At 46.6% G+C, this 121,896-nt stretch overlaps 5 protein-coding genes across 17 annotated transcripts; 1 reads left to right on the plus strand and 4 right to left on the minus strand.

Annotated features, from left to right (window-relative positions):
* Positions 1 to 4,470: 4,470 nt before the first annotated feature.
* On the minus strand, positions 4,471 to 38,239 carry CDK16 (cyclin dependent kinase 16). Of its 6 annotated transcripts, none has more exons than XM_079123482.1 (36): positions 37,940 to 38,239; positions 32,948 to 33,155; positions 32,211 to 32,344; positions 31,985 to 32,110; positions 31,832 to 31,888; positions 31,621 to 31,735; positions 30,911 to 31,005; positions 30,758 to 30,820; positions 30,379 to 30,502; positions 30,043 to 30,163; positions 29,838 to 29,935; positions 29,648 to 29,753; positions 29,523 to 29,565; positions 29,293 to 29,383; positions 27,661 to 27,738; positions 22,937 to 23,129; positions 13,892 to 14,001; positions 13,596 to 13,726; positions 13,321 to 13,438; positions 12,777 to 12,922; positions 12,576 to 12,637; positions 12,349 to 12,448; positions 11,627 to 11,800; positions 11,389 to 11,547; positions 10,843 to 11,067; positions 10,631 to 10,714; positions 10,436 to 10,530; positions 8,670 to 8,876; positions 7,976 to 8,028; positions 7,542 to 7,796; positions 7,380 to 7,450; positions 7,013 to 7,125; positions 5,556 to 5,705; positions 5,356 to 5,471; positions 5,080 to 5,168; positions 4,471 to 4,988 (listed from the first exon to the last, which is right to left on the minus strand). In XM_079123482.1, exons 2-36 carry the CDS (start codon positions 33,147 to 33,149, stop codon positions 4,854 to 4,856), a joined length of 4,239 nt encoding a protein of 1,412 aa, XP_078979608.1. In that variant the 5' UTR covers positions 33,150 to 33,155; positions 37,940 to 38,239; the 3' UTR covers positions 4,471 to 4,853. The 6 variants fall into 6 exon arrangements, with proteins under 6 accessions (XP_078979608.1, XP_078979609.1, XP_078979611.1 ...); XM_079123483.1 differs by lacking the exon at positions 37,940 to 38,239 and adding an exon at positions 37,499 to 37,903; XM_079123485.1 differs by lacking the exons at positions 4,471 to 4,988; positions 5,080 to 5,168; positions 5,356 to 5,471; ... (16 more) ...; positions 13,892 to 14,001; positions 37,940 to 38,239 and adding exons at positions 21,805 to 21,943; positions 37,499 to 37,632.
* A 3,543-nt stretch (positions 38,240 to 41,782) lies between these two features.
* Positions 41,783 to 64,644, minus strand: UBA1 (ubiquitin like modifier activating enzyme 1). 3 transcript variants are annotated; one of them, XM_079125065.1, is made up of 27 exons: positions 61,192 to 61,396; positions 56,900 to 57,024; positions 56,634 to 56,750; positions 56,449 to 56,507; positions 56,195 to 56,363; positions 55,967 to 56,101; positions 54,888 to 54,994; positions 54,523 to 54,613; positions 54,280 to 54,412; positions 53,652 to 53,749; positions 53,403 to 53,549; positions 53,114 to 53,290; positions 52,885 to 52,989; positions 52,719 to 52,799; positions 52,029 to 52,184; positions 50,274 to 50,439; positions 49,951 to 50,147; positions 47,238 to 47,302; positions 46,803 to 46,998; positions 46,059 to 46,133; positions 45,761 to 45,950; positions 44,348 to 44,436; positions 44,021 to 44,113; positions 43,704 to 43,895; positions 42,478 to 42,579; positions 42,276 to 42,376; positions 41,783 to 42,109 (listed from the first exon to the last, which is right to left on the minus strand). In XM_079125065.1, the coding sequence occupies exons 3-27, from the start codon at positions 56,748 to 56,750 to the stop codon at positions 41,974 to 41,976; spliced, it is 3,177 nt and encodes a 1,058-aa protein (XP_078981191.1). In that variant the 5' UTR covers positions 56,900 to 57,024; positions 61,192 to 61,396; the 3' UTR covers positions 41,783 to 41,973. The 3 variants fall into 3 exon arrangements, with proteins under 3 accessions (XP_078981191.1, XP_078981192.1, XP_078981190.1); XM_079125066.1 differs by lacking the exons at positions 56,900 to 57,024; positions 61,192 to 61,396 and adding an exon at positions 64,504 to 64,644; XM_079125064.1 differs by lacking the exon at positions 56,900 to 57,024 and having other exon boundaries at positions 61,192 to 61,395.
* A 7,631-nt stretch (positions 64,645 to 72,275) lies between these two features.
* RBM10 (RNA binding motif protein 10) lies at positions 72,276 to 100,610 on the minus strand. 6 transcript variants are annotated; one of them, XM_079123493.1, is made up of 24 exons: positions 100,392 to 100,610; positions 98,505 to 98,646; positions 87,811 to 87,994; positions 86,105 to 86,335; positions 83,950 to 84,019; positions 82,070 to 82,143; positions 80,573 to 80,659; positions 78,518 to 78,578; positions 78,193 to 78,369; positions 77,665 to 77,825; positions 77,400 to 77,497; positions 77,227 to 77,314; positions 76,340 to 76,526; positions 76,094 to 76,236; positions 75,872 to 75,989; positions 75,693 to 75,784; positions 75,419 to 75,583; positions 73,890 to 74,039; positions 73,728 to 73,793; positions 73,461 to 73,652; positions 73,303 to 73,377; positions 72,923 to 73,029; positions 72,713 to 72,842; positions 72,276 to 72,613 (listed from the first exon to the last, which is right to left on the minus strand). In XM_079123493.1, exons 2-24 carry the CDS (start codon positions 98,519 to 98,521, stop codon positions 72,488 to 72,490), a joined length of 2,799 nt encoding a protein of 932 aa, XP_078979619.1. In that variant the 5' UTR covers positions 98,522 to 98,646; positions 100,392 to 100,610; the 3' UTR covers positions 72,276 to 72,487. The 6 variants fall into 6 exon arrangements, with proteins under 6 accessions (XP_078979619.1, XP_078979616.1, XP_078979614.1 ...); XM_079123490.1 differs by having other exon boundaries at positions 100,361 to 100,610; XM_079123488.1 differs by having other exon boundaries at positions 77,668 to 77,825; positions 100,361 to 100,445.
* Positions 100,611 to 100,888: 278 nt separating this feature from the next.
* NDUFB11 (NADH:ubiquinone oxidoreductase subunit B11) lies at positions 100,889 to 103,190 on the plus strand. Its single transcript, XM_079123556.1, has 3 exons — positions 100,889 to 101,376; positions 102,655 to 102,785; positions 102,963 to 103,190. The coding sequence occupies exons 1-3, from the start codon at positions 101,170 to 101,172 to the stop codon at positions 103,087 to 103,089; spliced, it is 465 nt and encodes a 154-aa protein (XP_078979682.1). The 5' UTR covers positions 100,889 to 101,169; the 3' UTR covers positions 103,090 to 103,190.
* Positions 103,191 to 114,535: 11,345 nt separating this feature from the next.
* LOC306651446 (small ubiquitin-related modifier 2-like) lies at positions 114,536 to 115,396 on the minus strand. The gene has a single exon (XM_079124039.1). The coding sequence runs from the start codon at positions 115,269 to 115,271 to the stop codon at positions 114,984 to 114,986; it is 288 nt and encodes a 95-aa protein (XP_078980165.1). The 5' UTR covers positions 115,272 to 115,396; the 3' UTR covers positions 114,536 to 114,983.
* Between the last annotated feature and the right edge of the window lie 6,500 nt (positions 115,397 to 121,896).

The raw sequence follows: 121,896 nt of genomic DNA on the forward strand, positions 1-121,896 counted from the left end.
ATGAACCACTGAATTATGTTGTACAGAAAATAGTTGAAATGGGACTCTGAAATGGAGCAAAGTTGAAAGGAAGTAAGTACTCAAATAAAAACCATTTTCTCTTTGGAGGTAGTTCCAACCCAATTCCTTTAAATTTGGATAAGAAGATGACACTAAATTAAACCAATTTTTGTGTGTGTGGTACTGGGGATTAAACCCAGGGGCATTTTATCACTGAGATACATCCTCAGACCATTTTTAATTTCAGACAGTCTTGCTAAATCGCTGAAGCTGACCTTGAAGTTGGAATTCTCCTACCTCAGCCTCCTGAATTGCTGAGATTACAAGTGTGCACCACTGAGCCTGGCTAAATTAAACTTTATCATAGATATGTATGTATATAAAAACACGCACACACATGTGTGTATATATATATATAAGAGAAATATATAAATATATATATATATATATATATATATATATATATATATATATAAAAAACAGTCTGGGTCAATCTGGTTTCAGGCATCCACTGGGGGTCTTAGCATGTATCCCTGTGGTTAAACTGGGATTATCATACACAACAAATCCTAGAGCAATAAGAAAATAAAACCAAGAGTTACAGCTAATAAGCCAACAAAAGGAATAAAGTGGAATCATAAAAATACTTGATTAATCCAAAGAAAGCAGAAAAAGAAAAAGAGAAGAGGACAAATAGAAAACAGCTAGGCAAATGACTCAAATTTATCAATAATTGCCCTAAATATAAATGATCTAAGCACATCAATTAAAACAGGTATTGTGAGATTATATAAAAAGACGCCACAACATGGTAACTTAAAACATAATACACAAGGGAAATAACAGCAAAATGGCTAACACGGAAAAAAAAAAAGTAGAATCATCAGAACCAACTGCGTTGGAACTCTGGAAAATAGTAAAAAGGTGTAGCTCAGGGGTACAGTGCTTGCTTAACATGTGCAAGGCCCTGAGTTAGATCCCCAGTATCAAATAAATAAATACATATATACATAAATAGACAAAAAAAAGTTCACCTTAAAAAAGGTCAAAGTGGCTGGGTGTGGTGGTGCAGACCTGTTATCCCAGTGACTTGGGAGACTGAGGCAGGAGGATTGGCAAATTCAAGGCCACCCTGGGCAACTTAGCAAAAACCTGTTTCAAAATAAAAAAATAAAAAGTGCTGGAGAATCAAAATGCAATCTGTAAAAATATTTTTTAAAAAAGTGCTGGAGATGTAGCTCAATGGCAGAGCACCCCTGGGTTCAATCCCCAGTACATAAAGTTTTTAAAAAAATAAATAAAATGGTGGGAGTGTTGTGGCATGTTTAGTTGCTCTCACTCCTCATTCTCCCCTGCACCAAGGCAGTCTTGGTGAGTCTTGAAGAGTCAGGGCAGGTCCCAGTTCCCTCTTTTGAAGTGGAGGGAGCATACTTGTATTCACAAATGATTGTATATGTGTTATTTGTCTACCTGTTCTGTTTCCTTTTTGCTTTTTTTTTTTTTTGGTACCAGAAATTAAACCCAGGGGTGCTTAACAACTGCACATCCCCAGCCCTCTTAAGTTTTAATTTTTGCGACAGGGTCTCTTTGAGTTGATTGGGGCCTCCCTAAATTGCTGAGGCTGGTCTCAAATTTGCAATCCTCTTGCCTCAGCCTCCTGAGTAGCTTGGATTATAGGTGTGTGCCACCGTACCCAGCCTGTTTCTTTTATCTTGCCTTCTTTTGGATTTTCATCATTTTATTCTCCCTACCATTTGTTTAAAATTCATACTTTCTCTACTCTTTAAATATCCTAGTTTATCAAAATTAGTCTAATGGAAAATCTTTTAGAACGTGCATACCTTAATCCACTTTTGTTTCTGTGGGACTGGTGATTGAACCCAGGGCCTGGAACATGGTAGGTAAGAACTCTACCACTGAGCTACATCCCCAGTCCTTTTTAAATTTTGAGACATGATCTTGCTAAATTGCCCAGGCTGGCCTCAAACTTGCAATCCACCTTCCTCATACTCCAGAGTAGATGGGACTATAGGCATGCACTACTGTGCCTGGCTTAATACACTTTAACCTGTATTCCAGTTCATACAAATTCACTCTTCAGTATATCTAGTGTGTTAACTCATCCATTGACTTCTTAAATTTAATCTTAGCTCTATCACTTCTACTTGGTTCCTTCTCAACTAATTATTTATTTACTTATTTATTTTGGGGGGGTACTAGGGATTGAACCCAGGAGTGCTTTATCACTGAGCTATACCCCTGGTCCTTATTTTTGAGACAGGGCCTTACTAAATTGCTGAGGTTAGCCTCAAATTTGCAATCCTCCTGCCTCAGCTTCTCAAGTTGCTGGGTCATTTTTATATTTTATTTTTTATTGTTTTAAAATATTGTTTTAGTTGTCAATGGGCCTTTATTTTACTTATTTATATGTGGTGCTGAGAATCGAACCCAGTGCCTCACACATGCCAGTCAAGTGCTCTACCGCTGAGCTACAACCCCAGCCCTCATTTTTATTTTTAAAAGTTCTAAATTCCTGCCAGGAGTGATGGTTCATACCTGTAATCCCAGTGAATTGGAGGCTGAGGGAGGGGGATCTAAAATTTCAGGCTAGCCCCAGCAATTTAGTGAGACCCTGTCTCAAAAAATAAAAAGAACTAGGGATGTAACTCAGTGATTAAAAAAAAAAAATACCCCTGGGCTTAAGCCCCCCACACCCCAAAGATAAATTCCTTGTTTACTTTTAATCATTTTTATTCTATGATCATGGCAACTGTCCTACACTAATATTTGATTATTCTAAAATGAGGAATCTCACCTGGGGACAGTGGTGCACACGTGTAACCCCAGCAATGGGGGAAGCTGATTGTAGGAGGATTCCAAGTTCAAGGCCCTAAGGATTTAGTGAGACCCTGCCTCAAACAAAAACATTAAAAAACAAGGGCTGGGGATGTGGTTCAGTCATTAAGTGCCCCTGGGTTCAATTCCCAGCACACACAAAAAATAATTTTAAAAATGAGGAGTCTGAGTAACTAGCCGTGTCTTATTTCTCCTGAGTCTTAACGCATATTGTCGTTTCAAGATGTGTTTGGTTGGATCAGGTACTTTAAATAGATTCAGCTTTAGGTAGGCTTTTTTTGTCAGGGATTGATAATGAGGCATTCGTGTATACCCATTCTGGGCCAATACCTATTTCTTTTTTTCAGAACTGGGGATCAAACCCAGTGCCTTATGCATTCTAGACAAGTACTCTGCCACTGAGCCACATCTGCAGCCTCTGTGCCAGCTTGTTATGCTTGCTTCCTCATCTACAAAATGGGGGTTTAATAGTGATTAAATTATGTGGTCCTTGTGAGGAGTCAGTAACAGCCTTTGAGTTCCTGGATCCAGTTGTACCTGAAACCAGTTTATCTCTTCTTTTTGCTTAAGACGGTTTGAGCTGAGTTTCTCACAGCAACCACTTTGATTCCTGCCTGTGTCAATGGAATGACTGGGAGGCTTGTGGGTGGCAATGCTGGGGCTGAGTGGCCTTCCCAGTGGGTCCTACCAGACCCAGTGAAAAGGCAGCAGGCTGGAGGGAATGTTGTGGGAAATGTCTCCTCAGCTGCCACTGAGCAGTAATCCTCCAAGTGAAGGGCTGGTGACTTATTTATGTCCACAGGCCACACACTTGCCCTCTCTACTCCACCCCACAGCTGTCCCCACAGGAGCCTAGTTTCTCACAAGTGACAGTTGGCTCCTCTAGGAGGGGCTTGGCAGGAAATGCTTACACTCTGTGCTGTCCTGTGGCAGGCACACCCATCTCATTCTTCTCTAGGGAGGCAGGAGGGGGCCTTTCTGGTGGGAGAAGGGGTCACTATAGAGGCAACACAAACATGTTTGTCCTATCAGGCTAGCCAGTCTGGCCAGGTCTATCCTATCTCTGTAGCACGTCTCCTTACAGGGACTAATAATACCTCTCAGAGGTCTGAGAGGTCTGATGAGCAACCTTTATGTCCCAAAACATGTGTGCCCACAGGGATGCCTGTCTCTTCCAGGTGCACCCTTTGCACAAGAGCTGTTAGTGTAGCTCTGGGTCTAGCCAGGCCAAACACTCCCTCCAGGGATCATTTCCAGTGTGACCAATGAGATACACTGACCTCTGGATGAAACCAGAGGCATTCCTTGACTTCTGTACCTGGTTCCCCATCTGAAACTAGAGATGACAACTCCCCCGAGATATGAGGACTGAGTTGGCATTTGTAAAAGGCTTTGGAAAAGCTGGGCATACAGTTGGTGCTTGAAATAGTGCCTGGCACTCTGACAGTGCTATGAAAGCAATTCAAAGGCAACACGTGGCACACAGCTGGTGCTCGATGAGCACTCCGAGTAGCATCCACCACACGCCACACATGGCATTCAATAAGTACACAGAACAGAGGCCTAACACGAGTGCCAACTACACATGTGGGGGGAATAAACCATGCTGTCGAGTAAGGAACAGACTGGAGCTTTATGTATTTGACACACACAGAAGAAGGTACAGGGTCTCAATAAGAAAATACACTCTGTTCAGGTGAACCCCCATCATCGGCCACTAAGAACACTGAAGGGTGGGGAAAGAGGGGAGGGGACACCATAAATAAGACTAGGAGGGAAGGTCACTGCTCTATGGGCACACACAGGCAGGGCACACTGCCGGGGGCACAGGGCCTCTTCTTCCCGGGCAAGAAAAATACAGCAGCACAGGAAAACAGTAGCCACATCTAAGCCTGCAATGCCTGGCGGGGGCACCGAACACGGGTAAGAGTGGGGGTGGACACAAGAAGTAGGGTGGCAGACAGGGCTTCCTTCCCTGTGGTGGGCTCCAGGGCTGCTCAGTTAACATCCATGAACTCAGGGTTGGGTGGGGAACTGCAAGTGGTGGAGGTTGAAGGGCCAGGTGAGCCAGGCTGGGACTGGCGGCGTGCCACATCCTGTCGCTGGTAGAATAGGACATAGGCTGCCTTAGACTGTAGGGAGAAGACACAAGTCAGTGTGGATGTCGGGCAAGGTGGGGAGGGTGGAGTCAGGAGAGGGGAACAAGGAGGATGAATGTCACACCTCAATCTGATTTTCATTCACAGGTGACACACTGTTGTCATCAAAGTAGTGCCATTGTCCACTGTCCTTGTTGCAGGCAAATGTTGTATCTGAAAGGGACAGGGAGGCATTCTCACCTACCCTCCTGGCCCAACAAGGCACCCAAAAGTTACTCTCTCCTCCCACCTTGATAACTCTGCCCCTGGCCCACATACCTAGTCACCTACTGGGGACTTCCTAACCTCTGTAGTCCAGAACCCTCCCAGGTCATATCCCTGCCCATAGCCCAGCACGTACAGTGTCCATCACGCATGCCCCCATAATGGTTGGAAACTGCAATGAGATCATATTTGTACAGCTCTGGAGCCGACTCATTCTGAGGTTTGATGACAAACTCGGAGAAGTCCAGATCCCTGTGGGTGGGGAGATGGTTAACACTAGGCTCCCCCACCCCACTGCCCTGCCTTCCCCTAGCCATCCTCCCTCTGGTCTCTGACCGGATAGGAAACTGCACGAGGGTGTCCAGCTTCTCGCGGGAAAACTTGGAAAAGGAAAAGCGCTTCAGGTGGATGATGAGAATCTCAGGCAGCATCCACAGGTCCAGTTTCTTGGTGGCCAGCTGGTGCTGCTTGCAGGAGGAGCAGTACCTGTAAACAGAGCTAAGTCAGGTTAAGGAACACCTTCTGAGCACCTATTGTATGGTCTGTGTACTGTCTTTCAAGTGCCCTGTCTGGCCCACAGTGACATTCTTTTATTTTTATTTTTTTAAATGATGTACTCTGGTTTGCTCTCTTCTCATTAAGAGCCTTTTGTTTACTTGTCAAATACTTATCAGCTGCCTTTCCAATATGCTTTTGTATTTTTCTGTGATTCCTGGCCCATGAGATGCTAGTCTTATTTTGGAGCCAGCCTCTTATTTGTCGGCTTTTCTCTTTTCATATTTTAGTCACTCCTTCCTTCAGCAAATATTTAGCGTTTGCCTAATGTTTAATCCTTTGGTCCTGTTTTTTACATCTCTCACATTTCTGCTACATGGCCATGCTTTTTTTTTTTTTTTTTTTTTTTTTGGTATTGTGTGTGTGTGTGTGTGTGTGTGTGTGTGTGTGTGTGTGTGCGTGTGCTGGGGATTGAACCCAGGGCCTCACACATGCTAGGCATGTGCTCTACCACTGAGTTAACCCCAGCCCTTGCTCTTATTTTTGGGAATGGCTTTAGAATTTTGGTTCTCTTGCACTCTGTTCATTCTGCAATTGTCTACTGAGCATCTACCAAATGTCCAACTTGCTTATAAGCAGCAGAAGAGATGACATGAACTTAGAAGAAGTCTTCACCCTCAAAGAGTTTACTCTTTTTTTTTTTTTCTTTTGGTACTGAGGATTGAACCCAAGGGCACTTTACCACTAAGCTATATCCACAGTCCTTTTCTGTTTTTAGACAGAGTCACACTAAGTTGCTGAGGCTGACCTCAAACCTGTGATCCTCCTGACTCAGTCTCCCAAGTCACTGGGATTACAGGTGTGCACTACCACACACAGCTCAAGGAGTTTACTCTCTAATGGAGAAGAAAAGCACACAAACGGAGCTATGGGGCATGACTTCAAGTGGCATTATTGACCTAGAAAGAAATCCTTGGCTAAGAGGAAAAGAGCAGAGAGGGGAAATGGAACAAGGGTGGGAGGTGACTTTTAACAGGGTAGTAAGAGGAGGTATCTCTGAGGAGATCACATTTGATTAGAGATCTGAGCATGTAGATAATTGGGGAAGAACATTCTGGGGAGCAGGAACAGCCCAGGCAAAAGCTCTGAGGCAAGATATGGGGTGACAGTGGCCAGTGTGGCAGGAAGGGTTTGAGTGCAGGACAGACTGGAAGGAGGTATACTTAGAAAGGTAACAGGCACCTGGCTAGGTAATGTCACCCCACAATGCCCTTCCAGGCTCCTTCCTGGGCCCTCACCAGGGGTTTTCTTTCTCCAGGGTCTCCACAGTAGTGAAGAGCTCAATGCACTCCTGCAGCTGCACTGGAGCCTTCTTCAGCATGTACCCCACGCAGTCATGCTTCACGTAGCCCTAGGGTGGGTGAATACATGGTCAAAGGACCAAGTATAAGGAAGGGTGGAGAGACAAGGAGCCAGGTGGAAGCAATGTGCCAAATGGGTCAAACTTTAAAGCTGGGAATCTGAGGCCCTGGAGCTCTCAGACAATGTCCATGTGCCATGGCCAGGCCAGCTCTGGGCCTGTATTTTTGGTTCTGGAGACCCTGGGAGGGGAAGGGTTGAGGGGTGCAAGCTGCAAGTGCCCTCCATCCCCGAGGTCCCATTTACCTCAGCCTCCACCTCATCATAATAGCGCCTCTTCATTTCTGGCTCCCAGTCCATGGCAATATATGGCTGGGCTGGGGGCAAAGAGGAGGTGGTCACAGCTCCTGCTACTACAAAATCCCACCTCCCACTGCCCCATCCCTGGCTCACAGGAAAATGACATACTTTGCACTTCTTCAGGGGAGGTTGTGCGGTCACTGGTTCCATTGGAGTTCACCGTCTGCAGAGTGAACAGTTGCTTACGCCGCCGCCTTGGGGGCCACTGAGATGTACGAAGGCAATTGTCCAAGAGGAATGGGCACCTCCTGGTGACCCCAGAGCTGGGCCCAGCCTGTTCTCGCTCAGAGTCTCGAAGGCTGCCCCTAGTGGAGGGCCCAGGCATTTCCTCTTTCTCTTCTTCATCACTGTCCTCATCCTCACCTAGAATGAGGGGATATCAGAGAGTCCCAGAGAATGAGTTGCAATGCACATTCTGATGAACACTGAGTGGGTCATACCTGTCCCCAACCCCCCACCCACTGACCCTCAACCCCTCTCCCCAACTTAAGCCATGGGACACATGTGCAGACCCTCATCCTTGTTGACCCTCTCTCCCTCACCTTTGTCATCTCCATCGTCCTCTTCATCTGAGCTGGGTTTGGTTACATAGCGTCTGCAACAGAGCAGAAGATACTCCCAAGGTAGGGGCACAAGGACAGTGGGGGCAGAGCCCAGGATTTTACTTTGGTAATGATGGAGGGGAAGCTGTTGCTAAGCCCTCACATGAACACTTCTTAATTATAATCCTAGAAGGTGTGAGGTGGTGACAAAAATGCATGGAGAGATGACATAAATGCTAAGGATCCCAGCAGTGGCCTGAGAATGTAGGCGCTCATGTGCCAGTCAGGAATATGAATGTTGAGTCTAATAAGACACAGGTAAACAGATATAACCAGTTGTGAACTCCCCTCTGGGAAGCCTCTGAGGAGCAAACTTCTGTAAAATGAAGGGAAGATTAACTCAAACAATGCTTTGCTTTGTTTGCCATGGCAAGGTTCCTTCAAGGATGAGACAAATTTTAAGATGACATTGTCTCTACTTTGTGTATTTGCCTCTGTATTCCCAACACCTAAAAGAGGCAGTAGCAAAACCAGAGGTCTAATGAAACTAAAAACCTTACAAGTTCTGTTCTACAGAAATGTTAAGTTTAAACTATCTTTTGGATGTTGAAAGGGAGGTATCAAATAAGCAGCAGAACACCCAGGTCTGAATTCAGATCTCACCTCCCCCTTGTCCCTGGAAGGTTACACTTACGAAAGCCGGTACATCAGGATGTTATACAGGCCCTCCCAGGAGAACCGGTCTCGTGGCACTGATACCAGAAGAGGGTGCCCGAAAAGTATCAGACCATAGTAGGAATTGTTGTAGTCTCGGGCTGGAGTGCGCTCCCGCAGGTAGACAGGAACCACAATGTCATCTCTTGAGCCCTCAATGGCCTCAATCCGACCTGATACCTCATATCTGTTGGGAATGGACGTGAGGTTATACCTGATCAGGGAATCCCCAAAAAAGGACTCCCTGACTCTGCCCCAGTTGGTCTACACTCTCATCCCTCACAATGTAAAAATATTTTTAAAGGGTCTGAAAAAGGTATCAAACATTTTGCGCTTCACAAATTGTTAGATGACTTACACTGAACTTTATGTGCTGTTTTAGAAAGTACTTTGGTAGTATCAGAGTTCTGAGGGGGTTATTAAAAATTCTTAGTGGCAAAGGATTTAAAAACAAAGTTTTGTAACCCCAGTGATTTGGGAGGCTGAGACATAAGGATTGCAAGCAAGTTCAAGGCCAGCCTCGGTAACTTAGCAAGACCCTAAGCAACTCAGTGGAACCCTGTCTCAAAATAAAAAATAAAAAGGGGTGGGGATGTGGCTCAGTGGTAAAGTGCCTCTGGATTCAATCCCCAGTACTGAAATGATAATAAATAAAGACCATTTTCGTTTTTAAAGAAACTGCCTGCTCTTCAGGTTTAACATTAGGATGACTCATACTGTGTCCCTTTACATTTGAAGTGGGCCTTCTGCCTTCTTTGGGGAAGCACTGACCATTTTGGACACCAAGAATTGATTGGCGTTCAAAAGAATTTTGTATTAAGAATCCTGAAAACAAAAAGTCTTGGAAAGAACTGCCAGTCTCAGCATAAATGTCTGCTCCATCACCAGTGTGAATCTGCAGAGAGGGCTCAGTATATCATCTTATTGTCTATTATTAATTTGCTCAGAGTTATTTTGGCTTTTGTCATATAGCCAAATAAAGGTACTCTTGTTTTAAAAAACACCTGCTTGCTACACAAGAACTTTTCTATTCAGAAAACACTTCCCATTTTAGTTTTTAGTTGCCTAAATGTTTAAAAATTATTCTGGGAACTGGGTATATAGCTCAGCACTAAAGTGCCTGCCTAATATGCATAAGGTCCTGGGTTCCATCCCTAGCACTGCAAAAAAATAAAATTAATGAAACTAAAAAATAAAATTAATTAAATAAAAAGTACACATACTGAGCTAGGGATGTGTCTCAGTGGTAGAGCAGTTGCCTAGCACTTCCAAGGCCCAGCATTCAACCCCCAGCAGCACAAAAAAAGGTTAAAAATTGTTCTGAATGCTCCTATTTTCAGAAAGTATCTTAGCATTTCATATTTCAAAAATGCATTCCTGAGGACTATAATAGTCTAGTACACAGGAGGAGCCTAGGAAGTGCTGAATGAAATAAGAAAAATAGCCTCCCTCCCATAATGAGGAAGAAAATTCTCAAGGGCATCCTATATGGGGTTTGCCACCCTATCCACATCAGCCTGCCCTGCCAAGGAATATCACCATAGTTCTGCACATGGCAAGAGGGAAGGGTTAGGCTGGACTATAAAAAAGGAAGTAGCATTGGGGGTATAGTTCAGTCAAAGAACAATTGCCTAGCATGCTTATGAGACCCTTGGAATCAATTCCCAGCAGGGCAAAAAGAGAAAAAAAAAGGAAGAGAACCAGACTCTTGAGGAACTACTGTCTCCTTGTCACCTCCTTACTCACACGAAGATATCATCACGGTCCAAGATGCCACTCAAAGGATCCTCCAACTGGTAGAGCTTATAGAAGCGGTGACTGAAGACATCAGCCACTATCATCTGGGAATGGGATTAGGGGTTTGGTCAGTCTGAAAGGCTCCCAAGGCTTTTTGCCTCCTTGCCCCTGAATCCCACCCAGCCTCTCCCTGTAGAATCTTACCTTGTCTGGTGCTATACCTGTGTGTTTGGACAGAGCCACACACAGATCCGAGATATTGCCTTTTTTGGGGACCACAACCCGATGCTGAGAGAGAAACAGAATCCACAAAAAGATCAAAAGGACTTGTGGTGAGTACAGGAAATCTTAAAGTGTGGAAAAGTGATCACACTCTGACTACATGTCCCTCATTATGTCCCCACCCCCCAACATACCTGCTCTGGCTTGCGGCGGGGATCCATGGGAACAAAGAAGACCTCCAGGACCCTCTTATGGCAGACAGGCAGTGGGACGCTGAGGTAGCAGAAGGGGTCAAAGGTCACAGACACATTGCCACAATCAGGGCACACCAGTGTGGACTTGAAGAGGCCATGGAAAGTGTCCACGATCACAGAATCATTCCGCCGTTTGTGGTTCTGCCAGGCCTCCTGAGCGACCTCCTGTGGAGAGTGTTATGGTGGGTGTGAGGCTTAACAAGGGCAGGGGGAAACCAGAATTTGGAGATGAATTTGTGCAGGGTTAAGGGTAAGCACACAGTCCAGTGGTAGAGTTTCAGCTAGGAATATCTGGAACCCATGTTCACTGGTAGGGTTTATGTGGAGAAGGAACCTGGCAGGGGTCAATTCTAAGTTGGGGGTGGGGACAGAGGTAAACCTGGGAGTGAGGCTAGAGGTGAGGTCAGGGAAAAGGAACTTAAAAGGCAGTGGCCTTAGTGGCTTTAATAGGACTTTCAGAATGGTGTACTTTCAGAAACAGCTTACCTGATCTGGCCGCCCAGCTGCATCACACAACTCCACGTATTCCTTCTTCTTAACCCGATTGAGGTCTTCATGAAGCCCATCCAGGAGAAACGACAGCAGCTCTTGTGAGTCATGTTGCTGATAGCCCAGAAACTGAGATGCAAAATGGCCAACCTTGTTCTGAGAAGATGGGCAGCGCAGAGTTAAGAGGGAGTTAGGAGAGGAAAGAGAAAGTGGGGCACCAGAGGTGGAGTTATACCTTGAACACATTGGGCACGATGGAACGATGGTAGCCAGACCAAGCCTGCTTTACCAGGTCTGCATAGGCCTCTGCGAGCTCACCCTTCATGCCCAGTGGGTTGCGGAAGTTGAGCTCCTCCAGGTAGCGGTTGTTGAGGAAGTACTCCGTGAGCTGTGGCACATTGCTGAGACACTGTGGGGGAGGGGTAAGGTGGATAGGCAGAGAAAAGGAAAAAGAAGGTTGCCCAAGTGAGGACAGAGAAAAGGAAGCCAGGAGGGAAGAAAAAGGAAAAATGAGGGAGACCAGGGGAAAGGAAGGGGACAAGAAGGGAGCAGGCGAGTCATGGAAGATATTAGTGTTTCCAGAGAAGGAAGAAGGTGACAGCAAAGTTAAGAAGAAAGGAAGAGCAGGGCTGTGGTTTGTAGGTCAGTGGCAGAGCGCTTGCCTAGCACATGTGAGGCACTGGGTTTGACCCTCAGCACCTCATAAAAATAAATAAAGGTATTATGTCCATCTACAACTAAAAGATATATAAAGAAAAGGAAGAGCAGAGAGCATGTGGAGGGAGAAGGTATTGATACTTTAGAGCAAATGTGAGCATGTCAATTCAGACTCCAGGGGCCTTAGTTTCCAACTTGACCCCTTGCCCTGCAGTCCCCCCTGCCCTAGCTCTGTCCCCAATCCCCAGCTCTTGAAGCCCACCCCTGGGGCTATGCCAGACACAGCTCTAGTGGCCCAACCTGCAGGGCCGAGTTCATGAAGCATGTGTTGCCCAGATTGGTGAGGCCACAGATGCCAGGCTGGCCCTGGAAGTCCTCATCTTCTTCCGACACGTTGTTCCTGGGATTGAATGAGAAATTCTATCAGCTAAGGGCCTACTACACGTGGGTGCACTGTACTCATAGGTTCAGTCAGTCTGCCTATTGTGTGATGCCCCTACTCTGGACCAGACACCCCACAAGCTTACATAACACGTAGCTGTGCGCTGGGCCAGGTGCCATCTTTGTTTCGGGTCTCCATGATGACCAACTGGATAAGAGGATAAAAACAAGGAGACATGAATAGAGGCCCTTATGGGCACCCGGCCCCTACCCAACCTGGACATGAGCACTGCCAGGTGAGTCTACATGCCAGACTACCTGAGCTAAAAAGCCCTCCCTACTCTTACCTGCCCAGTCTCGATGGCAGCATCAAGCAGTGTTATGTGTGTGTTGCACAAGCGATCCAAAGAGCCTTCTGCGTTCTTGATCCAAAGGCGCGTGTCTTCCTGGGGTTCCACCAGAAACTGCTCCCGAGCTGTACGCAATACTAGGTCTTGTGGAGGATGATGAAGCATATTCAAGATCTTCAAAGTCCCATGATGATCAACCCATCTTGGTAATCTTGACCCATCCCCACTAACCTCACATACTTGGTCAATACCTTGTGCCCCCAATCAATCTCTAAATGACTGGCCCACATTCAGGACTTGAAACCCCTAGCAAATATCCTTATCCACACCATCCAAACCAATGGAATGCAGTTCACATACCCTCAGGACTCTAGCAGACAGCCCCCAGTGCCTCCACCCACCTTGGCCAATGCCTTCTTGGTCCTCAGTGATCTGATTGGTGCCTTCTCAGTTGGCAACAGCCTAATTCCACCATCCTCAGTTTAATGAACTGTGACCTATAGCTAGGAACTCCAGCTTATCCCATGACCCTCAGACTCACCCACAGAATCAGAGTGGCTGAACTGAGCAGTGAGAGCTGTGTCCATATCATTGTGCTGGACAAGCAGCAGCTCTATTAGGTACACTTCCACCTTCTGGATGTTGGGCAGCTCTATGACCTGTAAGGGCAAAGAGGCAGACACAGATGTATCTACCTAGCAGATATGGAGCCACATGGACACACGGGTCTGGACCCATCCTGGGCCTACAAGGCTTTCCTCCCACCAAACCTCCCAGGGAATCTACCCCACCCAACACCCTCCCCACCCATTATACCTTGCGTTCAATAGGTGGCTGGCCATGCTCTATGCCATACCAGCTGACCAGGCAACGCCAGGCAGCTGCTGGGAGCAGCACATAATCCTCACCCTCCACCAGTCCCTCTTTGAGGCGCCAGTTTATCTGATCTGTAGAGTGGGGTGAGGGTATGAGGCAAAGGGTGAATCAGGCAAGAACTAGTTACTCGGACCATCCCAGCATTGACCTAGCAGAGAATGGGCTAACAATCATCCACAGTGACAGAGGGAATAGGAACTCCAGGGCAAGGTTAAGGGGGGGCAGGGGCCTGATACCTTCAAAGAGCTCAGCATTGTTGATGCAGCCAGGAAAGGTGCTGGCATCCTGGTCCCCTCCCTGCACGTACACCTCCCACTGTTTATACCAGCGTTGCTCCACAAGGAACCTGGTGCCCAGAGAAGCAACAAGGGTATCACGTGATTATCGTGGGGTTAGCTGTACAACTTTCCATGGCTAGCTAAGTTAAACTATCAACCCATTAAAATTCAAGATGAAAAGTTTCAGCAGCATATAAAAAGTAAAAAGCAAAATTTATTCAGTGGAAACTCAGATTTGGATATTAGATTAGCCAACTTCTTAGGATACTAATCCAGTAAAAGACTGAAACTGTGCTGAATAATGTCAAACAAACAAAAAACTCACAACCACAGTGTTGGGAAACATGAGGTTTTATTATCAAATAAAAGATAATTAATTTGTATTAGTCCAAGGAATAACACTGTTACATCAGGCTCAAAATAAATAATTTGAAGCTAGTGTAAGAAGGTTTTAGCCATTTGTTGGGTATACAGTATTTTTAAAAGGCTAATCAATGGAGGCAAAATTCTTCAGCTAAGAAATGGATTTGACTAATTTTTAATCTGCTCAGAAACTGAAAAGAATTTAAAATGCTAAAAATAACCACAAGGTAGTTTTGGCATATTGCCATTTTTCATGTATTTAGGATTTATTTTGGCTTTTTTCCCCCCAGAGGCAAAATGATACATTTTATTAACTAATATACATTTACAGGCAGAAAATCTTAGCCGTTGTTCAGTTTTGATCTTTTAACTTTTAAAAATTGAGACAATATTTATACATCTTTTAAAGTATTTTTTATTTGTAGATGGACACATACCTTTATTTATTTATTTTTATCTGGTGCTGAGGATCAAACCCAGTGCCTCACACATGCTAGGCAAGCACACTACCACTGAACCACAACCCCAGCCCCAATATTTATACGTGTTTATGGGCTACATCTTTATGATAAATTTTTGAATTTAGGACTAGTTTTCTCTCTTCTTAAAATTGTGGTTAAAAAGCCTGATGCAGTGGCTCACGCCTGTAATCCCAGTGACTCGGGAGGCTGAGGCAGGAGAATGGCGAGTTCAAAGCCAGACTCAGCAACTTAAGCAAGGCTCTACTAAGCACCTTAGTGTGACCTTGTCTCAAAATAAAATATAAAAAGGACTGGGGATATGACTTAGTGGTAAAGCGTCCCTAGGTTCAATCCCCAGTAACCCCCCAAAAATTGTGGTTAAAAAGAGCCCACGTAACAAAAAATTCAACATATTCAATCCCCAGTACCCACCCCCACATACAAATTTACCATCTTAACAATTTCCTCAAGTGCAGTTCAACTACCTCTTTTAAATGAGAAACTTATATGCACTCCAAGGATAAACATTTAAGGCTGTGCTGAAATCTTCCTGTAAAATGCTGAGAAATTCTAAAATCTGGAAAATACTTGATGTATGTTAAATGTTAATGGATGATAACTTTTGTTCTGATTCCAGGATTTGGACATAAAAGCTTACAGACACACATACAACACATACATCCCATTTTGCTATGAAATTTCTTTTTTCTTTTTTTGTTACTAGAGTTTGAAACCAGGGTTGCTTTATCACTGAGCCACTTACCCAGCCCCTCTATTCTTTTGAGACAGGGTCTCACTATGTTGCTTGAGCTTGCAATCTTCCTCCCTCAGCTTGAGGCCTTGCTATTAATTTTCAATACATAAAACGCTGTCTCAAATATTTAACAGCCTCACTTTAAAAAAAAATAGCCAAAATGATGAAATATATATAACATTGTGTTAGTTGCCTTTCCAGCACTGTAACCTCATAAATGTAATTCTTTTTTGCTCATTTGTTTTTGGTGCTGAGCATTGAAGCCAGGGTCTCAAGCATACTAAGCAGGTGCTCTGTCACTGAGCCACACCCTCAGCTCAAATATGATTCTTTAACATGTTAGTTTTTCCTTGACAAGAGAAGTGTGGGGATGAAGGGACAAAAAAACTTGGAATAGTAACCGGGCCCAAGGGTGCTCTACCTCTGAGCTACATTCCCAACCCTTTTTTGAGATAGGGTCTCACTAAGTTGCCAAGGCTGGCTTCAAATTTGTGATCCTCCTGCCTCAGCCTCCCAAGTAGCTGGGATTACAGGTGTGTGCCTCCATGCTGGGCTATTAATGTACATTGTAAAGTCACAATGAGTTGGGCACAGGGGCACACACCTGTAATACCAGTAACTCAGGAGGCTGAGGCAGGAGGATTACAAGTTCAAAGCCAGCCTCAGCAACTCAGTGAGGCCCTAAGCAACCTAACAAGACCCTGTTATCAAAATTTTAAAAAATTTTTTAAAGAGCTGGGGATGTGGTTCAGTGGTTAAGTGCCTCTGTGTTCAACCCCTGGTACCAAAATAAATAAATAAACAAAAAGAAAAAAAAAAAGGGAATAGTGACAATTCACCTGAATAGGCAAACATTTCTGCTGTTGTTTTTTTTTTTTTTTCTGATTTTGTTTTTTAGTGCACTGACCACCCCCAGATCCTGCTAGGTCACTCATTCCAGGAAATATAGCCTCCTACCACAGAGCCCATCTCCCACCCTGTCCTGCACCACACACAGCTTCATTCACCCTTGGGGAATTTACTTGCCTCCATAGTTAGTCTATGAGATTCACTTATTTAGGAAAGCTAATTTATGTTTAGTGGTACCTTCACTGCAAAGGGAGGTGATGCTCAACTTCCTTTTAAAAGCAGAATTTTAAGGAAAATCAACACTGAAATAATTCTTTGAAGCAAAATTTCCAACCCAAATTTTTAAAATTTTATGTATTTTTTGTTTTATTTTGTTTGCTACCAGGTATTGAACCCAGGGGTACTTAACCATTAAGCCACATCTCCAATCTTCAGCCCTTTTTATTTAAGGAATTAATTTATATTATACATATATTTGTATTATATATAAATTTTTATATTAGTAGTAGGTGGACACAATACCTTTATATTTTTTTATGTGGTGCTGAAGCTCAAACCCCAGGGACTCACACGTGTTAGGTGAGTGTACTACCACTGAGCTACAACCCCAGGCCCCTTTTTATTTTTTAAGACAGGGTCTCATTAGGTTTCTTAGGGTCTCACTAAATTGCTGAAGCTGGCTTCGAACTTAAGCTCCTCCTGCCTCAGCCTCCCAAACTGCTGGGATTACAGGTGTGTACCACCACACCTGACTCCAACCTGAATTTTTAAAGGCTTCAAGGACTAAGTTTTGTACAAATTTTCACAAAATATCATGACCATACCATTTCAACTTAAAGACACATAAAAAATAAACCCAAAATACTGCAGTATCTTAGATTAGGATGCCTCCCAATCTCTCAGGCCAGGTAGCAGTCAAGCGCTCAATTGAATTAATTATATTTACTTCTAGGCATTTCATTTTTTGGATGCTATTGTAAATGTTATCTTTTTAAAAAAATATTTTTTAGTTGTTAGGACCTTTATTTTATTTATTTATCTATATGTGGTGCTGAGAATCGAACCCAGTGCTTCACGCATGCCAGGCAAGTGCTCTACCACTGAGCCACAACCCCTAAACATTATCTTTTTAAAACCTAATTTGGGGGCCAGGGTTGTGGTTCAATGGTAGAGTGCTTCCCTAGCACGTATGAGGCACTGGGTTCGATTCCCAGCACCACACATAAAAACTAAATAAACAAAATAAAGGTATTGTGTCCATCTACAACGAAAAGTAACTAAAAGTATTTTTTTAAAAACCTAATTTTATAATGTCTTATTGCTAATATATGAAATACAACAAATCTTGCTAAAGTTACTTGTGTTTGTGCTCCCTCAACTTTGTTAAAATGGCATGAAATATGTGCTAATGGAAAAACTTTACTAAACAATTCTTTATTTTCTGTCCTGTAGTTTTCTCTTGGGTCTGGAGAAAATTGGTTATTCTGGTTAAGCTAATGATTCATATAAATGGTTAATTATATGAGGTTTGAAAATTACAGAAAACAGAAATATGGATATGTTAAGAAATGTGATTTCCTGTCGGTGTGGTGGTGTATGCCTGTAATTCCAGCAACTTGGGAGGCTGAGGCAGGAGGATCACAAGTTCCAGGCCAGGCTCAGCAATTCAGCAAGGCCCTAAGCCACTTAGCAAGACCTTATCTCAAAATAAAAAATAAAAAGAGCTGGAGATGTAGCTAGTGGTTAAGCACCCCTGGGTTCAGTCCCCAGAACCCACCCCCCCAAAATGTGATTTCCTACTTGTTTATTAAAAGTTTTTTTAGTTTATTCCAAAGGTAATAGTACATCATTGTTCTACTAATGTTTTTGTATATCCACATAAGCCTAAATATATACACATAAAGGGATATTTTTAAATCCTTTACTGTATATCTTCCCATGAATAATGTGCCACAGAAGGAAAATTAGAATTTGGGTCTTTTTGCCCTGATTAGAAATTTATTTTTTATTACCAAACTATTCTGTTAACTTCTAGTGCTTTTTGACATATTCTTAATTTGTTTTCTGAGTCTTTTTTTTTTTTTTTTGCAGTGCTAGGGATCAAACCCAGGGCCTTGTGCTTGCCTTGCAAGCACTCTACTGACTGAGCTATCTCCCCAGCCCGTTTTCTGAGTCTTAACTCATTTTTTAATATTCTTTGCTTTAAAAAATTAAGTTCCTAATGTTTGTCATTTATCATTGCTTTTGTGAAAAATGACATTTAATACACTTTTTAAGATGTAAGTTGTGAGTGACAAGAATTTTTTTTTTTTGGTACCAGGGATTGAACCTAGGGGCACTTAACCACTGAGCCCCAGTCCCAGCCCTTTTTACTTTTTGAGAGAGGGTCTCCCTAAGTTTCTGAGGCTGCTCTCCAGCTTGCAATCCTCCTACCTCAGCCTCCCAAGTTGCTGGGATTACAGCCACCATGCCCAACTGTATATCATATCTTTTCTAACTATTTTTGTCTTTCCCAAATTCAGAACAATGACATTATTAAAAATGTTCATTAATGACTAAGCTGTCTTTGGAAGATAACAAAAAATATTTGTTACATCACCCATAAAAGGACAATAGGAATCATATTTATCTAAAATTCTCCAAATTTTAACTAACTTGAAATTGTTATAAAAGTCCTCATTTTTCAACTTAGTATTTTACAAAGACAACAAAAAGAAAGCTCATCTTCCTAGGGTAGTTAATCACATAGAATGGGATACATGTAAGCATAATCTAAGAAATTGTTGTGTCCCTTCATACATCACTATCCGTTGCTCCAATGCTCTAAACCCAGCCACCCTCCCCTTCCTTTGCCTGAACAAGAACCCTGTGATTGCTTACCTTTGTTAGGAAGCTATGAACCCCTGCACAGACCTGCAAGAGACCCCCTCAGTTAACCCTGATTTTATTGTTTGTACATGGTTCATTATCAAAAATAAAAACTAAAAATTCCCAAGGAAGTTATACTATTAGATTGAATTTAGTCTTAAATTCACCAGCCAGGCATGGTGGTGCATGCTTGAAATCCCAGCGGGGAGGCTGAGGCAGCCTCAGCAAAAGTGAGGTGCTAAGCAACTCAGTGAGATCCTGTCTCTAAATAAAATATAAAATAGGGGGGCTGGGGATATAGCTCAGTTTGTAGAGTGCTTGCCTAGCATGCACAAGGCCCTGGGTTCAATCCCCAGCACCGCAAAAAAAAAAAAAAAAAAAAAAAAAAAAAAAATATATATATATATATATATATATATATATAAAAAATAAGGCTAGGGATGTAGTTCGGGGGTCAAGTACCCTCGAGTTCAATCCCTGGTGTGTGTCTATATATGTCTATATATAATCTCCCAGAAATTATATCAATTCAGATGCCCAATTAATTACCCTTGTTCAGATCTGCCAGCTGACAGAAGATGCAGATATAAATACTGATTCAAGGTGTTATGATTTGGGGTTAGTCCATAAACACTTATTTCCTGACCACTGCAGCAAAACCCTATAAATGGAAGGCAAATTAAAGAATCTCTAGATGCTTTGCTCTTACCTAAATAGGCATTAAAAAGTAGTTTAGCAAAAATGTTTCTTGATAATACAATATCAGAGATAATCTGACTTCAATACTGAAACAATATCAGTGTGGTCATTTTTTTTAATGAGGTGAAATTCACATAACATAAAATTAACCCATTTTAAATTGAACAATTCAGGGGCATTTAGTATATTCACAATGTTGTGCAACTACCACCTCCAAGAGTATTAGCAAGGATAACAGAATTTGTTGTTCTATCTACCAATGACATAATCATGACAAGACTATAAAGGTCAAAAGGAGCAAAGACAAAGCCTTGAGGCCCTTTTGAACATCTCCAAATAGGGTATAAAATGTTCTGGTTGTTTATTTTCACAATGGATTGAGGCTTTCTCTTCCTTTTTGAAGAGCTATGATGTAATGGTACAAAAACACTGCTTGGTTCTGTATTGCCAATTTGGTGAATCTCAACTTATTTCCCTACTAACAGGGATACACATTTCACTAGTACTTTTATTAAAGAACTCTGTACAGTAGGCAAACCTCACTAGAAAAGGTCCTAAGAATTGTGTTTAAAGAACATCAAGAGTTCAGTACTGGCTCTGGATGGAGAGGAGGAGGGGATGTGTCATCAGAGATTCCAGAAGAAATCAGAATGGAAATGGGCAACCAGCCTCACAAAGCCCTGCAGGTCATTGTCAGCATTTTAGCACTTACATTGCGTAACATGGAAAGCTGCTGGAACACTTTGGAGAATGGACGGACATGATGCATATTTTTAAAAGAATTACTGTTTATGTAAAGAGGAGAATGGTGCCTTCAGAGTTGAAAAACCTGGCAGACACTTCCATAATCAAGTGATCAAGGTTAACACCATTAATGTTATGTAAATATCATGTATTACCTGATATAAGGGCTCACAGCATGCATCCTGTATAAGTTCACATATAAAGTATGATTTCATACATATACAAAGAGAAAGCATAGCCAACAAATACTATTTAGAGATGCATACACCCATGGGAGAACATTCAAGAAAAGGAAGAAACTCACTCAAAAATTCAAATATGCACTTAAAAAATTCAATATAACAGCTTCTCATGGAGCAGGAAGAATTTCCATCTGGAAGGGGCACAGAAGTATTTCTTAAGGTTATGTTTGTGAATCTTAACCTGGGTGGCATACTCACACATTTTTACTTTATTCTTAAGTTTTTTACTTTGAAAAAAACTAAGAAAAATGGCAAAAATAAGACTTTCCATAGATCCTTCATTTTGACTCCCCAAATCTAACATTTTCCTATTTGCTCAATTGTTGTTTCTATATATGTATTTCTGGTATTTTTATTTTAAAATTAACAAAAATTGTGTGCACTTCTAGTGTACAGCATGGTATTTTGATATATGTATACACTGTGGAATGACTAAATCAAGCCAATTAACATATCCACTACATCACATACTAATCACTTTTGTGCTGAGAACATTTAATATCTGAGCCATTTTCATGTATACAGTAGACTGTTATTAACTATAATCCCCATATTTGTACAACAGATCTCCCAAATGTGTTCCCCTTGTCTAACTGAAATTCCCCGTGACCAACATCTCCCCAATTTCCCCCCTCCCCTGTACATGCATTTTTACAAATGTTATTTTTTCAACCATTTGAGAATAATTTGCTCACACGGTGGTTCCTTATCCCTGAAATTTCAGTATGCATTTCCTAAAAACACGGAGATTCTTTCATAATCACAATTATCCCAATAATGGAATTAGCAGCACTAGTATCTCATCTGTCCACTTTAATCAAATGTTACCGATTTCTCCATTGAATGTTACAGCAAAATAAGAAAAAAATGAGAAAACCCCTGATTTTTAAAATAATTTATTTATTTTTCCTGTTCTAGGATCCAATCGAGGATCACATGTTGCATTTAGTTATCATGACTTGTTAAAATGCATTAATTCCTTCAATCTGGGACAGTTCTTCAGCCTTTGTCTCTCACGACCTGGACATTTCTGAAGAGTACAGAGTTTATTTTAAAAGGACGTCCATCAATCTGAGTTGCGTAAACATTTTATATATAATCTTTGTAGGGTCTTACGCCTTTAATAATTAAAAAGAGAGAGATGCAACCCGGCGAGAAATAAAATGAACCCAGAAGCAGTAACTTCAAGCAGCACTGATCAGAAAAAAAAAAAAAAAATCAGTAGAAAAAGTCGATTTATCAGGGTATGGTCTGTCTTTTTAAGTAACGATTTTCTCATGATTATAAAAACAAAACAATACTAAAATAAAACAAACTTAACATCGAAGGCCCCTCCAGTGCTAGTCACCTGCACTCTCTCCAGTTCTAGGAAGGCCTCCGCCAGAGTAAAAAACCCCATCGCGTCACAAACTTTGCTCATTCGCAGGCGCCATTTTCTGCCTTAGTAACCGCCTCTCCACTGTCTTTCCTTGACCTCAGACCACGCCCCTCAGCCCGCCTCACAAGACTAGCCTCCTTCCCAGGCGCCGGGCTCCTTCCCCACGTAAGCCCTTGCTCCCTCCCTGGGCCCACGACTATTTGCTCTGATTCTGCTCTTCAGCTAACGTCACAAGGCTCCCCGCGGTCGCAGGCGCCCCGGAGCAATAGGAGGCTGCTCCTCGCGGCAGACACTGCATTGCGTAATGCAGGCCACGCCCCCGCTTTACGTTACAAAGCCCGCCTCCTTCCCAGGCTCCAGGTTCCACGACGCAGGCCCCAACCCCCATGGCTGTTTCCTCTCAGACCCCGCCTCCACCACAACAAACCCCATTTTGTTCTCAGGCGTCTGACTGCACCACACAGGCCCCGCCTCTTTCCCAGACGTTGCGTTTCATTCACAAGCACTTCCCCGCCCCTCTCGCCCGCTGTCCTACCGGCCCCTCCCCGCAGCAGTTCTTCCATAGACATGGGCTTCCAAGTCCCCCGCGGTTGCCAAGGCCCCCGCCATCCCCTCAGCCAAGGCTTCGCTATAACCCAGCCTCACCAGCTTTCGCCGGCCCGCAGTGGACGTTCTCGCCCACTCTCGCCATTCTCGATTTGGCGCCACTGGTCGTCCAGACCAGGGATCGCCTCATTCTGTATTTCTCTGTCTTCAGCGGCCTCCGCGACGGCAGCTGCGGCCGGGTCCGCTGCGACCGCCGCCATCGCCGTCCGTCCTCTTCTAACTGCCAACGCAACTGAAGATAGGAAGAGGACCCTCAACTGCCACTTCCGGATTCTGATCCCGGAAACGGAAGCAGAGCCCCCCAAACAGTCAAGGGGCTACTGCCATCTTGGAAATGGGCCCCTCGCTCGGACGCGTCAAAGGGCTAGGCGGGCATCGGGCGGTGGGCTGTGATCTCTGCAACATATAGACGGTGTAAAACCCCCAGATGGGAACTAAGAAAGACAATAATGCCTTCTGCGATTCTAACGCCATGTTGAGTTAGGGTAAAAGGTTGCCTGGAAGGCGGAGGCTGAGTTTCCCATGGTGGGCAAGGACATGTTAAGGAGTGCTCAGGAAATCACAAAGGCCCCGGAAATCACAAAGGCCCCGGAACTTTTCCTGCCTGATTCTCTGCTGAGGACTGCGGACCCCTATCCTTGGAGTGGAACTTTCATTAACCTGACCAGAATGTCCTCCTTTCATTCTACTACCCTTCTCATCCATCAAGACCCAATGCAAAAGAGGTCTCCAGAGAGTCACCTAGGCCTGCAGGCCACTTTTTTCCCTTTCTGAACTAGATTCATTCGATAGAAAAGAGTGATGAAGGCAAGTCAGCCCCAGGCTCCTCTTGTGTGTTGGAGTCACAGTAATAATAACTAGTAGTCTGCCCTGTTTAAATGTTTTGTTGGATTTTAGTAGTAGCCTCAGGCAGCAGGTACTATCCTTTGTCCTCCATGGGCAACAATGGGGGTAACTGAGGACCAAAAATGTTAACACACTTGTCCCCAGCTAGTAAGTGCTGGGAGTTGTAGTTCCAACTCAGGAAATCTGGTTCCAGAACTGTGACCTTAAACACTAGGCCAGAAATTCTCAAACTATGCTCCAGGGCTTTCTACCCAGGAAAACCACTGAGTGGGTTCACAAAGTCAAAACTATTTTCAAAATACTTTTTCAGTCTCTTCTCATGTGTGTTTTGTGGAATTATCCAGAGACTATCTGATCTAAACAAAGGTCTTAAGGTGTCCTCAATATTTTTAAGAATATAAAAGGATCCTGAGGGGAAAGTTTGAGAAGCATTGTGCTAGGCCAGGTTTCTCAACCTCAGTCCTTCTGTCATTTCTTTGCTGTGGGGAACTTTGCAGGCTGTTCAGCTACATCCCTGGCACTACTACTAGGTAACAGTGGCACCCCTCAGGCCAACCAGGTTTCTCCCTCCAGATATTATGAAATGTCCCCTGGAGCAGGGGTTGTCCCTGGTTGAGAAACACTATGCTAGTTTATGCTACCTTTTTTTCTGCTAGGGCTACCAGCTCTACTGGTTGGTGATTGACATTTTTCTCCCTCTGACTCTCTGCATGTTACCTGCCTACTTGCTGTCCCCTCCTGGCTGTCCCAAACTCCCCCAAGATAGGTTCATCACGATTCCAGGACTGTTTCAGTGACTTCCTTCATTTATTACTACCCATTCACCACAGGCAAAACCCCTGCCTTTCCACACTCGTAGGCCCTTTTGCATACAGGTCTGTCTCCTTGCACAATTGCAGCCCTCAATCTCATAATTTACCCCATTTTCAGTTAGCTTGTGGGGCAGAGATTGATCTTTGCAACTCAAACACTATTCCAGCCCCTAACCCAGACCTGTCACAGATAAGTGGTCACAAAACCTTGAATTGTGTGAGCCCTCAGGGAGAAAAGGGAGCTTGGGGACCCCCAAAGAAAGTAGCATTTGAGTTGGATCTGGCACATAACAAAAGCTACTCTTCAAGCCCAATTGAATCTTATCAAATTCACTGAATCTGCCCCTCTGCAAACTGCCCCTCCCTTTACCTGGGCAACCAGGTAAATCTGAGAGGCCTTCCTCCCCAGCCCTATACTTTGTTGTTGTTTTGTGGTACTGGGAATTGAACCCAGAGCCTGGTAAGTGCTCTACCACTGAGCTACACCCCCAGCCCTAGACTTGGTTTCTTTACGCTTCAGAAACCAAACTCTGCTCATACCAATAACCCTACCATTCCTAGAGCAGTTGGGTGAATTCTAGTCCTCTTAAGTCTGGTCTGGCAATCTTGTTCCCCTTTGCAAGGTCCTCATTTTTTTCAGCCTTCTTTGCTGCCATAGGTGGCCATGTCATCTGATCCTAGCCAAGAGATGGATGGCACAGGAAATCTGCTGAGGAGCTTGTGAAAGTTGCAGCCCTGTTACAAGAAAACAGGGTGTCCTGTTTGCCAGGCTTGCATTCCTATCTCTGGGGACGTGGCAGCCATTGTGGCACCATGAAACTGCAAACTGAAATACCATCAAAGTGCATACAAGGACACAATGGGGTGATTAGAGGTCTGAGGTCACAACCACTGGATTTCAGGAAAGTCACTTAATTAGGCTTACCATTACTTGTAGCATTTGCCTCTCCTGCCCACCCCACCTCTTCAGCCTGTTGTCTATTCTTGACTTCAAGATTTGGGGGATGTGGGCTAGAATTCACAGGACAGAAGAAACTAAGGAAATTAAATTTGAATTATCCCCATATGAGAGCGAGTCCCAAGCTGTGAACCCTTCCCAAGGTCACCTCACCCATGCCCATGGTTTCCACTACTTGGACACCAATAGTCCAAACTTCCAGCTCTGTGACCCCAACTCCTGAACTTGATCCATGTATTAAAGGATTCCTCTACCTACTCAGCAACCCAACATCTAGCCTTCTCATTCCTTCTCCAAGCAGTCCTGTTCAAGTATATGGTGGTCATATTGGGCCTCTCTACCTCATCCATACACACTGGTTCAATTGGGCCTTTCAATGTGCTTCAAACAGCTTCTCTACACCCTCCTGCCTCCACCTGTCAGCCTTGCTCCTATTGCTGGATATATCTAACTCCTCTCTCTGCTCAATTCTCAGCCCATCAACACTCTTCAGCCTGCCCTACCTGCTTCAATCATTGTGTACAATCCCTCAGAGGTCTTTTTCATATTCATGCCATGTCCCTGGCCCACTCCCAAGGTTCTCTTAGATGATGGGGACCAGGTATGAATTCTCCAAAATTCCAATAATCACCCCAGCTTGAGCCCCTGCCCCTTTACAGGGATTTGCAATCAGGCTTTTCACTTTAGACTTTTTAATATTTCATACAGCGATTATGGTGCATTCAGGAACCCAACCCCCCAAATCCCACTAGGAGGGCTCCCACCCTTGCCCTCCCACCCCATTTGAGGGCCCCAAGGGCTTAGGGTAGAGGAAGGGGAGGTAACCACCCATCCAGGGATGGACCCTGGAGACTGTCCCTGCCCTGTCTCACCCTCCCAGGGGTTAGGGAGCAACACCTGGGCACAAACCCCCGATGTGTCCCTTTGACCCTGCTTGTGCATGTATACACACTATGGCTCCTGGCTGAGTTGGTCAGTTCCTTCCTGGCAGGGCCCCTACTCAACAGCACCGAGTGGGACAGGGCAGGAGGGTTGGGCTGGGGAGACCCTGAGAAGGAAGGAGGCCCGGCTACAGGACTGCAGGAGGGAAAGAGTGGGACCCCCCCACACACCTTGTCCATCTCCCAGAGTCTCCAGCAATTTATAGATCCCCCTGCAGCTGGGGATGGCAGGCAGGGGAGGAAGGCGAGTGGCCAAGGCATGCTTTCCCATAGCCGATCCCAGGGTCTGGTGATGGTCAGGGTTCCAAATAGGGGCTGTGTCCCTGCCTCTCTGAAAGGCTAGGACTGGGGCTTCATTGCACAAAATACTGTGGGAGGGCCTCACACAGGGGGCAGGGCCCAGCCAGTCTGTATACAGAGATATTGCATTTAAAAAAATGAAAACCTCATTTAAAATAATTAAAAAAAAACAATGAATGAAACAAACAAACAAACAAAAAAAGGCCCACACAACATGAGGCAGGTGGGGTAGGCAGGAAAGCAGGTAGAGAGTGCCTCAGACCCAAGGCATCACCACCTTCTTGTCTGAATCAAGAGCCCCAGCCTGGGCTAGCTTCGGACCCCTGGCTGGCCATGGGGTAGTGGTCCTGGGGGAGGGTGTGACGAGGAGGGGTAGGCCTGGCCTCAGTGTGGGAGGCTGGCACGGCCATGCTGTCCGCCGGCAACTACCGAGACACAGAGAGAGAGAAAGAGAGACAGAGAGAAAGAGAAAGAGAAAGAAAGAAAGAGAAAGAGAGAGAGAGAGAGAGAGAGAGAGAGAGAGAGAGAGAGAGAGAGAGAGAGAGAGAGAAAGAGACAGACAGACCAAGCAAAGGAGTGATGAGAGCTTTGTTAGCACCCAGCAGACAGGCCAATGGTCGGGTGTTTGGGCAGGTGGCAGGAGACAAGTGGGCAGGTGAGCATGGCTCAGGCAGGTAGGCAGGCAGCAAGCAGGGAGGATGCAGTTGGGGTCTGCCCTGTGAGGGGTGTGGCATCCCTCCAGCCGCTGCCTGCTGGGACCTCGGTCTGTGGCTTAGAACTTGGCTTAGAACTCGGTGTCCACCACACGGAAAGCTGGCCTGCCTGCAGGGGAAAGCAGAGCGGATGGCTGTTGGTGGGCAAGCAGGTAGGTGGGTGGGGCAGGGGCAGGGGAGGCCCCACACCTACCTGAGTCAGGCATTGATGAGGACCGAAGGTTGGCCTCCTTTTGTAGCTGGATCTCCTTTAGTGCAAATATGGAAGTAGCTGTGGGTTTAAGAGATACCCCTATGTAAGGTATAATCCATAGCGCCATTCAAGACCAGCCCCCATATGGTCCCACTGAAGGAATTAGACCAAGTTGCCCCTTCTTTGAGAGGCCTGACTCACTGAATAATTCCACACAGAAACCAGCTACAACTAGGGAAGATGAGATATGGATTATTGCATGTCACAAAGAAATTATTTTCAAGTGTGATAATGGAATTACAATGACTACCTGGTTAAGTCCGGGTGATGGATAGTGTTTTAGAATCTGATTTAAATTATTATTATTTTGGTACTGGGGATTGAGCTCAGGGACCCTTTACCACCAAGCTATATTCACAGCACTTTTTGTTTTTAATTTTGAGATAGGGTCTCACTAGGTTTCTTAGGGCCTAAGTTGCTGAGGCTGGCCTTGAACTCGCAATCCTCCTGCCTCAGCCTCCGTAGTCACCGGGATTACAGGTGTGTGCCACAATGTCCTGTGTGAAATATTAATCTGGTCAAGAAACAGGAAAAGTGGGCCAATTGTTTTAGGTGAGATACAATTTTTTTTAAAAATCTTCCATAGATACATGCCCAAATTATTTAAGGATAAATATAATGTCTGGGATTGGATTTGATTCAAAATAATCAGAGGGAAATAGAGAAAACCACATTAGCTGAGTTGATGAGTTGTTACAGTATTTGTGTGAACTGATCACACAAATTTTTTGTTTTTGGTTTGTTTTTGTTTTTCAGCAGTATCGGAGATTGAACACAAGAGTACCACTGTGCTACATCTTTGCCCTTTTTGTTTACTCTTTATTTTAAGACAGGGTTTTACTAATCTTGACATCCTCTTGCCTCAGCCTCCCTAGTAGTTAAGTGCACCACCATACTCGGCAAAGGTTAACAAACATTTGTTGGGTTAAAATGAAATTTGAAAAAAAAGGGGGGGGGGGCATTAAAACAATGGTCCTGCTGATTACCCCAACTACTCTACTTGGGAGGCTGAGGCAGGAAAATGGCAAGTTCAAGGCCAGCCTGGACAACTTGATGAGACCCTATCGCAAAATTTAAAAGGGAGTTAAGGATATAACTTAGTGGTAAAGTGCCCATGGGTTCAATCCCCAGTACCACAACGAACAAACAAACAATGGTCCCTTTTAGGGAGGGGGCCTGGAATATCCAAGATGATTTGTGAGGGAACTCAAGGGAAGCTTCTATCTTCGTTTCTTGACCTGTGTGTTGGCTATGCTTATGGGTATGCTTAGTATGTGACATTTAACTACATTATACACGTAAGCTTTGTGCATTTTTAGCACATATATAAGGAAATATCTAGAGTGTTATTGCATATTTTTATGTACTGTATGTTTGAAAATTTTTGTGAAAGGTAAAGGAACTGAAAACCAAAAACAATTTTTAAATAAATACAACCCATTGCACGTATGAACAAGGATGTCCCCTTAGAGATGGCACAGCTAGAACCCTACACAACCAGCTCAGCTGCCCCAAGCAGTCCTCTTCCCCATAATCCCTGCCCCAGCTCATCCATTCTCCAGCTCCACTCACTGTCAGGAAGTTTGTGGATCCGCTCCCCCAGGCTGAGAAAGAATGGATGTTTCATGGCATCCTCTGCGGAGATCCGATTGCGACCCTCAAACTGAGTTGGGGGGAAGAGAGTACATTAGTATTTTCAACGAGAAGGTCTCTTCCTGCCAACCTCAGAGCCTCTGGGGGTCACTGTCTCCTCACACCTGGAACCCCCCACCCCCAAGACTGGTCCAGGAAAATGGTCTCACCTGCAGCAGCTTGGTGAGGAGGTCAGCCCCATCGCTATCAAGTCTACCACAAGGACAAGGGAATCTGTTTTACATTGAGTTTGGACACTCTGGTCCCTAATGCCCACCCCACCCACTAGCCTCACCGGGGTGCGTGGCTCAGAAGGGCCTCAGCCCGGTACTTGGGGTAGTTGTATGTCTTGAACTCCTCATTAGACAGGATGCCTGGCCATGTCTCCTCAGTTGGGGTTCCTAACAAGGAAAAGGAGTTTGATTCCAAACATCTCACATCCTCCCTGCATGTGCCCACAGCTCCTAAGGCGCATGCCTCCTCACCCAAGATGCGGAAGATGAAATGCAGCTGTTCCTCCACCGTGGAGCCCGGGAAGAGGGGCCGGCCTGTGGCCATCTCATAGAAGATACAGCCCACACCCCTGGGCAGGGAGGGCACAGTGAACAGGGAGGCAGTTGGCTGGGTGGTTTGGTCACAACAGCCAACCCCTTCACCACCTGGCCCTGCCATACTTCCATCTCTCCTCACCACATGTCAATCTGGGTGGAGTAGTCCGTGGACCCGAGAAGAATGTCAGGGGGCCGGTACCACAATGTCACCACCTCATTGGAGTATGTCTTCGTTGGGATTGACTTGGCACGGGCCAGGCCTGGGAGGCAAAGAGAAGGCGCAGCTGGAATGAGGAGATCATGGGCGGGGGGGGGGGGGGGGGGGGGGGGGGGCAGAGTATAATTGGGACTGAGGGTGCCCTAGGCAAAGTGTAGAAAGGCTGATGGGAAATGAGACTAAGTGGCCATGGGGAAAGGGAGTGCCGGGAGAATAAGGCTGCGGGATTGAAAGGAAGAAGGGGGAGGCTGGCGGTACCAAAGTCAGCCAGCTTGAGTTCTCCCCTCTCGTTGATGAGCAGGTTCTGGGGCTTGAGGTCTCGGTGTAGCACCTTCTGCCGGTGGCAGTAGGCCAGGCCACGGAGCAGCTGGAACAGGAACAGCTGGGGACCCAGGAATGGCAGGCAGAGGTCAAAGGGTATCCACCAGTCCAACCCCCAGCAAGCACATACTGTTCCCTCCCAAATACACTGAGTCCAGAGCCTTGTTAAACAAAAGAGGACAGGCACCCAATGTCAAGCATTCCCAGGGAAAAAAAAGTCAAATGGGAAATGGCCATTTCTAGAAGACTCATGGGACAGGGTGGAGTGGGTTGAGTGGGGTCCCCCTCCTGCCCCTGCTTCTTGCCCCACACCCACTTTCACGTTGTGCATGTTGATGACATTCCCACAGTCATCCAGATACTGCTTCAGGTCCTTGTCCTGAAGAGAAAAGAGGCAGTATAGGAACAGGGTCACATCCAGAGGCTCTTGGTCACTTCCCCACCTCGCTCCAGGACCACTCGACCTTACCAGGTACTCAAAGACAAGGGTGAGGGACTTCTCCGTGTGGATAATGTCATGTAGTGTAACGATGTTGGCATGCTTGAGGTCCTTGAGCAGGGACACTGCAGGAAGCATGGGAATGAAATGGAGCAATTGTCAAAGTCCCACTCAGGACAAAGGTGAGGACATGGGCTAAGCCCAGGGTTTCCTTCTTTCCCCACACAGTTTGAGGTAATATCTTACAGCAACTAGCTCTAACCTACCCTATGCCAAGAAGGTAAGTCATCTCTGTGTTCCAGATGTAGAAAATAATGCTCAGAGACAAGCACAAAACAAGAACCTTTGATGGCTGCTCAAGGTTCATGTGACAACAGTTTTTTACAGTCTGATTTTGGTTTCTGGGAAGGAATTTGCTTTAACCCTCAGTATACAGGCTGGTTTGTACACTCACTTTTTATACAATGCAAATCCATTCCATGTGCTATTCTGAACATTTTAAGGGGTACTCTCAGAACCAAAGCAAGCACCATGGTTTGCAATTCACTCACCTTCCCTGGTTCATTTACAGATTCCTAGTTACTCCATTACCTGGATATGTGGGTGATGGGCATTCTCATGAAGCCCAGAGCATTGGCAAGGGGTTTTCCAGAACCTCTAGTTTCTGTCCTCACCATGGAGTGTTTGTGTGCCATGGGGAGTAAGGAAAGTCTGAGAGCCAGACGAGATGGGGTCTGTACCTTCCCGGATGGCGGTGCAGGGTGCCCCCTCTTCATGTTCCAGTCTGATTTCCTTTAGTGCCACAAGGTTGTCTGTGAGCTTGCTTTTGCCTTTGTAGACAGTGGCATAGGTACCCTGGGGTGTGAAGAAGTGACAAGAGAGGTGGTATGAAGCTACAGAGAGTTTCCACTGACCTCCATCCCCACTATGGACCTCTTGGCTGTCTCTCACCTCACCCAGCTTGTCCAACTTGATGTAAGTCTCCAGTTTCCCAAAGCCGATCTCAGACTGTGGGGTGAAGGAGGCAGGTTGAAGTAGGCCCAGGGGAAGGCACTAGGAGAGGAGGAGCAAGAGGAGGAGAGAGCAGGAACAGAAGGTGCTCACCAGGCTGACACGGCGGAGGCGGCGACTGAGGGGCTTGTCAAAGATGGGGCTATTGAGGGTCAGCTTCTCAAGGTAGCCCTCAGGCAGCCGGATGTCGGCTGGGAGCGACAGGCGCTTGTTGATGTCCTAGCAGGCAAGACAAGGGAAAAATAGGACCATGAACTCCACTTCCCCAGACCCAACCCCTTTTCCAGTTCCTCCATTACCGAGACAGGGGGTTAAGCACCTCAGTGGAGATCTTGCGTGGGGGATGGTTGCGCATGCGCACTCTCACTGGAGACTGCACCTCATCCGAGGATGTGGCTGAAGCCTGGTCACTCTCCCCATCTGACCCCATCTTCAAGTCCTCGTGCACAATCTCTGGTGGTAGGGATGGGGGAGGGCAGGCCAGGTGGGGGTCAAGAACACCCTCCCACACACAAACACATTCCCTCATCATACCCATGTAGGCACATGGCCCCAGGACCAGTCTTGAGTCCCTCAGGGAGAGGGTAGTGGAACCCAGGGAAGCCCAGGTGGGCCCAGAAGAGGTTGAACAGGATGGGGGGGGAGGGGTAGGCAACAATAGTCACCTAGTGGAGCACCTCATTCCAAGGGTGAGCTGAGACTGCAGCTGGCACAGGGCCAGAAGGCAGGTGGCAGCAGAGGTAACCAAGGGCCCTAGGAAGGCCGGCCCAGGGAAGGCAGAGTGCCAGGAGGCCTGAGGGCTATCATATCACAGAGTGCAGAAGGGCAGAAGGAGTCTTGGGACAACTCTAATAGGGAAGATACCCTTTGCCCTGGAGCATAGACACAAAGCCAAGGAAAGGAGCAACAAGGACAGACAGAGAGTGGTGAAAAAGAATGGTAAGGAACGGGAGAAAATGAAGAAAGGAAAATGACAATGACAGAAGTCTAAGAGGAACTTGGCTGGGAGACAGCACCTGGGGACTGAGGGCAAGTAGTAGTAGTCACTGGACCGACCTGGTGCAGAGCTAAGTGGGCCCCGTCCAGAGCGAGGTTCCCCAGGGGCAGCACGGGTTGGAGCCTCTCCAAGGTCACTGCCACCACCGCCACCACTCTCATCCAGGCCTATCTGCTCAGGGGCACCATTGGTCTTATCTATGCCTCGGCCCCCTCGGAGTGTCATTGACAGCTGCCGTTTGATCTTCTTCATCCGATCCATGGCGACCTGAGCAGGAGACATGGATAGAAACAGGTCCCACATTAGCATTTATTTGACTACCATGAGTACACTAAAACCTATGACAACCTATTGGGGAGCAGTGACACAAACACTCTTAAGTAGCCCACCTGGGTATTCAGAATTGGGTGGCTGGCTGAGGGCAAGGGCCCAACCAGTAGATTGTTGGTCTCCACAGTGGCAACCTCACTGTGGGAGCAGAGGGCTCCACAGCAGGCAATCTCGGGTGCAGCGGTAGTGATGGATCCAGCCACAGGTGGGACAAGGGGCTCGCTCAGAACTGAAGGACCAGTGACACAGCCCCGGGCGCGCCTATAGAATGGCATGTTCCGCTGGCACCAGCCCCACATTGCCCCCAACTGCCAAGGCAGAATGCTCCCTGTGGCCACAAGGACCCTCAGGCCTCCCTTAGCAACCACTGTCATGGTGACTAGTGGACTACCCCACTGCTCTACCCAGACAGGGGGTGGGGAGTTCCTGTCCAGACCCAACCACTGCATAAAGTTGAGAGGGGGCATCTGAGTGCACTCCAGTTGTCCTCAGAGCTGCTGGAAACATTCAATCCAGTTGGGACAGTGTCCAACCCAGATTTTCACAAGCCAGGTCACCTTTCTCTTCTACTAATGTACATTTCCTTTATCATCCCAAATAAACACCCTAGTCCTCAATGTGGCCCCACAGGCCTTATCTCATTTGCCCATTAGCTCTCTAGCCTTAGCCCCCCCTTGTTCATTCTTAGCTGCTATTGTACAACCACACTGAGCAGAGTCCTACCTCAGGGCCTTTGCACTGGTTGTTCCTGGTACCTAAAACATCCTTCATCTAGACTGTGAAATAGTATACTCCCCACCCTCTTCATTTCATTGCTCAAATGTTGCCTTTTTCATGAGGCCTCCATGAAAAACCCTATTTAAAAATCTCAACCATCTTGAAATCCCTCACCTTGCCAGTGATTCCCCCCAGCATTCATTACCTCCTTAGAAATTATACCATCTATTTATTGGTATCTTTGCTCTTTACCATTTACCTCCTCACCACAACTAGATAGTAGCACTAACATGGTAAACTTCTAACTGTTTAGGTCACACATATATCCTGAGGATCTGAAACAGTGATTGACACAGAGAGATGCTCAAAAAGTACATATGACAGAAACAAATGATCAGGTAGGATCAATCTCCACTGACGTGGTGAGTCCCTGCTACTCATGAACAACCCCAAATAAGGTGGCCCAGAGATGATGGTCCAGGAATATGACCTAGATGGGCTGCTGGAGAGAATGGGCCACCAAAAGGTTTAAGCTGGCCTTCTTCTGCTTCCTCCCGGGCTCTGGGCCAGTGATGAGGGGGAAAGACCTGGCCCAGGAACCATCTGGACTCACAGCAGGGACTACAATGGCCCTGGGCCCAAGGGAAGTAGAGCTAGATAGGAGGTCGAGGATGAGGCTGGGGCTAGATTTGAGAGAAATGGGTCATCTGTTACCTTGAAATCAGGTGCTTAACCCAGCAGCTCCCACCCCTGTATCGGCCTGTATAAACTCACTGCCCTCAGGAAGGAAAGAGGGTCCAGCATAGCAGAAAGACCTCAGATAAAAGATGAGGTCCATCCAGAGAACATAGGATACTGACAACAAAATCCTGAATTGGGAAGCTGAACACTGGACCCATGACCAAGAAAGGTAAATCATGGCCAGCTCCCAAAAACTATCTTGTGTCCCCATATGGCATGGATACCCATTGCTTTGCATGTGGTGACAAGGAATGGGGGAGGGGGTTGGAGAAACTGTAAGGAGGGCTGAATGAAAAACAGGGAGGGAGTCAGGAGCAGTCATGACTTCTGGAACCCTGAAGGGCTGATATGTTATAGAGTTCCATTTTTTGAGACTTTAGGAAGATGTGGTAGGAAATCTGTGTATCATGCAATACTCCCAGTGGTGAGGCTGGAGAAGCTGAGCAGGCCCCTGTGAACAGATACTTCAAAATTTATATGCAGCAAAACTATTAATATTATCATTTCAGTTTTGTGAACCTATAGATTTTGAAGTAAGTGAAGAAGGGGGCAAGAAACTGGATATACAACTCTACCCCAAAAAGGGCATATGTCCAGGGGGCTGGGGTTGTAGCTCAGTGGTAGAGTGCTTGCCTAGCACTTGTGAGGCACTGGGTTCGATCCTCAGCACCACATAAAAATAAATAAAATAAAGGTAGTGTGTCTACCTACAACTAAATTTTCTTTTTAAAAAAAGGGCACATGTCCTTCCTGACCCTCCAAGGACACACACCCATCCTCAGACTATTCTCATACCCAAGGATACTTCCACTTCATAACATACGATCCACTGAGGACACAGCTATTACACTATTACTCCCATAGTCACATAACTCCTCATCCTGACCCTCATGGGCACACACCCTCAAGGTCTCACTACATCTTAACTCCTATTAGCACCCATGATTTCCCCTTTTATCTCTAACTCCCCCTGCAGTGCTCAAAGCCCTAACTTATTGCACTGAACACTGTTGGCATATGCTCAGTCCCTCTAAATAACTTTTGCCAACACATTCTTGGGCCCCTCCCTGACCCAGTTGCCTGTTAGCTCCTTCACAGTACTGATCCCCTATTAATGTATGGTTCCCCCCAGGATTCTGGCCCTCACTATCATGCACTTGGGACACTCCACAACTGACCTGAATTAACATTCACTGGCTCTTCACACTGCTCTAGATCTCATTAGCACAAAATGAACATTGAAGATCCCCGACCAGTTTTTGCCCACACTCAGGCCCCTTCACACCTATGACCATCGTTAACATACATTCTGTCCGGGTTCTTCCACTACCCTAGCCCCTCCATCAGCACAAACTGGACCTTCACTCTACCCTGACCCCTATTAGCACACACATGGCCTTACAAGTCCTGCCTCCCCATTAGCACACCCTGAACTCTTACTCAGCCCTATTCCCCAGGGACACACAAACACACTGTTCTGTAATGGTCTGACCCTCATTAATATACACAGCTCTCCATTCAGTCCTGACCCCCATTAGCACACACTTCAGTTCTCCATGGCTCTAATCCACTTTGGCACACCTACACCATCACATATTCCTGTCCTGTCTCTCTCTGCTTCAATCCCTCCACAGTTTTAACCCTTGTTGGTTCACATTTGGGCCTCTTCATAGCACTGCTCCCCCTATTACACACTAGATGCCCTCCACAGTTCTACTATTGAGGTTCCCCCTGAACCTCAATATATTCCAGTGCTGCACCAACATGAACACATTGTCTTCACAATGTTCTGACACTCCTTAGCATATTCCAGATCTCATACTGCTGACTCTCCCCCGATGGTACACATTTACATGTCTTTGACTCTAAAACCACATTAGCAGTCACTAGAACTTCATATACAGTATTACTTTCTGGAGTCTCATATTCCCTGTCTTTGTGGACTCACACCTCACCTTGACCCTTAGTGTGCTGAGCGCTTACAGTACTAAGACACTTCCCTCACCATCACCCTCTTCACACATATATACACAATTTTGATACCCAATAACACAGGCTCATTTCCACCATCGTGCCCCCATTAAACACCCTTGGCATATACTGGGCCTCACACTACCCAGATCTTTATTACCACATGCATACACCACTAAGGCCACTGTTTAGCACACACTGGACACTCGAGTCCTCCATCTGTCCCTCCATGAGCACACCCTGGACCCTCACACTCTGCAGTCTCACCATCGACAGACACAAAATTAATACCATCTTGACCGTCACCACCATACACGGGGCCTCTTAGCCCTGATCCGACTGCCACACTTTCTGGTACTTCTACCACCCTGTCACCTACATATACACTGGGCCTTTGAGCCCAAAACTCCACTAGCATATCCTAGAATTTTCCTGAGACCCTATCCCCTAAATACACTATCAGATCCCTCAGGGACCTGCAAACCCCTTCCATTAACACACACTGAGTCTCAAACCTTACATGCTCCGACCCCTGCACATCTCAGGCCTCCATTACCAAACCTCGAGTCTTTCGCTACTCGTTACCCATTCCCACATCCTCCGGTCCTTTGATCACCCTGCTCCCCCTTAGTACCCACAGCACTTTCCATCCCCAGCTCCCAGGACGGGCCCAGGGCGGGGCCAAGGTCAGGGAGGCCTCAAATGACCCCCGACCCTGATGCATTCTGGGAAATTCGTTGGGAAAAGGGGGCACCTGCCAGCCTGGCAGCCCAGACCCGGGGGCACCGCCCGGTGTCTGGGTTTGTTCTATAGGAGAAGCCCCCCACCCTGGGTCTCGCAGACGCGCTCACCGGCGGGGGCGCGCGAGCAACCTCAGAGCCTCGGGGCCGGCGCGGTGGCGCCTGGGGCGGCGGCCCAGGATGAGGCCGCGCGACCTCCTTCTCCTCCAGTTCGCCGCAGGCGCCCGTCCCAGTAGTCTTCGGCCATGGCTGCTGGGCCCGGGCCGCCGCCGGCTGAGGAGGAGGAGGCGGCGGCGGCGGCGGTGGCTGAGGCGGAGGCGGCGTCCCGCTCAGCCGGCCATGAGCTTGGCCGCTGCGGGCGATGCCCCCGGGCTCGTTGGCGCCCGCTGGAATCCGAGTGCTCACTGCGGCTCGCGGCTCAGAGCCGACTGCTCGCGGAGACGCGGCGGATCCCAGGGCCGAACAGCCAACGGCCCAACCGCCGCGCGCGCTGCGCTCCACGCATGCGCACGCACGCGCTGGAAAGGGTGAAGTGGGAAGGAGGGGACTCACCTCTGATTGCCTGTACCAAAAGACGCGTCCGCAGCGGGAGGGGGCACGGCCATTGCGCGCCCACAGGGGAATGTGGCGCCGGCCCTGGAATGGCGCCAGGGGTAAATGTGGCGGTTTAGTACTCGGTTTCGATCTTTCCAGAGGTTTGTTAACGCCGAGGTGAGCAGCAGCCAGTAGCCAGGCTGCTGGTCACCACTCTCTCCCCCTATTCGTTCTCACTTGGTACATCCCCATGGTGGCAAACGGGACTTTTACAAGGAGGAAAAAAGATGAGACAATTAGTTCTGGTCCCTTGAGATGCCCCGGGAGGCAGGAATTTTAAAGGTTCAAAAGAAGATGACTTTTCTAAAAGAGGTGGCCTGGATAATCATTGGCTTTTACCACCTTAGATAGGACAGCCTAGCCCCGCCCTGCCGCCCCCCCTCCACCGTTCATTCCCACTGTGAACGTGTGCAGCCCCGCCCTTTGAGGTTGTCGCTGAGCCAATCGGATTTGTTCCCTGTGGTGAGGCAGAGCAAGAATGAAGGGCGTGGCTGAGCTGAAGAGGCGTGATTTCACCTTTCCTCCTTATCGCCCCTTCTCCCCTGCCCGATTTTCATTGGTTTTCGCCGTGGGGGCGGGGAGTTCCTTTTTGTTCAATACTCCTAACTATAGGCTGAATATTCCGCAAGGTGACTGACTGGTTCAAAGAACGTTCAATCGGGCACCGTCCCGCCCTTAACCCTTCCTCTCTCTCCTTCGACCTCTTGGGGTGGAGCCTAGACTGAGAAGAAAGATAGACCTTTAGAGGGGCGGGCTCCAGTACTGCGCAAGCTTGGAACTTTGGGTGGGGCGGGGCTTCTTCCTGTCTCACGCAAACGCATGCACCCTGAATCGCTTTTTCTAGCACCTCAACTACCTCTTCTTGTCCGCCACAGCACTGTCCGCAGTTCCCCTCCACGGTTGTATTTGTTATTTACTGTGTTCTTTTGCGTGCCAGGTACTATTAGGCATACCAAACCCCTCACTCCTCTCTGCCTGGAAAACTCCAGCTCAAGGGACTGGGCAGCCTTGGTGGGCCTTCTGGGACTTCCTACACTGCACCCCAGTTCAAAAGCAGGCTCTCTGCCTCTTCTGAACTTCCCTTTACAGCAGCCTTGATCACACCAGTTAGGATTTTCAGTAAGGTTCATGTTAGCAAGGACTTCCTGGGCCATGATGTGAATGGAAATAATTACAAAGATAAGTCACCACCACTGGATAGACCTCATCTCCTACCCTTTTTCCTCACTCCAGCCATACTTCCTTCTGTTCCTGAATAAGGCAGGCACAATCCAGGACTTTGCACTGGCTAGAAGTTCCCTTTGCCCCATATATCAGAATGCCTCATTCACTAGCTTCTTCCAAATCCCTGAATCAGTCACCTTCCACAGGATGACTTCCTTGATTACCTATTTAAAAATCCCTGCCTGCATCCCCAATAACTCCATATCCCCAGACCCGGCTCTATTCTTCACCTTTCTAAAAGTACAAGTTTTTTCCCCACCTGCAATACTGGGGAGGAACCCAGGACCTTGCATATGCGAGGAAAGTCCTTCTACCACTGAGCCACATTCCCAGCCCCAATCCACTTCTAACAATTTACTTATGCTGTCTTTTCTGGGTTTTGACCTAGCAGAACATAAGTCCCAGGAGGTCAGGGTTTTCTTTTTTCTTTTTTTTTTTTTTTTTTTTTCTTTTTTTTAATTCACTGCTGTGTCCCATATGTGTGCAACAGTGCCTGGCACACAGTTGGTACTAAATGTTGAATGGCATGTAGTTTTCAGGAAGAGATAAGAGGAGACACCCTTGTTCCCCACTGTCCATTGTCTGCAGGGTGCAGAGGGCTCAGTGCAGTGACCCAGCTGGGGCCTTCCGAGCCCTGGTCTCCTATCTGGCAGGTTTAACAGTAGACAAACACAAGAAGCAAAATGGTACCTGGGAAAGGAACTAATATGCAACCAGGATTAATGAGTAATACAGAAGTGGGCTTTGATAAAGGGTAGAGTGTCAGGTATAAGGTATCAAGGGGATCAAGAAGCTGTAAAAAGCGCTGGGGAGATGGTCGTGGCGCTAATCCCAGTGATGTGAGGCTGAAGTAGGATTGCCAGTTTGAGGCCAGCCTCAGGAACTTAGCAAGGCCCTAAGCAAATTGGCAAGGCTGTATCAAAACAAAATCTTTTTAAAGGGCTAGGGATACAGTTCAGTAGTAAATTGCCAGAGTTCAATCCCCGGTACCAAAAGTAAATAGTAAGGCTGGGGATGGATGTGGCTCTGTGGTTAGGCATCCTAGGTTCAATCCCTGGTACAATCCCTGGTTCACTCCCCAAAAAGGGGGTGGGGTAACAGTGATAGGTGCTTACCTAGCAAGAGCAAGGCTCTGGATTCAATCCCCTGCACCACAAAACTACTAAAACAGAAGCTGTAAAGACAACTGTCTGGAGAGTCAGGAGTTGTAATGGGGTGGGGGGCGTCTAATGAACTAGGTGCACAGGGTATTGAAGAAGGTGGGACAGTAGAGAAATGGGGGAGAGGAATAAGCATGCATGCAAGCCTCATCTGTAACAGGAGAGACAGTGGCCAGATGTGTGGAGTGCCTGCAGTACTATGGAGCAGTACTATTGGAAAGGTGCTTGTGGTGGTGAAGTCTCTCCACTTAACCTAGACAGCTACCAGCACCACTAAGCAGACACCAGAGGTAAAGTGCTTCTCTTAGCCCCAGTGTCCTGGTGAGGACTAAATGGGAACTATGAAGGATGAGATCACCCAAGCAGAGCAGGCCAAGAGGAAAAAAATGGTCATGAGATGAAGGGGTCCACAGTATACACTGTGCCTGGGGCTAGGAGCTGGCCCAGGAGGCAGATGTGGGGACAGGCTGTGATGGGAACCTAGCCAGGTTCAGGAATATGTTAAGCTATTTCCAACACTCAGTTAATTGGAGAAGTGAGGGGTCTTGTTTCTAAGTAGGACAGAGAAACTGGTTCCTGAAGGAAAGGCACAGACATATGAGTGGTATCCTTAGGAACCAGGAGCTAGTTCCAATGAAGGACCTCTGTGGAAGTGGCCAGCTAAATTGGTGTCTGGAGCACTCAACCAAAACACACAGACACACGTACGAGAACACGATAGCTCTGCAGTCTGCAGTCCCAGTGGGGGTGGGGGTAAGTCTCCTCCTGCCTGCATTAACCAGTGTTTACCTCTCTGACCCCACAGACAGGTCTCCCCTCGAAGACAGGAAGCCTGAGCACTCTCAAGAGGCAACAGGCAGATCTAGGCCCAATGAGGACAGGGTGAGGCAGAGGCTTTGCTCTCTAAATGTTCTCAAATACTTCCATAAAAACTGCAGAGTATGTCCTAAGGCACTGACATTCCTCAGGTCAGCAGAGCCATTCAGGCTCCCTGGAGCAGGGAGCTGAAGTAAGGTCACCAGAGCCATTGCTGGTGCCACCAGGAAGGCCTGTCCAGAGTCTGAGTGCTTTGAGCCAGATGGGAAGGGATCTACCCCAAGAACATAAAGAACACTGACCAGTCCTGGCAGCTTGCTTGTTCAAACTTTCCTCTTCATAGGGGTTCAAGTTAAGACGTGGAGAAGGTGGGATTTGAACCCTGTTTCAATCTTACATGGACTCAGGTTATCTACTCTCTGTGGCCTCACTGGTGCCTCCATATTTTCTTAAGCAGAGAGAGCAAGAAGAGGCAGCAACTCTTAAATTTTCTCTGCCGGGAAACTGGCAGCTGGGGATGAGGCTGAGCCTTTTGGACTACCATCAGAACCAAATAGCTCCAGGAAGCCCCTCCTTCCCTGGAACCAGCAGGGCAGTCCACTTCTGGGTTAATATCTTTTTATTAGGAGTCAGGTTCCAAACAAGGTAGAAAGCAGTGGCAACTGGGATTCAGGTAGGGGGTGAAGAGGAGACACCAGGCTTGGCCAGTTGGGCCACTGCCAAATGGGAACCCAGGGCTGGAAGGGGCCTGGGGAGGGGGGACTGGGGTCAGCCTAGGTGAGTACACGTGGGTCAGCGGATGGTGTATCGTACATAGGGGACCTCGACGTCCTCGCCGCTCTCGTCGTTGCAGCACAGCTCAAGCACCAGCGCCCGCACGTGGCGGCCCAGCTTTCGCTTCGACACACGGCTTACGATCTCTGTCATCCTGGGGTGAGCGTGAAGGTAAAGGGTCAGGGAGGCAGAAAGCAAGAGAAGAGGGAAGTAGGTGGGGGCAGAGCAGGTGAAGGGCAGTGAAGTATCCCAGCAAAGCTGGGAGTTGAGTATCCCCAACAGACACAGGACCTCCCCCACCAGCCCAGCAGCCAACTCACGGCTGATCCAACCGTTCCTTGAGCTTGGCAGCTGGCATGAAGAAGGAATAGAGCATGGACACACCCTGGGACAGCATGGTGATTTCTAATTTGTGCTCTGTCTGGAGAGGGGGGTGGGGGACAGCAATGTCAGGGGACACACAGGCCAGCAAGTCACCTGCACACCCCATCCCCAGGAAGGATGAAAGAGTAAGGGCCTTACTTTAAAATAGTCGAGGAACTGTTTGAGGGTCATCTCCTCACCGTTAGGCTGCAGCCCCTGTACCTCAAATCGATCCCACAGTGTCCACTCTTGATTATAGTACTGTGGCATGAGGAGGAGAGATTAAGATGAGAGTTACCCAGGAGGCCCAGCCCCTGTCACCTTCATTTTACACTCATGCAGTTCTGTTAAGTCAGATCACAACCCTCTTTTGTTCAAAACTCTCTCATGGACTGCATGTCACTCTGAGTAAGCCATAAAACTCTTACGATGACTGATAAGACCCTATGCCACTGGAACCCTATATTCTTCTCATTTCTTACCCACTTCATCCTCTGACCTTATTCCCCTCAACATACCAGGCATACTTCTACTTCAGTACCCTTGCAAGGACTGGTCCCCAGCCTCCCCAAGGCCTGCATGGTTTATCCCCTCACCTTCTCAATGAGCTAACATCAGTCTTCCCAGCAAGATCTTTCCTGGTCATCCCACATTTCAAATTTCTGGCTGGAGCTGGAGCTCAGTGGTAGAGCACAGGCTTAGCATGCAAGGCTCTGGGTTTGATTCCCAGCACCAAATAAGATAAAATATCAAACCCATCCCCCTCACCCCACTGGTACTCTCAAGCCTCTCCTATCTTGTTTTTCCTTTGAGAGTTCCAAAATCATTCAAATGATATTTATATAACCTATTTTATAAATATAACCATAGCACCTTAAAGATAACCTGCACAAAGCAGGTGTTCAGTAAGTATCTGAATGAATGAATGAACCAATCAAGCAAGCACTTAGTACAGTATACATCCAGAAAATGTCAGCTGCTACTATTGGGTAGTTATTAATAATCTCTCAGGGGGCTGGGGTTGTGGCTCAGTAGTAGAGTACCTGCCTAGCATGTGTGAGGCACTGGGTTTAATCCTCAGCACCACATAAAAATAAATTAAATAGAGGTCCATCAACAACTAAAAAACAAATTTAAAAAAATAATCTCTCAGGGCACAATTCATATATCCCATCTTTTCTGAGGGTGTCCACAAGGAGGGAAGCAGACCAGTGCTCAGCACGTAGCTGGTACTTGAACAATGTGATTAATGAAAAAATGAACAAGGAGTGCACAAAAGGAGTAGGTACACTGCAACAGAAACCTTGACCCAGTAACAGGGTATGATGAAAACTAGAGCCAGCTCTATAGAGACACACGCCACACTTCCTGATGCAGGCCCTTACCTGGTGACGTGGTGCAGCAAGAGGTTCAGAAAAGCCAAAGAAGGGCAGAGCCAAGTTGAGGAAACCATTCTTATAGGAGTCAAGCTGTCGGTGCCCCTGCACTACCTTGTACAGCTCCAAGCACACAAGGCCAACCACAGCTGCTGTGGTTGTGGCAATGGCTGGGATGATCTTCCCTGCAATCAGTTTGCTCTGTGAGATAAGAAGAGACCAAAGGTAGTGTTTAAGTGGCAAGAGGTTCAGGGTCTACAGGAAGAGATGAATGCAGCAACTCAAGCCCAGGAAGGGGTGGAACATCAGGCCTACATTCCCCTCACCTTGTGCCGGTCTGCAGGAGGAATGTCATAGTTTTCTGCCCGGAGGTTGGATGCAGCCACAATGAAATCCATATGGAAGTTGCTGTCATCATCCTGTTACCAATGGGAAGAATGGATCAGATGGGGAAGAGGCTTCTTAGCCTCTAGTGACACAAGTATCCTCCACTGCAATTATCTTGCTAGACTTCCTGAGTTCATAGATGGATGGCTGAGAACCACCTATTGATTCAGAGCCACATGGCAAACCCATGATCCCCACTGGCTCCAGATCCCTAGAAATCCATTCTCAGCCCGTCCCCTGCCCTACCCAGGGCCCTCTCCAAGCACCTTCTCAAAATCGATAGGGTACATCTTGAATCCAGGCAGCTTGTCTGGGCTGGGCAGCGTGGCCTTGAGTTCCTCTAGACGACTGTCATCTGCACAAAGAGAAGGATGCTGTCAGTTCTTTGATCCAAGCAACGGGCTGAAATGGTGGGACAAAAGGCAGATACAGGATTTGGAAAGGAGCAATATTCTGGGAAAGCAAAGGGGCAAAGCAGAGAGGTAGAGCAGGAGAATAGAGTACAAACCTGAAAAGGACAGAGAGAGAGGGATAGTGGCTATTCAAGAGAGATTTCTCTTTCTAAGGAACAGAAATGAAGATGTTAGGAGAACGTGGAGATAGATCGAACAGGAGAGGCATAGATCTTAGGGAAAATTATATAGAGAGAAATAGGAAGACATGGAGGAGCTGTACACAGTAGCACATGCCTGTAATCCCAGCTACTGGTGAGTCAGACAGGAGGATGGCTAGTTTGAGGCCAGTCTGGGCTATTTAGTGAGACCCTGTCTCAAAATAAAATGAAAGGGCTGGGATGTAGCTCAGTGGTAAAGTACTTGTTTAGCATGCTAGCATGTACAAGCTCCTGGATTAAGTCTCCAGTACCATCAAAAAAAAAAAAAAAAAAAAAAAAGATATGGAGAAGATGATAGGGGAGAAAAAAGGGTATATACCAAGGATGAGACCGGTGGAAAGAAAGATTTAAAAAAAAAAAAAAAAAGATTAAAAAAAGAGAGAAAGATAGAGGGAATATATGCAGATGACAGGAGATGTTAAAAGACTAGAAGAATATACAAAGAAGAACATGAAAGGCAGATATTTTGGAAGGTATACAGGGACTGGAAAAGGGAGATGAGAGGAGATACATGGAAGGCCAATGTAGAGAATTACAGATGCATTACAGATATATATATATATAAGGGAAGGCAGAGATAAATATGTAGACAAGGTGTCAGTAAACTTCGGCCCAAGTATAGAGGACTATACTGGGGTGATGATGCATATGGAGAAATGGGTGGGGAGGGGGCAGAGATGTGTGGATGGGGAAATAGGGGACATGTGGAAAGAAGACAAAGCAGGTAGATATCAAGGGAGAGAGATCACTGGTAAAGACCATAACCCCTGAATGAACAGATAAAGAAAAAAGAGAGAAAAGTATAAAATCAAGGCAAATGCACATATAGCAAGAACAAACAAAGGGCTTTCTCCTGAGGGCCAGAGGGTGGGAAGGAGGAGGGAGAGAAATAATCTGCCCCAAATGACCCTCTTCATGTCATAGAGAAAGGGATGTACAAAAGAAGGTGGGGATCAGCCTCAGGTCTAGGGTCACAGAGCCAGGGGAAGAGGCTGGTGGGGAAGCTAGACTAGGCTGGAGACAAGTAGGGGTCATAACTCTGGGCCAACTGGCTGAACACCCTCACCAACAGAAGCATTGGCGCTCTGCAGCTCCTGGTCAGAAACATGGATCTTGACACCAGACTTGGGGGTGAACTCGGGGACCTGCACAGACTGCAGGAGTGTGGCCACAGCAGCTCGGTCCTGAGAGCCCATCAGCCCGTAGGTCTGGGCAAACAGGTTGGCAGCAGCCATCACATAGTCCAGATGCAGGGGCTGGGGGAAGGCAGGGGCAGGGTAAGCATATGAGCCCTCAGGTGGGGCGCCACCACCTCATTTCCCATCCTCCATCTGACCCCAAGAGACCCCAGGAAGGAGACTCACATTGTTGACATCAAAGGTGAGCGGGTGTGGACAACGTTTGGGCCCAGACCAGAAGGGGGCTCCCGAGCTTGTGAGCTAAACGATAGAGAGAGAAATTTTTGAGAAGCAGGATCTGCCAAGTAGAGACTTCTCTGACAATCTTGACTCATCATCTTAGTTTCAATGTGCCTCACTATCCCTGACTGGGCACTCGAAGTTGACTGTAGTCAACCACAAAACACCCACACAGTAGGGTCCTGTAGATGGAAGTTCCAAAGCCAGGGTGAACCAGGGGCTTGGTTTAGCACTTACATTATGTAAGACAGGGAACCATTTAACAAACTCTTATCAATTACCAGGCACTGAACTCAGTATCAATAAATACCAATTATTCCTCACAAAATGCCCTGTGAGGTAGATTATCATTCTTCCTACTTCACAGCTGAGGAAACTGGGGAAGAAAAGTGACTTGTCCAAATTCAAAGAGAGTTGGGATTTGAACCCATGATTCCTACAGTCCCAATGGGGCATAGGGTTTGACTCAGCCCACACCATAGGTAAGGAAAACAGAAGCCTCATCTCTTGCTCCATGGAATGAGAACTGGAACAAACAGGTCCAGCATAATCATTTTTCTGAGATCCCCATACCTCAAGGTACCAGCCATGGCTGGACCAGTAACTGGGAGGTGCCACCTGGAGAGCCCCGACAGGCTCCTGTTGCAGGGAAATGCACGCGGCCAAATGGACCCAGCAAGTGGGCATTACCTGGTCGGGAGGGAAGTTGTGCAGCAGCTGCCGGATGTTGTTAGAGTACTGGGTGTGCCAGTGGTGGCAGGCCCAAGTCACGCAGTCAGCCCAGTTCTGTGGTCGCTGTAGCACCAGGCTGCGCTGCACGGCCTCCAGCACCTCCAACGGCTGGGTGCCCGCCAGCCGCAATGTCCGCTCCACAAACTTGGGGTCTCTATCGGGGAGCGGAGGGGCCGAGGGGCATGATTACACAGCGGCCCCAGGAGTAGGCTCCAGGGCAATCCCATCTTCTCCATGGAAAGCTATTCCTGACCCCCAGCAGTATGAGGCCCGAACATTCACTGGTTCCTCTGAAAAGTGTGCCTGGTATTGAGGGTGACAGTGGTGGAAAAAAGACAGGACGCCTTGGCTGGCAGGCAGGGAAGTGGACAAGGGAGTGTGTGAGCTACTCACGTGAGGTACTGGTTGACGTTTTCTGCTGGCTGCTTGAAGAGGCCTTCAAACTCATCCCGAGCCCACTGCAGACAGAGATGAGAAAGTCCATTAGTGAATAAAGCAAGTAGGAAGTGAAATACACAGCTACTCTGGAAATGAAGTTCCCATAACCTACCCCATTCCCTCAACCCCAGAAGTGCAATTTAAAAAAACAATGGATTTGATCTGAATAGTAATTATACCAACATACGTATGAAAAGAACTATGGATAGAGCTCAGCAGTAAAACAGCTCTGGGATCAATCCCTAGTATTAGAAAAAAAAAAAATCTGTGTATCTTACTCTACACATGCTACATCTCAATAAAGAAGAAAAATATCTGCTGTATATGGTGGTGCACATCTGTAATCCCAGTGACTCGGGAGGCTGAGGCAGGAGGATCACAATTTCAAGGCCAGCCTCAGCAACTTACCGAGGCCCTAAGCGACATAGCAAGAACCTATCTCAAAATTAAAAAATAAGCTGGGGGTGGGGGAATTGTGGCTCAGTGGTAGCACGCTTGCCTCGCAGGCATAGGGTCCTGGGTTCAATCCTCAGCACCATATAAATAAATAAAAATAAAGGCATTGTGTCCATCTACAACAAAATAAATTTTTTTTTTTTTTAAAGCTGGGTGCAGTGGCACACATTTGTAATTCCAGCAGCTTGGGAAGCTGAGGCAGGAGGATCTCAAGTTCAAAGCCAGCAAGGCAGTAAGCAACCTAGACCCTGTCTCCAAAATATAATAAAAGGCTGAGGATGTGGCTCAGTGGTTAAGTGCCCCTGGGTTCAATCCCCAGTACAAAAAAAAAAAAAAAATTACAGGCTCTGGGGACTCAGCAAAAAACAAGACAAAGGCTCTGTCCTCTGAGAATTCCTAGGACAGTAAATAGTCATTAGTGAGGTAGTTTGGAGAATATAAACTTTAGAGATTTTTTTTTTTTTTTGTGGTGCTGGGGATTGAACCCAGAGCCTTGTGCTTGCAAGGCAAGCACTCTACCAACTGAGCTATCTCCCCAGCCCCTAAACTTTAAGAGACTGAGGCTCAAATCCCAGCTCTTCTAAACATCATGTAGTTTTGTAACTTCAGGCATACATCAATCCCCTTATTTCCATGTCCTTATCTCTAAATAGATATTCTAAAAGCAATGCCTACCTCATGGGGTTGTTAGTATGTGTATTTTTTGCAGTGCTGGGCATTTAACCCACTGAAGTCTTACAAAGTGAATGTGCCAGGCCACAAAACAGAATCTAAGGATAACCAGTGTGCTATCAGAATAATTCTCAGCACAGTGTTGGAAGCCAAACCAATTCAGTGATTAGGAGTATGGGGGTGGGAAAAAGACCAGTTCCACCTGTCACTTTCCCTTGTGACTCTGCGGTTCCAAAGTGGATGTGTCTATATTTGTGCATCCACCACATTCTCACTAGGCCATGTGTGACCTTGAACTCATAAATGCTCTACCACGAGCAACAGCCCCAGCTCCCTGTGAACATATTTAAAGGTCACTTAAAATAGTGCCAGTTATACAGTAAGTACTAAGGCCTTTGTAGCAGCACTGTGAAGTAGTTGCTACTGTTATCCTGTATTTTAAGAGGAAGATGAGGCACAAAGAGATTCAGTTCAAGGTCACACATGGCCTATTGAGAATGTGGTGGATGCACAAATATAGACACATCCACTTTGGAACCGCAGAGTCACAAGGGAAAGTGACAGGTGGAACTGGTCTTTTTCCCACCCCCATACTCCTAACCACACTGAATGTTTGGCCTCCAACACTGCACCGAGATTTATTCTGTTAGCACACTGGTTAAATCCTTTGGTTCTGTTTTGTGGCCTGGCACGTTCACTTTGTAAGACTTTAGCGAGATGATATGTGTGCTGTTCCACACATGCATGTCATACAGACAGAATCATCCTGACAAACAAGCTGTTAAACTCATTTCGAACAACAGTCGGGGAAACCTCAATATGGATTAAGTATTAGAACCAAACAAACAACCTGAGATGGTAAAAAATTACTATTAATTTTGTTCATAATGAAAATGGTGCTTTGCTTAGACAGCAGTCCTTGACTGGGAGTGATCTTGTACACCCCCATCCCCCAGGACATCTGGCAATGTCTGGAGACATATTTAGCTATTACAGTGGTGAGGGGGTGTTACTGACATCTAGTGGGTAGAAGCCAGGGATACTGGATAACACCCTACATACAATGCACAGGACAGCATCCCCAGAACAAAGAAATACCCAGCCCCAAATGTCAATCGTACTGAGATTGAAAGACCCTATTACACAGAAATATATCCTTACTTTGCAGAGGCAGAGTAAAATAGTAAGGAATATCCAAGACACCCTAGCACAAAGAAGAAAAACGATATCAACTAAGAAATAAATGTGGCAAAACATTAACAATTGTTAAATCTAGAGGAGGAGTGGTATTTGAGTACCCAGCATAGTATTGTTTATACTTGTCTACATGCTGGAAAAACTTAAAAATAGAAGTGAAAAAAAGAATGAGTCATCCTAGGAACCTAGGCTGCCAGGCAGGAAGTGGGGGAAGGGGAGAGATTGGACAAAAAGCACATCTTACACTTGGGCTTACAACATCTGAAAGCTAAAGGCCTTGTGGCTGAGAGGCTAGAGGCAGCCAGGGGACTACCTTCTTTCCTTTCCCCTGACAGCCACTCACCTGCAGGGTGTGCTCGATGGCATTGGGAAAGTTTTTCAGGGTACAGATGGGGATGGACTTCTCTGGTGGATCCTGGCTGGAGCTGTACGACTCTGTCAGGAAGGGGATCACCACCTGCACATTGCCCTTAGTGCCTAGTGTGCCTGACTCCAGCAGCGGTTTCCGGTAGTACACACAGCGCCGGTCCATATACATGCCTGAGAGGAGGTGGAGGGGGAAGACATGAGAGCAGGGAACTAAACATCAGTAAAGGTCAGGAAGATCCACAACCTTCGGACATGCACAACTTTGCCCTTGACCTCCTCGCCTTCCTCCAAACTTACGGGCATCCACATTGTCCAGGGCATTGGCCACGCCATCCAGGTTTTGGAAGAAATCATCATCATAGATGCGCTCTGTGTCAGGACCCACACGGTTCTGGTGGCTTGTCACCCGGATGTGCGGATTCATCTGGCGCACAGCTGCAGTGGCTGTATCAGACTTTAACTTCTAGTGGGGTGAGAGGTATAGTTTCAGGGTGAGTGTAGGGGAAAATGGCTCAGTTATTTGTGTGCTCACTTGATAAACATCTATAGAGAACCATCCACCTGAGGATTTACTTTAATACTGGAGAAGAACCAGACCCTGAGTTCAAGAGCTCCCTAATTTAGCAGAAGAGACAGCCTGTGACAATGCCACATCACTGGGGAAGCGGAGGACAAGTACATACTGGAGACAGTGGGCAACATCTGTTTTTTGGTGTTTTTTTTTTTTAACCCAACATATATTGTTCATATATATATTTCAGGTAACAGTACCCAGGATTGATTTCCCCAAACACAGCCAAGTTGCTGGCACACAGGAAAGGCACAGGCCTTTCAAAGCCCAAATCAGGTCACACCTCCTCTGCTCAGAACCCTTCTCCTCACTCAGGGTAAACTGTGGCATCTTATCTGTGCCTGGAGCACGCCTCCCCAGAAGAGGGCACTCTAGTCCCTCCTGCCCAGTAAGTCCTTGCAGAAATGAGACCTTCCTTAACAGTCTTCTTTTAAAAATATTTTTAGTTATAGATGGACACATACCTTTATTTTATTATTTATTTTTATGTGGTCCGAGGATCAAACCCAGTGCCTCACACGTGCTAGGCAAGTGCTCTACCACTGAGCTATAGACCCAGCCTCCTCCTCAACTATCTTAATCAAAGCTGCAAACTAACCTTGGCATACTCAACTTACAGTGATTTTGCTATATCATCTGCAAACTGCTCATCAACAACATGAACAGTATACCTCACTGTTGCATTATATCAATATTTTATATATTATTTACTATTTGTCCTCCCCCACTGGAAGCTTTGTTTTTTTCTTTAATATATCTCAAGTGTCTAAAACGGTACCTATCACCTTAATAACTATTTGGCATATAACTGAATGAACAAACCTGTAGTGGAGGAAAGCAGATACTGGGCAGGCTAAAATGTAAGTTGTCCCTATAGGTCTCTCAGCTAGAACCCTGTATAACTAACTCAGTTATAAATGTGTGCAGAGGAATGATCCTAACTGACTAACCCACAATCTGTAGAAAGGCATGCTTCCAGTTTGGTCCTTGGCTGGAGTCAAGGATTTGGGGAAGGTTCCCATCATCCTACCTGACAATAGTGACTCACTGAACCTAAACACCATGGTTTACGTTGAATACCTTTGTTCCTTCTTGGAGTCCAGAAGTTTAATACATGAGTTTGACACATGATCAACTGCTAATAAAAGCCCTGGATAGCGAATCTCTAACAAGTTTCCCTGGTTGGCAACACATCATATGTCTTATTACAATTTGTAGCTGGGGAAATAAAGCATGTCCTATAAACTCAAGGGAGAGAGGACTCCTAGGAACTTGCAACTGACTTCACCCCATGCTCCTTTTCTCTTTGCTGATGTTGCTATGTGTCCTTTCTCTATAATAAATCATAGCCATGAGTACAACTAGATATTCAGTCCTAGGAACCCTCCTAGTGAATCACACTGAGCTTGGGGGTGTTTTGGGGGAACCCAAAATACTATCAAGGAAAAAGTCTCATCTCCTACCCGCCCGACCTGACTCACCGTGACATCCCAGGGCCGGAATAGAAATTGTCGGTTCAGATTTGATTTCTCAATGGTGTCCATGTCTGTGACAATGATTTCTCCGCCGTCCCCACAGCCCAGTCCAATCATGGCAAAGTTCTTGAGCAGCTCACAGCCAATGGCACCTGCACCCACCTAAGAAATAGCCAAGAAAATAGACACGAGCAGATCAGGGTGACACAGGTTGACAGGAAATCCCCATTGTCCCTCACACCTCCTAGAGCCAGCAGAGAAGAGGGTCTAGCACATCTACAGGTTCTGGGGTTTTAAGAAATGACCCCTAACCAGGCACAGTGGCACACACCTGTAGTCCCAGGGACTTGGGAGACCGAGGCCAGAGGATGCCAAGTTTAAAACCAACCTCGACAACTTAGCAAGGCCCTAAGCAACTTAGTAAGAACTTGTCTCAAAATTTAAAAAAATTAAAAGAGCTAGGGATGTGACTCAGTAGTTAAGTGCCCCCGGGTTCAATAGCTGGTACCAAAAAAAAAAAAAAAAAATCCAGAATCATCTGAATGAAGAGGCACCAGAGAGGGAAACGGATAACAAAAATGGGGTGTGAGATGGGCACAAAAACAAAAAGAACCTCCCCTCCAGACGTACAATGCACCAGAAGTGGCTAGAGGCCAGGGGAAATGAAGGTAGCAGGTTTCCAATGGGATTACTCACCAGGAAGTACTTCTGCTTGCCCAGCTTCTCTTGCAAGTCTGAGCCAAATACAGCCACCTGCCCATCATAACGGTTCTGACGCTGAGGAATGTGAAAAGAGGGTCAGAGAGGGGTCTTCCCAGAAATGCCACCAAGGATGCCTTCCCCATGGGCTCCACTCACATACCGGGAGGCACTTGTCCTCTGTGAGGGCCTCTTTGTCTTCTGGGAGACATTCAAGGGCATCAAAGTACAGCCACTGCATGACGGGCATAAACTTCCCAGAGCAGGCCTGATAAGTGGGAAAGAGGTGGTCAGTGGTTCATTGGGGACTGACACAGATGGACAGCAAATGATGGAGTCAGAAAGGCATGTGGAGTCAGAAAGACATGTGGCCCACTCCCACCCATGCTGACCTTCATGACCTCCTGGGCAGCTAGACCTCCAATGAAAGCATTTATGGGTGCCAGGTCCCCAGCAGCCACATAGGCCAGCTTCCTTATGAGGTCCTCATCCAGGCTGTCCTGATGAACTGCTGGTAGGGCTCGAGCGTTGATAGCCTGTGCTAGGGCCACCAGTTCTGTTGCATCCTCCTAGGGGGCGAGGGGGCAGAAGGAACCAAATGAGGCCCTGTCAGGCCACTGGCAGGGAAGAAAGAGTGGACTGACATATGCCCTGACTATCAAACCGCCCCCTGCCAACAACCTCATTGCGGGGTCGAGGTGACCGGCTATGCTGAGCACAGAATTGATGCAGAGCCTGGAAGCCAATGTGTAGCTGAGCAGGGCGAGAAAACTTGGCGAAGTCTGTCATCACAAAGTCAGGCTCCGCCAGTGAGGCTGGCAAGGATTTCTGGGGGGATGGACAGGGGAAGGGACATTAGAACCAGAAGAAAGAATTGAAGAATTTGGAAATGTCTAGAATCATGCCCCACTGCTCCCCACACACACTCACAAAGCTAATCTTCTTAGGTACTTTGACCTGACTGACGATGCCTCCACGAATGTAGTCAGAGAAGTTAGAGGTGTCACAGATGCTAAAGGTGTAGGGACCTATGGTAGATGGGGATGTCATCAGTCTACTCATCCTCCTTCAAATCCACAATGTCCACAAGATAATTAAAAAACCATCTCTGACCCAGCCCAGACACCAAGAGCCATCTCTTCGCCCTCCCATCAGGGCTCCATATGGACATCAGAAACCATCTCCCCTCTGCCCCAGAGCCAGCTCAGACGCCATGAGACCCTGAGTTGTAACTGGCCCCCAGTCTCCACTGGAGACCTCCTCTATACTCCTATCCACATCAGCTCAGACATGAGTGGATTCCCTGATAGGTCCTATGCAAGCACCAGAGGCCTTTCTCCTACTCAACTCTGATTCTAGGTTGCTCCTTCCTCCCAGGAATGGCAGTTCAAACATAAAACAGCTCTTCTCTCCCATGCCCACCAACACTTATGGAGTCTGTCTCAGGTTCACCTCAGACACTCAGGATGTGTCTCCCCTCATTCTGAACCCCAGGGACATATTTCCTCCATGACATCCTACCCAGTTCCCCTCTGATGCCCCCATGGCCCTAGCTCACCCAGGACTTTGATCTCTATGGGCTGATTTCCGTTGAGCTCAATCATTCCCTGTACTTCTGAAAAGGAGACAAAGTCGCCACTCTCAAACCCATGTCGGGCCTCATCCAGGCAGGTAACCACACCGGGATTGTCCTGGTTAAAGAGGAGTGAGCCTCAGAAGAAGGCTCAGGGTACCAGGAGCAGACAGGGAGGACTGCCACTGCCCATATGCCTGCCAGGCCCCCTGAGGCTGGTCTCCTCACCTTAGTGACCATAGAAACCATAGCACTGAGAGGTTGCTCTCCATTGGAATCTGTGAGGACCATCTCCTCTCCAAAGTCACAGAAGAGCTGCCTATATAGGGAGACCACAAGACTGATGCCCAAGCCCATGTGTATATATAGGCCCCATACATCCTCAAAGTGCAGTCAATAAGTGCTGAGCAAACTCAGTCCATCACTGCAGGGATCACTGTGGGGATCAGAGTGCTAATACCATATGGGGAAAGGTGAACACCAGAATATAAAATTCAGGTGGCTGAGGAGGGATGAAGGCAGCGACAATCCGAGGGTCTTGGCCTGGGGCCTGACATGGGTTAGTGGGAAAGAGGGCCAGGGGCAGCACTCACCCAAACAGGCCCCGTGTGTCTGCCACTACCAGCTTGATGCCACGACTGTGACAGAACGCACCCACTCGCAGCTGGTCCTCCAGGGGGGTGTTGGTCAGGACCACTACCTGTGGAGAAGTGGAGGCTCAGGCCAAGGGCTCAGCCTTGGAGAGAAGGGGAGAAAACAATGGCAGAAAGTGGGGAGGACTCAGGTAGTCCTTAAGGTATAGATGTCTGGGGTCTTTCTGATTCAGCCTTCCTGCACAGAGACCTGCTGTGGGTACAACTCCGCTTGGCAAGGGTAAAATTCAGTGAAGAGAAAAATATAGCCCCACATAATATCAGGAAAGCTAAAGAGGTAGCTGGGCACAGAGCCTGAAGAATAGCTGACTCACCTGTTTGACAAACACCCACTGCTGCCTGCCTACAACCTCAAATGCCCTGCAAGACCCAGGAGGAGTAAAACTGTCTCCAGCCAAAGTCTGAGCTCATTCCTACCACACCCACCTGCTCTTGGTTCTCAAGACAACGCCTGCTCAGCAGGCAGTAATCTTTCAGACTCTGCTCTCTTCTCAAGAGCCCATTCCTGCCCACCAAGGTGGAATCCTACTGCTGCACCAAGGTACAGCTCCAGCACCCTGGCCCTCAGAGACTCCTTGGGCAGAACCTCAGCTACCACAGTCCCTTGCTCTAGCTCAGACTTTTAATTTAGCAAACTTACCATGTGCCAGCTATGATTCTACATGCTTAACCCTCACAGAAACCCTATGAAGTCAGTACTACTGCCATGCCCGGTCTACAAACAGGAAAACTACAGCACAGGGTTAAAGTGACTTGTGCAAAAGTACAGCAGGTAGAGCTAGAGTTCATGGTAAGCAGTCTGGCTCCAGTCTGTTCTTACCTGCCATGCTGCACTATCAGTGTCCACACATTTTCCCCTGAAAAGACAAGCCCAGCTCTCATATCTTGCCCCCATTCTCTAGACTTCCTGGCACAAAACCTAGCACCCAGGCTGGCCCGTTAAATACTGAATGATACTGAACAGACTACAGATGGGCTGGGAGAGAATTGAGCAGGAGGCTGGGTAGTGTCCCAAGTACCTGGAAGCCACTAAGGAAGTCCTCAACAAGAGGCCCAGTGTGGGCAGTGACAGGCACGTAGCTGTTGAGCTCAGCGAGGCGAGGCTGGGACACTTCAGCCCGGTTTTTACCAATGTCCTCCTCCCGTAGGTAGAACTGCAATAGGGGGAAGTAGGGGAAAAAGTGAAAAGGCTATGGCAGGCAGTGGGACTGGTGCCTCTACAGGGAGGATGGGCTGGAAAGAGGTACCTGGGAGGAGAGGTCAGCCCACTGGGCAGTGCCCTGGTCATGTAGGGTGACAGCCTTAACCCCACCAAGGATGATGTTCTTAGCGATCTCCACACCCAGGCCCCGCAGGCCGGAAACCAGGACACTGGATGTCTGGAGCCGCTTCATTGCCTCATGGCCCAACACGTACCTGCCAAGTTAGGGGGCACTATAGGTCAGGGCCTGGCCCACCCAACCCTACCCTCTCACCCCAGCCACGCCTTAGCCCCACTTACAGCTGCCGGGAGTAAAGGCCCTCATCTATGTCTGCTTCGCTGCCGTTCTTCGCCATTCCCTAGGGATGAAGAGCAAGAACAGGTTCAGGGAGATGTGCAGGAGTGGGGTGTGGAGAGATGCAGTGATACAAAGGACCTTCCCACCCAACACAACACCTGCCAGTCTCCAAGGAGAAGACACTCACGTTGGTTGGCACCGAGGGCACTTCGGACAACACGGACTGGGCAGGGGAGCAGTTAGAACCCGGCTTTGGATCAGGCCCGGACACGCGACGTTTCTTGGACAGCGGCGAGCTGGACATCTGGAGGGAAAAAAAAGAGGTCCAGAGTAAGCCTGGGGCACACAAGAACATTTTTCTGCTTGTTAATATGACTATGGGGTTAGGAAGACTAATGTATTAGCAACCCTGTTTTACAGAAGAGACTGACAAAGAGAGATGAAGTGACTTGCCCAAGGTCACACCACTGTTGGGGGTAAGATCTGAACCCAGGTGGTCTGGCTTGCAAGTCCACGCTGTTGACCACTAAGTCATTTGCCTCTCCCCAGCCCAGGATAATAAGGGAGAGACTCCAATCCTGTGGGGTGAAGAAACAACAAGACTACTTGTGGGGAGGTCAGAGGAGGGATGTGCATTCAGGATAGACTTGGTTTCAAATCTTGACCATGTTGCTCCTTGACGGGTATCATTTAACCCCTATGGGAATCGATTTCCTCACCTGTAAAATAGGGGTGATGATACATTTTACCTTCCCCATGGGGTTGAAACGAAAAATAACACAGACCTGGCACAGAAAAGGTAAGCAACACCAAGCAACCCTTCTCCTCACTCTCCTCTCCCTTAATCCCAGGGATGGGGATAGGGGAATGTGCAAGAGAGAAACGAGACTTGAACATTCCTCAGCGTGTGTGTGATGGCAGGGGATACCGTATTGCTAAGAACCCAGTCCTCAGAGGGCTTGGGGAGGAGTTTTACAAAGCCCAACTACTCAACCCCAAACTTTGGGAGGGGAAAATAAGCCCAGGCCAATTTAAAAAAGGAGAGAACACTTCAAGTCTCATCTACATGTGGAATTCCTTAAACAGGTTACAATATGATAAACATTCACTAGGAGTTTTCCCTGTGCCAGATACCATACCAAACATCGTATGAGCCTTGTCTCGGTCCGTCCTCAGGGCACCCCTGTGGAGTTTAGACTATAATAGTAGCCCCAACTCATGTGGGAAGAAAAAAAATTCATTCAGGGATGTTTGGTTACTTGATCAAGATTCCCACAGACAGTGGCTGAACTGGGACCAGACCAGGATATGCTGACTCTAAAGCCCAAGCCACTTCCCAGTATCATCAAGTTTCATCCCCTCAATGGCCCTGACTCCACAAGGCAGGGTTTAGTGTCCTTGCTGGACAAATGAGAAAACCTGAGTTTACAGGGTCAAGTGACTTGCTATGGGTCATTTACTAAGTTGCAGAGACAGAATACAGTCTGTCATGGCCATGAACTCTGAGGGGATAGGGGACAGGGGTTAGATCTAGATACTGGAGACCAGAGAACCCACAATCACTTCCCCTCGCCCCCAATGCTCCTCCCTTAAAGCACTAAGCCTTTGCTTACACTGAAGTCTTCTGTTCACACAACTGATCCTCCACTGAACCTTTTCTAATACCGAATCACACCAAGTACCACCAATGTACTTAAGATTCCATCCTGGCACCTGTCACACTCTAGCAAACTAACCACAATGGACAAGAGCTCCCTATGGTCTACCCTGAGCTTATTGCCAGTCAATCCCAGGGTAAAAGGCTTTGTCTAATCCTAACAATGCTCATGAACCACATAACCCTATGCCCACAACACAAATGAGAAAACAAAGGCTTAGACAACTCTACTCCACTCGCCTACCCAGAGTTACACAGATGTGGAGTATAGTTTGTGAATTTTCCTGGGTAAACAGGACCCAGTTCCAGGCCTAGAACAGAGGGCTAAGGGATGAGAGGTAAGGGAAAGGGGAGAGGAGGGGGCAGGAGGCTGGCTAGGGCCCCTGAGTCTGCCGGTCAAATTGCTGAGAATGCTAAGAACCAACCTGAATAGGAAGAGGCTTGGTGAGTTAGGAGGTAGACAAAGGCAATTCCTATTTTCCATTCACTGGCTCTCTGACCCAGTGTAGGGATCTCATTTCCTCTGAGCCCCATTTTCTCCAAAAGCTTGAACAAATGGAACTGTCCTCAAGGGACTGCTGGAAGGGTTAAAGAAGTCAAGGTCTGTGGTCAGAACTTAGGGACCTGAGAATGTGAGATCCTCCAAGGACACCTGCAGGGGCCTCCATTACTTAGTTATATCCTTGCTTTGCCATCCGGTTGGTATGTTTGGAACATATCCTCTCCTCACTCCTTAAATCAGACGTGATACAGGGCCAGAAAGTTCTTTAATAACTGGAACTTTTACCTCTGGACCCCTAGTGCTGGCAGCAAGGGTCTAAGCAGGTTTGAGATAATTGTTCCAAAGTGGATTTCAATTGCCAAAGTTTGGAAACGCCCTGTCTCAAGGTGAGGAGGAGGAGTGTGAGTAGAAATTCCTAGACAGGAGCTAAAGATCTCTACCCCCACCACCATCATCATCATATAAACTCTTTTATTTTCCCTCAACATGTGCTCAGGCCCCTATCAAACACACATTATGTGTATTGTCTGGCAAAGCTGAACTGTGGCTTAGAGGATTTCAAAACTGACCTGGGATCTCCAAACTGATGAGTGTGAAGTCAGAGCATGTTCCACCCCAAAACCAGAGTTGAGGGAGGAGTCCTGAAGTAGGTTTAAAAAGGGGCAGGCACAGGGCCAAGTGATCAGGATGGAGAAGCTAGGGCACAGAAAAGAGATGCTAAGGCCTGCCAAGCTTCCTGGGAAGGGTTAATTGATAAGTCCTTGAGAATGTGAGAAAGAGGAATCAGGAAGTGGTTGTGTGAACCCAAGGAGCTGAGGAAGATGGAAAAGTTCCAGGGGGACCCAGCCAGGGTGTTAAGAAAAACTCAAATCTGCATCTCTGGAAAAGGATCTTCTGGGGAAGGGATGAGAAACTTCAGTGGGAGCCCCCAGGTACTGCAAGAAGGAAGGTGGTCAGTTGCTGGGGGAAGCTGCACAGGGAATAGGAGATTCTAGAACCCAAGGATGCTGGTGGCACAGAGAAACCCTTCACCAAAGATAAGTGATTCTCAGGATGAGAGGAGTCTCTGACACTGATGCCTAAAGTCCCAGGAGGCTGTGAGGATAGATACTGAGGGGTTGGGAGAGGTCTCTGAGGAGACCCTTGGGAAAGGATTTCTAATGGAGCACAAAGACTCTGCATGGATCTCTCTGACAGGAGATGCTAGGTACCACAGCTGCTGACAGGGTGGAGAAGGAAAGATGAGTTCAGGCAATTTGAGTCTTAAAAAGGCCAGTAAGTAAACACTGGCCAGGTCCTGAAGTGGAGTTAGTTTCTCTCACCAATTATGTTTGATCCCATGGAAGCTCTGTAAGTAGATGCCTAGGGGGTAGGGGAAATTCTATTCTGATGGAGGACTAGTGGGCCTGTTAGGGTATGATACTGGTATTCTATGAGGCTGGAAGCAGAAGTTGACTGAAGATGCTGGGGACCTTGAAAGGATTTGAGGGCAGATTCTGAGGCCTGATGTGAGATTAAAAGAGAAGTTAGAATCCTGGTTGGCTTCTGAAGGCAGAGGTTGGGACAGGGAGAGGACTGTCTGACAGAGGGGGGTAGAAGCAACAGGGTCTGCAAGAGCAGATGGTAGCAGGATATCTTTAATGGAGGATCATGTATCCAAATAGTTCCTCCCTGATATCTGGTCCCCTCTGGAGGAAAAGATACTGGGGGTTAAGGATGTCTGATGTGGAAGATACTAAGGCCTGTGAGCAGTAGTGTCAGAAGAGGATACTGGGAGCATGTAATAGGAGAAATTACCTAAAAGTAGGGAAAGTTTCTAAGGGCAGATTCTAGGAACTGAAAGGAAAAGGCAGATACTAAGAGTGGTCTGAATAGAAATGCTGGATCCAGAGGGGTGTCTGATGGAGGATGCTCAGGCTGGGACAGGTTGAGAGACCTCATATGTATAAAGGGTCCTCCAAGAGGATGGCCAGGACCAAAATGCAAAATGGCTTTTCATAAGGTCTGATCCCATAAAGGCAAATATGGGGTGGAGGAGCGGGGTGGACCCACGGGTGTCTGAGGGGAAATGTTAAAGAATGCTCTCTCTCAGATATGATGGCCTTACAGACCCTCCCTGAGGTCTGGCCCTCTTGGAAGACACGAGGGCAAACACTGAAGGACCAAGAGGAGTCTCAAGGGAGATTCTGGGCAGGTCTTCAAAGGCATACAATGGGAAGGGGCTTAAACCAGCAATGCTTATCCTAGTCCCCTTACGGGAAAGTGGAGGGAGTTATGGGTTGAGGTTCGAGATGGGGTCAGGTACCTGACTAAGGATGTTGAGCTTGAGTCTCCATAAGCACATGGGGGGGGGGGGGGGGTGTGACCCCAAAGTCAGATTTCGCAGCCTGAGAGAACCGGGTGGTCCCAGACGGGAAACATCGGCCGCGCCCCAGAATCTGGCATGCTCCCCTCTCCGCTGATCACTGGTGCCCGAGTCACAGCGGCCCGCCCAGACATCAGCTTGGCACAGCGCCAGCCCAGGCCTCTCCACAGCCTCCCGAATCCCCTACCCCGGGCCAGGTGCCGAGAAAGGCTGTTTGTTACCAATGCCGGTTCCCCGGGTCGCGCCGCCGCCAACTCCTCAAGGAGCCGAAGCCAAGCCCGGCCGCCACCCTCCTCCTTCTCCTCCTCCTCCTCCCCGCCGCCTGGGCCGCGCAGAATCGCCGCCGCCGCCGCCTTCTCCTCCCCCAGCCGTTGTGGTTGTGGTGCTCCCTGCCACCTTCTTCCCTTCTGCCGCCGACACAAGATGGCGGCCGCTGAGCCCAAGGCCGGAACAAAACCTTGGGCCCCACCCCCAGGAACCCGGATGCAGGAGGGCCGCGCCCACTCATGAATCATGTATAATATTCCCAGCTCGGTCGTGACTCATTCTGTTAGAAGGGGAACAGCTCCACCTGGTGGGTACTGTGGCATTAACTAGGAAACCAGGTAAAACAAGAGGCCACGCCCCATGGAATATGAATAAAGAATGAATTGTTGCAGTCAGGCTGTCATGGAAACCAAGGAAGGCCCTCAAGGCCACGCTTTTTGAACGTGAATTAGACACGAAACCAGGTAGTTGGTTCTAACACCAAGCAACCAGAAAGCAGATGTTAAAACATGGCAGCCACACCCCACTGCTCATGAATAATGAATGATCTTGCTGCAGCCTGGACGCCAAGGAGACCAAGACTGCATCTTATTCATGAATAATGCATGAGACCCCGTGGGCTGGAACAAAAGGGGTAGAACCGCATATTGATGCTCTAATACCTTGTACGCAGGGAAATGGGGCTACTGCAGGGAAAACCGTGCTCCCCTGGCTTCCTGAATAATGAATGATGCTGTTGCAGCAGCTCAACCTGGAAATTCAGAGAGGTCAAGAAAGGTCCCACCCAGTTCATGAATTATTCATGAGGTTGAATGGACACAAACACTCAAGGTAACCCTCCCGGCAAATAGGGATTATGACACATAGTCACGACAACGTGGCCATGCCTTCCTGTTCATGAGTAATAATAGATGACCCTGCAGAGACCCGGGAAACCCAGTGAAAAGCATAAGAACCTTCCCCCCATCCCTGACTAACTGCTCAGGAAGCAGGGCTTCCCTGGTCCAACCAAATCCAGACTCACTATATGCCTGTGGTAGGTGCCTTGGTTTCCACAACTGTAAAAATGAAGATTGTGATTGAACTCATCTACCTCATAGAGGTGAATTTGTTTTGAAAATCTGAAAAAGTGAATTAATGATCGAGTCTTAGAACAATGTTGCCACAAAGCACTGCTAAATTTTTTAAATATGATATATATGTAATATATAAACATACATTTACATTAATATAAAACTAGTTATGGGTGAGGATATACCCAGCCACTAGAGAAATCCCCAATTTGGGCCACTGTTTCCCCATACAGAAAATCAGACTAAGTGTGTTGGAATTTCTTTTTCTTTTCCCTTCCCTCCCCACCTTCTCCTTTTCTTGTACTGGGAATTGAACCCAGGGGCGCTTTACCACTGAGCTACATCCCCAGTCCTTTATTATATTCGAAGACACGATATCGCTAAATTGCTGAGGCTGGCTTCAAATTTGAGATTCTCCTGGTCTCCTGAGTTGCTGGGATCAGTCCTACATCACTCCGCCTGGCTTGGGCTGGAGTTCAAATGCGTGAATTTGTAGGAAGGGTTAAGAACACTGTCTGATACAAGAATAGTGGTAGTCCTTTTTTTTTTTTTTTTTTTTTTTTTTTTTTTTTTTTTTTTTTAACTGGGTGTTGCCCAGATTGGTCTTGTGTGGGATCAAATGATCCTCTGGCCTCACCCTCCTTAGTGGACCGACTACAGGTGCACAACATTGTGCCCAGCAGTAGTACTACTATTAACTTGGGGGAATGATGTTATAGAATTTGATTAAGACTACAGACTCAGGAACTAGCCTGACTGGGTTTGAATCCTGGTTCAGCCATTGTGTGATCGTAAGCAAATTACTTGGCCTTCATGTGTCCCAGTTTCCTCATCTATAAAGTGGGATAATAATAACCTACCTCGTAGGATTTTTCTGAAGATAAAATGAACTTACAAAGTCGCTAGGGGCTGGGGTTGTAGCTCAGTGGTAGAGAGCTTGCCTAGCACGTGTGAAGCACTGGGTTTGATCCTCAGCGCCACATAAAAATAAACAAATGAAATAAAGGCATTCTGTCCATCTACAACTACAAATTTTTTTTTAAATGTCGCCAAATGAGTGTAAACTAATCTTATTATCCGCATACCCATTTTTCAGGCTCATTGAAAGTTTTGCTAAATATCACACTACTGGTATGAAGCCAAGGGATTAGAATCCAGAGGCTCAGTTGGTAATCTGGGATTACTGGGCCAGAAAGAACGAAATGTCGAGGCCTCATCCTTCGCTAGACGCAGGGCGGGCTTAAATCCTGGAATCTATAAGAGAAAGCTAACTGCGGATCATGCAGATGAAGCTGTGAACGCCACGCCTCTCATAAATTGGGCACAGTGCCCCGAGAAAAGCCTCAGAAAACTCAGAGCACTACTCACCTCGATTGATTATTGTATGAATAAGCAATAAACTCTAGTTTGCGTGGCAGACCTCGGAACACCTCTTCAGCACGCCCCTTCTCAACGCTGTTCCGCCCCCTCGCGAATAATTCACAAGCGATATCTCCAAGCGAGCCAGGTGCGAAAGAGGCAAAAAACCCTTCCCACCTCAGCCCCACCTCCTCATGAATAATGAAAAAAGCCGCGACCAACGAAGGCCGGGAAGCACTACGTTGGCTCAGGAAGAGCGTAGCAGACGGTCTCTTTTCCAGCCCGAATTGGGGGGCACATCTCCCTGGCTCTGAGCCCCGACGTGTCCAGTCTCGCAGTCCCGAGTAACCTCTTCAGGCGCGAAGACCTCATCATAGAACCCGAGGTCACAAAGACCACAGATACTTCCACAATGCCACGTCGGTCCCGAACGTTCCCACTGTCACCAGGTCCTGTCCTGCAACAAGCCCTCCCCAAACCTCGCCTTGACGTTAGTAATCTCAAACTTATCTCTCCTTGGGGAACACCCCAAATCCTGCCCCCGGACGATACACATACACAGACCCTAAGTCTCCCCTAACCTCCTCCTAAGTCCTGCCTGCGAGGGGTATAAGCCTGCCTCAGCGGGGTACTCCTCGAAACAGACTCCCAAATCCCATCCGAGACCCCCAAACGCCGCCTACTAAAGGTCTTCTCAAAAGCAGACATCCCATAAATGCCACCCCGGGCCCGGAGCCTCTAAATATACCCATTACGGGATCCCCAAAGTTGGGGTTGGGAGCGCCCTCCTCCAAATACTGTCCAGGGGCTTGGGGGCAAGGTGCTCCAGCTCACCCCCTGTGCCGGGCGGAAGCCTCGCCTTCTTTTTGGAGATGAGCCGAAGCCACCGGGCAACGGAAGAGCAAACCACCTCCGTCGTGCAAGAACCAGAGTTTGCGCGGAGGTCGGAAGCGCGGGGCCTTAGAGGGCCCCCGGTCTGGAACGTACCACGGACTCTTTGCTAGAGGGGTGTTTGCCTCTGCTCCCTCGCCTCTGGCGCCCGTTTCAGATTCAGATACCCCTACGGGCTATGGTACGTCCCAAACGCGAGCGGCATGCTGGGGGTGGTAGTCCTATCCGGCTAGTGCCTGATGCACGTGGTGGGCATCAGCGCCCAGAATATGGGAAAATGTAATCCTGGGCTGAGGATTTCCGGGAGCTGTACTCCGTGCCACTGGGAAAAGGGATGGAAAGTGGTGGTACCTCCAGATAAAAAGGCACACCCATCCTACAGATGGGGAGACTGAGACTCAGGTAGCCAAAGGAGTTCATTCATTTGTCCTTCATGGAACTCAAGCTGTGGGCCAGGTGATGGGGAGTCGTACCTTCGTGGAACTAGTATTCTGGAGTGAGATAGACCATAAACATAGCAAATAAGTAAAAATTATAGTTTCACATATAAATATGTATCATAGTAGGTATCTGTGATTATATAATATAAATCATTTATTTTATTTTTATGATAGGGTCTCCCTCTGTTGCCCAATCTAGTCTCAAAATATTGGGCTCAAGTGATCCTCTTGCCTCAGTCTCCCAAGTAGCTGGGATGAAACATGTCTCTGGGTGGGCTCAATTTTGGGTTGATTGTTTGCAGTACTAGTGAACAAACCCGGACCTCTGCATGCTAGGCAAGCACTCTACCACTAAAAGTTACATCCCCATCAATAATATAAATTATATATAATAAGAATACACATAAGGACCACATGTTTTGTATAAAATGATAGCATCAATATGTAAATAATTCACATGCATTTGTGTCTGATTAATGTCTTACAGTAAATACATTATGTATATTATGTATTCAGGGCTGGGTTTATAGCTCATATGTGAATACATATTGTATAAACTATATAAGTAACAGTAACTATGTTTTGTATATAAAGTCATTGCCTAATGATGTGGTGCAAACATCACAGAGTGTACTTACACAGATCTGGATGATATAACCTACTACACACCTAGGCTCTGTGGTTTAACCTTTTGGTCCTAGGCTACAAATGTACACATCACATTACTGTACTGAATATTATAGGCAACTGTAATGCAATGGTATTTGTGCATCTAAACTTATTAATAATTCAGTAAAAATACTAGATAATATAGGGAAAGGAAGTTATAGCTTAGTGGTAGAGCACTTTGACTAGCACATGCAAAGCCCTAGGGTCAGTCCCCAGCTACACACACACACATACACACACAAACAACAACAAAATGGTGCATTTTAGAGCCACACATGTGGTGCCCACTTCTAGTTCCAGCTTTTTTGAGAAGCTGAGAAGGGAGAATGACTTGAGCCAGGAGGTAGGAGCCTGCCTGGGCAATTCAGTGAGACCCCTTCTCAAAAAAATAAAAATAAAAATAATCAGGACTTTGGGGGTTTTTGATTTTGGGGATGTACATCAGTGGTAGAGCACTTGGCTTGTCTAGCATGCACAAGGCTCTGGATTTAACCCCTGGCACTGCAAAAAATAAAGGGAAGGGAGGGGAGAGAGAGAAAAGAGAGGAGAGAGAGAAAAGAGAGGAGAAAGAGAAAGAAAGAAAGAAAGAAAGAAAGAAAGAAAGAAAGAAAGAAAGAAAGAAAGAAAGAAAGAAAGAAAGAAAAGAAAGAAAGAAAGAAAAAGAGAAAGAAAAAGAAAAAAGGAGAAGAAAGGAAGAAAGAAAGAAGAAGGAAGGAAGGAAGGAAGGAAGGAAGGAAGGAAGGAAGGAAGAGTGAGTAACAGGAATTTTCCAGTTTCATTTTAAGGTTATTGGACACGTCATATATGCAGTCTGTCGATGGAAACTAAAATATTTGGCACATCACCATATATGATGACTGCTAAAGGCTATGGAGAAAAACAGAGCAAGAGGAAGTTAAGGGGAAATTTGTGGGGACAGGTGGCAATTTTAGATGATATAATTAGAGAAGGCCTCAATGAGGTGATGATGACTGAGCAAAGGTGTTTAACACAAAATGCTTTTATCACCTTCCCCCAAATTCTGTATCTCACACCCTGTCAATGATCTCCACTTTTTTTTTTTTTTTTTTTTTTTTTTTGTGGTGCTGGGGATTGAATTCAGGGCCTTGCGCATGGGAGGCAAGCCCTCTACCAACTGAGCTATCTCCCCAGTCCTCCACTTTTGAAAAAGATGTTTTGAGCATCTCAGTGCAGGGCCCTGAGGACATAGCAAGGAACCTATAGCAAGGAGACGGACTAACCTTACAATCACGGAGAATGCTTTTCCCTCAAATTTGTTTCTTCTTCTTTATTCCTTGCCTCACCTCAGAGAGATCTTTCTGAAGTAGTCAGGGAATGCCTAGTGAGAAGTGAGAAAGCGAGTCATGTGGAGACAAGGAGGAAAAGCATTCTGGGCAGAGGAAATATCAGGTGCAAAAAGTCTTCAGGTTAAAGACATCTCTGCACTTTTGAGGAAGAGCATAGACATCTGTAGAGTTGAAGAGTGAGGAAGGAGGAGGATTAGGAGATGAGGTCTGGGAAAGACCAGGTGGGCAGGGCATTGCAAGCCGGCCGAGATGTTTGCCTTTTAGCCTAAGAACTGATTCTTGGGGAGCCATAACAGTTTTAAACAGGGGGTCACAAAATAGAAATTACGTTTTATGTCATTTGATTTTTTTTGTAGAGCTGGGGATAGAACCCAGTGCCTCAAACATGCGAGGCAAACACTTTCATCACTGAGCTCCGCCCCCAGCCCAGTTACGTTTTAGAATAAACAGTCTGACTGCTCTGCGTGGTGTGAGAACAAATTATAGGGGGAAAGGTAGAAGCAGGGAAACCAGCCAGAAGGCAACTACGAGAGTCCAGGAAGTGATGATAAGGCATCAGTCAGCCCATGGGGGTTGGTGGAAGTAGAAGTGGAGAGGATGGGATCCATTCAGGTTTTATTTGTTTTTTGCAGTGCTGGGGATGGAACCAAGGGCCTCTCATGCTAGTCAAGGGCTCTACCAGTAAGCTACATCCCCAGCCCCCAATTTACCATTTTAACTTTGCATGTGTGTATGGTACTGGTTATTGAACCCAGGGCACTTTACCACTGAGTTACAACCTTTTTATCTTTTTATTTTGGAACAGGGTCTGCCTAAATTTCCCAGGCTGGCCTTTAACTTTGAAATCTCCTGTCTCGGAGTAGTTAGGATTATAGGCATACAGGTATCTGTCACCATGTCCATGTCCAGCAACCTTTTTTTTTTTTAAGAAGTGGTCTCTCTGTGTTGTCCAGACTGGTCTCAAATTCCTGAGCACAAGTGATCCTCCCTACTCCTGGCCTCCCTAGTACTGGATCTGTAGGCATGCATCATCACACCAGGCTTCTGAATTTATTTTGAAGGCAAAAATGCCAGAATTTACTGAGATTAGATGTGGGTGTGAAAAAGAGAGGATCTATGACTGAGCCCCCAGGTTTTTAGTCTAAGCAGCTGGAAAGATGGAATTACCATCAACTGACATGGGAAATACTCCACTAGGAACGGGTGAGAGGCAAGATCAAGAGTTTGGTTTTGGCTGTTACATTTGATATGCCTGTTAGGCATCCAAATAAAGATGATGGTCTGGGGACAGAGTATGGAATTCAGGGGGTGGGTCTTCACTGGAGATCTGAATTTGGGGACCAGCAGAGGTAACACCTGAGGCCATGAGTGTGGTTGAGTTCTTGGAATTGTCTTCAGTTGTATTGGTGTGATGCATTAAGTATAATTAAGTATATAATATGTATTGTACATAAATTCATATTGAATATGCAGTAATTGAGGCAGGATTTGGACTTTCCCATGGGAAAGGGAAGGACATTCTAATTAGAGGGAACAACTAGAGATAAAACTGTAGAGTGGGAAAGTAGCCAAGGGAGAGGGAGAATGGAAGAAAGGATTGGACCACTTTACATTGCCTTCGGAAATGTAGAGTGCCTGTTCTTTTTTCTTTCACAGCCCCACCGAGAAGAAGCATTTTTATGGATTCTTAGGAATTCTATATATTAGCTCTCCGCCTTTTTTGGTTTTGGTCTTTTGAAATGGTCTGGCTGTGTTGCTCAGGCTGGCTTTGAATACCTGGATTCAAGTGATCCTTCTACTTTACCCTCCTGAGTAGCTGTGACTAGTCAAGAGGCTAGCACACCACCACACAGGATAGCCTTCTTAAAAATGGAGTCCTGCAGCCAAGCTTGGTGGTGCATGCCTATAATCCCAGGGACTCAGGAGGCTGAGGAAGAAAGATCACAGGTTTGAGGTCAGCCTCAGCAACTTAGTGAGGCCCTATGCAACTTAGGGAGACTCTGTCTCAAAATAAAGGGCTGGGGATATGGCTCAGTGGTAAAAGCCTCTGGGTTCAATCCCCAGTACCAAAAAGAAAAAAAGAAAAAAATGGAGTCCTAGAACTTGGGTGTGACTCAGTAGAGCACTTGACTAGCATGTGTGAGGCCCTGGTTCAATCCTTAGCACTGAACATGCACACAAAAGTGTATGTGTGTGAGGGAATACTGACAATGAGATGAATTCAGACAGTTGTATGTGCATTTATTCCTGCCTCCAAGCTCTGTATGTGCCGATTTCTGTTCTAGGCACTGGGGACACTGTGGTAAGCAAGGCAGAGAAGTTCCTTCCCTCATGGAGCTTTCATTCCAGTGAGGGAGACAATGTAGGAAATTAAGGAGAGTGTGAAATATATAGTATTTTACAAGAATTTTGTTTCTCATGATGGGTGTTTTATTATTTCACTCTATTATGTACATTTGGCACAAATTATTTCATAGTTTCTATAGAGGTTTTTTTTATTCATTTAAACTGACATAAAATTGTATGTATTTATAACAATGATTTGTAGTTCATATGCATTGAAATATCTCATAATTTTATTTCTCAAGAACAAAGAAAATTATATTTATTTGGGGCTAATTAAAATTACAATCCAGTGTTTTACAAGAATTTAATACCTTTATTAAGAAGGCATCTGCCAGGTTTCTCTCCTGTAAAATTACTATTTTTCCTCTTGGAATTAAAAAGTACAGTCAGTTCTCCTTATTTGTGGGTCCTGCATCTGAGGATTCAACCAAATATAGATGGAAGATATGTGGGGCAGGGAGTGGGGGTTGTATCTCTATTGAACTCATATTCTTTTCTTCTTGTCATCATTCTCTAAACAATATAGCATAAAAACTATATAATAATATTTACATTGTATTGGGTATTCTAGTAATCTAGAAATGATTTAAAGTATGCGTAAGTTCTAATGCACTTACTCCACCATATTATATAAGGGACATGAGCATCCAGGGATTTTGGTATCCCACTCCCTGCAGATACCAAAGAACCACTCTATTTTCTTCCTTGTTGAGGTTTGGTTTGGCAGTCTTTTTCAAACTTCTTTGTAAATTTTTTTTTTTTTTTTTTTTTTTTTTTTTTTTTTTTTTTTTTTTGGTGCTGGGGATCGAACCCAGGGCCTTGTGCTTGCGAGGCACTCTACCAACTGAGCTATCTCCCCAGCCCCAATGCTGAGGTTTTAATTGTCCAAACTGTTGGAATTTTACATAAGGTATGCATTCACATGACTAGTGTCCCAGTCAAGATATAAAACCTTTTAATCATTCCAGAAAGCTACCTTGCAACCCTTCCTAGTAACACCCTCCCCCAACAATCTTGCTCTATCACCATAAATTTGCTCTGCTTGATTTCAAACTTCACATAAACGGAATCATCCTGTTTGCACTCTTTTGTGTCCAGCTTCTTTCACTCAACATGTTTGTAATATTCATCTGTTGATAGTTGTAGCAACATTTTGTTCCTTTTTATTGCTTAATTGTATTTCATTATATTAGTCAATTGTCTTCTAGTCGGACATTTGGGTTGTTTTCTGTTTTGGGCTATTATGAATACAATTGCTCTGAATATACATACACAAGTCTTTTTGTTGACGTTTTATGTTATTTTTTTTTTGGGTGCTGGGGAATCGAACCCAGGGCCTTGTGCTTACAAGGCACTCTATCGACTGAGCTATCTCCACCAAAATTTTGTTTTGTCTTGTGGTGCTGGGTATTAAATCCAGGGCAAGCACTCTACCACTGAGCTACATCCCCAGCCCTGTTTTTCTTTTTTATGTTGGCTAAATATCTAGGAGTGGGATTGCTGAGTCATAAGGTAAGCAAGCATATGTGTAACTTCACATTTCCAGAGTGGCTATACTATTGTACATTACCGCCAGTGAGGCATGAGAGTTCCTTGTTGATGTTCTGGGGTAGGAAGAGAAGGAAATGTTATAGAGTCTGCACTAAAGACACACCTGAGACTCAGGTGGCCTCTTTTTATTCCAATTTCCATTCCCTCTTTCTCCATCCCCTCCCTTCAGGGCAACAGCCTCATCCCAGATCAGCACATCTCAATTCCAGGGACTCCCTCCTTTCTACTGCCTCCCACAATAGAATGCAGGGTGGCATCACAATGCATAGTGAGAGACTGAAGTTGGGTCCCTCTACAATTGAGCAACTTTCTCAGGCTGAGAGGAAAGGCTGAAGTGCTACCCCACAGACCTGGGAGATATACAGAAAGCTGAGAATGGAGGTCACCCCTGCCCTGGCTTAACTAAATCTGCAGATGTACATTTCCTGTCATTTGTCTCACCATTTCCTTTTCTCTTTCATCCCTTCCTTGCCCAGAGTCTCTTATGATGGAATTTTTCTTCTTCAAAGCTGGCTTTTAATAAAATATCTACAGATTTGACTCTGAATATTCGTGGAGCCTAGGCTCTTTGGCAGGGAGGTAATTTAGTGCCAGCTGGTAACAATATTAAGTGGGAAAGGGTTTTCACACCAATTGCTTCCCAGCACCTTCTTTCCATGTTTCTGATAAGCATGGAGGTACCAGGGGGTGGGGGTGGGGTGTCTATGTGTATTTCTGGCCCCACTTCACAGCTCAGCCCTCTGAGATCTAGAAGAGGGCAGCCCCAGCCTTATGTTCCGCTGTATCCAGACATCTGCTTGGGATTCACAGGTTGCAGATCAGATGGGTGGGGCACTGGATAATAGCTGTGGAGGACATGGGGCTGTAAATGGACCTGAATGGTCCTGGTAGGGACCCGGGATTTGCAGGCTGAGCTTTCTCTTGTTCCACTCCTCTGGGATCATCAGTTATATTCAGGGCCCAGGGCCAAAGGGCACCCAAGCATCTGTCGTTTTCTCCATGGATGTCTGAGGGGATTGTCTCCAGCTCCGGGGATGGCAAAGCAGAATTTAGTCTTGGGATCATAGGCTAAGTGCTGCTATGGGGCATTTAGGACAGGGGAAGAGGGGTTCCTAGTACTGGCTTTGACCCAGGTGGATTACAAGCCTGGTGGTGCTGGATTTCTTGGTATAGCAGAATCTGTTAGACTCTGACAAGGGAAAGGGGCCTTGACCAGGATCTTATGAATTGGGGTGCAGGCCAGAAGCCCATGTTCTAGTAGCAATCATGTGCTAAGACACTTAATGTCACCCGTGCTACCCATCCTGACCTGATGAGGCTTCCTGTCCATCTATGTGTGTGTTCCTGTGTCTCTGTGGGCCATAAACTATGCTAGGGCATGAGAAAGAAGAGATGTAAGGCGCAGGCTTTTCAGCTTTTATTACAAAAAGAACATGATCCCAGCCCAATTTCCCAACAAAAGTCACCAACTCAAAGTTTGATTTGGTCAGGGCCTCTCTGCCCAGGGAGTAGACCAGTATATAGGAGTAGGACCTCCCTCAGACCCCCAACACCTCATCCTCCTTTGCCTCTGGATGAACACACAACATTTCTAGAAGTTGCTTTTGCAGTTGCTCACTGGGCCTCATTGAAGCGTGTCACCATTGTCTTGTGCAGTGTCTCCTTGTAGGACTCAGTTGAGGTGACCCCATAGGAGCTGCCCCGGGCACCCAGGCCAGAGCCCCGCACCCGTGTTTGGGCCTGTGAGAGAGAGGAAGGCTCTGTCAGGTTGGTGGGGGGGGGGGGGGGGGGGGGTTTAGTGGGGAGTACTGGGACAGGGATGGGCCCATGGAGACTCACCTCAATGGGTGTTACAATGCCCTGCTTCTTGCGGCCCAGGCCACTGCCCTCCTTCCAGCCCATGGCCTGGAGCATGCGACTGCCAATGTTGTCACTGCCCAGCCCATCCCGAGTGGGTTGCTCAAAGTCCCTGCAGGGGACAGCGTACCTTGTGAGTGGTCAGTCTGCCAGCCCCACCTCTCCTCACCTGGCACCCAGCCCGGTACCCACACGGAGGCTGTAGATATGCCGCCGTACTTCCTCCTCTTGGGCTCTGGCGGCTCAGGGATGCCATACTTCTCCCTGCGTTCAGCTGCACGGTCCCGGTACTTCATTTGCTGAAAGTTTTTGTGTGTGTTTATGTGTGAGAATGTTGGGGAGCTGGCTGCTGTCTTCAGGAAACACAGGTGTGGATGGGATCCGCTCATAAGGGGGAACTTGATCTAGCCAACAGGTCCTGTCCTGAGGGTGGGGGAACTGGGAAGAGGTCTCACAGGGATAGAATGACTAGTGGGTGCCAGGGTGTACATGGGTAAGGACCTGAAGTCCTGCTGCCTGGGGATGGGAACTTGGAAGGGACAGAGGGGTTGGAGGAGTAGATCACACCTCACCTCCATGTCATTTTTCTCTAGTGCTTCCAGCTCGTTTTCTGACAAGTGGGCTCGCCGGTGAATCTCAAGGTTTTGCTGCAAGGGGATAGGACAGAATGAAGTAGCTGGGATGGGATGGGCCAGGTGCAGGGTGCCCTGACAACCTTCCCCTCAGTCACCTTGTGGAGCCCAGAGAGCTGCTGGTGCCGGATAAGTGCCTCCTTGCTGGGGAACTGGCGTCGGCAGAGCAGACAGGCCAGCTTCTGCCAGTCCGTGAGTTTTTCCTCCCGCTCGGGGCCCCCACCTCGCTCCTGCTCCTCCTCACTGTCACTCTCCCCGCTGTAGGCTGCCACCAGTCCCCGAGGTGGGCTCTGTTAGAGAGGAAGGGTGGGCAGTCAGGTCTGGCCAGATCTAAGTTCCCTGCCCCTTTCTTTACCCGCACTCACTGGGCGGTCATCACTGGCCAATTTGGGGAGATCCATGCTGGTGTGTTGTCTCTCCGCTAGTGCTCCCTGGGGTAGAAGGGGACAGAAATTCAGGGTTCCACAGAGGGCTCAGAAGAACGATGAGGTAACGGGGCAGGGTACAGATGGGTGGCCACAACACACCTTCTTCTCAAGAATGGCGTAGCCTGCATCTGCAGTTGCAGACTCCCGCCTTTCATCATCTCGTAGAGAGCTAATAGGCTGGAAGCTGTTTTTGAAGTTTTCTTTCTGCTTGTTGAGACTGCGGGCCCAGCGTTCCATGTCCTTGGCAATCTGGGGATTAAGAGTGGAGATGAGACTCTTAAGAACTCTCAAACTGCTGGGACCATCAACTATCTTGCTGTCTCACAGTTCTCATGGCAGACCACTACCTTGTAGCCCCAAACCCACAACTCTCTAGTCAGAACAATTGCAACAGGCTATACCTGGCCTTCAGGCTACATCTCCCATGACCCTCTAGTGCTCTCCTACAAACTATATAAACCATCCCCAAACAAAATTTCCTTCAAACTCTTCTTTGGTGTCCCATCCCACCAAGAACAAACCCAAACTTGGGACCAGGGCCTGTAAGGTGCTTGGCACCCTTGCTCCTACTGGCTCCATCTTTCAACATTCCCCCTACCTCCCTTCTATGCCCACCATTCACTCTGGTTTGCAAGGACAAGGTGGCAGAAGCAGGCTGGGAAGAGGAGTGAACCCATCTGGAAGGCAGATGAAGTTGAAAGCTGAACAAGCAGGTAAGAGAGGTGGCAGTCCAAGTTCCTATTTTTCTGTCATCGGCCACCAGCATTCCTCATCAAGTCCCTCTGGCTGCACCCCTCTTCTGACAGGCACCACACTGTTAACATTTGCTGTTTTCATTCTATTTTTCTAAAATGCAGAGGATGGTCTACCTACCTGTGTGCGTGCCATTTTAATTTACATGTGTGAGGTGATGCTACTACATTCCATTCTCTTGTGTTTTCCTTAGGGCACACTATCATGTTTAGTATGGTGAGGCTGATGATGTGACTTCCTAGGGAGGTTGCTGAGGGAGCAGTTAGTTCATGTTTTTAGATACTATGCCCCAAATGTCAGAATCTTTCTCCATAGAGATACTGAAATTTCCTGTAACTGCCTACTATGACAAAACACTGCAGTGGTTCTTTCTGTGTGTGTGTGCTGGGGATTGAACCCAGGGGTGCTCTACCATGGAGCTACATCCCTAAGCATGTTTATTTTAAATTTTGAGACAGGGTTACAAGAAGCTGCTGAGGCTAGACTCAAATTTGTGATCCTGCCTCAGTTCCCCAAGTTGCTGGGATTACAAGTGTATGCCACTGCACCCATTTAAATGGCTCCACTTTTCCTTCACACTCCTTTATGGGCCTGTGAGAATTTCTCTGACTTATATAGATACCTACCAGCAGTGTGTGAGGGTTCCTACAGGGGGAGAGAGGAAAGCTGACAGGGCTCAATCAGATTGCACAAGTCACCTTATGGAGGTGGGCAGTCCTGCTATGCATGCAGGAGACTACTTTGACTCCAAAATTCTTGTCTGGAGTAGTTACTGCCCAGGTCCATGGCTGCTCATCACCCCACCTCCCTCAGCAGGAAGGAGCAAGAGATGACAGAACAAACACCAAACAGCTAGGCAGAGGCTCAGGGTTTACCTGTTGGGCTGTCTTGGTCTTGTGCTTCTCCTTCTTCTCTTTGCCCTCCTTTGATGGGGCCCCTGTCTCCTTATGTCCGTCGGCTGACTGCTCCAGGGCAGGAACATAGGTTCGCCGCTCCCCATCCCAGTATAGGTACTGCTGGCTCTGAGCATTGTAGTAATACTGGGAGACAGGGAGGGAGACAGAGTGTGAGGGAAGAACTCAAGAAGGGGACCCATAGGGTCAGCTGCCATTTGACCTCAACCCAGATTTCCTTGGGCTCTCCCATCACCTGGGAATTGGGGTCATAGTAGAGGCCAGTCTGGGGATCATAGTAGTAGCCAGATGTCTCATCATACTGGTAGGTGGAGACATCAGGAACAGCTGGGAGAGTGGAAAGGTGAGGGGGTCACACTCCCCCTCATTTGTTAAGAACTCCCCACCCCCTACCCACAAGCCATGGCTACTCACGGTACTGGCTGTAGGACTCCTGGGCAGTGGGACTGGTGGCCGGTGGTAGGGCAGAGCTGGGATGGGTGGGGCTCTGGAGCTCAGATTTGAGCACAGCAGGTGACATGATGGTGTATGACTGGTCATGGGGCCAGACGGGAACAGGGCTCAGTGTTTGCCAATGCTACCCGTGCCCATCCAGGATGCCCCTGCATGCCCCCCATATCCCCAGAGCCCACTCACCTGGCTGTTAGCAGCAGTGCCCTGGCTGCTGCTTGCCTCAGCTGCTGACTGTTGATAGAGGCCAGGGGCAGTACCAGGCTGGGCACGGGAGAAAGCCTGCAGTGACACAGAATCTGCCCCAGGCTCTAGGGAGGCCTCAGGACCTAGGAAGAGGAACATGAAAAGAGAATGCCCATGAATGGTGAGGCAGGGGACCCTATGCCTGCAGGCCCCAACCTGGACTCAGGGAGAGAAGCTGGGACTCACCTGCTCCTGTTGGGTCCCCTTTGGTTCCAGTGATGCCGGGGCCCTTGGTGCCCTTGAGGTAGCCATGGGCATAGAGGGAGGAGTCTGTGCCCTGGCTGCCGCCATAGCCCTCATCCTGTTGGTAGTAGCTGTAGTCGACCGGTGGCTCCTCGGGGGTGGCCCAGGCACCCTCCCCACCCTGGGAGGCCTGAGGGGCAGGTGGGAGGGGCTCATTAGAAAAGGATGGGATATGAGGTGGGAGACCTGATGGCAGCATCTGTCCTACATGTGAAGCTAGTGCACCTGCCTGACCCATAAGCATGCAACCTTAAGGCAAGTGAAAATTCAGAGCCATCTAGCCAGGAGAGAACAGAGCAGTGGAGAAAACAAGGAAAAAAAATACACACTCAAATGCTCCTGAGGTTGATACTGGTGTGTGTGGTAAGTGCGCTGGGTGTGAGACCAAGGAAGATACCCATCCTCCCACTTCTTTATTCTCTTCTCTCAATTTTCTTTCAACCACTTATAAATTCTTCTTTATTAAGATATATGGTATGTGTGTGTATATATATATAGATAGATAGATATAGATACACACACACACATCACGTGTGCATGTGTAGATCATGTAACACACTGTACCAATTCAGGACGATAAAAAAACTTCACCCAACAGAACAGAGCACCAGCCCTGAGTGCTGTCAATGAAAGCCGGGGAGGTGACTTGGAAAGAAGCTGGAGAGGACGGAGTGGTCTACAGAGCTGGGAACAAGTGGAGGGCCTGCACCAGTCACTGTGACAGGGCTTTGTATCCTCAGATAGCAAGCCAGCCCTGCTGTTTGCAGAGAGGGTACAGGAGGATTTAGAAAGCCAAGTGTCAGGGTGCTGGGGGCAGAGGGGCTGAGTACCTGTGAGATGGCCCACTGGGCCGCAGCAATGGCAGTGCTGGCCACAGAGGCAGCATTGATGCGACTGCCTTCGTTGGAGGCCATGTCCCTGGAGAGGATGGTAGAGACTGGGAGTGAAATGGGAGGCCCCAAGCCAGGGGCAAGCTGGGAGGGGACACAGGTGGGGCCCTGACCTCTTAGAACCCTTGGCAAACTCGACGTTGATGGTCTTGCCATCGATGGTGAGTGGTGGGTGCAGGGCCTGCAGGATCTGCAGCAGTTGGGCTGCCTCCTGTGGAGGGGCGGCAGGGAACAGAAGGGTCAGGCCCGGGGAGGCCCCCGGCTCCATTGCCCCATTTCCAGGCTTGGGGCCGCGGTGGGGGGTAGGGGAAGGGTCCCTCCTCCCCACCCCGGGGGCCGGGACCCTGGCTGCCCGGCCCCCCCCTGTGCCGCCCTCACCACGATGGTGGAGAGCTGGATGAAGGCGAAGCCTCTGTTCAGCTGGGTCTGCTTGTCCTTGATGACTCGCACATTGGAGGAGGACAGCACCGCGTAGGGTGCCAGGGCCCCCAGGATGGAGTCCATGGTGCTGTGTGGGTTCAGGTTGCGCAAAATGATGGCTGTGAGAAAGGTCCCAGTGTTAGGAGACACCCATGACAGTCTGCCCTGGCCCCCAACCAGTGGCTCCCCACAGCTCCCTGTCCTCTGTGCACTTGCTGCTTCTTCAATTCCTCCTCCCAGATAAACTGCTTGTCAGTCCACGTGCCAGCTTGGTTGCTCTTCTGCTGAGAACCTTCCCAATTCATCCCCCAAGTTGCATCGATGCCTGCTCCTCCCCCTGCTTTCCCTATATCATGTCTATCCCCATACAAGGTGGACACTTCTGTGAGGCCCCAGTCCTATTTGCTACCATTTCTCTCTGGCCTTGGTAGGCCCAGCCCAGATACCCCAGGGCATGTAGGAAGGGGGAAGGAACGACTGACTCACTGTCATTGGCGTTCTCCGAGCTTGGCTCTGAACCCTGTGACAGGGCTTGGGAAGCCAGCACTCCTTGGGCCTGGTAGGGCTGTGGCAGTGGGAGCAGGCCCTGGCTTAGCTCCCGCCCGCCCAGTGGCAGCGCCTGTGGATCTAGCCTTGTGCCAAGGGGCAGCTTCTGCTCTGCCTCTGTTGGGGATGTGGGAGACAGGCTGGTAACAAAGAGGGATGCTCCACAGCTGGTCACCCTCCTCGTCACGACACCAAACCCTGAGCACCAGCCCCTCGCCCTTCATTCCCATGTTCTGATGAGTGGGGGAAGGTACGTGGGTCTCACCTGACTTGGGCACACCACATTTGAAGCACTTTTCTCGACGTTTGAAGTTCTGGACACCACACTGTGAGGCATAGGCCAGCAGTCAGAGGGGACAGGGCTTTTCATGGCACATTCTAAACTTGGATTCAGAGATCCTCCCCACAGTGTTCCAGGAAGGGAGGTCCCTGGGTTAGGTAGGGGTGGCAGGGGCCTTCTGGAACTTTTGCTGTCCTGTGAATCTTATTTTACATGGTCTCAGTGCCATCCCCCGGCTCAGCAATCAATTCCCTCAACAGTTACAACTGCTAACTCCTCATTCCCCTTCTGCATCCTTGGGGATACCAACTCCCAGGACCACCCTCCTCAGTCCTTTTAGTAGGTTCCTCTTTCCAAGACTTGCTTCTCTAATCAGAAACCTTCAATTTGTCCTTTTTAGAAGCCAGCTGCCTCTTGCCAGACCCCGATCCTACTATTTTTGAGAAATTTTCCTTGGATATTCCAGCCTCTATGAACCTCCTCCAGCTTCTACCACATTCTACCCCTGTTCCACAGTCAGGTACCAAACACTGTAAGTTCTGCCCTATGTGGCTAGAATGTCAGCTTTGCTCTGGGAGCCTAATAGCAGGGAGGTAGGTGTAGCATAGGGAGGGCAACTCAGTCTGCTTGAACTGTGCACAAACAGGGACTCAGGGAGGACTACACAGAAGCAGGGATATTTGATCTGGGAAGCCCAGAAGTTTAGTTTTGCTGGGGAAATATTCCTAGCAGAGGGAATAAGAGATTTTCTGTAGTTGTCACAAAGAGGCAAGCAGAGAAGCAAGAGCTAAGGTTGAGATGGGAAGATGCTAGGTGATGGAGGATCTCATGCTTAAGCTCGGAGTTGTAAGGGTTTTAAGCAGAGAAGGAGGGGCATGGTCAGAGCTGGGTTTCAGCTGCAATGTTACAGGTGAGGATGGAAAAAAGAGGTAGGAGGCCAGCATACCAGAGAGGGCTCCATGGCGACTGGGTGGGAGGGTGTGAGGACTGGCATGAGCAGTGGGAGTAGAAAGGGAAGGAAGGTGGCATTTCTGAGATGGAAGCAACAGAACCTGGTAACCAACAGGCATGCAGGGCATAAAGGAGGGGAAGGAGGCAAAGAGAACCCTGGTTTCGAGGAATATCTAAAAATATAGAAGGAATGGAGTGCCACTATCCCTTTGTCCCTACCTGTTTAAGAAGGCTGAGCACTCACCCTCTGCCAGGACTTTCTAATGTCAAGACGAGAAGACACCACTCCCCACTGAATGGGCAGAATACTTTTCTGGGACAGGGCCAGGGTCCCCACTAGTTCTGTCTTCTAATTAGGTTTGACGACCGACAGATGGTCAGATGGTCATAGGAGGTGGGGCTGTGGAACTGCAAAGCTGGCCCACAGGGCAGACCTGAGGCCACTGGGGAACCAGAGGTCCCTGTGATCAGGAGCAAATCCTGGATAAATATATCCATGGTCCCACCTCAGAGCCCCAGCTTCCTCTTGGGGAATATGAAGGTGACCACAAAACCTACATGCTATACCCTCCAGGTTCGGGTTTGAGGCAGCTGTGTCAGGGTGGCCTTCGAGGTTGAGTCACCTGATATGGGTCCTCCAAATGTTCTGTGCTTTTCTTTACTGCTAAGAGTGAACGCTTATGCTGTGTTGACTGTGGGCTGCTACCTTCCCATCAATGCTGTCACCTCCCCACAACCTCTTTAGTACTTGTCTCTTAGAGCCAGGGATACTGAGGCAGAGAGAAGATAAGCACCTTGACCATCACCAAGGAAGACCTAGGATGGTCTGATTGTAGCCAGCCTGGCTCCAAAGCACACGTTTTATATACCATGATAGGCACACATAATCACTTAGTAGCTATTATGTGAATATTCCTTTCAAGCCCACTGAGACCCCAGGCAAGAATGTTTTGAGGGCAGAGTCTGGCTAGGGCTGAAGAACCAGTCCTTGACACCCATGCCTCCTCACAGGTTCCGAGAGAAAGAGCTGCTGCCACCCCTGCTGGTGCTGTCTTTCTCCATAGAACCCACTGCCCAACACCCCTGTACCTTATTACACAGCCAGTCCTCATTGATCTTGGGCTTGGGGTCACTGTAGTGCATAGACACCTTCTGGCCCAGGATGTTGAGGGAGTGCTGTGGGAAAAAGCAGAGCGCAGTGAGGCCCAGGCAGCAGTGCCCCACGCACCGTTTCAGCAAAGGAGAAGAGAGTGAGCGAGCCCTTCAGCTGGATGGATGAGGGACAGGGAATGGAGGGAGGTCGGAGAACTGACGGAGGGAAGAAGGAAGGGAGGGAGGGAGGGAGGGAAAGCGCCACAGCTCTCGGGCGCAGCTGCTTGCTGCTTTTCCGGGCACACACACACACACGTGAACACACACCACCAGGCACACAGTGCTCGGCTGACCGACGCCTGTGGACAATGGGGAGAACCCCCAACTCAGCCCTGACACTGCCAGGCCACACCCAGGGCCAGCACTACACAGGCTACACTTGGGGATGAGGGGAGACGGGGAAGGGAGGGAAAGAAGGGGAGAGAAAGAGAGAGAGCGCACGCACGCGCTAGTGCTGGAGAAGGGGAAAAAAGAAAGAGCCATATTTAACAGACGGAAGTTCCCGCCTTGAATGAGGCTGCCTTCCCAAGGCTGGCTGGGTCCTGGGCCCACCGCACTAGCCTATGACCTGCAGAGCTGGCCCCAGGGCTGCCTCTGCTGGGACCCTCCACATCACCACAGCTACCCCTTCCTCCCCTGAAGTTTCCTCTCCAGTGTTCTACTCCAGGGGTCTGGGGTCTGGGTGGCAAGGGCAGATCCTTGGGTCTCACACAGTCCCAAAGTTGCTGGGTTGGGATCCCATGCCATGTGAGGGGAGCAGGCTCCCTCCATTGCTGATTGTGCGGGGTTCCTTGCTGGGAAGGCAGAGGCGGTGCCCACTGTGGGTAGGAAGGGCAGTGGGAAGGGGAGAGGAGGGGAGGGGAGAGCGAAGTGAGTCCAGAATGTTAATAAAACTATCACACTTGACTGGAACTTTCAACTAACAGAGTAGTGTCCATTTGCATGGACTTCCAAAGGCCAAATGCACATGCAGGGAGAAGGCTGACAAAACGGGTCTTGCTAGTTCGTGTGCCAACATCAACATTTCCCAGTGGTCCTGAGCGTGAAACGAAGTCCTGGCTTTGGATGATCTGGAGTAGGGCGGTCCCCCAGGGACCCACCCCACCCACCAGGGGCATGGGAAGCTAGGGGAACAAACCCACCCTGGCAGCTCTTTCTCTGAAAGCTCAGCCGGGAGAGGTGGAGGGGCAGCACTAGAGTCTGGCGGTAGGAAGGGGCCAGTGGTGAGTGCGGGCTCTGGATGGGAAGCCCAGTGGGGTAGCAAGAGATGGGAAGAGGAGATAGTGAGGGTCAGGAAGGGGGAGAGAGGGGACAGAGGGGATGGGACACAGGGCCACAGGGCAGGGAACTGTGTCCATAAGAATCAGGCGATGGGGAGCGCTCGATTACAAAGTAGTATTTGTTTGGGGGGGGGTTCAAGTGCGGCAAAGCAACCTGATTGGCTTCCATCCATCGTGTAGCGTCCTGCAAGTGACTAAACTCGACGAAGGCGAAGCCCCGGCTCTGACCTGGAGACAGCATTCAGATACAGACGCAGTGGGTTAGTCAACAGCTTTGGACACACGGCGTTCCAGGGGGCGGGACCCGAGGGGAGAGGACCAGGGGCAGAGAGGGAAGGGGAAAGAGGAGAAAGGAAGAGAAAGAAGCAATCAGAGAGAGAAAGAGCAAGGAGTGTGGGAGGCGAGGTAGATGGCTGGGAGGGGCAGGAAAGAAGGAAAGGGGAGGAAAACAGGAGATCCGAATAGGGGAAGAGACACACACCCCAACTGGGCAGAGATGGAGAGATGGGGCTCAGGTCGACCTGCCAGGCCTGCCTGGAGTGACAGAAACGGAGGAGCAGCTGGGAAAGAAAGGATACAAGGAGAGATCTAGTTCCAGAGGAGGGAGGGCAGGCTGCTGGCTCCACACAGGTCAGGGCAAATAACTCAAGGGTGAGCCCAGCAGAAGGCCAGGGGCACACAGGAGGGGTCCTGGACCAGGTGTTTAATCAAAGGAGCAAAAGAGATGCTGGGCCAGGGTGCTCTGTGAGGCTAGTGTGGATACTGGCCCATGGGGAAAGGGAATTCAGGGGGGTGGGTGTTAGTTAGGGGCATCTCGGCCTTATCAAGGTACAGGCGAAGGAAGGGAAGACCTTGTTAGGGACAGGGTTTTGGTGGGGAGACTACAGCCAACAGTAGTCCAGGTCCTCCTAGACAGAAGGAGAACTGGTGGCCAGGATTGGCCACGAGGACCTTAGAGGTATGAATCAGTGGGTGCCTAGGGAAAGTGTCCAGGGACATCAAGAGGCCACACTTGAAATACCTCCTTGGGGAGAGGACCCAGGATCTGTTGGTGTGTGGTTTAGCAGGAATAAAGCAAAATAAGATTGATATGCCACCAAGAGAGAGAGACTCGAGGCCTGGCCAGGGGTGGGAAAGGGGTTTGGTACTTGAGGACTCAGGAAACCATCTCCTTCAGAGGTGGGTACATACTGGGGCTTTGGATGTGGTAGAACTTGGGAGGGGACATGCTTAATCTCCAAAAGAAAATCACCATTAGGATGCACAGTAGGATGGAATGGTATAATCAGAGAGAAAGACAGATAGAGAGAAATGGTGGGGAAGGGTGAAGTCAGAGGGGAGGGAGAGAGAGAGAAAAGAAATAAAGGAGGTGTGGGGAGGAGAGAGACTGAGATGGAGAGAGAAGCCCAGGCAGAGTGAGGCCCCACTGTGCCTGCCTTGGGGTGCCTGGGCAGAGGTCCTGCAGAGATAACTCCTCCCACCACCCTGCTAACCTCAGGCCAGCTCCAAGTAGCCTGCAAGAGGGAGGGAGGGAACAGGCAATGCCAGAAAGCTCTGGCTTCTCCTTGGGATGCACCCTTGAATGAGAACCATCCCCTGCCTCCCCTCTTGGAATACATGGGTGGGTCCATGTCAGACCCACTTTCTGGTCAGAGGCTGTTGCCAGAAAAATGTGGAGGAGAGCAAGGGGCAGGAGAAAGGAGAGGGAAGGGAGTGTACTGGGAGGGGTCACCATCTCAGATACTCAGAATCCCAAAGAAGAGGTTCCCCGGAGCCTGGCCCTGGCCCTGCCCCCGGGGAGCACTCAGCTCAGCCAAGAGCTGCACCCCCTCCCCAACAGCCCCCCCACAGAGGCTGCTGGCTGGAGCTGTGAGGAGTGCAGGGGGAGAAAATAGGGTACCCCCCAAAGCTGCCCATTCCCAGCTGTGGCAGGAAGGCAGGGTAGGGAGGGTGAGGGAGAGGCAGAGGCAGGAGGGAGATTTGGAGGCTGAGGCTGGCCAGCAGAAGGGAAGGACACTAGGAACGAAAGCTCACCTGAAGATTTGTTTCGCATCAGCCGGACCTCCCGAGCTTGGACCCCATGGGACTGCAGCTGGCCACGGATCTGTATGGGGAGATACAGAGCAGGTGGGCTCAGCATAAGGGGGCGCCTGGGTATGTGAGGCCCACTGGAGGCCTCCGAACCCCAAGTGTCATCAGTGACACACACACACAGTCTCCTCTGCCTCTTTCAGAGCTTTACCCTGAGTGACAACAGCCCCAGAACCACACCAAGCACTCAGCCTCAGCTTCCAGCCCCAGACTTGCAGAAAATGAGTCAAATGAAGACAGGGGCACAGTGCAGGGTAAAGAATGGCAGCGAGATGACTCCCATGGGCACAAAGACAAAAGGAGAGCAAGTGAGCCAGCAACTGAAGAATGGTGGGCAGAGTAACCTGACAAGGGGCTTGGGGGCAGTTGTGAAACAAAGAAAGCTGGGATACAATTCTTGCCCCTTGCAAGGGGACTGCCCCCTTCCCTGGTTTGCATCAAAAGACACCTGTGACACAAATAGCAAATTGGGGAGGACAAGAGCCTGAACAAATTCCACCCATATGCCCTGGACCATGAGAGCCACAGGAACTTAGGGTGGAGACAAAAAGGCATGGTTGTAGGTTTGGAAAGCTTCCTGGGTGAGGTGAGCAACAGGGAAGCTGCAGGGGGAACCTGGGACCAGGTGAGGCAAAGTCTGTAGGCCAGTGACACCTCTAATGAAAGATGGGAGAGCCTATGCTGGACACTCTCAGGAAGGGTCTTCACACCTTGGGGTCTCAGTTTCCTCATCAAGTTAAACAACATACTGGAAATTTACCTTATGTATGTACACATTCATGCCTACACATGCACCCAACAAAAGGATGAAAAGGAAAGATATCCAGAAGAGCTTATGAGACTTCAAACACTCAAGGAGAGCTCAGGAAGCAGCAAGAATGTGGGGCTCTGGGGTCCAGCTGCCCCAGGTTCAGACTCCCATCTGTCCTGCCACTTGCTGGCTGTGGGACATGGGGCAATTCACTTTGCTGCTTGGGGCTTGGTAGATTAGAGAGTACCTTCATAGCAGAGCCACTGTGAGGATTCAATCAGACCTGGAGCATGGCCCACCCAACCTTTAAATCTTTAGTGAATGTCTGCAACCAGTGACTATCTGACCTTGAACAGGGCAGGTGGGCCAGACATTTTAAAATTTATATACTTTTGTGGTACTGGGGATTGAACCTGGGATGCTCTACTATTGAGTTACATCCCCAGCTCCCTTTTTAAAAAAAAAAAAATTGAGATAAGATCTAGTTGTCCCGGCTGGCCTTGAACTTATGATCCTTCTGCCTCAGCTTCCTACATCACTGGTATTACAGTTGTGTGCCACCATGCCCAGCTTGGGTCAGATTTCAGAAGCCCTCACATACCTAAGTGAGATTTCTACTATTACCAAATGAGCAGCTAGTTGACTGCAGAGGAAAGTTGTTCAGAGAATTCACAGGGGCACTGGATCAGGGCAGCTAGTCAGGAAGCTAATCTAGTGGCCCTCTTTGGGTTATAATAAGGCTCATTTTGAGAAAGAAAAAGGAGAAAAGGGAGAGAGATGGAAAGGAGAGAATGTCACAAAGGCAAACAAAGTGGAAAGGCTATTAGCAGCCACCCAAGGTGCTGTGGCCAGACCAGAGATGAGAGTCGATGCTGCTGACAAAGGAGTAGGGGAGAATGAGAATGGAACTTCAGAAAATCCCACGGGTCCCCCACCCCTTGCCCCCATGGCTACAGGGCCCCGGCGTCATCTTTGCAACCAGCAATATCCAGCACTAGGTCTGGTAAGGATCTGGCCCTCAATCCACACATGCAGAAAGGATAGAAACTGATGGAATGTGCAGGAGGGATGTTCTTCTCCCTCCCACACCCACCAGTGCCAGACACCCACATCTGCTGCCCCTGGGCCAATCCAGTCTATCTGACACTCCTCCCTTCCAGACCAGGAGCTAACAGGGCCTGCCCACAGAGGATGGACAATGATCAGGGATAGGAACCTGTGGTGGAGAAGGGAGGAAGGGTGATGAGGGGGGGATGAGGGAGGGGTAGGAAGAAATTGAGGGCTCTGGAAGAGACCCAGCCTGGCCTTCTGCTCTGCCGCCTGCCCAGGGCCACGGGGGGCACGTACGTCATCCTCAGTGGCTGCCTGTGGCAGCATCCTCAGCATGACGATGTTACTGGCCTTCTCCTCCTCCTCCTCCTCCTCATCCTCCTCCTCCTCCTCCCCTTGCTCGGTCCGATAGTCCTGGTCCCGATAGTCGCCGTCTCGGGGGAAGCCTGGCGGGCCAGTGGGGCTGTGCCTGTGCCGCCGCCGCCGCCTACGCTGAGTCTCGGAGCCCGGGGAGGCCTCGTAGGAATCCTGGCCGACAGAATGAGACGAGAGACACCAGACGGGCAGTCAGTCTGGGCGGGCCTAGGGGCTGGCCGCTGGTTCTCTGAGGCAGGCAGGCTCTGAAAGCCAGGGGTGGGCGGGCTCCGGCTAAAGGTTCAGGCAGACAGGGTGCGTAGGTTTTGGACTGCAACCCTTCTGGGGCTGTGAATGTTTCATGGGACATTTTGGGGACTGCCTTCTGAACGGTAGTATTGGTGTGGGGAGGAACTCCCAAAGGCAGGTGACAAGACACAGCCTAAACCTCTTTGGGATGCACTGGCCTGGGGTCGGCACACCAGACTGCCCTCGACATCTCCCCCTCTCCTCCTCCTTTGCCAGCTCAGCTGGTATGTACACAACTGTTGCCCGTGCCAACTATTTCCTACAGTCTCCAGCCTGAGGCTGGACCCTACACCCAAGCTGAGGGCACATAGTAACAGCTTCAAATCTGGGCCAGAGGCAGTCCACAGGAGCTGGCAAAGATATGAGGGCCACAGACCCTCCCCTGGGTTCCTGTTCCTCAGCCCTGGCCAGGTCTCCATCACCGTGAGTTTCCTTCACAACGGGGTATGGCTGCCGGATTCTCAGTTGTTGCCCAACCCACCTGTTCCAGAACTAAGCAGGCCAGAGCCAGATAACTAGGTGCTGCACTCCCACACTTGCTGATGGGCCCTCCAAGCGCCCAATCTGCCCTAAAGACATCCAAGCACAGCTCGTCAATGGCCACCGGAGAAAAATGGCTGCCTGAAATTCCTGGCTCCCGACCAAGATGGCAGTTTTCATGGGGTCTTTGCACTGGGCCCTGCAGAGGGTGGCTCACACCCTAACCATCCAGGCAGGTCTGGGTTTACAAGAATACCCTGTCCATCCTATTGGACAGGAAAGCTGCCTGCTTGCTTGAACGAAGGCCCTGATTGCCCCTTCAAACTGGGGTTCCCCTGATGATAAGTACCATGCCTTACCTCTCAGATTAGGGGTAAATACGCTCCCCCTAGGGGCCCTTTCCTTCTGTCTAGGAGATGTCAACACCATGAATGCCCACAGTTGGCTTCCCAAGAGCTGCTTGGCTGGGTAATATCCTGTCCCCTAGTTGCCCTCCCAACCCAAGACGCCGGGTCCCACAGGAGAGACTCTTTGAATGCCCTAAATTAGTCGGGAGCAGGCAGTACAGGTCTTACAGTGAATTATGGGCCCAAACTGAACAACAGGGAAGAAGGGAAAGAGGTGGTGGCCAGGGGCCCTCAGAAGTACAGAGGCAAGCATGTGGAAGCCAGGGAAACCCAACTTGGGAGAGGAGCCCTCAGAGAAGGGAGAGGGACAGACCCTCCAGGTGAGGTAAAGCCATCGAGCACAGTCTGAAGGCATGGGAGCAGAGCGCTGCCTGTACCTGGTGCTGCAGTCAGACACACAGGCCCTTCAGGAGTGCTGCCCCCAGGCCTGGCCCAGCCTGGCCCTGCCCTCACCTCTGCACTCTGCTCCTCAGATGAGTCGTCATAGTCGTGCTTGCCCTCCTGGCTGCCATACTCGCGGGGGTATGAGCGGTAGTCCATGTCCCGGTAGTCATGGTCTCGGCTGCGATTCTCCCCACCATCATCCTGTGAGCGGTCAGTGGCTCCATAGCGCCCAGTTCTGTCACCACGACCACCTCTAGGGGAAGAAGGATGGGGATTAGAGGACCACCCTTTCTGAAAGGTTCAAGAGGCAAGGGTGATCCCCACTGTCCTCATTCCCCTTCCTTTAGGTTCCCAGTCCCAACCCACAGACAGGGGGTTCTGAAAACCTCACCCCAAAGCCAACCCACCTCTCAATTCCTCCCCCACCCTTCTGGTGTAGCCTCCTGACTGGTTTCCTCACCTCCACCCAGACATCTCCCAGTTCAGTCTTGGCATCCCAAATGGGAGTATTCTTTAAGGCAAAGCAAATTGAACCCAATCATGCCAAATGATTCCCTTCAGTGGCTCCCTCTTACACTCCAGATAAAACATCAAAATGTTGAGCAAGGTCCCACCAGTCCTGCAGGGTCCTGCGTGTGGAGTGAGGCCTTTTCCCAAATTCTCTCACCGTGTGCCTCATGCATGCCATCCTGACCCATTCAGTCACCCTTGCTAATAGTGATAGTTCTTTTGTTGAAATTATCCTACTAGGGATGGGGGTGTAGATCAGTGGTAGAGTACTTATCTAGCATGTTCAGGGCCCCCTATGTTCAATCGTCAGAACCTCTAAAGACAAAAAAAATTACTGTCTGTAATCTGAACTACTTGGGAAGTCGAGACATGAGGATCACTTGAGTCTAGGCCAGTCTAAGCAACATAGTGAGACCCCCATCTTAAAAAAATGGAGCTGGGGATACAGTTCAGTGGTAGAGCCTGTGTTCAGCATGCAAAAGGCTATGGCTTGATGTCTAGCATCATTTAAAAGAAAACAAAACACTGAGCTGGGCATGGTGGTGCAAGCCTGTAATCCCAGCAGATTGAGAGGCTGAGGTCCTAAGCCACTTAGTGAGATGCTGTCTCAAAATAAAAATAAAAATAAAAAGGTCTAGGGATGTGGCTCGGTGGTTAAGTACCTCTGGGTTCAATCCCTGGTACAAAATAAAAACAAAAATAAAAACCTGACTAGCTGGGTGTGGTGGTGAATGTCTGTTATCCCAGCAACTTGGGAGGCTGAGGCAAGAGGATCATTCAAAATCAGCCTTAGCAACTTAGCAAAACACTTTCTCAAAATAAACTATAAAAAGGACCGGGAATGTGGCTCAGTGGTTCAGCACCCCTGCGTTCAATCCCCAGTACCAAAACAAACACACACACACACACACACACACACTCTCTCTCTCTCTCACAAAACCTGACTAGACAGCAAATTCCAGGAAATGAGGGAACCACACCCACAGGCTTATTACCATATTCCCAAAAGTTTAGCATAGTACCTAACTCAGTAGGAACCGACAATTATTTTTTGAATAAAATCATGGCTAAAAAAGCAACTAATACACATTCATTTAAGAAAGAAAATATGAGCAATCAAGAAAAATCAGACCTCAAAGAAGAATGCAACAGAATTCGAAATCTGGTTAGAAACAATACTAGAATGTCCATCATTGACACCACTCTTAACATTATTCTAAAGATACTAACTAAAGTAATTAAATAAGGGAAGGAAGAAAAAGGCGTAAAAAGCTGGAAAAGAGAAGGTAAATTGCCATTATTTGTAGCTGCTATGAGGGTCAGCCTAAGAGAATCAATTGAAAAATGATTACAAACAATATTATCAGTAGCTACAGGTGTAGTTCAAACGATGTATTAGGAGCTACAGATGGACTTGCCTAGCATGCTCTAGGTTCAGTCCCCAGCACCACAAAATAGTAGGTAAGGACGCTGGATACAAAGTTAGTATGTAGAAATAAGTACCTTCTCTGTACTCAAATAACCACTGTTTAGAAAATAGGAAAATACCAACTACAATTGCATCAAAAAGGTTAAATACCTAAACACGTGCACTATATTTCACATATACACCAAGATACATTTGAAATGGATTAAATATTTAAATGGAAGAAATGAAAACAAAACAATAATTTTTTTTCTTTTTCTTTTTTTGGTACTGGGGATTGAAACCAGGAGTGTTTTACCACTGAGCTGTCTCCTAGCCCTTTTTAAAATTTTGAGACAGTCTAAGTTGCTGAGGATGGCCTCAAACTTATAGTCCTCTCATATTAGCCTCCTAATTTGCTGGGATTATAAGTGTGCGCTATTGTACCTAGCAATCATTTTGTTCTTTTTTCTTTTTCTTTTTTGGTCCTAAGGACTGAACCCAGGGCCTTGAGCATCCTAAGCAATGCTGTACCAGACCAGTTCCTATACCATTGAGCTACACAACCTTAGTCCCTGCCCCCACCCCACCCCCTTTTTTGTACTGGGGAATGAACGCAGGATGCTCATTTTTTAATTTTGAAACAGGGTCTTGCTAAGTTGCTGAGGCTGGCTTTGAACTTGCAATCCTCCTGCCTCATTCTCCCAAGCCACTGTGTTTTGTTGCTCTAAGAGTTCATACTGTATTCTGGATGCTGATTCCTTACCAAATATACGTGGGTTGTCTTTTCATTCTCTTGATGGTGCCCTTTGATGTACAAAAGTTTCTAATCATGATGAAGTCAAACATTATTTTGAAATAATCCGATTTACAGAAAATTTCAAAGACAATAGTATACCATTCACCCAGTTTTCCCTAATATTCAGAGAACCATAAGACATGTCAAAACTAAGAAATTAACTATAGACTTTAAGATCCTATCCATTTTCTCACATGTCCCTTTTTCTGTTCCACAATCTAATCCAGGATGCTATCTTGCATTCAGTCAACACATCCTCTTAGTCTCCTCTCTCTGTGGAAGTCTTTTATTGTTACTCATTCATTTTTATTTATTTAGCAGTACTGAGGATTGAGGGTACTTTACCACAGAGATATACTTCAGTCCTTTTAATTTTGAGACAGGGTCTTACTAAGTTGCTGAGGTCGGCCTCAAACTTGCCACTCTCCTGCCTCAGCCTCCCAACTTGTTGGGATTACAGGCACACAACACCATGCCCAGCTTTTTACTGTGTTTGTTTAAAAATTTTTTTAGTTGTCAATGGACTATTTATTTATTTATTCATTCATCCATCCATCCATCTATTTATTTATTTAGTGATGCTGAGTCTTGAATCCAGTGCTCCACACAAGCCAAGTAAGCACTCCACCACTGTGCTACAACCCCAGTCCCAATTGTAGTTTTTTTGGTGTGTGTTTTTTTAATGACTGTAAGAGTTTTGAAGAGTATTGGTCAGGTATTTTGTGGAATGTCCCTAACTTGGTTTTGTCTGATGTGTTCTCCTGATTAAAGTTGAGATTACAGGTTTAGTTTGGGTTTTGAGAAGCTTACAATAAAAGAAATATGCCCTTTTGATCAGATCATAACAGGGTGTACATATCAAACATGATTTATTTATTTTTTTTGAGGGGGTACTGGGGATTGAACTCTGGGTCATTCCACCACTGAGTCACATCCCCAGCCCTATTTTGTATTTTATTCAGAGACAGGATCTCACTGAGTTGCTTAGTGCCTCGCCGTTGCTGAGGCTGGCTTTGAACTCGTGATCCTCCTGCCTCAGCCTCCTGAGCTGCTAGGATTACAGGTGTGCGCTACCGTGCCCAACATATGATTCATCTTTTTTTTCCCCCCAGTGCTGGGGATTTGAACTCAGGGCCTTGTGCTTGTGAAGGAAGCACTCTACCAACTGAGCTATATAACCCCAGCCCGCTGATTTATCCTTTTGATGTAGACCTTGGTCATCTGGTTAAGGCAGATGTCTGCCAGGTTTCTCCCCAGTAAAATTCTTGTTTTCCCCTTTCCATACTCTACTCTTTAGAATCATGTTACTAAAACCAACCCATGCTCAAGAAGGGGATTACACTCTGCCTCCTGGAGCAGGGTAGCAGTGGGGGAGTATCTACATATAATATTTGGGATTTTTTTTGTAAGGAAGATTAATGACAGAACCTTTTTAACCCAACAGATGTCTAAAAGTCCAAATGTCTGACAATGAACTATTGGCAAGGCTGTACAGGAAATAAGCTCTCAATAATACAGCTGGTAGAGGTAAAAACAGAATAATTCCTAAGGAGGAAAATGTGGTAATAGCCAGAAAAACTAAAACAAACAAACAAACAAAAAAAACTCTTGATCCTCTGACATGTTTCTACTTCTGGGAGTTTAAAATACAGATATACTTGCATGTGCATGAAAACACTATTCATCACAGCACTGTTTAAAATAGCAAAGGAGGCAGGCACAGTGGTATGCATTTGTAGTCCTAGAAACTTGGAAGGCTGAGGAAGGAGGAATCCAAGTTCAAAGCTAGCCTGGGCAATTCAGGGAGCCCCTGCCTCAAAATAAAATTTAAAAAGGAACAATTTCACAAAGTCAGGAAAATTCTGTTTCAAAAAAACCCAAAAACAATAAAAACCCCACAAAGACTACACCAAACTATGCTATGTGCATGGGTGAGACCCTCACAATGAATTCCACTTTTATGTGTAACTATAATGTACCAATTAAAACAACAACAAATACATGGAAAGAAAACCAGTACTGCAGAGAAAGGGGACCAGAGGGAGGGGAAATACTAGGCATTAAAAATGAGCAAACTATTATAAACATTTATGATTATGTCAAAATGAACCTCACTAGTATGTATAACTATAATGCAGTAATAAAAACATTAAAGAGTAAAATAAAAACATTAAAAAGAGTAAAAAAAAGGAGTTCTACCAAATATTAGAACATATTATAAAAGTAGATCAATTAAAATATGAGCCAGGTGTACTAGTAGCACACACCTATAATCCCAGTGGCTGGGGAGGCTGAAGCAGGAGGATGAAATATAAAAAAAAGGGCTGGGGATATGGCTTAGTGGTTAAGCGCCCCCGGGTTCAATTCCCCAGTACCAAAACAAAACAACACAAAACAAAACACATGCACACACATCGGCAAAATCAAGAGTCCACAGCACATAAAAATGCACATGGAAATTTAGTACAATCCACAGGTTATATCTGAAATTAACAAGGCAAAAATGGATTAGTCAGTAAATAAGAGTGGTGATAACTATCTGGCCTAGGGAACAGAAAATTATAGTCAATGAGCCAAATCCAGTCACTTTAAATAAAGTTTTATTGGAATTAAATAAAGTTTTATTGGAATACAGCTATACCCATTCATTTCAATGTGGTCTATGACTACTTACACTTGCAATAGAGATCATACTGTCTGCAATGCTAAAAATATTCACTAACTGACCCTTTATAGAAAAAAATGTGCTTGCCCCCGACCCCCGAAAGGAAAGTTGTGTATTTGCCTTACTTCTGGCCTCAAACTTTTGATTCTCCTGCCTCAGCCTCCCAAGTAGCTGGGATTACAGGCATGCACACTGTGCTTAGCCTCTACATCAGTTCTTCTTTAAAAATATTTTTTTATTGTGTATATGGACACAATACCTTTATTTTATTTATTTTTTTATGTGGCACTGAGGATCAAATCCAATGCCTCACACTTGCTAGGCAAGTGCTCTACCACTGAGCCACAACCTCAGCCTACCTCACTTCTTATCCCAAATAAATTCCAGATAGATTTAAAATTTTAAATCCCCAAACAGAAAACATAAAAAGTATTAGGAAATCTAACAACAAAACATATTAATTTCAAGAAGGGGGAAGGCAGGCTGGGGTTATGGCTCAGTGGTTGAGTGCGTGCCTGGCACCTGTGAGGCACTGGCTTTGATCCTCAGCACCACATAAAAATAAAGTTATAAAAAAATAAAGAACGGGGAAGGCCTTCCTCAGCAAGACAAAACCCAGAAATCATAAAAGAAAATGGATAAACCTGGCCTTGTAAAAATTAAAAATATCTAAAGAGTAAATAATACCATACACTTAAAATAAACGTGATAAAACAAGTACAGTGAAATGGTAGAATCTAGTGGATGAGTAGACAGCAATCTACTGTAAAAGTCTTTGCTATATGCTTGAAATTTCATATAAAAATATTGAAGGGCTAAGGATGCAGCTCAGTGGTAGGGCACTTGCCTACCATCCATGAATCCCTGAGTTCAATTCCTAGTATGGAAGAAGAGTTTCCAGACATTTCTGTTGTTTTCTATTTTTTTTTTAATAAGTGTTCATTCAACAATTATCATAACACTTGTTATTAGTTGGGTACCATTCTAGGTGCTGTAGATTCTGCTATGAAAAAATGAAGCCCCTGTCCTTATGAGCTTGGCTTGGGACCTCAACTGTTTCTTTATAATAAAAGCCTAGATAAGAAGTCACTATCAAGCCAGGAGTGGTGATACATGCCTATCATCCCAGCTATTTCTAGCTACTCAGGAGGCTGAGGCAGGAGGATCACAAGTTAAAGGTCAGCTTCAACAATTTAGTGAGACCCTGTCTCAAACTAAAAAATAAAAGGAGCTGGGTATGTAGCTCAGAGATGGAGCATCCCTGGGTTTGATCCCCAGCAATGCAAAAAGCATCACCTGTCAATAGCAGGAATACTTTTAAGGTTGTAGAAATAATGTTCTTTCCATGTTTGTTTACTATAGATATCCCCTGCTATTTGAACTCTTATTGGAATTTAAGAACTAAATTGATACAAATAAATTTTAATTTTCATTTACATACTTATTTCTTATGGGGGCAATGCAGGGGATCAAACCTAGGGACATGCTAGGCAAACATTCTACCACTAAGCTATGCCCCCAGCCCCCTAAATTACTGGATTAAATCCTGAACCCTGTGACACCCAGGATCCAAACTGAATAAATTTAGGTATTAAATTCTTGCTATCTAAAAAAGAACACATATTTGGATAGTGATACTTGGCCATAGAGCATTTTGTATAAAAACCTTCCAAAGGCAGACTCATTTTATAATACAATTGTAGGAAGCTAGACTGAATCACAAAACATGGGGACCTCCACAAAATGAGTATATTTCTAGAGAACATGTAATACCAAAATTGGCAGAAGAAAGAGACAAAATGAATCAGTTACCCAGGTCCCGGGCTGGGGGTGTTTAGTGGTAGAGCACTTGCCTAGCATGCACAAGGCTCTGGGTTCAATTTCCAGCACAGCAAAATTGAACAAACAAAAATTCAGGTCCAGATGATTTGCCCCTTCTGTCCTTTGCTTTATAAATTTTGAGACAAGAGGGGTGGGAGGAAGGGAAAAAATAACAGAATGAATCAAACAACATTACTCTATGTAAATTTATGATTACACAAATGGTATGCCTTTATGCCATGTACAGAGAAACAGCATGTATCCCATTTGTTTACAATTAAAAAAAAAAAGAATACAAGCAAAAAAAAAAAAAAAAAAAAAAAAACTATCGTGTTTTAAAAGTAAAATTTTGTACAAGTTTCTCCAATAAAAAGAGAAAAGGCTACTTAATTCATGTCATGAGGCTACCTTGATTCCAATGCCAGATAGAGAAAAGAAAATCAGAGGACCACTGAAAACATGAATGCAAATATTCTAAATATTACAACTGCAAATCAAATCTAGTTTAAAAATATACACAGATCACTTAAATTTTCTGCCCAAATTTCCTAAGTATTCCCAAAACTAAATCTAAGAAAATTTACAAAACATCTGACCTTAAAACATGCCAAGGTCATAAAAGACGAAGACCAAATAACTGTTCTAGATAAAATGAGCCTAAAAATACAAAGGAGTTTAATGCAATGTGTGATCTTGGATTGGATCCTGGATTGGGGGAAACCAGCTATAAAGAACATTATTGAGAAAACTAATGACATCTGAATATGGGCTTTATAGAAGATGAAAGTATTATATCATTATTAAATTTTCTGATATTGATGCCAGGCATGGAGGCACATGCCATAATCCCATACTCAGGAGGCTGAGGCAGGAGGATTCCAAGTTTCGAGGCCAGCCTCAGCAATTTAATGAGTCCCTGTCTCAAAATACATGATAAAAAAATAAAAAAGGCTGGGATGTAACTCTGTGGTAGAGTGCCCCTGAGCTGAACCTCTAGTACTGCAGAAAAAATTTAAAAAACAACAAACTCAACAAGAATTTTAACTGAGATTGCACTGGTCAATGCATTAATGTAGGTGAAAGATGAAAGTGAGTGTAGCTGGATCCTGCTGATGTCCTGTAACAATTGCAGCATGAAAGCTTCCAGAATTCTCTGGATCTGTGGCACAAGCATCCTCCTTTTCATTATCACATCAACTGACTTAGGATCTAGTTGGTGCACAAACTAAGGAAGTAGACAGCTGGCATGGGAAGGGCCCACAGAAGCTGCCAAGTTCCCATTATCCCTTTATGAATTTCTACTGTGGTATTGGGGATTGAACCTAGGGTCTCATGAATGTTAAACACATGCTCTACCACTAAGCTACATCCTCAGTCATTTTATTTTGAGACAGGGTCTCGCTAAATTGCTTAGGGCCTTGTTGAATTGCTGAGATTGGCCTTGAACCTGTGATCTTCCTGCCTTAGCCTCCTGAGTCACTGGGATTGCAGGCCATGCCCCACCTAAATCAACTTTAAAAAATAAGAGCAAATAGGGAGTTATTCATGCATTCTATAGAAGCATAATAAAGAAAACAGTAAAGTTCTGGCACAAGAAAAACCAAGTAGACCAATGGAACAAACTGGATCACTGGAGATGGATCCATGTACATAAGGAAACATGAAATCAGATGAGGTACTACAAATCAATGAAGAATGGACTATTTAGGAGATGGTACTGGGCACTGCCCACTATATGAAGGAAAATAAAATCAGAACCCACCTTATGCCATATTCAAAAATAGATTTTAAAGACTTAAATGCAAAAGGTAAAACTAGAGTAAAAGAATCTTTGTGACCTGGGGTAGAAAAAAAGAAGATTCTGAAAGCACAAATTAAAAGGCAAAAAATTACTGATTTTAGCACATCAAAATTAAGAACAGGTAACCATCCTTGGGGGAATCGTTAAGTAAAATGTAGCTGGCACACCCCATGGTGCCTTTGGCAGCAATTAGAGGCAAAGCACTAATATACACATGGCAATCCAGACAGAGCTTAAAAATACAGTGCTGAGTAATACGAAGTTCAAGAAACAGAATAAGACTGTAGCACTATGCAGTTTGTGTAAATTGAAAACAGACACTTGAAACAACACTACCTATTTTAGAAGGATACACATCAAGCAAAACAGAGCAGCTGCCCACAGAGGTGGGAATTGGGAATACAAACGAAAAAATAAACATGGCAAGAGGAGGGCTTCTACTGACTGGCCTATGATAGAAACCTACCTTGAACTGCAAAGTGTGATTAACTTAAACCTCTGCAATTCAGGTCCTTGAAAAGCCAAAAGAAAGCCAGTGGCTTTACTTGGTAATAAAGTCTAAAGTAATTATGTCACCTACTCAAACTCAAACAGCCACGGAGCACTTTTAGTGACTACAGTACAAAATCAAATGCCTTTCAAAAGACATATTTAAAGAAAGTCAAGACTGAATCACACTAGTCAATACTATCTCAAATTTGGGTTCACCTCTCAAAAAACAAAGTACTATAATTCTACATTTAAAAAAGAGGTAGTGGTAAGGGAAATCCTCCCCCCTTCCTTTTTTTTTTTTTTTTTGGTAGTACTGGGGATTGAACCCAGGGCTTATCACACGCTAAGCAAGTGCTCTGCCACTGAGTTAATTCCCCAGATCAGGAGAAACCTTCTGTAAGAAATTTCAAAAACTATTTTCTCACTGACGTTTTATACATCCATTGACTCTCAAGAGAAGCTTTCTGGGAGAGTTAGGTCTGCTTTCCTAGGTAAACTTAAAATGTCCTGGACAGATTACCTGCCTCAGGATCACCTGGGATGGTGATCCACTAGGATGGCAAGAGATCATGAACATTTACCCAGGAACTGTGTATTTACCCAGTGTAATACCAACGGGTATTGTTTGTATCAGAGTTGAAAAATAAAATTGTATGTAAGTATCCTAAGACAAGCATCCTGCCAACTGCAACCCACCCATTCCTGGAGCCTCTCCACTACTATCTGGCTTGCCCCAAACTTGTTCTGGGCAAACTCCTGAGAGTGCCACTTGCACTGATCCCTCAAACTCAGGTTATTGTCCTGACCTCTCCCTTTCCGCTTCCCTCTCTTCTTCCTGTGATGGCTGCCTTCAACTTGGTGAATGGCACCACATACCTATCTGGGTCCCCCAAGTTGGAAACATGGGCCTCAGTCTTCATTCCTCCCTTTCTCTTGATCTCTTCCCACTCTCACATCCAACCATGGTACTCGTTCATCAAGCTGTTTTTGTAATCACCTGTAAACTGTGTGGTCTCCCTCATGAAACCCTAAGTACCAAGAAGATCTCAAAAAGGGAGACCTACAATCTTAAGTCTCATTCATCGCTGCACTCCCAGAGCCTACCACAGGTCCTGGCACACAACAGATGTCAAATACATGTGTGCCCAAAAGAAACCAAGCATCCACCGTGTGTTTGCTCTGCCCAGAAGTCCTTTCCTAGCATCCTCCTGGATCAGTTCTCACAAGGGAACAAGCCTGGGCTGCTTGGGAGGGGCGGGAGTAAACTCACCGTCTTTCATACTCCATGTCTTGATAGGGCCTGCGGGGGCTGCTGGGGCCCCTCCTCAGCCGCTGGCTCCGTTTCACTTCCCAGCCACCCCCGCTGCTGCCACCATGATCTGCCAGCCTGGGTGATGCCTCTTGCAGGGACTCTGGGGAGAAGGGAAGGAAAAAAGGGATCAAGGCAGTTGGGGGCAGAGAGGGTCTCTTGGAGAGACCCTCATTGTCAACACTCTCTGCTGTCCCTTAGCCCAGGGACATTGTTTTTAACCTCCTAGTATTCCTGTGCATCAGAGCAGGAAAGCAGGCCCCTTACATCTTCCTTTTCTCACAAACATGAGACTTGAGCCCACTGTCCGAGAAAACAGCAAAGCCTTCATCAGAGAGCATTCTGCAGAGTCTCTGTGAATCAGGGCTTTTTGAAATTGGAAAGGCAATTTCAAGCCTGGGGCTACTTGCCCCAGGGGAGCTCCCAGTGCTGAACGATTTGCCCGAGATTAGGTACCTCAGACAAGATGAGACTTCACAACAATGGAAATCTCAGGGCCCCACCAGGCACCTTCCACCTGCCCAAGGTACCATTTCGTCCTCTCCACAAAATGCTGGCTGCCCCCAACAAGCCAGACCACAAAAGGCTTTTGGGGGAGTGTGAGAAGAGACAGCCACCACCTCCCTGGGCTCCTGGCCAAACACAGCCCTGGCCCTCACACAGCAACTAGCCCAACTCTGATGAGCAACCGGGTCCCATGGTGGCTCTCTCCCCAGGGCTCTGAGGCCAAGTTTTCCAAGGCAAAAGAGGCCCTTTCTGAGCTGTTCCAAAACACTATGCTCTTCTGCTAGTATGCAGAAGCAGCCACTTCATCCAACTTTCAGGGCTGCCATGAGAATTAGGGAGTCTTGAGAGCCACGTGACCCTGCTAGGGGTCAGAATGTATCACAGAATCTTCATGCCCCACCCTCTGAACAGGAATCAGGTGAAGCCAGGCGGTTACAGCACCTGCCCAACATTAGGTTGCCACCACACCTTTCCTCCTTGTACACATACTAATTTTCTCTTCCTCCTCAAGCCAGGGGGAACCAGTTACCTGCTTCCAGGTGGGTAAAAGTGAGAATTCCAAGCAGGCCCCAGTGGCTGAGAAAACCTTCAATAGACTCTGGCATCCACACAGATAGAAGCCAAAGTTACAGACGCGAACCCCAAATAACTACGGACCGAATCACAGAGGGGTCCCACATTTAGAGTCTAACCAACACACTGAGCCCCTTTTCAAACCATGAGCGTCCATGACACAGAAACGAACTCCCCAAGAAAAGGGGCAAAAGTCACACATTCCCTGACAGTCGCTCCGCAGTTACCAAATGGGTATGAGCAAGTAACAAGACAGCCCCCCGAAGAATAACAACCAGAGTCACGATACACGTCCCAAAAATAAAGACCAGAGTCATATTTTTTCTCAGCACTCGCACCCTCCCCCTCCCCCACGAATAAGGACCAGAGCCACCGGACATTTCCCCGTGGATAGATAAGTAGCAAAGTAACACAGGTCAGTCAGCACACCTCCTCCCCTATGGATAAAAACCAAAGTCGCAGACACGAGCCTTTCCATGGATAAAGTTCGGGACGGCAAACGCACTAAGGCCCTGTAGCCCACTCCCATCCGTCCCTCCCTTCCCCCAACCCGCGTGCACCCGTCCCGTGTCCTAATCGCGCACGCGCTTTTGCTCTAACACGAAAAAAAAAAAAAAAAGACACCCCCTCTCCGGTTCAGGCCAGACACACATCCCTCGGCTCCACGCGTAACCCGAACCCGCAGTCTGCCCTCGCGCCTCTTCTAAGCAACCCCCCACAGGCTCCGGACCCCTTACCTCCGCCCCCACGACCAGCGTCGACGCTCACCTTCTCGGCCCGGGCTGTCAAAGGAGGGCTCCCAGGCATCACCTCGGCCCGCCGCCACCTCCTCCAACTCTCCCAGTTCAGCCAAGGCCGGAGCGCTCAACAATCAAGTCCAAGGCTGGAGGCAGAAGGGAGGATGGGGGGAGGGGAGAAGCGCCAAGCGCGCTGCCCTCCCAGAGAAACTCACTGCCGCCTACTCCCAGCCGGCCGCAATCACCAGCACAAAATGGCGACGAGGAGAAGGGAGCCGGCGCTTCGACCACCATCCACCTACTAAGGGAGCGCGCTCTGGCCGGCTTCGTCTATTGGTTGCCGCCCGCCGTCGGCCGGCCCTGGCCGCTTCTGATTGGCAAGCGTATGCCACCGCCCCACTCCCCGTGAAAACGCCCCGCAAGTCCAGAAAAAGAGTAGCTATTGGCCAATCCCGCAAGGCCCGCTTTTTAGAAGCGTGGCTTCCTTTGAAGTTGAAAGCGAAGCGGAAGCTCCACCTCTTTCCCTACGGGGCCTGCCAAATGTCACCGCTTTCTTCTTATCAAGACGAAATTTCTCAGCCTAACCAAGAGGATAAGAGACTGGCTGGTCCCATGAGACCATGACATAGGAGGGAAAGGAGGACTTCTCAACGCCCCTCCTCATTTGAACACAAACTTGAACCCGGGATCTATTTAGTGAGGCGGGGGCGGAGCGACAATGGTCGCGCTTGGGTCAACTGCAGCTGCGCACAGTTCCATTTCCGTCTCCGCCCCCCCCCCCCCCCCGAGGCCCTGGAGCACAATCTGTCATGGCGACCGAACTGTTAGGTTTGTGCGCTCGCCGCCTTTTGGCGGCAGCAGCGACACGAGGGCTCCCCGCTGCCCGCGTTCGCTGGGAGTCCAGCTCCTCAAGGGCTGTGGTCGCTCCGTCTGCTGTGGCGGGAAAGCGGCCGCCAGAACCGACCATGCGCTGGCAGGAGGACCCAGAACCCGAGGACGAAAACCTCTATGAGAAGGTGAGTGGGAGGGGGAACGGGACGCCGGAGGGGTCAATCAGGGATCCGAGGACCGGGAGTTGTAGAGGACGTTCTTGGATGCTGAGAATTGCGCAGCCGGCAAAATCTTTGAAGACTTGGGAATTTTGTCTTGCTTGTTTTTGTCCTTTGTGCCCTGATATCTTCGGTCCAGGGCCAGAGACTGTATTGGCCTTATTTTGGAGACAGAAATCAAACCTGAAGTGCGCAACGCTCAAAACACATTAGAAGAAATAGAATCCCGCTAATACTAAACATTGACAGGGCACTTGCTTGGTGTCAGTCCCTGTTTTAAACACTATATACATTAACTAATTTAGTCTGCAAAACAATCCGATTTTAAGGTTTTTCTCGTCTACATATGAAGAAACTGAAGCACAGAGATGCGAAGTTTTTTGCCCAAGCCCACATAAATGAATATGGTATTTGAACTTAGAACTACCAGGTCTCCTGTACCATGTCAATAGCAGAGGCTCTGGAGTCAGCCCAAGTTAGAATCCAAGCACTAACAGTTATCTGTGTGGCCTTGGGCAAGTAGCTTAATTGATGCCTTAATTTCTTTGTAGAATGAGGAAAATAATAGTACACCTAAAAAATAAAATCTGTTCTCATATAATTAAATGACTCAAAAATCGCCAGAAGAGGAACTGGCACTTTTGAAAGTACTCAACATTAGAAGGTGTTTATTATTGCCACTTCCCACCTCTAAGATGTTGTGAGGTTTGCATATTTGAAAAGACCTGGCACATAATAAGTATTTAATCAGCACTAACCTCTGGTTGAAGATATTGGATATATAGGATGCTATAGGACAGATAAGTACATGGAGAGTAACTTGGAGGCAGGGTGCTATTTTATTAGGTTGAACCATAGGAAGTTGCCAGTATTCAGCCATTTTTTACCTATAAAAATAGCAGTTTGCTGTGGTTCTTGGGTTGTCTGTTAACAAAGTGACTAGGGGATGCCTCCTAAAGGAATTGAAGGAGCCAACTCTTCATTTGACAATTAAGTCAAAATCTTGAATGAAGAGATGGAGGTGGATCCAGCTATAATTAGATCTGGGAGAAAGGCTTTCTAGGCAGAGGGAACATCAAGTGCAAAGGCTCTGTGATGGGAAGGAAATTAACGTGTCCTAAGAAGAGAAAGGCAATTTAGTGAGGGAGGAGGTGGGTCTGAGGGAAGATTGGAGACCAGGTTATACAGGACCAGCATACAGCTTTATGATGCAACAGGAAGCCCTCACTGACCTCTCCTTTACAGAACCCAGATTTTCATGGTTACGACAAGGACCCTGTTGTGGACCTCTGGAACATGCGAGCCGTCTTCTTCTTTGGTGTATCAATTGTCCTGGTCTTAGGCACCACCTTTGTGGCTTATCTGCCTGACTACAGGTGCAAGGGGCGTTTGAGAGACTGGGCTGGGTAGGGGGCAGAGGAAGGGGTAGAGGTTGAAGGGGTCTCTGCTGGAAATCCTGACCCTGCACCATTGGGAAATGGGGTGCTGAGGTGGGGTAGGGTACTGGTGTGTAGTGGAGATTCCTCACATCCACCCACTGCTTCTACCTCCAGGATGCGGGAGTGGGCCCGCCGGGAAGCTGAGAGGCTTGTGAAATACCGAGAGGCCAATGGCCTCCCCATCATGGAATCCAACTGCTTCGACCCCAGCAAAATCCAGCTGCCAGATGATGAGGACTGACCAGTTGCTGAGTGGGACTCAAGATTAGCCACCTTCCCTTCCTGCTACCTGCCATTCTATCCACTCTTCAGGGGGCCTAATTAAAGGGACTGAAAATCTGACTGGCTACCATTGTTTTTGTTGTGAAGGGGATTTGAAGGTGGGATTGTCATAAACCTTAAAAGGGTCACTGCAGCCTTTCCTGGGTATTGGTTATCTGTTACTGTGTAACAAACCTCCTAAAGCTTAGTGGCTTAAAATCACAATACAATATTATCTTTCATGATCTCTGGGTTGCATGGGCTTAACTAGGTGGCTCTTTTGGGGATCTCAATTAGGTAGTGGCTGGAGCTAGAGTCATCTGAAGCTCAATTGAGCTGGAAGTCCAAGATGGTTTCTTCCCCCATGTCTGGCATTTCAGTCTTCTTCCACATGGCTTCTCTCCAACAGAATACCCTAGAGTTCTTATGGGGTTGTTAAGGGCTTCTCTGGGTAGGGATGTAGCACATAGGAAGATATTGATGGCAGCCACCTTTAGAAATAAGCTACCACACTGGGACCTACATTTAGAGATGGATTGGGATGACTGAAGATTGAGGGTGATGCATGAGAGAATGGTTTTTCAGTCACTGAGGATGTTTTTGTCTACTTCTCTGCTTCTCTCTGGGTTTGGAGACATCTTCCTGTATCTTATATCTTGATCAGTCTGGATAGTTCTCTATTCCGTTCTGTTCCAAATCAGGGTTGTCTCTTACTCAAAAACCATCTCGGGGCTGAGGGTATAGTTCAGTGGTACAGCACTTGCCTAGCATACTTGAGGTCCTGGGTTCCATCTCTAGCAACACCAAAACAAAACAAAATAAGCCTGCATCTCTGTGTACGTGTCTGTGTTTCTTTCCTGGCCCCAATTCTTTTTCTCAAACAAGAAATCTTCCTCCCCTCACTTTCTCTCTCAGAATAGACAGTCTCCATTGTCTCCTTGCATTAATACCACTGGACCAACCACCAGAGGCAATGGTCTGCCCCTGGCTGATGAGTGAGTCTTAGGAGGAGCCCTAGTCCCCATGTATGTGGCTAAGGCAGGAACCATATCCACATGATCCTTCCTGTAAGTGAGGACTATCATTCCCTGAGTGCTTCCTTTTGGGGCCACTCTCCCAACACAAGGATAGGCCCCACAGGGAGCACTCTCTACCCTCCAACCCGTATTTGCTGAGACTGGAAAGAATACTGACCTAGCTACTCAGTTTGTGGCCCAGAGAATGCACCCCCACACACACCAGCATGCAAACTCCAGAAGGGCAAGGATTCAGGTATGTTCTGCTTAGAGCAGTGATTGGCCTAGTGTGTGTTTGATAAACTTTTGGTACTTACGTCCTATGTAGGTGACATCCCCTACCCATCCATTCCCCTCAAGTTTACAGCCCTAAGGATGAACACTTCCTATTTCCCCGGGCTCTGCCTCATCAATCTCTTTTTATTTCTGGTACTGGGGATTGAACTCAGGAGTGCTTTACCACTTGAGCTATACCCTTGGCCCTTTTATTTATTTATTTTTATTTTGAATCAGGGTCTCACTAGGTTGCAGAGGCTGGTCTTAAACTTGTGATCCTTCTGCCTCTGTCTCCCAAGTTGCAGGGATTATAGGCATGTGCCTCCATGCTCAGCTTCTGAACTTTTTTTTTTCAGGGCCAGGGACTGAACTCAGGGCCTTGTGCATGCTAGGCAAGTGCTGTGCTACTGAGCTAAATCCCCAACCCCAAAGGGTAAATTTTTTTATGTGTGGTGCTGGGAATTGAACTCAGGGCCTTGTGCTCACAAGGTGAGCACACTACCAACTGAGCTATATCCCCAGCCCTCTGAACATTTTTTTTAAATAATTTTTTGTGATGCTGGAGATCAAACCCAGGACCCTCCACATGCTAGGCAAATGCTTTACCACTGAGCCATATCCCTAGCCCTCTGTGAATATTCTTGTATAGATCTCACATCTTTTTTTTTTTTCAGTACTGCAGATTTAACCTAGCAGTGCTTTCCCACCAAGCTACATCCCCAGCCCTTTTTATTTTTTTATTTTGAGACAGGGTCTTAGGGCCTTATTAAATTGCTGAGGCTGGCCTCAAACTTGCAATCCTCCTGTCTCAGCCTCCCAAGCTGCTGGGGTTACAGGCATGTGCCACCTCACCCTCTTGTACACGTCTTTTGATGGACATATGCACTGATTTCTCTTGGAAATATATCTAGGAATGAAGTTGGGGTAAATGTGGTCAGCTTTAGTAGATCATGCCAATTTTCCAGTCTACACTACCTTTGTGGTAGATCCACCATCACTTGTCCTTTCCCATCTTTTCCACTGTATCCACTCTGGCAAGTGACTGACCTTTTAGGGCCCACACTGGGACAAAGGGGTGGGAATTGAGTGTCTATTGAGTGTTAGGCCCCTACAGTGTGCCAGGCACTGATGGATATGAGTCCCTGCCCTCAGGAATTCTGGGACTAGGGTCGGGGCTGATGTGAGTGGTCAGAGAACTTAATCACAATGATTCGTCCTACCATTTGACCCCAAGTCCATTTGAATTTTGATATTTTGGGACCCAGATTTGCTGCGCCAACATAATAGATGCCAACCTCCATCCTTCAATCTAACAGAGCATTTCTTCTGTACAAGGCCCAAAGAACAAGACAGTCCCTATGGCAGGCACTGTCATCTCCCTGTCCATAGCCCTGAGGCCTTACGGTTCTAGTGTGCACTGGCTAACTTCCAAACACCAGATTCTACATGGCTTTGCTGGAGGGCAGATTGCGGGTGCCATTAAATTAAGACCCTCACCCTGCCCCAAAGCAGCCTTCAACCCTGACTGATGAGAGCTGGTAGATAAATACTTTTCTCCCCTCACCCCTCAGATTGGGCCAACTTGTATGTTCTCCGCTGGCCTCAAAACTCCCCAGTGGGAATATTGCCCACAGTGATGAATAACTTAAAAACACTTTATTGGATTGCTATGTGCGGTGTGGCACATGCCTGTGATCCCAGAGACTTGGGAGGCTGAGGCAGGAGGATAGAAAGTTCAAGACCAGCTTCAGCAATTTAGTGAGGCCCTAAACAACTTAGTGAGACCCTGTCTCAAATTAAAAAAAATGAAACAAAAATAAATAAATAAAAATAAAAAGGGCTGAGGATTTGACTCAGTGATTAAGTGCCCCTGGATTCAATCCCTGGTACCAAAACAACAACACTTCCAGTTCTTTGGTTGCCTTCCCTTCATTGTCTGCTTCCTCATTTGTCCGATGCCCTGCAGGCATGTCTTGGAATCACTTCCTACATAAACTACTTGACTTCAATCCTTGTCTCAGGGCCTGCTTCTGGGAGACAGTCTTTGTCCTCAAGGAGTTTACAGGATGGTGGGTGATATTCTAAGATATCCTAAGTTAAGTTACATGCCCAAGAATGGAGGGGGGCAAGAGATCAGTGAATTTCATTTTAACAGTTTCCAGCTACATCAACAAAGAAAAAGGAAAAAACAGCTTTGCATTCCTTTCCTGTATGCTGCTGATTAGCCACTAAGGCAACATTGCATTCTTCTTTTAGAACCAACCAAGCAAGAAGCAGCAAACACTTTTATGTATGGACTAACCGCCTATCCCAGGACTTTGCTCACCTGGAGGTGTCCTGCCTCTCTTATCTATAGCGAGAGGACGTCCAATATAAACGATTTGTTTCTTCTCCCTACAACTCATTATACAGCACCCTGGCCCCTTAGGTTCAGTGGCCATTTTTCCAACTTATCTGGCTATGCTGCTGGTGACTTTGGAAATTTGTCCCAGAACTGATCCTTTCACCTTTGCCTAGCATCTGTAATTGCTGTAATAGCTCAATAAACCCTGAAATATCAGAGGCCTCTTAGTCTCAAAAGTTGATTTATCAAGGGCAAGACGATGAGAAACAAGCTCATAAATCAATAAGTCCCACCAGAAGGCTAGTGTGGCTGAGCTATTGTGATGACAAGAGTGGTTAGAGATGACGCTATGGAAGTGGTCAGGGGCCAGACAGAACAGCAAGGCTCCATGGACCAGAATTAGAAAGAGTTTAGGTTTTATACACTGCACAAAGTTGGCCAGGAGCTTACCGAAAACAGATTAGCAAAGTGCATCCCAGATAATATGGGACCATCTAAATGGGATTGTTTACAGTTCTTCTCATGGATTACCCAGGAAATAAAACTAAGATATCTTGGGATGGGGTTGTGGTTCAGTGGTATAGCACTCACCTAGCGCGTGTGAGGCACTGGGTTTGATCCTCAGCACCACATAAAAATAAATAAATAAAAATAAAGGTGTCCACCTACGAATAAAAAATTAAAAATAAAAAAATAAAATATCTTGCCACATTCACAACAATTACAGATAGACTTAAGCACCACAAAATAATATGACAGCAGCTAAAAATGTGAACTTGGAAATATATTGAGGGTCCAGGTGTGATGATGCACACCTGTAATCCCAGTGACTCGGGAGGCTGAGGCAGGAGGATCATGAGTTCAAAGACAGCCTCAGCAACTTAGTGAGGCCCTAAGCAACTCAGTGAGGCCCTAAGCAACTTAGCGAGACCCTGACTCTAAATAAAAGTAAAAAGGGCTGGGGATGTGGCTCAGTGGTAGAGCACCAGGGTTCAATCCTTGGTACAAAAAAAAAAAAAAAAAGAAAAAAAATTAATTAAGGGTGGACAGGTGCTATGGATTCCTTTAGTTCCTGCTGTTCAGGAGACTGAGGCAGGAAAATCACTCGAGCCCAGGAGTGTAAGGTCAGCCTGGGCAAAACAGTGAGATCCTATCTTAAAACAACAACAAAGTATAAATGAGCAAAAATTCATGGAAAGAATACAATTTTCTTAACAAATTTTTCTTTCTTTTTTTTTTGCAGTACTAGGGACTGAACCTAGGGGCACTCTACCACTGAACTACATTCCCAGCCCTTTTCACTTTTTTATTTTGAGACAAGGTTTCACTAAGTTGCTGAGGCTGGCCTCAAATTTGTGATCCTCCTGCCTCAGCCTCCCTGAGTAGCTGGGATTATAGGGGTGTGCCATCACACCCAACAAATTCCTGTCTTCACGCTATCACTGAGCTACACCCCAATTCCAAGAGAACTCTTTGAGCAAGAGCTAAGTTCTCAAGATAGTTTAATCTACATTGTGTACAACCATAGAAATGAAAAGTTGTACCCCATTTGTGTATAATGAATCAAAATGCAGTCTGTAAAAAAAAATAAAAGCGAAACAAAACAAAACAGAACATGAGGGCTGGGGAGATAGCTCAGTTGATAGAGTGCTTGCCTCGCAAGCACAAGGCCCTGGGTTCAATCCCCAACCCCTCCCCAAAAAAAGAACATGATACCAAAACCAGACAAAGACACATCAGGAAAGAAAATTTTAGACCTATATCTCTGATGAATATAGATGCAACAATCCTTAACAATATTCTGGCAAATCACATACAAAAACATACTAAGAAGATAGTGCACCACGATCAAATGGGGTTCATCCTGGGGATGCAAGTTTGGTTCAACATCTGGAAATCAATAAATGTAATTCATCACATCAATAGACTTAAGGTTAAGAATATATGATTATTTCAATAGATGCAGAGAAAGAGTTCGACAAAATACAGCACCCCTTCATGCTCAAAACACTAGAAAAAATAGGGATAGTAGGAACATACCTCAACATTTTAAAGGCTATTTATGCTAAGCCCACAGCCAACATCATTCTTGAGCATTTTTTTTTTTTTTTGCGGTGCTGGGGATTGAACCCAGGGCCTTGTGCATGCAAGGCAAGCACTCTACCGACTGAGCTATCTCCCCAGTCTGGCTCAACATCATTCTTAATGGAGAAAAACTGAAAGCATTCCCTTTGAAAACTGGAACAAGGCAGGGATGTCCTCTTTCACCACTTCTATTCAATATCATCCTTGAAATACTAGCCAGAGCAATTAGACAGACTAAAGAAATTAAAGGGATACAAATAGGAAAAGAAGAACTCAAGCTGTCACTATTTGCCGATGACATGATTCTATATTTAGAGGAGCCAAAAAACTCCACCAGAAAACTTCTAGACCTCATCAATGAATTCAGCAATATAGCAGGATATAAAATCAACACACATAAATCTAAAGCATTTTTATTCATAGGCGATGAAATATCTGAAAGGGAAATGAGGAATATAACTCCATTCACAATAGCCTTGAAAAAAATAAAATACTTGGGAATCAATCTAACCAGAGGTGAAAGACCTCTACAATGAAAACTACAGAACATTAAAGAAAGAAATTGAAGAAGACCTTCAAAGATGGAAAGATCTCCCATGTTCTTGGATAGGCAGAATTAATATTATCAAAATGGCCATGCTTCCAAAGGTGCTATACAGATTCAACACAATTCCAATTAAAATTCCAATGACATTGCTCATAGAAATATAGAAAGCAATCATGAAATTCATCTGGAAGAACAAAAGACCCAGAATAGCCAAAGCAATCCTGGGAAGGAAGAGTAATGCAGGAGGTATCACAATACTAGATCTTAAACTCTACTATAGAGCAATAGTAACAAAAATAGCATGGTACTGGCACCAAAATAGACAGGTAGACCAATGGTACAGGATAGAAGACATAGACAAACCCTTATAAGTTCACTTATCTCATACTAGACCAAGGTGCCAAAAACTTACAATGGAGAAAAGATAGCGTCTTCAACAAATGGTGCTGGGAAAACTGGAAACCCATATGCAGTAAAATGAAATTAAACCCCAATCTCTTACCCCGTACAAAACTCAACTCAAAATGGTTCAAGGATCTAGGAATCAGACCTGAGACCCTTCACCAAATAGAAGAAAAAGTAGACCCAAATCTCCATCACGTTGGCTTAGGACCAGACTTCCTTAACAGGACTCCCATAGCACAAGAAATAAAAGCAAGAATCAATAACTGGGATAGATTCAAACTAAAAAGCTTTCTCTCAGCAAAGGAAACAATCACTAATGTGAAAAGAGAACCTACAGAGTGAAGAAAATCTTTTCCACACACACTTCAGACAGAGCACTCATCTCCAAAGTTTATAAAGAACTTAAAAAACTTTACATCAGGGCTGGGGATATAGCTCAGTTGGTAGAGTGCTTGCCTCACAAGCACAAGACCCTGGGTTCAATCCCCAGCACTGCAAAAAAAAAAAACAAAAAAAAAACACTTTACACCAAAAATACAAAGAACCCAATCAATAAATGGGCCAAGGAACCAGGCAGACACTTCACAGAAGAATATATACAGGTGATCAACAAATATATGAAAAAGTGCTCATCATCCCTAGTAATTAGAGAAATGCAAATTAAAACCACCCTAAGTTTTCATCTAACTCCAGCTAGAATGCCTATTATCAAGAACACAAGCAATAAGTGTTGGTGTGGGTGTGGGGAAAAAAAGCACACTCACATTGTTGGTGGAGCTGAAAATTGGTGCAGCCACTCTGGAAAGCAGTATGGAGATTCCTCAGAAAACTTGAAATGGATCCACCATTTGACCCAGCTATCCCACTCCTCAATTTATACCCAAAGGACTTAAAATCAGCATACTGCAGTGATACAGCCACATCAAAGTTCATAGCAGCTCAATTCACAATAGCGAGATTATGGAACCAACCAAGATGCCCTTCAATTGATGAATGGATAAAGAAACTGTGGTATATATATACAATGGAATATTATTCAGTCATTAAGAAGAATAAAATTATGGCATTTGCTGGTATATGGATGAAGTTGGAAAATATCATGCTAAGTGAAATAGGCCAAGCCCAAAAAGCCAAAGGCCGAATGTTTTCTTTGATAAGTGGATGACAATACCTACATAATGAGGGGGAGTGGCAGGGACCAGGTGGAGGGGAGAGAAGAATGAAGGAACTTTGGATGGTGTAGAGGAAAATGGGGCACGAGGGGGTGGAGGAAGGAACGATAGTAGAATGAAACAGACAGTATTACCCTATGTATATGTACAATTACATGAATGGTATGAATCTACATTGTGTACAACCACAGAAATGAAAAATTGTACCACATTTGTGTATAATGAATCGAAATGCAGTCTGTAAAAATTAAAAAAAACTTTAATTAAAAAAATAAGCTACAGTGGCAGAGCAGAAAGGGTTATATTCAAAGCATAAAGTGGGCCACTGTTACCCTATTTCTCGAGTGAAAAGCAACCCCTTAGTCTGGGGTCTTAATATTTATAGAAGGTAAGCACAGTCATGCGCACCTGTGGTCTGAATGATTTGGGAGGCTGAGGCAGAAAGATCCCAAGTTGGAGGCCAGCCTGGGCAATTTAGTGAGACCCTATCTCAAAATATTTTTTAAAGGGCTGGGGTTGTAGCTCAAAGGCAGAATGCACCTGAGTTCAGTTCCCATTACCCCCCCCCCCCACAACTTATAAAGAAATAATAGCAAGAGACTGAACTGAAGGTGGAGTCAGGACAGGGTCACAGTTTGGCACTGGTTTTCTTTGGGCTTGGCACATTGTCCTCACAGAGGCTACTTTCTGTGGGCAAGGATGTGGCTGGGTTGCTCTGAAGCTGCTTGTTTTGCTTTCCAAGAGTTCATGGGCATTTCGGGCATACAAATGGCCAAGGATTCATGGGTCTTTTCTTACGAGTTCAGCATTTTTTTTTTTAAATTTCTATCTGGAAATTCCTGTCTCAGGGTGGGTTCTTATAGTATTTGATCACTTGATGGTGTTATTTGAATGGATCATAAAACAGCTGTATTTTTTTTAAAAAAACGTAGTGTCTTTTAAAATGTCATGTCTTCTGGGATGGGGTGGGGTAGAAAGGCTAAAATGATAGAATTTCTCTCACAGTTCTGAAGACCAGAAATCAGAAATGAAAGTGTTGTTAGAGTCACATTCTCTTGGAAGGATCAGGAAAGAATTTTTTGCTGGGAAAGATTTCGATTTAGCTTTACCTTCTCAAGATGCTTCTGATCTCCTTGGTCTCAACTTGAGCAGTACTATGTCTGAAATATGTTGTACATACATTACATTGCATAAATTATCACATTTCATTAATTTGCTAATTCCAAATTGTGTTAACTGAAACAATAAAAGCCACTGTTTTTCACTTGTGTCTTCATTTGTATTGTCTACCATATATATTTGTTAAATAAGGAACAACAAATTCACTCACTCACCAGCTTTGCAGTAGGAACTAACGTTCTCCTAAATTCTAAGCAATTAATTGAAATCACAGAAAGAGTAAAAATTATTTTTCAGGATCTCTCTTTTTTTGGGAGAGGGGATACTATTCCTCCCCACCCCCTGCAATTCCATGAGAGGTATTGAAGTATAGATTTTCAAAATAGCTTCTAATTACGTTTTGTATTTCAATCCTGTCTGTTGTGATATTTCCTTGTTCATTCCGAATTTTAGTGATTTGGGTTTTCTCTCGTCTTCTCTTTGTTAGTGTGGCTAAAGGTTTATCAATTTTGTTTATTTTTTCGAAGAACTAACTATTTATTTTGTCAATTTTTTGTATTGTTTCTTTTGTTTCAATTTCATTGATTTCAGCTCTGAGTTTAACTATTTCCTGTCTTCTACTACTTTTGGTGCTGTTCTGTTCTTCTTTTTCTAGGGCTTTGAGCTGTAGTGTTAGGTCGTTTATTTTTTGAGTTTTACTTCTTTTATTAAATGCGCTCCATGAAATAAATTTCCCTCTAAGTACTGCTTTCATAGTGTCCCAGAGATTTGATATGATGTTTCTTTGTTCTCATTTACCTCTAAGAATTTTTTAATTTCCTTCCTAATATCTTGTTATCCATTCATCATATAATAGTATATTGTTTAATCTCCAGATGTTGGAATAGTTTCTGTGTCTTACTCTTTCATTTATTTCTAACTTCAATCCATTATGATCTGATAGAATACATGGTAGTGTCTCTATCTTCTTGTATTTGCTAACATTAGCTTTGTGGCATAATATATGGTCTATTTTAGAGAAGGATCCATGTGCTGCTGAGAAGAAAGTGTATTCGCTCTTGGTTGGATGGTATATTATATAAATGTCCATTAAGTCTAAATTATTGATTGTGTTCTTGAGATCTATGGTTTCTTTGTTCAATTTTTGTCTGGAAGTTCTGTCCAGTGGTGAGAGAGGCGTGTTAAAAATCACCTAGTATTATTGTGTTATGGTCTATTTGGTTTCTGAAATTGAGAAGGATTTGTTTGACATACATGGATGAGCCACTGTTTGGGGCATAGATGTTTATGATTGCTATATCTTGCTGATTTATGCTTCCCTTAAACAGTATGAAATGTCCTTCTTTATCCCTTCTGACTAACTTTGGCTTGAAGTCCACATTAACGGAAATGAGGATGGATACTCCAGCTTTTTTGCTGAGTCCATGTGCATGGTATGTTTTTCCCCATCCTTTCACCTTTAGTCTATGGGTATCTCTTTCTATGAGGTGAGTCTCTTGCAGGCAACATATTGTTGGATCTTTCTTTTTAATCCAATCTGCCAGTCTATGTCTTTTGATTGATGAATTCAGGCCATTAACATTCAGGGTTATTATAGAGATATGATTTGGTTTCCCAGTCATTTGGTTCATTTTTTAAATTTTGTTTATTTATTTGTTTGACACAACTTGTTTCCTCCTTTATTTGACAATTCCTTTAGAATAATTCCTCCCTTTGCTGATTTGTTTTTCTTTGTTTTTCATCTCTTCCTCATGGAATATTTTGCTGAGAATGTTCTGTAATGCTGGCTTTCTTTTTGTAAATTCTTTTAGCTTTTGTTTATCATGGAAGGATTTTATTTCATCGTCAAATTTGAAGGTAAGTTTTGCTGGGTATAAGATTCTTGGTTGGCATCCATTTTCTTTCAGGCTTGAAAAATGTTCCAGGCCCTTCTAGCTTTTAGGGTCTGGATTGAAAAATCTGCTGAAATCCGTATTGGTTTCCCCCTGAATGTAATTTGGTTCTTTTCCCTCGCGGCCTTTAAAATTCTGTCTTTATTTTGTATGTTAGGTATTTTCATTATAATGTGCCTTGGTGTGGGTCTGTTGTAATTTTGTGTATTTGGAGTCCTATAAGCCTCTTGAACTTGATTTTCCATTTCATTCTTCAGATTGGGAAATTTTCTGATATTATTTCATTGAATAAATTGTTCATTCCTTTGGCTTGTTTCTCTAGGCCTTCCTCAATCCCAATAATTCTTAAATTTGGCCTTTTCATGATATCCCATAGTTCTTTTTTTTTTTTTTTTTTTTTTAAACAAGAAGTTTATTTAAACAACAAGACGCTTGACTTGAAGGGAAAACTATCTAGGAATCTTTTTTTTTTAAGAGTAATTTACCCCTACTTAAAGACAGATTGCCCTACATGTAACAGCTACGTACAAAAAAGTTATAAAATTGTCCTTGGTTTTACAATGATAAATGAAAAACATTAAAATTCTCCAATCGAACAAGGTATGCAAGGATTTTTATGTTGTTCAGGTTTTTTTTTTGTTTGTTTTTTGTTTTTTGTTAAAACAGTGAGAGCAAAATAACTTACTGGAATATAAAGATAAGAGCTGAATGAGCATGCCACTAATGGAGAAAGGGGATAATTTCACAGAACCAGTATTTTTCCCCATCCCATCTCCATTTGATGTCAATCAAAACATATCATTGGCCATTTAGTTAAAAAAAAAAATGCAATATGCTTGTGCACATACACCAGTTACTTTATGTACAATAAAGGAATGGGGAAGGGGAAAATGAAAGAATAGAGAAAACTATACTGTAGTAGTCAGGATGTGGTGGAACCAAATTGCAGTTTTCTAATTAAGAATGTATTCTTGGTCTGTAGGAACAGAGTTCTGAAGTAAAGTAGCAGGTTCCCTTTTTAGTAGACACCTCCTGTCTGCTGCTGGAACACATCAATTGTATCTTCATCCTCCATTTCCAACTGTGCAGGTGTGTCTGTTTCATTAATTGGCTGCCCATCAAATCGGAATCTGATCTGCCTCATCGACAAACCCTGTCGTTCACAATAGGCTTTCATTAGTTTACTAAGTGGTGTATGCCTCTTAATCTTAAACTGCACCACAGAACCATCCTGCCCCGCCACCTTCAAGTTAATATGATCGTTGTTCTCAGTCTTGATTCCTTCCTTGGGCTTTTCGTCGGCCATGGCGAGCGCCGGAGTCTCCTCAGCTGCCGCTTCACAAAAGAGGTACCAGGTCCGCACCGAACGAGCACACAAGCAGCTCCAGGAGCGGCAGAAGAAGGAGGCGGCAGCGGTGGACGAGCGAGAGGGCGCGCCTCCCATAGTTCTTGTAGATTCTGTTCATCATTTCTTACCATCTTCTCTGTTTGTTCAACTTTGTTTTCAAGGTTAAATATTTTATCTTCAATGTCTGAGGTTCTGTCTTCCAGGTGTTCTATCCTACTGGATATGCTTTCTATGGAGTTCTTAATTTGGTTTATTGTTTCCTTCATGTCAAGGATTTCTGTTTGGTTTTTTTTCAATATCTCTAACTCTTTATTGAAATGATCTTTTGCTTCCTGTATTTGCTCTTTTAATTGTCGATTGGTGTGTTCATTCAATGCCTGCATTTGCTCTTTCATCTCATCGTTTGCTTCTCTGATCATTTTAATTATGAACATTCTGAACTCCTTTTCTGTCATTTCTTCTGCCATGCTGTCATTGGGTTTTATTGATGTAACATCTAGATTTGTTTGCAGCATTTTCTTTCCTTGTTTTCTCATATTGTTCAGGTATCAGAGGACCGCTGAGATATTGCAGATTTCCTCTATTGACTTACAATGTCCCTGAAGATTTCTATATATATCCTCCCTTAGCCTTCAGTAGGCTGAAGTCTTGGAGGAAGTTGATAATGCGGTGCTCCACAAGGAAGCTGCCTCTCTAGGAGTGGTGGCCTTCAGGTGGGGTATAATCCCTGCTAGTGGGCAGAGGTGCCTCCACTTGTTGACCAATGGTCATCCAAAGGGGACCTAGGCTGCGGGCTGAGGCAAGGCCTGTTTGGGCCTGAGTCTCTGGTTTTACCGTCCTTGTGGGGAAACCTCACCCGGCAGGGAAGACTCACCCAGTGGGGAGGTGTCGCTGGTCAATTCCCTCCTAGAGGTTCCCCTCAATTTACAGCTACCGCCTGGGCTGGGCTGCCTTCCTCTGCAAAGTTCCCAGGGGCCCGGCCCTACCTCCTGGGCCTGGGAGCCTCACCCTTCGCAGATGAATCTCCTTAGGCTGCCCATCCTCAGAGAATCTGCCCGCAGTCCTGGAACCTTCGCTCTGCCCTAAGCCTGTCTCTGTGCGGCTCTTCCACCCAGACGCCTCCTAGATCCTGGGACCCTGCTCTGCTTCTAATCACCTGGCTATGCGGCCCCTCCTCTGAGAAGCCACCTGGGGCCCCGTACAATCGCTCTGAGACCCAGAGACCCGCCACACGCCTCTTCCTCCAGACAGCCGCCCAGTATTCTGGAGCGGTCACTAGGAGTCCAAGAAACTCACTGCGCGCCTCCTCCTCCCACCAACCACCCATAGCCCTGGGCAATCAATCACTCCGAGTCGAAGTGACCCTCCCCGTTCTTCCTCCTTCTCCAAATACCCCCCCCCGGGTGTTCAGGAGCGGTCGCTCTGAGTGGCTCTGAATCCACGTGACCCGCTGCACGGGTCCTCTGGGCAACCGCCTGGAGCTCTGGTGCGGCCACTTGAGACCAAGCGACCCACCGCGCTTCCCCTCCAGGCAGCCCCCCTGTGTTCAGGAGCTGTCACTTTAAGTCCAAACAACTCACCACTCACCTTCTCCTCTGAGCAGCCACCTGGAGCGATAATGCAGTCACTGCGAGTCCAAACGACCCGCCACGCTCCTCCTCCTCCTCCTCCTACTCCTCCGGGCAGGCCCCGGGGTTCAGAAGTGGTCTGAGTCCAAACAGCTCGCCACGCAGCCCCTCCTCTGGCAACCGCCTGTAGCTCTGGTGCAGTCACTCCGAATCCATGTGGCCGCGCTCCTCTTCCTCCTCCTCATCCTCAGGGCAGGCCCCGGGGTTCAGAAGCAGTCGTTCTGAGTCCAAACAGCTCGCCGCGCAGCTTCTCCTCTGGCAACCGCCTGTAGTTCTGGTGCAGTCACTCCGAATCCAAGCGGCCACGCTCCTCCTCCTCCTCCTCAGGGCAGGCCCCGGTGTTCTGAGTCCACACAGCTCTCCTTGCCACTCCTCCCCTGGGCAGCCGCCGGAGCCCCAGTGGTTGCTCCGAGTCCCAGCGCTGTGCTGAGCGGCCTCCTTTACGGGGCTCCCAGCTGTCCGAGTTCACTGCTCCAGCGGGGGGAGGGGTGTCTCACCGGCAGCTCTACTTCACAAAGTTCCCTGCGTTCCGGGACCACCGTCCCATCCGGGACGCCTTCCCAACGAGTGAGAGTCACCCGGCTGCTTTGAGTTGGTCCCAAGTGTCTCAATATCTCCTCTTTTGAATCCTGAGTCCTGGAGCGACATGAAATGCAGCCACCCTCTAGGCCGCCATCTTGAAACCGCCCCATGAGAGGTATTGAACATAGGGCCTTGTGCATGCTAGATAAGCACTCTGCCACGAAGCTATATCCCCAGTCTTTTTTTTCCTTATTATTTTGAGATAGGGTCTGAGTTTCCCAGCCTTACCTCAAACTTAGAATCTTTCAGGGCTGGAGTTGTGGCTCAGTGGTAGAGCACTTGCGTGATGTGTGTGAGGCCCTGGGTTCGATTCTCAGCACCACATATAAATAAATAAAATAAAAAGATCCATTGACAACTAAAAAAATGTTTAAAAAAAAACTTACAGTCTTTCCATGTAGCTGGGACTATAGATGTGTACTGCCATACCCAGAGTCTGCTTCATTCAATTTTTTTCCTTAGAACTCCTTTGTTCTTTTGTCTCAATAAATAGTAGACAAATTAGATCATGAAAATAATTTTGAAAAAAAAAAAAAAAAAGATAGTTTAATCTAATGGTTAGGAGCACAGCATTGGGAGCCAAGACTGCCAGAGCAAAAATCCAAACCCCCTCTTATCAAATGTATCACTTTATGCTCTTGCTTTCATCTTTAAAAGGGCTAATGATATTAATTACCTCATAAGGATATGTATGTAGTGAGAATTGAACCCAAGGCACTTTACCACTGAGTTACATCACCTGACCTTGTTAGTTTTTTTTCTTTTTTTGCGGTGCTGGGGATCAAACACAGAACTTTGTGCTTGCAAGGCAAGCGCTCTACCGATTGAGCTATCTCCCCAGCCCGCAGTTATTTAGTTTTTGAGACAGGGTCTCACTAAGTTGTGGAGCCTGGTCTCGAAAATTTGTCTTGGCCTGCCTTAGGTATGTACCACTACACCTGACCCTCATAAGGATATTGAGAGGATGAATGAGTACACACACACACACACACACACACACACACACACACAATGTTAGTAAGACATTAAAGCCTCTGTAAAATGCTCACATTTTTCTCACAAACCAAGTAGGAGAAAAAGAGACAATCGCATTTCTATGCAATGTATAATGACTCTTACTGACACATCATCAACACTAAGTAATACGGCACTTACTTGAATTTCTTATCAGAGTTTCTATTTTATTTTCATTAACTGTTATTATTATTATCTGTAGTAGTGGGGATTGAACCCAGGGCCTCCCACATGCTAGACAAGTGCTCTACCAATGAACTACATCCTCAGCATGCTTTGTTTTATTTTGAGACAGGATCTGTCTATATTGCCCAGGCTAGTCCCAGAGAACTTTTGATCCTCCTGCCTCAGCTTCTCCAGTAGCTGGGATTACAGGCATGTGCCACTACACCTAGCTATTAACTGTTATTATTAATAATCAGTAATTACTAATATTAATGATATTTCCTATAAGACATTCATATTAGGGGGGTACATATAATAGGGTTTTGGGAATGAGTGAATTAATGAATAAGTACAATACTCTATAGATTATTAATAGTTTCAAAGTATCATAAATCTATGTCCTCAAACCTGTTAACACTAGAATTCTTGGAATTTTTAATTTAAAAAGCCAGCAGCAATAAATTTTTTTAAGTTATAAAAATTTTACAAAATAAAATAAAACTTGAAAATAAAATAGCAAAACTAAAGTTATAAGATTACAAACTAAGTGAACATAAAATAAATAAAAATGAAAAAGCCAAAATATTAAAAAACAAAAGTGTAACAAGGTTCGCACCTTTCCAAACAAGGATTCAATAGATTCCGCCTAAATGTTAAATATTGTCTGTGGTCACTTCCCAGCCTTTGTTTCCATTAAGAATCTGAAGTCATAGTGACCTCTGGGGTCACCATTGTCTTCACCCAGAATCCGTTTTTTTGCTCCCCAAAATTCTGTTTGCCCTAAAAACGTGGCCTCTTTAGGGGAAGATTTCATTTTAAAAAAGAGTTCAGAGAAGTCAGTTTTGGATCTAAACCTATCAAAGTTTATTTTATTTATTTATTTAATTTTGGTACTGGGGATTGAACCCAGGGGTGCTTAACCACTGAGCCACATCCTCAGTTCTTTTTTAATTTTTTATTTGGAGCCAGGGTCTCCTTAATTTGCCAAGGGCCTCGCTAAACTGCTGAGGATGGCCTCCAACTCTCAATCCTCCTGCCTCAGTTTCCCAAGTTGCTGGGATTACAGGCTTGTGCCACCACACCTGGCCTACAAAAGGCTTTGATTCAACAAATTTAAATGTATTGTAAAACAATTTCAGACACACACAAACGCACACCATTTCCCATACAGGGTTTCAACCCTGGCGATTTGGACGAAAGCCAATATCTAAATGCTATAGAAGAAAACCACAACAGCAGCACGTGGAGTGGAGTTAATCTTAAAGTGTTTTGGCCCTGTCCCCAGATATTTTCCACATTTTTTATTGGTGCATTATAGTTGTACATAATGATAGGATTTGTTGTTACATATTCCTACATGCACTCAATTTAACAATATGATTTGGCCAATATCACTCCTCAGCACCTCTTCCCTCCCTCTCTTCCTCCCACCTGCTAATCCCTTTCCTGTGCAGATTTCCCTTTCATTTTTGCCCCCAGATTTTTGTTTTTCCATACTGCGGCTGCGTTGAGACTCTGGGCCCCGCTGCCATTTACATCACGAAAACCAATACTGCTGGGCTGCCTCCCTTCCCCAGGTGACACTGGCCACGGAAGACACCTTAAAGGACCAGCAAAGAGCCAGGCGCAGGGGCGCATGCCAGTAATCTCAGTAGCTCGGGAGGTTGAGACTGGAGGATCCTCATCCCTGGCCCATTTTATTTTTTATTTTGGGACAGGGTCTGGCTAAATTGCTAAATTGCTGAGGATCAAACAAGCAAGTTCAAGGCCGGGCTCAGTAATTTAGCGAGGCCCTAAGCAATGTAGTGAGACTCTGTTTCAAAATAAAAAGGGCTGGGGATGTAACTCAGTGGTAAATTGCCCCTGGGTTGAATCCCCAGTTCCCAAAACAAAACAAAACAAAACAAAACACCAGCAGAGAGAAACCGGGGTAGGCTCAGGGAATCTTTCCCGGTCCGCCTCTGCGTGCCAATAGAGGCGGAGCCAGTTGTGATACATATCTAAGGGCCAGAGACAGCCTTTAGGTTTGTCACCTATTCTTTGGAGCAGCTTTGACACATTTAAAGGGTGGGCTCTACTGCTGAAAGAGCGCCAGGCGGACCAGTCAAGAGCCCAGAGACTGCTTTGAGGTTCCTGCTTGTGCTGAGCTATAGGATGAGAGCTGATTGACAAGGTGGCTGAGCAGTGAGCCCTGGGTTTGTACCCGCCCCTCTTTTGCGCAAAGTGGGCGGGGATGGGAACTTCACTGAGAGTCTTTCCATTCAGTGAGAACCTCGGAGTCAGAGTCCCTTGAGTAGCACGTGTCTTTTGGTAGTAAAGAGTAGGTTCGTTTTGACCGACCCATTTGTCATCCAATAAGTAGGTCTGCTTGAGGTGTGAATGGGGCGACTGATGGAAGAAAAACGGAATTTGTTCTTAACTGACTCTTGTTTTGCTTTAAGAAACCTGAATTCCATCAGTAGCCCCTGCTTTACCTGTTTCTAAAGTGCATTATTATTATTATTATTATTTACTTTGTACTGGGGATTGAGCTCAGTCACTGTCACTGAGCCACCTCCCCAGCCCTATCTTGTATTTTATTTAGAGACAGGGTCTCAATGAATTGCTTAGCGCCTCGCTTTTGCTGAGGCTGGCACTGAATTCGCGATCCTCCTGTCTCAGCCTCCAGAGCCACTGGGATTACAGGCGTGCACCACTGCGCCCAGCCTTATGATGCTTTTAAACGTTTGAAAACCACAGCTTTAGAATTAGTTTGACTTTTCTGTGCTGTATAGAAGCGGGACCTCCTAAAACAGCAGTCCCAGGAAAGAGAGTCTTAGGGGTAAGGAGTTGGCATAGGAATGGAATTTGATATGAGGTTGCCAGGCCTGCAAGTCTAGGGTGGAGAGGGGCTCTTCCTTCCTTCCTTCCAGGGGTGCTCTACCACAGAGCTATCTATGTCCCAGCCCTTTTTATTATGAGATAGGTTCTCACCAAGTTGCTGAGCCTGGCCTTGAACTTGCAATTCTCTGGTCTAAGCCTCTCCAGTAGCTGGGATTACAGGTGTGCCTCACCATGCCATGTTGGAGGGGACTTGTTTCTGAGAGAGGTGGTTGATGGGGAGTTCTGGGGACGATGGGGGCCTGTTGGGGGATCAGTGATGGAGACAGTGATTGAGGTCAGCCTGGGTCACCCATGTTGTCTAATGACACCAA

This window comes from Sciurus vulgaris (genome assembly GCF_902686455.1).
Source record: "Sciurus vulgaris genome assembly, chromosome: X".
In the NCBI taxonomy this organism is placed as follows: Eukaryota; Metazoa; Chordata; class Mammalia; order Rodentia; family Sciuridae; genus Sciurus; species Sciurus vulgaris.

Bases quoted from the DNA above. Each gene is read 5' to 3' on its own strand.
- CDK16 (XM_079123482.1), bottom strand. From the start codon at position 33,149: ATGGATCGGATGAAGAAGATCAAACGGCAGCTGTCAATGACACTCCGA. The intron at 32,345-32,947 runs GTCGGTCCAGTG...CCCTACCACCAG, and splicing joins CCCACTTAGCTCTGCACCAG to AGATTGTGCACGAGGACTTG. The intron at 29,754-29,837 runs GTGAGGAGGCAT...TTTCCTTGTTAG, and splicing joins TTTCATCTTCCGCATCTTGG to GAACCCCAACTGAGGAGACA.
- UBA1 (XM_079125066.1), bottom strand. From the start codon at position 56,750: ATGTCCAGCTCGCCGCTGTCCAAGAAACGTCGCGTGTCCGGGCCTGAT. The intron at 54,614-54,887 runs GTGAGTGCTGCC...CTCCCTATATAG, and splicing joins GACACACGGGGCCTGTTTGG to GCAGCTCTTCTGTGACTTTG. The intron at 53,291-53,402 runs GTTGTTGGCAGG...CTCGCCCCCTAG, and splicing joins CACCTCGACCCCGCAATGAG to GAGGATGCAACAGAACTGGT.
- RBM10 (XM_079123490.1), bottom strand. From the start codon at position 100,430: ATGCCTGGGAGCCCTCCTTTGACAGCCCGGGCCGAGAAGGTGAGCGTC. The intron at 78,370-78,517 runs GTGAGACCCACG...CATCCCCAACAG, and splicing joins ATGTGGTGTGCCCAAGTCAG to AGGCAGAGCAGAAGCTGCCC. The intron at 77,498-77,664 runs GTGAGGGCGGCA...GCCCCTCCACAG, and splicing joins TCCAGCTCTCCACCATCGTG to GAGGCAGCCCAACTGCTGCA.
- NDUFB11 (XM_079123556.1), top strand. From the start codon at position 101,170: ATGGCGACCGAACTGTTAGGTTTGTGCGCTCGCCGCCTTTTGGCGGCA. The intron at 101,377-102,654 runs GTGAGTGGGAGG...TCTCCTTTACAG, and splicing joins ACGAAAACCTCTATGAGAAG to AACCCAGATTTTCATGGTTA. The intron at 102,786-102,962 runs GTGCAAGGGGCG...TTCTACCTCCAG, and splicing joins GCTTATCTGCCTGACTACAG to GATGCGGGAGTGGGCCCGCC.
- LOC306651446 (XM_079124039.1), bottom strand. From the start codon at position 115,271: ATGGCCGACGAAAAGCCCAAGGAAGGAATCAAGACTGAGAACAACGAT.